Source organism: Cynocephalus volans, chromosome 11, assembly GCF_027409185.1.
Source record: "Cynocephalus volans isolate mCynVol1 chromosome 11, mCynVol1.pri, whole genome shotgun sequence".
Taxonomy (NCBI): Eukaryota; Metazoa; Chordata; class Mammalia; order Dermoptera; family Cynocephalidae; genus Cynocephalus; species Cynocephalus volans.
This window is the reverse complement of record NC_084470.1, coordinates 28,270,379-28,414,557: the sequence shown is the minus strand read 5'-3', so window position 1 is coordinate 28,414,557 and position 144,179 is coordinate 28,270,379. Positions and strand designations below refer to the sequence as shown.

Below are 144,179 nucleotides of genomic sequence, written 5' to 3'. Positions count from 1 at the left end.
TTTCTACACACTTCTGATTGAATACACAAAGTTACAAATTTGTGGCTAGCACTGCCTAATTAATTCTATTAGGTAGGAGTTTTAGAGTACTATACCTGTAAGTCTTAGAAATTCTTGAGTTTAGCAACTCTTTTCTTTCCAGCTATTATACTCTCTGCTCTGGTTCCTCAATAACTCCTTCCCTTTCTGAGGTCACTGTAAACTTCCAGGCTTTGGTAAGGTCTGAATAGTACTAATTCCTCGATTAAACCCCATTATCTCTGCCCCTTTTCCTGCCTACTTCCTGAGATCATCATTCCTTCACCCTCTAACCTCCACCTCCCATCAGTGAAGATGAAAATGGAGACACTTATTCAAGGCACTTTTCAGATAAAAGATCAGAGAAAATGTAAAGGGAGTGAAGTGAATAGATGTGATCAGTTACCCAAGAAAATGGCTGTTAATTGCTATGTGTCCCTTGGCAAATTGTTTCACTATGCTGGAAGTCAATTTTCTCTGCAAAATGTTGGGATTTGGCTAGATAATTTGTAAGATCCCTTCCAGGTATAAATTCTGTGAATGCAAAAATATTTGCTACAGCTGGGTGTTGTATCTGGCTCTAGGATTCCTGGTAGCGAAAGAAAATAGGAAAAGCTGTTGAATTGTATGGTGCTCATTGCCTGACCAAAGAAAGTACAAGCTTTTATCTTCAGAGATAATAAAAATCAAGAAAGGAATAAAAATCAAGTAAGAAAGTATAATCTGAGAACCTAGAGAAAGTGTTTTTTTATGTTTAATTTTTATTTTTTGAATTTATTTATTTTTTAATGGAAACATTAATTGTACATATTTGTGGGGTACAGTTATATTTTATCAATATATACAAGGTGTAATGATCAAGTCAGGGTAGTTAGCAAATTCATCATTGTAAAAATTTATTGTTTCTTTGTGATGAGAACATTTGACCTCTCTTCTAGCCATTTGAGAAGATACAATAAATTATTGTTAGTTTTAGATGCCAAGCCCTACTGTACACAACTAGAACTTATTTTTCTTATCCAGGTGTAATTTTCTGTCCATTCACCAAATTTGACTGAGTTCCACAGTTGACAGCTCCCCCTGGAGCTGAGGGTAGAAATTTCCCTCACCCCATGGTTGCCATTCAAGGCAGGCAAACAGCAAATGACTGTTTCACTTGGTAATGGTTGCTTCCTTTCCTTCTACTCTAGGTTTGGGTATACCACATAAATTTGTGCTTCTCAAAAAGTCCACTATACCCTCAAAGCCCCTGGGTCTTTTAAAAAATTCTGACTTAGCTCCTGACTGAAGTTTACCTTCCCAGTCTTCTTAGTGTCTGTCTCGAAGTGTTTTTTATGGCAATGACTAGCAACTCTGATAAATAATTTTTGCTGCAAACAACTGGCTAGAGGAGATGAAGACCTCCAAGGGTACACTTGCCACCTAACAATGTTAGGTTAATTTACTGACCAAGGGGAAACTCACACCGGAGAGACTTCATCTAACAAAGAAAGACATAGGCTTCTTATAAAATTTGGGAGAGGGGTGTGGTTTAGGTAAAATTTAAGCAAAGCAGTGTGTGCTAGCTCAAAGCAAAGCATGGCTGTATATAAAGGGGTTGACATCAGGCCTGAGCTGAAATGAGAACTCAGGATCCTGTTTCCTTGGAAACTACAAAGTTAAGATAATGTGCAATGTTGTGTGCAAAACCTTTATCTGGAGCTCTGCACCTGAGAAATTGAGGCTGTTTCTCTGTGTTAAGATGACTTGGATCCTCTAGGTGTTTCATTCTCATGAAATGTGATTTCAAACAGTAAAGTTTTTGACAGAGTATGATTTTAGAAAACAAGTTTTCTCATGTCCTTTTGCTAATGAACAAAAACATTTTTTTTTTTTTTTTACAGCTTCACAGAGGAGATTCTTCCCCCTCCAATAGTTAGATATGCACTCGATCAGGGCCTCTCCTGAAATAACAGCATGGGTTTTGTAATCCAACATGATTTAAGGTAGAAATACGTCAGTTATATGAAGAAGTTGGAGAATGTCTTTTGGAGTTTAAGTATATTATTGAGGGGATTATTTGCTCATCTATTAACTCTGCAAATATTTGTTGAGATCATACTATGTGCCAATAATTGTAAAGGAGATATCATTTCTATTCTTGAGCAGCTCAAATCTAGTGAGGGTTATCTTGAGGAAGGAAACAAACCTAGTAAGCCCTGATGAGGGCAGTGGTAGATTTTGGCATAAATGTTTGCAACAGCAAAGAAGAAGGAGTTGTGGACTCTGATCTGAGGAATTTGGTCCCATACCTGGTGAGAATAGTCAGTGGGAGGGGGAGGTGAGGTTTTGATGTGAGATTTTGTTGTGAAGAAGTTGGCAAGTATAGCAGACGAAGTTGATGCTACATCCAGATCCCACTCTTTTGTCCACTGTGGAGGGAGCTTACTTAGCCTGCTAGCAGGGAGGCTTGGAAGTACCTGGAAATCCCTGCTCTGCCTACCCACCCCACTCCTACCTCCCTGGCCCCAGAGGCAGTCCTCAACCACTGAGAGGGGCGGCCACCATCTCTCACTGGGAGATTCTGAGTGTCATTCAGCAGTTTCTCAGAGGGTCCCTGGGGGATAGAATCCCAGCTGTTTACAGAGGTAACTCCCTCATCAAGGTGCACACAAGAAGTTTGACATTTCTTCCTTCAGGCCTACTTTCCATATTCCCTTCCTTGAATCATTTTCCAAATAAATCAAGTTCTTGTCTCAGGGTCTGCTTTGGGGAAATCTAAACTAAAATGGAAGAGAATAGTACACAAGAATTAGGAAGATGGTTTGAAAGTCAAGGAGAGGAGACAGAGTAGAGAAAAGTGCTGAATGCCCTGAAGTAATAGAAGAAATAATGACCTTACTTCTTAACAAGGGTCAGTGTTAGAGAGAGTTCAAGACCTTGAGCTTAGAGTCATCTTGGGATCCAAGCTACTCTTGAGGGCCCTAGAAGAATAAAGGGACTAGAGTAAGGGAATGTTGTTGGGTGGGTGAGTCAGAGTGGAGAGCATGGCTTCCTGAGCAGAAGAAGAGAACAGGAGACTGAAAGCACTGGTTGGAATTAAGTATCTGAGCTTAACTGTTTTTTCCAAAGAATTTTATGCTGATAACTTATTTCCCTGCGGGAATCAGAGCATTCAGTGAACATTTACTTCTTAGCTATATGCTAAATGATTCTAGTTCCAAGAAGAACAAAACTTTGCCCCTGTTTTTCCAACATCATGGATAATTAAGGGACAATTGATGAAAAATGAACTAGTCTATCATTTTGGAAATTATTCTCTATGTAGGAGGCTCTCTAGTTTTTTTGTCAAAATTATCAATCCTGGAAAAACAGAGAAACATAAGTTCAACTCTGTTAATGATAGACTGTCCTTCTAGTGGCAGTTTATTTCAGGAAACTTCATTTGACTTCATTTTCTCAAATACTTATGCCAGAAACTAAATAACACTGCATTCCAAGTATGGGTCCTCGGATTTTGAGATAATGGTGATAAACATGTACACAAAATATGATGGTGATGGTAGCTGACCCCTTCACTCCCCAATCTATTCTCTCTCCTGTTCTTCCATGATAATAGAATTAACCTAAGCACATGGCTGCCTAGCTGGAAACCACATCTCAAGGTCTCCTTGCAGCTGGGTATGGGTGACCAAGCTCTAATAGAATATGAGTGGAAGTGATGTGAGCAGCTTCTGCTTAGGAGGAAGTCTCTGGGCTTAGCTCTTTCATCCTTCCCACTGGCTGTCCTGGTGATACTTGCAGGAACCTCAGATACCATGTGTTGAATATGGCATATCTGCATTAGCCTGGATCCCTAAATGGCTGTGTGGAAGAAAGCCTTCTGCTAACTTGGGAATACACACCTTGGACTGAACTACGTGAGAAAGAAACAATCTTTGTTCTTTAAGCCATATTATTGTTTGGTCTCTTGTTATAGCAGCTTAACTCTTATCTTAACTCATGCATACGCACATATAAATATATATATATATATATATTTTGTTTGACTCCATCTTGATCCCTAATCTGATTGGCATGGGCTAGTTTAGAGCATCTAAGATGAATGCAGATGCTTGAGCTTCCTTGCCTAGGTAAATGTTATCAATGCGGGGAGTGTTCATCATTGTTAAATTCATTAATTTATATTTTTACCCATCCATCTATCCATCCATTATACATACATGATGTGTTGAGACCCAACATGTGTAAGACTCTTTGCTGTGAGATATCTAGTGGGATATGAGTGACACAAAGATTAATGATACCCAGTCCCTGCTCTCAGGAGAACTTATAGTCTAGAGACTTTAGATGGAGGCTAAAACATTGAAACAGGGATAATTATAATACATTTTTATTCTTGGGAATTTAAATTAAAGTTGAAAAAGACTGGTTTCAATTATATTACTTTATTATTACTATTTTTTGATATTGTTCTCCCTGGCATTTTTTTTGTCTTCATTTTCAAGACCAGTGTATGTGCTGGGTGAGTTCAGGCAATGTGTCAATTGCCACAAACACAGCCTTTGCTTCTCCCTGTGCCCCCCTTTCATGGTCCCAGGAAAGCATTAAATGCTGGAAAAGCTCATGTGTCATTATGCCCTTAAGGTTTTCCGTACTCTAGGGAATTCCTGGGGCTCAAACAGCTCCTTAGCGATGAAGACAAGGAGAAATTGAAAGGACTATCCCAAAAGGTTTTTCAAGGTAGGAGGAATCTCGTTTTCTCAGGGATAATATTAAAGGTGAGCACTCTATTTCTTTATTTTTGCAAGTGCATTTTAAATCTTTCATTCACAGGCTGAGAGAGAGAGACATGTAGAAATATAAACAGACAAATGAGAAAGAGAGAGACTAAAAGAGTGATCTTGAATAGCAAAGAGCTGGAGAGAATGAAAACAGGGATAAAGACACTGAGACAAAAACCCAAAAGAATATCTGTTAGATAGAACGAAAAGAGTAACCCCTAGAATGAAAACAATGAGAAAAAGGGATCTGTAAGTTGAATATTTACTGAGCAGGAAGATGTGAAATATTTTTGAGATGCACACAGAATTTACCATATGTGTGGAAAGGGGAAACCTCTTATGCTATGAGAACTCATACATGTTTCATTAATTATTTCATTGATATAAAGCTTTGGGAGATTTTAAAATTGGAGATTAGTGTTAGAATCATAAGGCCAAAAAAAGGAGAAAACACTGAAGATTTATTGAATAAACAGGCTTAGTAGAGTTATAAAACTCAGGTAAAAAATGACTTTCTCTCTTAGAGTATTCCCAGGGGTAATGGGGACAATTTTGATGTAGATGTAGGAGATGTCTTATGCTAGCTTACCAGGATTTGTAAAATTTGAATACCATTTCCCTTTCCATATTACTGTCATACTCAATTTTAATAAATAAATAATTTGAACTTTTAATGAAAAATTTCAAACCTACAGCAGCATTTAAGGAATTTTCAGAGAATATGTGTATACTCGCCATCTAGATTTCATCATTAACATTTTAATGTACTTGTTTTATTACACATCCATTTCTCTATCCCTCCATTAATCTGTTTTATTCTTTAAATGAATTTTAAGGTAAATTACAGACATCAACACGGTTCTCCCTAAACACTTCAGCATGCATATCATGCAGGCCAGTTGCTAAACAAAACAAAACAAAACAAAAGGGATGGTGATGACTATTAGAGATGACTTCTGTGGGATGAAAAAATCAAATATTGAATCAGCCCTCTTCTAACAAAGAAAAGCCCAAGTCCAGATTGCTTTACAGCTGAGTTCTATCAAACCTTTAAAGAGGAATTAATAACAATTCTCCTCAAACTGCTTCAAAAAATTGAAACAGAAGCCATTCTCCCAAACTCATTCTATGAGGCCAACATAACTGTGATACCAAAACCAGATAAAGACACAATAAAAAAAGAAAATTACAGGCCAATATACTTGAGGAACATAGATGCCAAAATCATCAACAAAACATTAGCAATCAGAATACAGCAACACATCAAAAAAATTATACACCATGACCAAGTGGGATTCATCCCAGGTGCAAGGATTGTTCAACATATGAAAGTCCGTAAATGTGATACATCACATCAACAAAATCAAGGACAAAAAACATATGATTATCTCAATAGATGCTGAAAAAGCATTTGACAAAATTCAACATCCCTTCATGATAAAGACTCTCAACAAATTAAGTACAGAAGGAAAGTATCTCAACACAATAAAAGGTATCTATGACAAGGCCACTGCCAGTATCACTCTTAATGGGGAAAAACTGAAGGCTTTTCCCTTAGGAACTGGAACAAGACAAGGATCCCCACTCTCACCACTTCTATATAACGTAGTATGGGAGGTACTAGCCAGAGCATTCAGGCAAGAGAGAGAAAGAAAGGCATCCAGATTGGAAAAGATGAAGTCAAACTGTCCATTTGTAGATGACATGATACTATATATAGAAAAACCTAAAGACTCTATCAAAAAACTGCCAGAGCTGGTTAATAATTTCAGTAACATTGCAGGATACAGAATAAATTCCCCCAAATCAATTGCATTCATATTCTCCAATAATGAGCTAATAGAAAGAGAAATCAAGAAAGTAAGCCCATTTACAACAGTCATAAAAAAATAAAATATCTAGGAATCAATTTAACCAAGGAGGTGAAAGATCTCTACAATGAGAACTACAAACCACTACTGAAAGAAATTAAAGAAGACACAAAAAGATGGAAAGACATTCCATGATCTTGGATTGGAAGAATTAATATTGTAAAAATGTCTATGTTTCCCAAAGCAATCTACAGATTCAATGCAATCCCCATCAAAATACCAATGCCATTCTTCACAGAAATGGAAAAAACAATCTTAACATTCATATGGAACAACAAAAGACCCAGAATAGCCAAAGCAATCCTGAGCAAAAAATAAATAAATAAATAAATAAATAAATAAAAATAAAAATAAAAAATAAAGCCAGAGGCATAACACTACCTGACTTCAAATTATACTACAAAGCTTTAGTAACCAAAACAGCATGGTACTGGCATAAAAATAGACACTTGGACCAGTGCAGCAGAATAGAGAACCTAGAAATCACCCCTCAGGCTTACAGCCATCTGATATTTGACAAAGGCAACAAAAACCTACACTGGGTAAAAGACAGCCTCTTCAATAAGTGGTTCTGGGAAAATTGGATATCTATATGCAGAAGAATGAAACTAGACATGCACCTCTCACTATATACTAAAATCAACTCAAAATGAATTAAGACTTAAGTATAAGACCTGAAACTGTAAAATTACTAAGGGAAAATATAGGTGAAACATTTCAGGAACTAGGTCTGGGCACAGACTTTATAATCAAGAGCCAGAAAGCACAAGCAACAAAAGAAAAAATTAACAAATTAAGACTATATCAAACTAAAAAGCTCCTGAAGGGCAAAGGAAACAATCAACAGAGTGAAATGATAACCTACAGAGTGGGAGAAAATTTTTGGTAACTATGCATCCGACAAGGGATTAATATCCGTAATACATAAGGAACTCAAGCAATTACACAGTAAAAAACCAAATAACCCAATTAAAAATGGGCAAAGGAGCTGAACAGGCATTTCTCAAAGGAAGCCATACAAATGGCCAACAGGTACATGAAAAAAAGCTCAACATCACTTTTCATCAGGGAAATGCAAATTAAAACCACATTGAGATATCACCTCACCCCACTTAAACTGGCTATAATCAAAAAGACTGAGAATAACAAATGCTGGCGAAGAAGTGGAGAGAAGGGACTACTCCTACACTGTCGGTTGGACTGTAAATTAGTGCAACGACTATGGAAAACAGTATGGAGGTTTCTCAAACCACTGCAGATAGATCTTCCATACAATCCAGCAATCCCACTTCTGGTTATATACCCAAAGGAATGGAAATCATCATGTCAAAGGGATACCTGCACCCCCAAGTACATTGCAGCTTTGTGTATAATAGCCAAGATACGGAATCAACATAAATGTCTATCAATGGATGATTGGATAAGGAAAATGTGGTATATATACACCATGGAATACTACTCTGCCATAAAAAGAATGAAATTCTGCCATTTGCAACAACATGGATGAGCTTGGAAAAACTTGTGTTGAGTGAAATAAGCAAAGCACAGAGGGAAAAATGTACTCATTCATAAGTTGGAGCTAAGAGAGAAAGTAGGAAGGAAAGAAAGACCACAGTGGTGGGTTGGACTTGTAGAGGGAGAGAGCATACTTAGAGATACAAAGTGGAGTGGGGGAAAGGGGAATGGAGATTGGGGATAACTGGGTGGGGGACACAGGGTATAACTGCAATTTGTGGGAATGGGTATGCTGCCAGTATGGTCTGGCCATCACATCTTGGGCACAAGTGGTGACAGTCAGCTTTGTACCCCATGAATACTCATAACCAATAAAAAAAAATAAATCACACATTGAGAAACATTCCACAGGTTCCACAGGAGAAAAAGCTATCACTCTTTTTTTTTTTGTATTGATCTTTAGAGGCTAAAGAATAGGCTCAGAGAATAAAAAATATAGAAGAGTCCTTTTTTATTCCACCCCGACTGTGTAACTCAGTGGCCTTTGGAAGTAAAATTCTGTCTGGTAGTTTCCAACTCACAGGGATGGACATTGAAAGGTCTGTGGTTGCATTTTATTTTGCTGCTGGCCAAGAGTCATGGAGCCCTGTCTGTGTTTTGTGGAAACAGCAAACATGGCGCGTTATAGAGTCACAAGGAAGTGAAATGATGAGGAATATCTACTTGATAATTTCGCCTTAAATCTTATGAACCTAAAAACACAATGACTCGTTTTAAAAAGATTAGCAGGAAATTGTTTTGCCCAAATATTTCAACCTAATCTTGAGTCTTACGTTTGAGCAACTCACTTATCTGAATGAATGTTTATGGCTGTTAATTTCAGAAGATTCGTTATTCTGACCACATCTCCCCCTGCCTCTTTGGGCACAGTCACAGATTGGCTGCTCCATTTAAAATTTCTCTCAGGTCTTAAACCAAGTCACCTTCAAATACTGTGTCCATGATCTGGTTTTACTAGTTCCGCAGATCTGCCAAGTGTTTAGTTTTATGCTGTTTGTTCTGATTATATTTTTAATACAAATGAGTTAAAAATATAAGTGTAATTAAAGTGTGAAAGAGAGCCCAATAGGCTTTGAGTCCTCCATTTACCAAAACAGTGGTATAAGGGACAACAGTCTTCCCAAGAGCCCCTCTAAATCATTGTATAGAACACTCTGTCTTAATGGGAAGTCTTTTTATTTTGTAAACAAACATATTTATGAACTTAATATTTGTTGAGCACCTAGTACATGCCAGGCACTGGAGTTACGTCATGGAAAACAAAAGGATTCCTCTCGGTGTTTATATTCTAGCTGGAGGTGAGGGTGTGACAACAGATAATTAATAATAACCATGATAAATATTATATAGCATGTTAGAAAGTGATGAGAGCTGGGTAAAAGGAAAAGCAGAGCAGGATAAGGGGGATTGAGAATGCTGAAAGAACAAGCGTAGGGGACAATTTTAAATAGAGTAGTCAAGGTGTACGTTACTGAGAAGGTGACATTTGAACAACTTGAAGGAAGCAGAAGAATTAGTCATGGAGATATGGGGAAGAGCGTTCCAGACAGAGGAAACAGCAAGTGCAAAGACCCTTAACATGGAGTGTGTCTGGCTTATTTGAAGAACGGCAAGTAGTGCAGCATGATCAGAGTAAAAGGAATGAGAGTGATCTGGGAGCCAGATCAGACAGGACCTTGTAGCCTATTTGTCTTTTTCCTCTGAGTAAAACAGGGAGCTATAGGAAGGATTTAAGCAGAGGTGACTTAAGTTTCAAAGGGATTTCCTGGGTGTATGTTTAGAATAGACTTCAAGGAGGAAGGTTAGAAGCAAGGAGATCCATGCAGGAGTGGGCAGTCATCAGGCAAGAGAGATGATGGTGGCTTGGACCAGGCTGTTTGCAGTAGGAATAGTGAGAGATGGTCAATTTCTGGATATAAAGCTTTGAAGGTAGAGCCAACAGGATTTCCTGACAGGTTGGACATAGGGCGTGTGTGTGAGAGAGAGGAGTCAATGATAGATAGAGGAGACGTTAGTAGAGAGAAGAGGAGGAGTCCATGGTTTTTGGTCTGGGCAAACAGAAGGCTGCAACTGTCATGATATGGGAGAAGTAAAGGGAGGGAGAGAAAAAGCGAAAGAGCAAGAGAGGGAACTGTTCTAGGTGCTGAGTATATATAAACGATGAAGACCCAGTCTCCACAAATTCCAGTTATTCATCAAATAAGTACAGGAGGAAGGTTCACAGGAAGGGAGGTGACATCTAAGCTGGGTTTTAAAAGATGAATAGAAGCCTGCCAGATGTGTGTGTGTGTGTGTGTTTGTGTGCACATGCATGCCCATTTTCAGGTGTGTTGGGGCTGAGGAGTGATGTGCAGCCTTCTAGGCAGAGGGAAGGAATAAGTGACGTTTTCTGAATCTGCAAAGTCTGAATGAACTTGGCAAAACACACTGTCTTGTAATTATGTGACCATCACAAAGTTTTGTAGCTTAGTCAATGCATCTTGCAATCTATAAAGAAATATTTTTATCTTCCTGAGGGCCAGATAGGTTTGTGTTGCTACATTTGGTAGATTTTTTTCAATTTGTCTTTTTTTTTTTCATTTTTTTTTCAATTTGTCTTTAAAAAATTATTATACATGGTTTAAGATATTAAAAAATGGTACAAAGTCACTTAGTTATTTTAAGCTCCGATCCTGGAGATAAAAGTGAAAGATTCATTTCAAAGAACATAGGCAGCTAGTTTTAAAGAGCTTATTTCACCGCCACCAGATTGGTGTCACACCTGGCACTTGGATCCTTCAATTTAGGGAGGCTGTCTCTAAACTGTGTAAAATATTTATTATGGTCTGAAATACCACTTTCATCATAGTATGGTTATTTACTAGATATAACGAAGCCAAAATGTAGTCAATTCTTTGATTCAAGCAAAATATTTCTGTTACAATAAAAAATGCTTAGCTTTGGTTCTGTCAGTGGGAAAGGACTAAATTTGGGGGAATTTTATTCTCTAGATTGTTGCTTGACAAAGGGGATGATATCATTTCCAATCTGATAACTTTTTACAAAGTCCTTCCTCTCCTATGAGGTCATGCCATCCTTACAGTAATCCTGCTATGCAGCAATGGCAGGGTATTGTTGCCTCTATTTTATGGCTGACAGAGCTGAGGCTTGGAGAGCTCAAGAGACCTGCAAGAAGCCACATAATGGGCATGTGCAGGCATAGCATTTGAACCAGAAAATTCAAAGTCAAGTTCTGTGCAATTTTTATTGCACCACACTACACTTTCTCTAGTTTCCGGAGCAACCTCCTTCTTAAAGAAAATAAAGAGAATGAACGTTGACACCAGATTAGACAATTGCAGGTGGTTGTCAGGCCTTGTCCTTATTCACTACCATGTCCTGCACTTTTTATATTTTCTGGTGATGAGAAGTAGGGGTATGACAGGAGTGCCCTGACTTGCCCAGAACCTTTGGAGAGGCTCCATCTGCTTAGAGGATTGTAGGCAGCCTTCGTGAAAATGCCTCAGAAAGAGAGCGAAGCTCATGAAGTGCTGTGGTGCTGGAGTTTATAAGCACACATAGGTTGAAACAGGTTGAGTATTCTTTTTTTCCTTGGATTAAATCATTCAGCAGTTTGTTCAATCTTTTACACAATCATCATCAAAGGAAAAGATTTTAGTTGGCTTCCCCATACCCAGCACTGCAAAGATTTCTAATGCTGAGCCTCCCTCTGTGTGTTCACAGTCCCATAAGGAAGACAAACAAGTAAGCAAGTAGTGACAATGCCACATGGCAAGTGGCATGACTTCTTTCCCTAATATATACAGTACAATTTTAAAACTATAGTCGTCATGTTGTACATTAGATCTCTAGACTTGTTATCCTACACTCTGCTACTTTGTATCCTCTGACCTGCATCCCTCATTTCTTTCCCGCACCCCCGCCCATGGTAACCACTGTTTTATTCTCTATCTTTTTATATTTGAACATTTAAAAAAAACAATTTTTTTGTTAGATTTCACATGTAAGTGAGTTAATGCAATATTTTTCATTCTGTGATATTTATTTCACTTAGCATAATGTCTCCAGGTCCAACCATGTTGTGGCAAATGGTAGGATCTCCTTTTTAAAGGATGAATAATATTCCATTGTGTATAAATGAGTATACCACATTTTCTTTATCCATTTGTCCACTGATGAACACTTAGGTTGTTTTCATATCTTGCCTGTTGTGAATAATGCTGCAATGAACATGGGAGTGCGGGCATCTTTTTTTTTTTTTTCTTTTCTTTTTATTTATTTATTTTTTATATTATTTATTTATTTATTTCCTTAATTTTATTTTGTCGATATACAATGTGGTTGATTATTGTGGCCCATTACCGAAACCTCCCTCTCTCCTCCCTCTCCCCCCTCCCACCCAACAATGTCCTTTCTGTTTGCTTGTCGTACCAACTTCAAGGAATTGTAGTTGTTATGTCTTCTCCCCCCCTCACTGGTTTTTTTTTGTGTGTGTGTGTGAATTTATTTATTTTTAGCTCCCACCAATAAGTGAGAACATGTGGTATTTCTCTTTCTGTGCCTGACTTGTTTCACTTAATATAATTCTCTGAAGGTCCATCCACGTTGTTGGAAATGGCAGTATTTCATTCGTTTTTATAGCTGAGTAGTATTTCATTGTGTAGATATATCACATTTTCCGTATCCACTCACCTGATGATGGACATTTGGGCTGGTTCCAACTCTTGGCTATTGTAAAGAGTGCTGCGATGAACATTGAGGAATAGGTATACCTTCGACTTGATGATTTCCATTCCTCTGGGTATATTCCCAGCAGTGGGATAGCTGGGTCGTATGGTAGATCTATCTGCAATTGTTTGAGGAACCTCCATACCATTTTCCGTAGAGGCTGCACCATTTTGCAGTCCCACCAACAATGTATGAGAGTTCCTTTTTCTCCACGCGGACATCTTTACAAGGTAATGATTTCATCTCCTTTGTGTATATACCCAGAAAAGGGATTGCTGGATCATTTGGTAGTTCTATTTTTAATTTGTTTAGGAACCACTATACTGTTTTTCTATATAATGGGTGTACCAATCTATATTCCCGCCAACAGTACACTAAGGTTCTCTTTTCTCCACATCCTTGCCAACATTTGTTATCTCCTGCCTTTTTGATAACGGCCATAATGCGTGTGAGGTGATAAATCACAGTGGTTTTAATTTGCATTTCCCTGATAATTAGTGATGTTGAGCACTTGTTCATATTCTGTTGGCTATTTTTTATGTCTTCTTTGGAGAAATGCCTGTTCAGGTCCTTTGCCCATTTTATAAATATATATAAAAATATATTTTTATTTGTTTTTCTGCTCTTGAGTTGTAAGAGTTTTTTATAAACTTTGGTTATTAACCCCTTATCAGATATGTGGTTTGCAAACATTTTTCTCCAGTTCATAGGCTGCCTTTTCATTTTGTTGATTCTTTCTTTTGTTATGCAGAAGTTTTTTAGTTTGATGTAGACCCATTTATTTTTTAATTTTTGCTTTTGTAGCCTAAAGTTTTGGTGTGATGTACAAAAAATCATTGCCAAGGCCAATCAATGTCAAGGAGCTTTCCCCCTATGTTCTCTTCTAGTTTTATGATTTAAAGTCTTACATTTAGGTCTTTTATCCATTTTGTGATAATTTTTGTGTGTGGTGTAAGATAAGGGTCCAATTTCTTCCCTTTGCATGTGGAAATCCAGCTTTCCCAGTACCATTTATGGAAAAGACTATTCTTTCCCCATCATGTCCTCTTGGTGCCCTTGTTGAAAATTAGTTGACAATACTCATGTATGTTTGAATTTATTTTGGGCTCTCTGTTCTGTTTCATTGGTCTATGTTTCTGTTTGTATGTCATTACCATACTGTTTTGATTACTATAGCTTTGTAATATAACTTTAAATCATGACGTATGATGCCTTCAACTTTGTTCTTCTTTCTTAGTATTGCTTTGGCTATTTAGAGTTTTTGTGGTTCCATACAAATTTCAGGATTATTTTTCTATTTCTGTGAAGAACATCATTGGAATTTTGATAGTGATTGCATTAAGTCTGCATATTGCTTTGGGTAGTATGGAAATTTTAACAATATTAATTCTTCCAATCCATGAACGTGATACCTTTCCATTTATTTGTGTCTTCAAATTCTTTTATCAATATTCTATAGTTTTCAGTGTATAGGTCTTTAATCACCTTGGTTAAATTTTTTCCTAAGTCTTATTTTTGATGCTATTGTAAATGGGATTGTTTTCTTGATTTCTTTTTCAGCTAGGTCATCATTTGTGTAATAATTTTTGCATGTTGATTTTGTGTCCTGCAACTTTACTGAGTTCATTTATTAGTTCTAACTTTTTTGTGTGTATGTGTGGAATCTTTGGGGCCTTCTACAGGTAGGATCATCTGCAAATAATATTACTTCTTCCTTCCTGATTTGGATGCCTTTTATTTCTTTTTCTTTTTCTTTTTGTCTGATTGCTCTTTCTGGTATTTCCTGTACCATGTTGAGTAAGAGTGGTGAGAGTGGGCGTCCCTGCCTTGTCCTGGATCTTAATGGAAAAGCTTTCAATTCTTGCCCATTGATTATGATGTTAGTTGTGGGTTTTTAATAAATGGCCTTTATTATGTTGAAGAAATTTCCTTCCATACTTAAACTGATAAGAGTTTTTATGAAGAAAGGATGCTAAACTTTGTCAAATGGTTTTTCTGTGTCAATTTGAGATGATCATGTGGTTTTTATTTTCATTCTCTTAATGCAATGTATTGCATTTGCATATGTTAAACTAGCCTGCATGACAGTGATAAATCCCACTTGGTCAGGATGTACAAGTCATTAGATGTGTTGTTAAATTTGATTTGCTAATATTTTATTGAGGATTTTTACATCAGTATTCATCAGAGATACTAGACTGTAGTTTTCTTTTCTTGAGATGTCTTTGTCTGGCTTATGAATGAAAGTGATACTGACCTTGTCAAATGTGTTTAGAATTATTCTTCTAGCTCTGTTTTTTGGTAGAGTTTAAGAAGTATTGGTAGTAATTCTTTGAATGTTTGGTAGAATTCAGCTGTGAAGCCATCTGATCCTGGGTCTTTCTTTGTAGGAAGTTTCAAAACTACTTCAATCTCTTTATTTGTTATTGGTCTGTTCAAGCTTTCTATTTCTTCCTGATTCAATCTCGGTAAGTCATATTTTCTAGGTATTTATCCATTTCTTCTAGGTTATTCTATTTGTTGGCATATAATTGTTCATAATAGTCCCTATAATCATTTTCATTTATGAGATGTCTATTGTAATGTCTTCACTGTCATTTCTGATTTTATTTATTTGAATCTTCTCTCATTTTTTCTTAGTCTTGCTAAGGGTTTGTCAATTTTGTTTATTTTTCAAAGAACCAACTCTTGGTTTTATTGATTTTTATATGGTTTTTCTGTTCTGTATCTGATTTATTTCTGTTCTGATCTTTATTATTTCCCTCTTTCTGCTAACTTTGGGTTTAATTTGTTCTTTTTTTTCTAGCTCCTTGAGGCCTAATGTTATTTATTTGGGATATTTCTTTTTCATTTTTTTTTAGTGTAGGCATTTATTGCTATAAGCTTCCCTCTTAGAATTGCTTTTGCTGCCTCCCATAGGTTTTGGTATGTTGTGCTTCCATTGTCTGTCTCAAGATATTTTAAAATTTCCCTTTTGATTTTTTCTTTGGACCATTTGTTGTTCTGGAGCATGTTTTTAAATTTCCACATGTGTGAACTTTCCAAGATTTCTTCTGTTATTGATTTTGTTTCATATTGTTGTGGTTGGAAAAAATACCAGATATTATTTCAGTGTCCTTGAATTTGTTAAGACTTGTTTTGTGGCCTAACATATGGTCTATCCTGGAGAATGTTCCATGTGTGCTAGAGAAAAATGTATATTCTGCTGCTATTGCATGGAAAGTTCTATATACATCTGTTAGGTCCACTTGATCTGAAGTGCAGTTCAAGTCCAGCATTTACTTGTTGACCTTCTGTCTGGTCGATCTATTCATTGTTGAAAGTGGGATATTGAGGTCTCCTACTATTATTTTTTCACTATCTATTTCTTTCTTCATGTCCATAAATATTTGCTTTATATATTTAGGTGCTCCAATGTTGTGTGCATATGTATTCACAGTTGTTATGTCATTTTGATGAATTGGTTCCTTTATCATTAAGTAATAACCATCCTTGTTTCTTTTAACCATTTTTGACATGAAGTTTATTATTATTATTATTATTTTGATATAAGGATAGATGCCCCTCCTCTCTTTAAGTTACTATTTCCATAATATATCTTCTTCCATCCCTTTATTTTCAGCCTGTGTATATCCTTAGAGCTAAAATGGATCTCTTGTGGCAGCATATAGTTGGATTTTGTTGTTTTTTTAATCCATTCAGCCACTTTATGTCTTTTGATTGGAAAGTTTAATCTGTTTACATACAAGATTATTATTGATAAGTAAGAACTTACTCCTGGCACTTTGTTGATTGTTTTCTGGCTGTATTGTACATCCTTTGTTCTTTCCTTCCTCTCTTATTGCCTACCTTTGTGATTTGGTGATTTTCTGTAGTGTTAAGTTTTGATTCTTTCTCTTATTTGTGTATCTGCTGTAGTTTTTTGCTTTGTGGTTACCATTGGGCTTACATAAAATATCTTATAGCTATAATAGACTATTTTAAGCTGATAGCAAGTTGACTTCTGTCAAATACAAATACTCTAGAATTTTAGCCTCCTCCCCCCAAATTTATATTTTTATCGTCATAATTTGCATCTTTTTATACTGTATATTAATCAATAACTTATTATAGCTCTAGTTTTTGATAATTTTGACTTTTAACCTTCATATTAGACATTTGAAGTATTTAGACATCACCATTAGAGTAATGGAATATTCTGAATTTGATTATGAATTTATCTCTACCAGTGAGTTTTAGAGTTTTATATGTTTTCATGATAGTAATTGTTGTCCTTTTGTTTCTGTTTGAAACACTCCCTTTAGCATTTCTTGTAAGGCAGGTCTAGTGGTGATGCATTCCTTCAGCTTTTGGTTGTCTGACTTTATTTCTCCTTTGCTTCTGAAGAATAGCTTTGCTGGATATAGTTTTCTTGGCTGACAGTTTTTCTCTTCTAGCACTTTAAATAGATTATCCTATTTTCTCCTGGCCCAAAAGGTTTCTGCTGAGAAATTCACTGGTAATCTAATAGAGACTCTTTTGTATGTTACTTGATGCTTTTCTCTTGCTGCTTTTGAAATTTTTTCTTTGTTTTTGACCCTCAACATGTTGATTATAACATGCTGCATTGAGGACTTCTTTGGGTTGAACCTGTTTGGGGACCTTTGAGCTCCATGGATCTGGACTTTCATATCTTTCCCAAGACATAGAAAGTTTTCAGCAATTATTTTGTTAAATAACCTTTCTATGCTTCTCCTTGTTTATTCTCTTTTTAAACTCCTATAATGTGAATATTTGTTTGCTTAATGATGTCCCATAGGTCCTATAGGCTTTCTTCACTCTTTTTCATTTTGTTTTCTTTTTTGGTTTTTCCCTCATACTATATTATTTCAAAAGGGCTATTTTCAAGTCCAGAAATTCATTCTTCTGCTTGATCTAGTCTGCTGTTGAAGTTCTCAGTTGTATTTTTTGTTTCATTCATTGAGTTCTTCAGCTCTGAGATTTCTGTTTGGTTCTTTTCTATAATATTTATCTCTTCATAGAATTTATCATTCAGATTATAAATTGTTTTCCTGATTTTACTGAACCATCTATCTGTATTCTCTTGTATCTGGTTGAGTTTCCTTAAGATCATTATTTATACCTTTGGGATCAGTTACAGAGAATTATTGTGCTCATTCGGTGGTGTCATATTTCCTTGCCTTTTCATGTTGCTGGTATCCCTGCATTGATGTCTGTGTATCTGGTGGAACAGTCATCTTTTCCAGTTTTATGGAGCGGCTTTCATAGGGAAAGACTTTCACTTGCAGATGGGTACTAGGGTTTTGGTTGGACAGGGTGTGTTGACTCTTGTTCTGGGTTGGGCACAGAAATGTAGTTTCCATGCAGCTTCTTCACCTGTGATCAACGCCAGTGCACTCCCTAGTAGCTTGGGCACAGGGTGCAGAGATTTAGCTGTGACTCTGATCCTGGGGGTGAGGATGCAGCACTGGCATGGCTCCAGGGAGGAAGGAATATTGCAGAAGCTGAGGCCCCAGGGAATAGGGCACAGCTGCAATTTGGGTCCCAGAGCCAACAAGGCACAGTGGCAAATTGGGCACTAGGAGAGCGGGTACTATGTAGTAGTGACCCTGGACCCTGGAGTAGTGGGACACAGCAGTGGCCCAGGCTCTATGAGACTGGATACAGTGGCAGAAGAACACAGGAATAGTAAGGTGCAGCTGGCCTGGGCTCCTGGAGCAGGGAGCAGTGCAAAAATGGCTCCACTTTCTAGGTAGGCAGGGTACTTCAGCAGCTAAGACTCTGGAGGTCTGGTCTAGATCCAGGGAGGCAGAGTGCTGTAGCTATTTGGCCCAAAGTCAGGCACTGGGGTCATAACTCCTTCCCTGGGCTGATTCCTGGGAAGCAGGGCACCAGGATGTTCAGGTTTTTAGGGCATGGCTGATGTGCTGGGCCTAGCCTTTGAGTAGCCAGGGGCAGGGTACAACAACTGGAATGGGGGAGATGCAGTGCCTCCCAGCCAGCTTGTTTCTGGAGGGTAGGGAGCTGTTAGCTCAGCTGGAGAATTGTGCATTACTGTGTGTAAGCATGGTGCAATGATGGCAGAGCCTCCGGGATAAGGGATGCAGTGGCTACTTGCCCCCAGACTGGGACACACTTTAACAGTGGTTTTGGTTTCAAGATGGCACAGCACAGTAGCAGCCTGGGTCATGAAGTGTGGCACACAATGTGAGCTTCTTCTCTGGAGTGGTGCAGCCATGTGAACTCTGGGCAGCTCCCTAAAGCTGGGGTCAGGGCCAGTGAAGACTGGAGAATTCTCTATCAGCAAAGAATGCAGGTGTTTGCAGAGGTGATGGGGGCTTACGGAGGCTCCTGCTTACATTTTCCTTGCAGGGAGAAGTCCCTCCTGATTCTGAACTGATCCTGACTGGGTTTGTGGGGTGGTGGAGGCAAGGTGCTTCCTTTTCTTCTCTATGCAGCCATATGGAGTTTCTGTGCTCCACAGGATTTCTGCTTGTCCCTAGCTGTACTCTAGCACCCTGCTTTAGTTACTCTGGTCAAAATGTAGTTGTTTATTTGCTGTTTTGGTTTTTTTTTTTTCTTTTTTTTTCTTTTTGCATGGGTGCAGGCGAGGGAGCAGTTGGAACCTTCAGCCAGCCATCGTGCTGGCATATTTGTATGAACAAGGTATCAAGGGAAACCAGATGAGTCAGGGTGTGAAGAGGACCCAAGATAGTTAAAAACTGCACAATAGCTGAGATTCTGTTCAATCCTCAAATTTTAAACACCTCAAAGATTAATCGTGTGCCAATCTTGTAATTACCACAGCTGATGCAAGTGTTACGGCCATCAGTACCCATTTATTGCTTTGCATAGAGCTCTGCTGAACTCTGTCTTGGTAATCCTTATCCCTCTCTGGAGGAAAGCTTCAAGATTCTACATCTTGTTATTTTTTTCTGAGACTAGTGACACATTAATGTTTGACACAACCTCCTTCAAATACTTTACAACAAAGTTGTAAATATATCCAAGCTGTTGTAAGATTTGTGAATGGTCACAGAAAGCAAATGTTAATGTTTATGCAATGGGTTAAGGCTAAACTTTAGTTTCTTTTACTGCCAAACATGCGATGTGGAGTCTAACGTGATGTGTAGAGGAGAATCTCTTCATTTCCCCCAATTGTTTGACTTCTGGAGCTTCTTGTCCAGATGTGTTTATACAGGATTGTCTTTAAGAAAACCAAAAATCCAGTGCTATAACAATCCTGTTACAGTGACCATAAAAAAATAAGACAGAACACAGCTCTGGATTTCAGAGAATAAAGTATAAATAGAAGGAATGCTGAAAAGATGTGTTAAATTCATTTTACACATTTACATTGGATATTTCATTCAAGTATTTTGAAGCTTCTGCTTTCCTCAGTTATATATATAAAGAAAACATTTTAAAATTAATCATCTTCCCTTTCCTTACTTGCTGGGTAATACACAGTTGATTTTTTTCCATGTGAAACTAGAAATGCTGGTGAAGAAAGAATGGTTTTCAAAGTATGATCCCTTGGATCAGCATGTAAGTTCTTGGGCCTCACCCCAGACTTACTGAAGCAGAAACTCTGGAGGTGGGTCCAGCAGGTTGGGTTTTAAGGGTCCTCCGGGTGATTTTGTTGCAATGCTCAAGTTTAAGAGCTGCTGGCATAGAGTGTTTGAGATGAAATCTTTTCATTTTATAGTTGAGGAGTTCATAGAGAGAGAATAAAATCTGAAGGAGAGTGGTATGTGAAGTGTCTTCAGAAAGTTCATGGAAAGATTCATATTATCTTTTAATTGTATTTTTTCCCACAAACTTTTTAATGTACCCTTGTATAAAGCACTGCTGATTTAATTGAATGAAGTTAAGGTGGTTTATAGTTGATGACTGAGAAACTCTGCCTGGGTCCCCTCTTCTACCCCACCTTCTCAGTTCAGGTATTTCAGAGGACCAAAGGTCTCCATGAGACTTCTGCCTTAAGAGCTTGGACAACACAGAGGTGTGAGCTCCAGTAAAGTCTTAACCAAGTCCCCAGCACTTCAAAACCTTAGCTCCTGAGGCCATGGGTGGGCTCTATTTGCGGTGTCCAGTACCTCTCCCATGTCCTTGCATGTGCAGTCCTTCTGTCTGGAATTACCTTTCTCATCTGCAAATTTCTACTCATCCTTTAAGTCTCAACTCCAGAATCATCTGCTCTGTGAACACTTTGCCCAAGTAAGGAGGGGTGCTCACTCTCTGTGTTCCTCAGCATCTTGTATAGATTTCTATATTATTTTGCTCACTACATAATATTGCAACTTATCTCTCTCTTTCTCCACTAGACTACAAGTTCTCTGAGGAAAAGAATGGTTTCTTTTAATTTGTTTCTAGTGCCTGACATACTTTCTGTCAAACAGTAAACAATCAATTAAAACGTTGTGAAAGTGCTGCAATGCCTATTCCTGTCTCTCTCTCTTTTTGCTGAACATATGAGAGTAAGTTGCTGACATTAAGGCCTTTCACCCCATAATATGTTAGTGTATATTTCTTAATAAGAAGGACATTGTCTTACATGATGGCAACACAATCATCAAAGTCAGGAAATTTAACATTAATACAGTACTGTTATATAGTATTCAGTTCATATTAAAAATTTACCTATTGTCTCACAATGTCCTTTATAGCATTTTTCCCCCAATCTAGGATCATGAATTGCCTTGATTTGTCATGTCTCTTTAGATTCCTTTAATCTAAATTACTTCCTTTGCTCTTCTTTGTCTTTCATGACATCAATATTTTTGAGGAGCACAAGCCAGTCATTTTTTAGGCTGCTCCCAAGTTTTGGTTTATATGATTGTTTCCTCATTATTAGATTTAAGTCATGGATTTTGAGGAGAAACACTACATAAGTGATGTTGAGTTTTCTTATGCGTAACATCGGGGGTACATGATGTTGGTTTATCCTATTATTATTGATGTTAATTTTGATTACTTGGTTAAGTCATCTCCACCAAGTTTCTCTATTGTAACGATACTTTTTTGCCCTTTGTAATTTATGAGTAGTTTTTCAGGAGATACTTCAAGACTGTGTTAATATCCTCTTCCCCAACAAACTTTACCCTATTGTTTCAGCATCCTTTGATGATTCTTGGAACAATTGTACCAACTGGTTGCAAAGTAATTTTTTAGATTGAACAAATGAATCTCAAAAAATAGATTGTTCTAGTGAGTTAATTATTTGACAACATACTTTGAGAGAAATATTTCTCTACCCCCAAACTACTAATTATTTCTAGAAAGAATCGATATTCTATGCTATCTCTGCCTAATCACAATTTATTTAATGGCTTTTTTTCTTGCCTCCACAGTAAGCACTACACATTCAAATGCAAACCTCCTTCAGCAGCTTAAATCAGATATAAACATCTCATGGAAATAGTATATATAATGTAGATATTAAATCTCTAATCTACAGATGTTTAACTCTTCATCAATAGAACACATACATACACAGCTGTAAAATGTTTATGAACTTTTGACTTTTCCACTAGATTTCCATAAACATTTCTAGTGATTTATTTATGATTAGCTAAAAATACTTCTCATTTTTTATGAGTAATTGCATTAATAGTGATAAGTAGGTCATAGTGGAATATGAAAACAGATATCTTTCTTGAAGGTTTTATTTTTCATCTAACTTTATTAACCCAAGTATTTCAAAAACTGAAGTGTAGTATTTTATTGCAATAATATTAATGATGATGATGATGCATGAATTTATTTTGGATCATTCTTCTTGGCACTTTCAAACTCTCAAGCTCTTTACCCTCATACAGTCCTTAATCCACTAGAACAATCTTTACTTTAAGATTTATGAATTCATTTATTTACTATTAGGTGAAAATTTCCTGGGAGTAGGATATTTAAAGCCTTAAGGTACCTTCCCTTGAGTTATAAGTTTCCTGGAGGAGGCATTAGTGGCAGGTTGATATAGAAACTGAGGAATAGAGAAATCCAGTTATATCACATCCATTTATTGGAAAAACACAGGACCAATGCTCTATGGAATGTTTGTAATATAGTGGTCAATCTAGTAGGTGTCTCAAATCATCAGTAAGCCCTCTAGAGTCATTACATAAACCCTGAAAGGTGAAATGGCTTGCTCAAGCCTGCAGAGTAAATGGCTACGCTGAAACCAGAATCAAGACCTTTGAGCTTCATTTGAAGTCAAAAGTCACTGTTAAGGAGTAAATGGAGTGTAAACAGTAGGTACTATTATTGCCCCCATTTTACAAATGGGGAAACTGAGGTACAGAAAGGTCAAGCAATTTGCCTAAGATCCCCTATTAATTAGATCTGAGATTCAAACCCAGACAGTCTATCTCCAAGAGTCCTTGCTCTTAATCCCACGGCACTCTGCTGAAGATGACTTTGAGATTGGCTGGCTAAAGATATGAAGGTAAGATGTTCCCTGTTCCACTTGGAACCTCTCATTCAATGGGATTACTACGTTGTTCTTATTTTTAAACTGATGGACTTTCTTAGAGTCAAAAAATAAAAATGAAATTGACGGTAGAAAATTTTCATGGAAATAAAAATTTCCATGGATTCAAGTTTAGGGGAGAAAAGTCTGATGTTCTGCTTCTTCCAGGAATGTATAAAATATTTTCAAGCTAGGATGATTTTTATCAGGCAGATGTGCTTCCGGGATATTTGCATATTTCTGCATGCCACAAATATTTATTGTCAACCAACTCTTGTATAAAAATACAAGCAAAATCATCCAGAAATGTTTATGTTCCACCAAATAAATTCAGTGTGTTAAACAGAAGTTCTACCCCATGTTCTATATGCTTTCTCTTTTTACAGCTGTATTTGGACTACTTTAAACAGAAAAGTCTAAGATGTGCATTCTGGGTGTTTACAAAATTCTTCCTGAGTTGGGTCAACAAGACCATTTTCCTTGTACAATGGAAACAATGTGGCAACATGTGCTTTAATTTTACAAAGCTTCTGTTGGTCTGGGGAAAGATATAGTTGTGTTTTTAAAAATACGACTTTATTGAGGTATAATTTATGTGTAATATGGTGCAACCATTTTAAGTGTACGAAGACATACATTTTAATTACAAGATTTTCTTCTCTCTTGAGGTGCACATCTGGAATGGAGACTTTGATGATGTTTTGCTGGGTCATCCTCCTTGCAGCTAGTTTTGGCTTCATCAAGTCACAAAGGAGGGTAATGCATGGGATTCTTTAAGCCAAAACCAATTACCTTGCCAGGAACCTAGTGGTAGAGATGATCTTAAAAGAAAATATTATAGGAGCTTCATAATTGACAAAAGGGAATCAACTCCTTGTAGGAGAATTTAATCAGAATCTGGAAGCTTTGAGTGAATGATGGGCTCTCTCTTTCGTTTTTTTTTTTTCTTCAATGCTTAACCCCAAAGAACAAAACATATGTATTAAAAAGTACCATACGTCTGAATGTATTATCAGGCTCTCAAAAGCTTTTGTAAACAGGATTCTATTCTGCATTCTGCTTCGTCTCTTCGGCAGAGCTGTTCCAAAGGGTAATTGTCATCACAAGATGGATCACTTCAAGTCACAGTGAATACAAGTGAAACTCTCTGCAATTTTTGTAGTCATTTTTATAGATTGTTGCAACTCTTCAAGATAAAAGTTTCTTCAACAGAAGATTGTTTGAGTAGCCTGAAGACCCACTGAGACAAAAGAAGTTTAAATATTCAAATATAATCACACAGACTGTCATTTGTTAGGAAAAACATGAAGCTCTCTAAATTTTCCTGCTGGCTCCAGCTCCCCTCACTTGTGAACAGAAGCTGTGACAGTCTTTTCATGTTTCAAACACCTTCTAAAACTACAAAGAATTAGTGGAAGGGTTAAGAAAGTGACAGTGTATGAAAATGTGATATATCTCTCAAGTTGCACATGAAGGAATCAATACTTACTTGCCTGAAAGATATTCTATAGGTGTGAAGTTTCTTCTGATTGGAAAGACCAGGGAAACGTCATTGTGTTCAATCGCTCCTGAAAGAGATGTTAAGGAGACAAACCAGCCATCCAGTCCTGGACCAGTCACTGAATCCTCTCCTCACAATAGGATTGCATGTTGGAGGGCCAAAGGAAAATAAAGTTTAAAGGACCTGAAGCTCATTTATTTTTTGCCTTGATCAGGCTCTACCTGGCTATAAGACCGAAGTTAGGCAAATTTCTGAGAGATGGGACTCAGGACCCCAGAAGTGACAAGTGGATTCAGTGTTCCCAGATTATACCAACCTCCTCTAGCCCTTCTCTGTCTAAACTCTCACTTGGTCTTTGCCATTTTGTAATATGAATTTTCAATTTAATCTTTATGGCACTTCAAGGTATGGACTGAATAGCAGGAGTCCTGGATTCTAATTGTGGCTCTTTGAATGGATTTACATGAGTTACTTTGCGTTTCCAGGTCTTATTTCCCTTTTCTGTGAGATGGATGAATTGGATTCCTTATTCTATAATTGTGCTGTCCAAGACAGTGGCCACTAGCCACATGTGACTGTTTAATTAAAATAAATTAAAATTCAGTAAAATGTAAAACTCAGTTTCTCAGTCATGCTAGGGACATTTCAAAGTTTCAATTGTCACATGACCTAGCAGCTACCATATATCATTGCATAGTCTCATAGGATTATTTCTGGCTCAAAAATTTTGATTCCCTTATTTGTTTCATTAATGTTTAAGATTTCCATCCTTGGAAGTGCTGTCTCCTCCCTTCCACCATTGTTCCTCTTTTCCTCTATTTCTTTCTTCCTTAGATATTTTTTGGATGTCTGCTCTATGCTAGATGCTTCCATGGTGAACAAACATACAAAAGATATGGTTATCTGTTTTCATGGAGCTCAGAGTCTAGTTTGGAAAACTGCCATTAATTAAACAAGCACACTAATGAATGTTGCATTACAAACCAAGATGAAAAAACACAATTCTATGGGAATTTACCCACCTCCCACCCCCCAAAAAAGAAAGGGAAACTTTGAGGGAACAGCATGTTAAAGCCTAGTGGCAAGTGGAGTTGGAGACACTGGGATAGGAAAACTGGAACACGGAACAAGATGGACAGGGCAGAGGTGAGGCTTCAGGGACAATGCAGAGCCAGCCCAGGTACAGGACTGAGGTGAGCCTTCTGGGACAGTACGGGGCCAGCCCAGGTGGACAGGGCAGAGGTGAAGCTTCAGGGACAGTGCAGGGCCAGCCCAGGTGGACAGGGCAGAGGCGAGGCTTCAGGGACAGTGCACGGCCAGCCCCGGTGGACGGAGCAGAGGTGAGGCTTCACAGGTAGTGCAGGACCAGCCTAAGTAGACAGGGCAGAGGTGAGGCTTTGGGGACAGTGCATGGCCAGCCCAGGTGGACAGGGCAGAGGTGAGGCTTTGGGGACAGTGCAGGACCAGCCCAGGTTAGTATTTAATCCTTCTGGCATAAAACCAAGTTCAAGATAGGTTTAACCAGTGTGGGATAATTACCCTTTGTTTTTTCAGCTACTTTAAACTAAAACCATCTTTAGCCGGTTTCTGCTTTTGTTTCTCCTCTCATCACTAATTCATGTTCTCCCTCCACCATCACAGATAATCAAATTGGAGGTGTGGGTTGGGGGAAGAAATTATGATTATGGTGGTTGCTGAGAAATAGATCAAGCACAATCATCTCTTCTTTTTCTTTACAAAGCACTGTGCTTAGTCCACATTGTGCTTCTTGCCACAGAAAAGAAAAGTTTGAGTTGGTAGAGACCAGGTCATCTGGTAAATTCAATCTGAGAACCAGTGGGATTAGAGATTTGCTGAAGTCCTTCTGCATCTTGTGTCTAATCCCTTCCATGCTGGAGGCCAAGCTGGGCCCAGGTGGGTACCAGCAGGTCTGGCCACTATAAAGATTGTGGTTAACAGGACTAGAGCTGGGTTTGGGGAGAAGTAGTTGTACAGTGCAGCCTTCAGTTCAGGGAGCCAAAGGGCAAATGTAAGCCACACCCATGGGAATGCCAAGTATCAAACTAGAAAGGGCTGATGGTGGCCAGAGACTGCAGAGGTCAAAGCTGGAAGCTGTTGTCTTAGGTGTGGTTCCCTGGAAGAAGAGTCTGGGACTGGGATTTGTGTCCATGTGTTATTCTGAGGGAGCGCTCTTTAGGACAAATCTGTAAGGGTGTGAGAGAAGTGGGATGGAGTAGGAGGAGAAGGAAAGCAAGGCTGTAGCTGCAGGTAAAATCGAGCCTTGGCTTGAGTCGTGGGTGGTGATGGAGCTCAGATAGCACCATATAGTTATTTCACATAGGCAAGGGGGCCAGGCGTCTTCTGTGCTTCCATGTCCATCAGACATTGGCCACCCAGGGTGGTGGTGGTGTAACTTCCCAGAGGCGTACAGATGAGACCACCCCCTTCAGCCAAGGGCAGGTCTCTGGAGAAAGTCACAGACATGAGCAGTTAGCTGTATCACTTGAAGCAGCCGGGGGTAGGTGTGCCAGCAGTAAAGGAGATCTAGGTGGGTACCAACAGCATTCACTACTGGTAGAAAGCCAGGTTCTTTTGTTTTTGCTTTTTGGTGGCTGGCTGGTATGGAGATCTGAACACTTGACCAGAAGCTGGGTTCTTTTAATAAGTTCAGGGGATGAGTAGAGAGCCAAGATGAGGGATGGAATTGAAAGGTCAACTGTTTGTTAGAGTGGGGCAAAGGGTGGCAGGTGAGCAGAGCAGACGGTGGCCATGAGGCAGCAGAGGAACATGACGGTGTGCCTGGGCTGCATGCGTTTGGCGACCATCAGAGAGCTGTGCAGGCAGATCTGTAGGGTGCAGAGGCAATGAATTGGGAGAGATGGATTTCCAGCCAATAGCTGTCAATTTTGTAATGTTTTATCTTAAAGTGGCTCTCTTTCCCAGTCTGCAGGGAGGCCTCTGTGGGAGATGTCGTGTTTCTGGTGGACACCAGCATCAGCCCCCAACATGTCTGCAGTGTGCGCACCTCCCTGCACATCCTGGTAAACAGCTTCAGTGTCAGCAGAGAGACCATCTGTGTGGGTCTGGCCCAGTACAGCGATGCACCCCATTCAAAGTGCCTGCTTTCCACCTGTGACCACAAGGGTGATGTGCTGAGATATGTTCAGCGGTTTCAATTTAAGCCTGGGGGCAACAAGATGGGCCTGGCTCTGTAGTTCCTTCTAGATCACCACTTCCAGCAAACAGCGGGGAGCCAGGCAAGCTGAGGGGCACCTCAGGTTGCCATGGTGATCAACAGTGGCCCAGCCGAGGACCATGTCCGTGAACCTGTGGAGGCATTTTGGACGACAGGCATACTGCTTTATGCTGTTGGCACCAGAGATGCAGTTTGGCAGAGCTCAGGGAGATTGTGAGTAGTCCCAAGGAGAAGTTCGCCTTCGCCTTCTTTGTTTCCAGCTTCTCTGGTCTGAGCAGTCTCCCCTGGAAGCTGTGGCAGGAGCTCTGTGATACTTTGGCAAAGTCAGCTCAACCTGCTGACCAGTCTCTCCAGGTACAAAGGCCTCTCCCTTCTTATTCCCGATCCGCAAGTCACAGAACTCCGAGCTTTATCTCTATTTCATCCTTCCCACCATCCTTCTTCTTTTCCATATGTGTGCAGGTTTAGTTTTGAAATTAAAATTTCACTAAACCATCTTTATTCTGTGCTCCTCTTCAACCGTTGACCAAACACTTATCAGCTCTTTTTATAAATGTGGATGGCCTTAGGCTGGTTCCATACACTAATGGAGTATGAGTCCATTTTTGAAGGAAGGACTATTTGCTCCTAGAATGATATCATTATTCCTAGATTAACTTAGTCGTATTGCCTGGATGGAGAGCAGAGGAGGGAAGAGGAGCTGTACATCCCCTAGGAAATTTGTTTCTTTTACTGCCGGCATGTTAGTATAATGTACTGGTACAGAGGATACATTTAGGGAAAAGAAAGATCTGGGTTCAAATCCCAGTTCTCCACTTTCTAACCCTGTCACCTTGAACATGACATGTTACCTCTTTGAATCTAAATTTTCTTCTGAGTATAATAGTACCTGCCTCAGAGAGTTGTTGAAAGCATCAAACAAAATTGTGCAAGTAAAGTGTTTGGCACAGCGCCTAGCCAACCAGAAGGGCCATAAGCATTACCTGTTAGGACCTGTCATTACCTGTGATGATGATGCCCCATCATCAACCTTGTACTTCTTTTGGTGGTGATGCATAAACTGGTGAAAAATCTATACAAATTAATTACACATTTCCATAGTAAAGCACACAACCTTGAGCAGAGAAAGAAAAGATTGCTTGTGGCCTCCACGAAAACCCACAAGTGAATAGAGGCTTCATGGCTTATTCATTATTTTGTATTTCTATATGGGATAGGTGAACTGGAAGAAACACTAAAATGTTTTATCCACTGATGCAGCAGGTAGTAGTATTGCATTTGTATGGCCAAATGAATATTCTCTGCCTTTGTGTAGCACTTCAAGGTTTACAAAGAGGTTTTATATACGTAATAGTAGCAACTACCCATTTGCTTGGGGCTATATATTTTCAAAACTTGTTTGCATTGCTTATCTGACTGATCCATCATCTCAGCTTTGTTAGATACATAGGGTAATTCGTATTACCATTTGTATTTTTCAGGAAAATACAAATTTGTATTTTGAAAAAAATATTTTTATTTTGAAGAAACTGAGGCCAAAGTTACCACAGGTAGATGGCAGAGCTAGGGACTTGACCCCAGGTGTTTTAGAACAGGCCCATTGCACTAGAGCAGGTGTGTTAGGTTGTGTTCCCCAGAAGCAGAGCCTGGGACAAGGATTTGGATACATGTGATTTGTTAAGGAAGAGCTCCTGGGAGTGATCAGTAAGGATGTGGGGTGTATAGGAAGAGAAGTCAAGGAATGTTAAGGAAGGGTGTGATCTCAAGCAAAAGTCCACAAAGAGTACTTTTAGCCTGATACTGCAGGGGAACTCAGAGTTGTCTTGACCCTGAATCTGAGTCAAGTCAGCATCTGGGCTTTTATATATTGTGTGCAAAGCAGCTACAGTACCTGGCGGGAAGTCTTCCAAAGAGCAGTGCACAGAAATGGTAAAAAGGAATCCAAAAGGGCTTCGGCAGAGCACTGATATTGTCTGCTAGAATAGATTATCTTGTTTTATCCTCAAAACAACCCTGTGATAGTAAGAGGGCTGGTGTAAAGATTTCAGTGCTACAGAAAAGAAAATTAAGTCTCAAAGAAGGGAGTGATAAATAAGTCACAGGGCTACTAACTACAGAGCTGCAATGAGACACGTCAAAGAATATGGGACATATTCCAGCTTTCTGACCAGTACACCAACAGAGATGAGATTTCTTTATCAAAAGATGGGAGGCTGATGGCTTATTCCAATTGGAAAGAGCACAGTACCTTTCTCAGCATGCTGCTACATTTACAGAAGTGTTTTTCTTCTTAAAGAGATTTGAAAGACTGTCCAAGTGTATTTCAAGGTTGGCAGTATCAGAGCAGATCTGAAGCCTCGGAATATGATGAAATAGAGAAAAGGGAAGGCACAGGGGGATGTCACTTCTTTGAGCACACTGTCATTTAGGATGAGGACTGCTGAGTATAGGCTGCCTGTGGTTACCCTTCCTTTCTATATACCATTTGGCTCCATTGATTCTAAGCATTTTGAGAGAAGACTCAGTGACTCCATCCTTTTTATCTTCTCCCTTGCAGCTTGCAGAGAAGCAGCCCTGGCAGACATTGTTTTCCTAGTGGACAGCTCAACCAGCACTGGACTTCAGAACTTCCAGAAAGTCAAGAACTTCCTTTACTCCATTGTCTTGGAGCTTGACATCAGCAGTGACCAGGTCCAAGTGGGACTTACCCAATATAATGACAACATCTACCCAGCCTTTCAACTGGACCAGTACCCTCTGAAGAGTGTGGTCTTGGAGGAGATGCAGAATCCACCCTACTGCACGGGAGGCACAAACACGGGGAGTGCCCTGGAGTTTATCAGGACCAACTACTTGATTGAAGCAGCTGGCAGCAGGGCCATGGACAGGGTTCCTCAGATATTTATGGTGAGGAGTCAAATGATGAAGCCTGAGAGGCAGCTGACTGGTTGAAAGAAGATGGGGTTGTTGTGTATGTGGTAGGTGTCAATGTCCAGGATGTCCAGGAGTAGCAAAGCATAGCCAGTGAGCCATTTGAGAAGTTTCTCTTGAACACCGAAAACTTCAGTATCCTGTTTTGTGCTCAGCCGTGGAAGGTGGTAGGATAAAAGGTAAGAAGCTGGGTCAAAACCCACCATTCTAACCGTGCCACGTCACTACAGTATCAGCCAGCATACACTGGGTATATAGGAGGAGGGCAGGAGAAGGAATGTCCACCATCACTGGAGAAGCTGGGGAGACTTCGTAGAGGAAGGGACAACTGAGCTCTCCCTTCCAACAACTGGGGGCTGAAGGACAGATGGAGTACTCATGGGTAGAAAAGAAGGAAAGGAACACCCTATCACACAGTTCAGAGAAAACAGCATGGGTTTTGAAAGCCATCTTTTTTTTTTTTTTTTAATCCTGCCTTTGCCACTGTCTAGTTATGTGACCATGGATAAGCAGCTTCATTTCATTACTTCAATCTTCTTATCAGCACGATGAAGATAATACTTGCCTCGTAGAATGATTTATGAGGACTAAATCACATAAAGTGTATGCTATGGTTTGAATGTGTCCCCCAGAAGTTTATGTGTTGGAAACTTAATTGCTTCCTCTCTCTTGCTTTCTGTGGCCATGTGATCTGCTTGTACCTGCCAGCTGCCTGCCACTTTCTGCCATGAGTGGAAGCAGCCTGAGGCCCATGCCAGATGCAGCTGTCCCAGAATCGTAAGCCAAATAAACCTCTGTTCTTTATAAATTACCCAGTCTCAGGTATTTCTGTTATAGCAACACAAAACGGACTAATACATATACTATTATAATTTGTAATCCTAAATATGTTATTGTAGTAAGTAAAATACATCAGAATGCAACTTTTATACGTAAGTGTTGTCTTTATTGCTGTGTTCTCATGCTAAAGCCCTTCTTTCTGTCTTCGTTTGTTTATAGCATGTTCAAATGCTATCCTGGCTGACTTAGTATTCCTCATTGAGGATTTTAGCAGGGTTAGGCAAGCCAATTTCCAACAAGTTGTCAACTTTCTAAAGACCACTGTCAGCTCTCTAAGTATTCATCCTGATACTATGAGAATTGGCTTGGTCTTTTACAGTGAGGAAACACGGCTTGGATTTTCAATAGACACATTTCAGAATCCAGTCAAAATCTTGGAGCATTTGGACAAATTAACCTACCGAGAAAGAAGAGGAAGGGCAAAGACTGGCACTGCTTTGGATTTCCTAAGGGACAAGATTTGCATTCAGGAGAAGGGCAGCCGGTTCAACCAAGGTCTGCAGCAGATAGCTGTGGTCATCATGGAAGGCTTCTCCCAAGACAGTGTGTCCAGACCTGCTTCTTGGCTGTGTAGGGTGGGGGTCACCATCTATGCAGTGGGCACCCAGCATGCCTCAGAGAGTAAGGACCTGGAGGAAATAGCGTCATACCCTCTTTGGGAGCATGCCATCACCTTGGAATCCTTTTTGCAACTCTCTGTTGTGGGAAGAAAACTTACAAACCAGCTCTGCCCTGAGATTGTGGGCAAAAGAGCTTTCACTCATGGGATGAGCTATCCCCTTCAAGAAAGTAGGAGAGCCTTCCCAAATTTCATCTTTTTGAAGTCTTTACTCTGCTTGGTCCATATTCCCACCTCCTCTACCCCTCACCAAAGAAAAAATTTTGGAGTCAGTTCATAAGTAGAAATGCCAAGTTATAAATTCTTTACTTTGTCTTGATTCCAAACAGTGTAGAAGATCACTAAGTAAAAAGTGAACATTCCTCCCTCCTTCTGTCTTACCTTTTATCCGTTTCATTTTAATTTTTTTATTGATGCATACTTGATCATACATATTTTTCAGGGTACAGTGTAGACTACTATTATTTGTGTACAATACATGATGATCAAATCAATATTAATTGGCACATTAATTATTACAAGTTGTGATTATGTTTCATCTGTTTTAACAGTTTGATAAAGACACATGCATATCTACAGTAGAAGCTCTACAGAACTGAGTGTGGATCAATCAAATCTTAAGTCATTTAAAGCAGGAAACTACTGAAAAAAAGCTACAAGCATTCTGGAAATTTTAAAATTTTAACTTAAAACATATAAAGGATTATTAGTTTGCCAATCTGTTGGTGTAAGGACAAGGCTCCTTTGAATATGAACCCTGCTGATTAGACTTCTATGTATTTTCTTCATAAACCTCTGATAGTATATTATCTATAATTTTCAGTTTCAGTTTCTTTAAAGTGGGAAGAGAACTTAGCCACTTTGAAACAATTCGAGTACAGAAATCCTTGTTAATTTTTATGATCTCAAAAATTTAATCTTTTGTAGTTCCATCTAGTACATCAGCAACTTTTTTAAAAACAATTTGTCTTTATTGAATCTTTTCTAAGCAGTTAATATGGTTTTCATAGATGCAATAAACTTCTTTTACTCATCCTCGTATCTTATTGACTTGTATAATATTTGATTAATTGTGCCATTAGAATAACAAAACTATCACAAACTGGCCGGGGACAAAACTATCTCCATCTTGGTAAGCTTATTCTTGTACTGAGTGAAGCAGGATTTAGGGCACTCAGTGTTTTGTGGGAGCATCACTTGTATTTTACAGAGAGAAGGGAGAACATAATTTATCTCTGGAGAGTCACTTAAGTGGAAGTTGGTTAGAAAAGTTTCTACTGGGGCTGGCCCGTGGCTCACTCGGGGGAGGAGAGTGCGGTGCTGATAACACCAAGGCCCCGGGTTCAGATCCCATATACGGATGGCCGGTTCGCTCACTGGCTGAGCGTGGTGCTGACAACACCAAGTCAAGGGTTAGGATCCCCTTACCGGTCATCTTTAAAAAAAAAAAAAAAAAAGAAAAGTTTCTACTGGATATGCAGTTTTAAAAAACACCAGAAAAAAAACATAATGGCTAAGTATATGCACTTTGGAGTGAAAATGCCTAAATTTTAAATCCCAAATTTGCCACTTTCTGTCTGTTATAAATTTAATGCTATCCTTCACAAATATGTACAATCAATTATGTTTCAATAAGAGAATAAAAAAAGAAAAAGAATCACAAATCTCCCCCCAACATTTGTGTCTATCTACTTGTCTGTCTATTTTTGTCCACCCATGCTAGTATTTTTTAGATTCAAATTAGAATCATAGATTTAAATTAGAATCATTGAAATGTAGATAACTGACTTAAAAATTTAAGGCTCTGATTATATCATCAGGGGAAAAAAATCACTGAGCTTTTTAAAAATTAAAAGAACACTAAATGATCTTGTAATTTTTTTTGTTACTTGTGCTGAAATTTGAAATATCTAAGTAAATTTCCATTTTTCTCTTTGACCTGTACAAGGGTGCCTCAAAAAATTCATGGAAAAATACAATGAAAAGATAATACAAATCTTTCCATGAACTTTTTAAAGAGCCCTTGTATTTTTGGTCCCTTTCCTTGTTCTGGGAAAAAGAAACAAAATTCTTAAATATAAATTTTATTTCCTTGTACACTCCTTGCCTATATTCTGTAGGGAAGAATGAGAGAAAAGGAGCCCAGCTAATTCACCAACAGTGTGAAGAATTGAGAGTTGACTTTTTCCCAGTCTGCATAGCAGCTAAGAAGAAACCTGGAACCAGGAAAATCAGCCCAAAGTCTGGAGGAGTTAGGGGTGGGGGCAGCTTAGAGGTAAATAGGAGCTGTGATGATTATGCCAGAATTCTGTCCTGGATGACCACGATGATCGTAATATCTACCATGTATTGGTCATTTGCCATGTGTCACATACTCCACTAAGCACTTTATATGTGGAGCAGATGTGGGTGCTCAGCAGCAGCATCCAGACTATGAGAAATATTCTCTCTTTTGCTTTTTTGCCTCCAAATCTCCATCTGCTGAGATTGGCAAGAATGTACAGTGCCAGGAAATACTTAGGGCCCTCAGCTCCTGTAGACAATGCAAAGGCCTTGGGTTGTAGTGGAAGCCTCTTTTGGCCACTGCTACAAGGGGCTGACTACAGAGATGTTTCTTCCTGCACAGTTGTCCTTTGCTAGGACTCTAGGCAGGACTATAGGCATCTAACTGTCACCAATGGGGGCTGGCCCGTGGCTCACTCGGGAGAGTGCGGTGCTGATAACTGTCACCAATGGATGATGGCTTTCAGAAGTCTTAGTTTCTGCCTTATTTTTTCATAATTTTCTCTCTACTCTCTAGGATTGAACAAATTCTTGCCATTTGGGGTAGATCGCTCCTCTCTGTACCCTTCTAAGCTACGCTCCTTTCCAATGCATGCCCCTCTAGGGTAGGGTAGCCAGGTGAAATACAGTACACCCAATTATTTTTGAATTTCATTCAGATAAACAACACATTATTTTTTAGCATAAGTATGTCCCACATATGTATGGGCCTACGTCCTCCCAAATGAGAGCCTGAGCAGGGGAGCCCAACTCCCACCTCAGACCATTTCTCTTTCAGCCACGAGACATGAAAAGGCTGTTAATCCTTCCCTGGGTCAGGGGAATTCAGAGACAGAACACAAAGCTGGGCTGCTTTTATCATAAGGGGTGAGGAGAAATGCATGTTTCATTCTTTTGAGGAAGCTGCTAGGAGACAAGAATAAAACACTGGGTTATCTTAATCTTAAGTTCTTAATATTCAGCTGTGTTGTGTTTACACGATCATACTTAATCCTTACAATAAGCATATTGAGTAGGGGCTAAGATCCTCTTTTGACAAATTAAAAAATTGAGATGCAAAGAGGCCCAACCTGCTAATGAGTTGTAGAGTCTAGGCCTTAATATAAAGTGAGTCATTGAAGTAAGCCTCATTTAAAACACAAAGTTTTAACTTAATTTAAATCGAATATATTCAATCCAATAAAATTTTAGAAAATGTACTCTTCTGCCCATGTATTTGAAAAGTGTGACTTGCCTGGGAGGCAGGAATGATGGACATTGAGACAAGTCAGAGCTTCAAATGTGCTCTGGCTTTTACTTTTAGCTTTTTCTCAACTTCCCCATTTAAGAAGTGTTAAGTTATATTAATATCTTAAGTGGGTTCATCAGACACAGACTTTGATCAGAGATGAAGATTTGGATGCAAGTGATTTATCTGGTGTCAGAGGACACTGGTGGGCCATGGAGACTGAAGAGTGGGAAGGGAGGGCTGCCAGCTCGAAGTGAAGGGTGACCTAGAGGTTACTGCTGTAGGCAACTGGGGCCCAGTTCTGCTGGAGCTGCAGCGAAACCGTAGAGCTCACCTCAGCGTTGTTGTACACAAAGAGCACGGCAGCTGTGGTATTTACCCACCCACCCCTGCTAGTCCTTGGTTGGTGGCTGCTTCCAGACCCACTCCCAGGCATTCTGGTCTGCTCAGTGTGTAGGCTGATCATGGTCCTTACCAAAGAATAGCCTTAGGCAGAGTCACAGGTGCTTTGAAGGAACCATTGAGTGCTGAGGGAATATGGCTAGAGATTGGGATGAATAGCTTTGGCTACACACCATCTCAGACTCTGTTCTAATGTACTGTTGCTGCTTCTTATTGTGTAGCATGTGTGCAGATCGAAAAGGGAGACACTTCCTTATTGATGGATCTGGCAGTGTCAACCCAGAAGATTTTTCTTGACAGGAAGAGGTTCATGAATGAGGTGATAACAATTGGGCCCAACAGAATACAGTTTGGAGTCATTCAGTACTCAGACAAAATTAAAAGCAAATTTATCCTCAGCCAGTGTGCCACTGTGGCAGAACTGAAGGTAGCCATTGGTGACACCCAGCAGGGGGGAGGTGGCACTGTAACAGGTGAGGCCTTGAATAACATGACTCAGATCTTTGCAGACACTGCCCAAGTCAACGTTGCTCAATATCTCATAGTCATTACTGATGGTAAGTCTTCGGATTCTGTGGCTGAGGCTGCAGAGGGAGTGACGAGAGATGGAGTCATCATTTATGCTATTGGAGTAAGAGAGGCTAACACTACTGAGCTTAGGAAATAGCTACGGACAAGGTGTTTTCATGCATGAGTTTCAGTTTTTGAAGGTCATCCAGCAAGATGTGGTATGGGACGTCTGCTCCTCAGAGAGTAAGAAGTTTTTCCTTCAGTCTCTCTCCTTGCCACACGCCTTGCTCTAAGTACACATGTCTAATGTGTTTGAAAGACTTCATTCTCTAAGTGTGGATTCACTGGTTGGCAAATGTGTATTGGACACACTCAGAGTGGCCATGACTTAGAATAAACCAAGCCAGTAAAATTTTATTTATCATACAGCTCTGACTATTCTGAGACTGGGTTTCAGAAAATTTACTTCATTGACTTTCTTTTCCACCCCCTTTTAAAATATGTTCATTTTGTGTATATGCCACTTCAGACTGTCTGTGGGGACTTGTAATTAATTGGTTTCAGACTTTTAATGAATGTTCTGTTCTTTTTTCCCCAGCCTGTAAGCATAGAAAGCTGACATTATCTTCCTGATAGATGGTTCAGAATCTGTCTCTCCAAAAGACTTTAAAAAGATGAAGGGATTCATGGAGAGAATGGTGAACCAATACACTATTGCTGCTGATGAAATTCAGATTGATCTTTTGCAGTTCAGCTCAACCCCCCAGGAAGAATTCAGACTCAACAAATACTCCTCAAAGGTGGACATTTGCAGTGCCCTCTAGGATGTCCAGCAAATGAACTATGGCACCCACACTGGGAAAGCCCTGAATTTCACTCCTGCTGTTTTTTGACAGTTCAAGAGGAGGGAGACCAAGTGTTCATCAATACTTGATTGTGCTCACTGATGCAGTTGCCCCAAATAATGTAGCCACACCGGCCAAGGCCTTCAGGGACAGAAACATAATTATTTTTGCCACTGGGGTAGGAAAAGCTAAAAACTCTCAGCTTTTGGAGATTACTAATGACCAGGGCAAAGTGTACTGTGAAATAAATTTTGAGTATCTGCAGGACCTGGAGAAGGAATTTCTTTATAAGGTCTGCAATCCACAAGGTGAGTGACAGAGAATCTGTTATTTGATCAACAAGCCCATTGCAGGTGTCAGGGAACATGTTAGGTCTCTTAATAAAATAAGACTCTGATCCTTCCAGCTGGGCAAGGAGGGAAGGGAGAGATCACGCTGGAGGGCCTGAACTCCTGACACTGTGGTTAACTTTTCCCTGGGGACTCTTTTCATCATGTCCATGGTTGTTACCACCTTGACCTCTGGAAGCCTGAACCTTCTCAGAACTCTGTCTCTATAAAGTTCTCGCAACTCTTCCTTTTATTTCTTGCAGCGTAGACAAAACCAGACTGGAATGTGTAAACACAACTAAGTGGAGATTTGGGCATGCCAAAAGGGAAATAGAAGCAGAAAATAATATCAGTAAGATAGTCTCTCTTATGAACCAGATTACACTGTCTTTTCTATGAGGCTCTGTACGGGAGTCTCTTCACTTTGTTGTCAATCTGCTTGCATATGACTGAGGTCATCCTCAATCCCATTTTGTCTCCTCAAGCTTTTATCCCAAACAGGAAGGCCCAGAGACAGGGGTTCCTCGTCCTGACAGTCTGGGTCTGCTCTTCTGCTCTTTTTTCCCCAAGACTTGCCTTTCATGGGGTGATTGGCCCAGAGAATGTCTTCATGGAAGACCTCACCTCCTACCCATACAGGGTGAGATTCTACAACACAGCAGCATTATCATCAGAATAGCTAACCTTTAAATTGCATGTGTGTGTTTTGGTGCTAGGGACTGTTCCAAGGTCTTTTATATATTAAAACATTTAATTTTAATATAACCCCATGACATATATATGATTTTACAGATGAGGAAACCAAGGCACAACAAAATTGGGATATTTGTCCTGAACTAATAGCAGAGTTGAGATTTGAAATTGAGGCAATCTGGTTCTAGAATCTGTGTACTAAATACTGTAGTATACTCTCTTGTCAAACTTAAATATGCATTTGAATCATCTAGGAATCTTGCTAACATGCAGATTCTGATTTAGCAGGTCAGATGTGGGGTTCTGAATTTCTAATTCAGGTGTTGTAGATTCTCCTGGTCCTCAGATCACACTTAGAGTAGGAGGGTTGTATAATACAGTATAGTGAAGCATAATGAAGTATAACACAGTATAGTCTAGTAAAGGATAGTACAGAATAGCATAGCATGGCACAGCATGGCATAGTGTATTATAGTATGGTATGATATAGTATAGCATAGTGTGGTATGGCATAGTATAGATTGTCATTGAATGGTATAATATGGTATAACATAGTATAATATAGTGTAGTATAGAATCATATTGAAGAGTATGTAATGGGGCCCATAAAGCTCATATTCCTTCAAGAGATCCTATGTATACAGGAGATCATTTTGTTATTATGTCCCTAAATACATATTCATTTAATTTGATCTAGGAGTTTTTTGTAGTTTTATGCTGAAAAGGGGAGAAATGCTACTTGCCTCTGTGCTCTTACTTATCTATGCCTCTTGACAAAGTCCTGCAAACTTCAACTTTCTACTGGGAAGCGGAACATGGGCTTTAGATATTTATAAAGCACTTTCTCATCCTTTATCTTACTTAATTCTTCACAACAAGTCTGAGATAACAGCAGTATTTTTTAAAAACCCTCTTATCAGGATGTTTTTGCCTACAAGTAACTTAAGCAAGAAGAACACGTATTATCTCATCTAACTGGAACTCTAAAGGCAGAGCAGGCTCTAGGTGGGGCAATCAAGATTCCTATTTGGTTCTTCCATTATGTTCTTAGCACTGTTTCTAATGTGTTAGATGGTATACATTCATCTAATATTTAATCATAATTATAGCATCTCAACTTCTAGATGAGAAAAACAAAGCAAAGAAAGGTTAAGAAACATAGACGGGAAGTAGTGGAGGCAGGGTTTAAACCCCTTAGCAGTTTGGTGTCAAAAACCTGTGCACTAACCATTATATATGTGTACAAAGCCTCTTTGCAAGAAGCTGAAGCCTAACTTGGGCCAGGCTTTATTTTGGAGGATGAGGCCTAATTTTGGAAGACTATGATGATGTCCTTGTATCCCATCAAATCTTTAAAGTTCAATTTTCTAGAACATTACATTAATGCCTTTGCTTATACTGTCTAAAGAATATCACTACTTTACAGTAGCCTAGATAAATGTGGACATCATTTGAAGGGAATGTGTGTATGCAATTATTTTTAAAATAAGCATGGATTATGGGATGTCCTGCATTAAGTAGTTCAGGTTCTTTAGGCATCAAAATCCTATTTTTTGTTTATGTGCAGGTAGGTGGTCATTATCCTGGGGATGAGAAGAGATAAAGGATTCTAGCATCTCTTTTTGGTTCGTTTTTCACCTCCTAGTAAATTAGGATTTATGTTCATCTTCGGCTTTTGTGTTTAACTTTTTTGATGAAATTAGCTAGACACTTTAATAATGGATGGAACCTAATTAATTATAGAATTCTAAAATTATAAAGCTGAAAAAGGCCGTAGAGATTACTCAGCAAGGTTCAACTTTCTCCATTGACAGGGAAATAAATTGCTCCTTGCATTTGTCAATTACAGAATAAAACCAGCTGAAAATGTTCCTGGGGAAAATGTAAATTAGAAATATTGGAATAATATACTATACTGCAAAAGGGAAATTTCTTTTTTCTGAAATTAGATCCAGTATAGAAATGGGATTTACATCTGTGAAAGCTCCTTTTTATGATTTTGAATCAGAGATTTAAAAAACAAAACAAAACCAAGCTGTTTTATATGAAAGGAGGAGAAGAAGGCATTTTTCAGAGACATATTTGACCAGTTAGCATGGAGTATGATATTCGGGAGATTGAACACTCATGGCTTAGCCCTTGATCTCAGGTCCTTGAAAAACTTTAAGCTACTGTCTATGACGTTTTCCACTGGTGATTGGTCTACTACTTATTTATTTTCCCCAGAATTGTGCCTTCAAATCTGCAGTTTTGTTTTTATTGATTCTGAGCCAAATATGCCACTGTGTGATGGTCTGAGGAGAAGATGTCCACATGTCCTGGCTTGCCTTGGACAGTCCTAAGTGATGCTTGTTGCCCAGAGTAATTAATAATAGTGTCCCTTTTATGGCTGATGTTGCATTTTAATGTGTTTGTGACCACCAACTTTTTCATCCTCAGTGGAATTTTGTGGATGGTCCTATATACATGCATACCTGTGAGTGTGTGGGAATAACCTGAAAGATCAATGGGCCTTCAAATTCTAGATACTGCCTTCTCAGGAAGGCTTAAACATTTTCAGGCAGAAGATACAGAAAATTGGGGGTGATTTGCAGTCCTGACATTTTCTAATATGCTCCCACAGCCCTGAAACAAGGTATGTGCATGGGTGGTGATGAAGGAACACAACTTCCAGGGGAGAAGGAAATAGTTACAGCTATTGCTGAAAGAGACTTTAAGCTCACTTGTATTCCCTTCTTCATTCATTTGTCAAACATTTAATGAGCATTGGGAAAATAAAATGACATAGTCCCTACAATCCAGGAATCCTTGTTTAGTGGAGAAGAAGGCCAAGTAAAGTAACAATGAGCAGGCAAGGACATGTAATAACTTAACCTGAGAGGGTGAGGACAAGAATCAGAGTGTGCTTGGGTGGGGGGTGGGACAGGCACTTAAGTCGCTACTTGAAGGACATGTACAAATCAACCAGATTGGGATCTGGGAATGGGAAAAGACACACAGGTAGAGGAAATAGGATCTGCAGAGGCATAGAGGTGTGAAACAGTATGCATCGTATCAGTTAGCTGTGTAACAAATGGTTCTAAAACTTCAACAATCACCATTATTTTAGTTTATACCTTCGTGGGTTGGTTGGGGGTTCTTATTTCTGGGCTGGCTCGTCTGGTATCTTCTGGGCTTAGTTATGCATCTGTTGATAAATAATTTTATTTCATTTTCCACCTTCAAAGGATGTGACAAAGATAGGTCTGTAGAAATTGATATCTCAGCTCCCTCAAAGCAAGTTCAGCAGAAGCTTCAAAGGTTCCTTCCAGAGCTGATGCAACAGTTGGCCTTGCTTTCCAACATTCTTGGTCAGATCAACCCAAGTTTCCACTACTTGGTTCCTGCTCAAATGGCCAGCTTATCTTTGATTCAGGCTTTCAGAAATGCAGTGATCAGATCATCCAAAAGTTTTTGGTTCATTAGGCTTCCACAAATAACTATATGGATGTGAACTTCTTACAGTCCCTGGAAGATAATGCTATGTACCTCCCTTCTGCTAAAGTGAAGATAATAATTGCTGAGAAACCATGTTATAGAGCCATCAGGCAGGGTAGGATGGATAAGGCTTTTGTGACTGAGGCCAACTAAACTATTCTTCACTGGAGATCCTACATAAAGGAAAATCTTACTCTTACCCAGTGAGAATGAGTAAGAGATGTGTTTTCATTCAACAAGAAATATTTATGAAGCCCTAGAGGCTCTGTGCTAAATGATGCCAGTAGGGATAAAAGAATGAAGTCCCTGCCCTCAAGTTGCCCACAGTTCAGTGATCCAGATTCTTCCATGGCACAAATTCATTCCAAAGGCAACTTGGAAGATGTTTGAAGACTCCTTAGCTTTTTATGGTCACTCATCGCCATGTGGAGTCGGCTTGTTATTTTTCCAGTCAGCACCTTGAACTGTCTATAGTGACAGTGAGTGACACAATAGGGCAGCCCACCCCTAAAGCCCCTTCCTCCCTTCCTGCTGCCTCTGAACCAAATACCCACAAAAGTCCACAGAGATGGAAGGAAACATTTCATGGGATGTTTATTAGGAAATGTTGTCCCCAAACTTTGTAACTTATATTTAGTTTTTCCTTCAATCATGCATCCAATGGATTTATTGACTAATACCATTTATGTTTTAAATTAAAAATTTCTATGAGTATATGAAACACATTTGGTTATTGAAAATGCATTACAAACATATAACAGGATATAACAACCACCCCCCACATCTCTTTCTCTCTCTCTTTCCACATGTGTATGCATGTGTGCACGCATGCATGCGCGCACACACACACACACACACACACACACACACGAAAACCTCTGTTAACATTTTGGCTTACAGTTTTGGAGGATGGGAAGTCCAAAGTCCAGAGAACACATCTTATGAGAGCCTTGTTGGTAGGTAGTGACTCTTCACAGTAAAGCAGGGTATCACATGGCAGATGGCAGAAGCAGAGAAAGAGAGCTAACTCCTTACTGCCTCCCCTTTCAAAGCCCTCACAACCAAGCCCACAACCACCACCACTGTTAAACTATCAACTTATTAATCCATTTACTAGGACATGGTCCTCATAATCTAATCACCTCTTCAATGCCCCACCTTTCAATCACCATAGTAGGATTTCCTGCCCTCTTAACACTGTAACAGTGGGGATCAAGCCTCAGTGAGTTTGGGGGGACATCCAATCTACAGAATATATACTGTGGAATGATTATCACAATCAAGTCAGTTAACACATCCCTCACCTCACATGGTGACCTTTTGTGTATGTGTGTGTGGTGAAAACATTTAAGATCTAATCTCAGCAAATTTCGAGTATATAATACAGCATTATTAACTATAGTCACCCTGCTGTACATTAGATCCACAGAACTTATTCACTTATAACTGAAAATCTGTACCCTTCAATCAACATCTCTCCATTTTCCTGACCCCTCAACCTTTACTCTCTTAAAAATTATTGAGGATCTTGAAGAGCTTTATTTATGTGGCTTCTATTGATATTTACCATATTTAATACTAAAACTGGGAAAATTAAAAATTATTTGTTTATTTTCTATTTCAAAATAACAAAAATAAAACCACTATATGTTAATGTAAATGAACTATTCCTTTATGAAAAATAACTATATTTCCCAAAACAAAAAATATCAGAAGAGTGGCATTGTTTTACTTATTTAGCTTATGAGAAGACAGGTGATTTCAGATTTATCTGCTTCTGTATTCAGCCTGTTGTGATAGCACTTTCTATGTGGCCTCAAAAACTCTACCAATATACTTGGGAGAAAAAAAAAAGAGTAAAAAAAAAATAACATTTTAGTGTAATTGGGAAAATAATTTTAACTTTGTGACTCTCCTGAAAGGGTCTTGGGAGCATGAGGGGTCCTTGGATCGCATTTTTTGAACCACTGGTATACAAGCATTCATGTTCTCATTGCTCCACTTAGAGTGGCACATTGTTTTACTGAGCATTTAGGGTTCTGAACTTGGAAAATAATCAGAAATTAGAGTGAAATGCCCTTGCTGAGATTTATGTAAGCTGATCCATATCTTTGATTCATTTATTGGAGAATTGCTCAACTTTTCTCTTTCCTTTTCCTTACTAAGCATAGCTTTAGATGGTAGAAATACATTCAGGGATGTGAATTGTGGATTTTCATTGTGTTGTTTAAAAGTAGTGAAAATACTCCTTCTTGTTTTGGTGATGTTTTAAAATGTCTTGTTAAGTGTTATTTTATTTTTTCTGCTTGACCTGTGGTTCAATGAGCCCGGCCAAAGTTAGGAGGATGACTTAAGGTCTATCCAACCCATTAAGATCATTGACTCCACTTTCAGACAAACAGGATATACAAGTCCTTGTCTGTCTAGAGTGGGATATAGTTTTGTCCCCCTTCTCTGCTGTCTTAATATCATAAAACCAAGATACTTTATAAAGACTCGTTAGTGCAGAGTTAGTAATATAATGCAAGTGACATATACAATTAAAAATTTTATAGAAGCCACCTTAAAGTAAAAAGAAATAAGTGAAGTTAATTTTAACAATACATTTTATTTAGTCCAATATTTCAAAAATGTCATTTCAACATCTAATTAATGTAAAAATTAATGAGATATCTTGCTTTTTAAAGCATATTATCTTTGAAATCTGGTATCTTACACTTAATGACACGTCTCCATTTGGACCACACACATTACAAGTGCTCAATAGCTTCTGTGGCTAGTGGCTACTGTACAAGTACTCTACTACTAGAGCAGCTCTAGTGGGTCTCATTTTCTTTCTAATGCATTTCTCACAAGAAAAGGTGACTTCACGACTTTCCCTTTTCATTTCCCTGAAAAGTAGGTCAGATTGGTCTGGTCAATGGCAGAGATATCTCTGTGCAGATGGAACAGTTTCAGAGTTGGGCCCATACATCTGTAGGTTCACGTTGAAAGTGTATAAAGACAAATAACTAATCATTGTTCCAGTTATCTATTACTAACTGCTCCCCTCCTCTGCTTCCTGCAAAAAAACTAAAACCAAAACCAAAACCAAAACAAAAACAAAAGAGCTCACAACATAGTGGTTTAAAATAACAATCATTTTATTATGTTCAAGGACTCATGGGGAAAAGAAAAGGGAAGAAGAGCCAGGAGGTTCTGCCCTCCATGTCTGGGATCTTAGCTGGGTTGACTAGAAAGTCTGGGGCTGCAGAAACTGGGGCCAGAGGACCTAGTGCAAAGATAGCTTCTTCTCTCACATATCTGTCTGGTGCCTCATACGAGCTGGAATTGCAGCAGCTGGGTCTGAGAGGGAGCATCCTGAGAAGGAAGATCTGCCCCACAAGTGAGCATTCCAAGAGGCAAATGCTAAAGCTGCAAGGCTTCTGACTGAGCCTCTGAAGCCCAGCAGAAGCATGCCTGTCTCGTTCTGTTGGTTGTAAGGCAGTCACCAAGTCCAGACCAGGTTCAAGGGGAGGGGGATTAGAGTCCTCCTCTGGGTGGCAAGGCCATAGAACATGTGGGATGGGAGATATTGTCCAGTTTTGGAAAATACTATCTGCCAGACTCATGAATTCTGTATATATTTTTTTTTTTTTATTTTTTTTATTTTATTTTGTCGATATACATTGTAGCTGATTAATGCTCCCCATCACCAAAACCTCCCTCCCTTCTCCCTCCCCCCCTCCCCCCCAACCATGTCCTTTCTGTTTGTTTGTTGTATCAACTTCAAATAATTGTGGTTGTTATATCTTCTTCCCCCCCCCCCCCGGTTTGTGTGTGTATGTGTGTATGTGTGTGTGTGAATTTATATATTAATTTTTAGCTCCCTCCAATAAGTGAGAACATGTGGTATTTCTCTTTCTGTGCCTGACTTGTTTCACTTAATATAATTCTCTCGAGGTCCATCCATGTTGTTGCAAATGGCAGTATTTCATTCGTTTTTATAGCTGAGTAGTATTCCATTGTGTAGATGTACCACATTTTCCGTATCCACTCATCTGATGATGGGCATTTGGGCTGGTTCCAACTCTTGGCTATTGCAAAGAGTGCTGCGATGAACATTGGGGAACAGGTATACCTTCGACTTGATGATTTCCATTCCTCTGGGTATATTCCCAACAGTGGGATGGCTGGGTCGTATGGTAGATCTATTTGCAATTGTTTAAGGAACCTCCATACCATTTTCCATAGAGGCTGCACCATTTTGCAGTCCCACCAACAATGTATGAGAGTTCCTTTTTCTCCGCAGCCTCGCCAGCATTTATCGTTCATAGTCTTTTGGATTTTAGCCATCCTAACTGGGGTTAGATGGTATCTCAATGTGGTTTTGATTTGCATTTCCCGGATGCTGAGTGATATTGAACATTTTTTCATATGTCTGTTGGCCATTTGGATATCTTCCTTAGAGAAATGCCTACTTAGCTCTTTTGCCCATTTTTTAATTGGGTTGCTCGTTTTCTTCTTGTAAAGTTGTTTGAGTTCCTTATATATTCTGGATATTAATCCTTTGTCAGATGTATATTTTGCAAATATTTTCTCCCACTCTGTTGGTTGTCTTTTAACTCTTTTAATTGTTTCTTTTGCTGTGCAGAAGCTTTTTAGTTTGATATAATCCCATTTGTTTATTTTTCCTTTGGTTGCCCGTGCTTTTGGGGTCGTATTCATGAAGTCTGTACCCAGTCCTATTTCCTGAAGTGTTTCCCCTATGTTTTCTTTAAGAAGTTTTATTGTCTCAGGGTGTATATTTAAATCCTTAATCCATTTTGAGTTGATTTTAGTATATGGTGAGAGGTATGGATCTAGTTTCATTCTCCTGCATATCGATATCCAGTTATCCCAGCACCACTTGCTGAAGAGGCAGTCCCTTCCCCAGTGAATAGGCTTGGTGCCTTTGTCAAAGATCAGATGGCAGTAAGTGTGAGGGTTGATTTCTGGATTCTCTATTCTATTCCATTGGTCAGTGTGTCTGTTTTTATGCCAGTACCATACTGTTTTGGTTATTATAGCTTTGTAGTATAGCTTAAAGTCAGGTAGTGTTATGCCTCCAGCTTTATTTTTTTTGCTGAGCATTGCTTTGGCTATTCGTGGTCTTTTATTGTTCCATATAAATGTCTGAATAGTTTTTTCCATTTCTGAGAAAAATGTCTTTGGAATTTTGATGGGGATTGCATTGAATTTGTAGATCACTTTGGGTAGTATGGACATTTTCACTATGTTGATTCTTCCAATCCAAGAGCATGGGATATCTTTCCATCTTCTTGTATCCTCTCTAATTTCTCTCAGCAGTGGTTTGTAGTTCTCATTATAGAGATTTTTCACCTCCTTGGTTAACTCAATTCCTAAGTATTTTATTTTTTTGGTGGCTATTGTAAATGGGCAGGCTTTCTTGATTTCTCCTTCTGCATGTTCACTATTGGAGAAAAGAAATGCTACTGATTTTTGTGTGTTGATTTTGTATCCTGCTACTGTGCTGAAATCATTTATCAATTCCAACAGTTTTTTTGTAGAGGTTTTAGGCTGTTCGATATATAGGATCATGTCATCTGCAAACAGGGACAGTTTGACTTCATCTTTTCCAATCTGGATGCACTTTATTTCCTTCTCTTCTCTGATTGCTCTGGCTAGTACTTCCAACACTATGTTGAATAGGAGTGGTGAGAGTGGGCATCCTTGTCTAGTGCCTGTTCTTAAAGGAAAAGCTTTCAGCTTTTCCCCATTCAGGATGATATTGGCAGTGGGTTTGGCATATATGGCTTTAATTATGTTGAGATACTTTCCCTCTATACCTAACTTATAGAGGGTCTTTGTCATGAATGAGTGCTGAACTTTATCAAATGCTTTTTCAGCATCTATAGAGATGATCATATGGTCCTTGTGTTTGAGTTTATTAATATGGTGTATCACATTTATTGATTTGCGTATGTTGAACCAACCTTGCATCCCTGGGATGAATCCCACTTGATCGTGATGAATAATTTTTCGTATGTGTTGCTGTATTCTGTTTGCTAGTATTTTAGTGAGGATTTTTGCATCTATATTCATCAAGGATATCGGCCTGTAGTTTTCTTTTTTGGTTATATCTTTACCTGGTTTTGGTATCAGGATGATGTTTGCTTCATAGAATGAGTTTGGGAGATTTGCGTCCGTTTCAATCTTTTGGAATAGTTTGTAAAGAATCGGTGTCAATTCCTCTTTGAATGTTTGGTAAAATTCTGCTGTGAATCCATCTGGTCCTGGGCTTTTCTTTGTTGGGAGCCTTCTGATAACAGCTTCAATCTCCTTTATTGTTATTGGTCTGTTCAAATTTTCTACGTCTTCACGGTTCAGTTTTGGGAGCTTGTGTGTGTCCAGAAATTTATCCATTTCCTCCAGATTTTCAAATTTGTTGGCGTATAGTTGTTTATAGTAGTCTCGAATGATTCCTTGTATTTCAGATGAATCAGTTGTAATATCGCCTTTTTCATTTCTAATTTTTGTTATTTGAGTCTTCTCTCTTCTTTTTTTTGTTAGCCATGCTAATGGTTTGTCAATTTTATTTATCTTTTCAAAAAACCAACTTTTTGATTCGTTGATCTTTTGAATTGTTTTTTGGTTTTCAATTTCATTCAGTTCTGCTCTGATCTTAATGATTTCTTTCCGTCTGCTAACTTTAGGATTGGATTGTTCTTGTTTTTCTAGTTCTTTAAGGTGAAGTGTTAGGTTGTTCACTTGCCATCTTTCCATTCTTCTGAAGTGAGCATTTAATGCAATAAATTTTCCCCTCAATACTGCTTTTGCAGTATCCCACAGGTTTTGGTATGATGTATCATTGTTTTCATTAGTTTCAATAAACTTTTTGATTTCCTGCTTGATTTCTTCTTGGACCCATATGTCATTAAGTAGAATGCTGTTTAATTTCCATGTGTTTGTATAGTTTCCAGAGTTTTGTTTGTTATTAATTTCTAGTTTTAATCCATTGTGGTCTGAGAAGATACATGGGATAATTCCAATTTTTTTGAATTTATTGAGACTTGATTTGTGACCTAATATGTGATCTATCTTGGAGAATGATCCATGTGCTGATGAGAAGAATGAATATTCTGAGGTTGTTGGATGGAATGTTCTGTAGATATCTGCCAATTCCAATTGGTCTAGAGTCTTGTTTAGATCTTGTGTTTCTCTACTGATTCTTTGCCTAGATGATCTGTCTAATATTGACAGTGGAGTGTTCAGGTCCCCTGCTATTATGGTATTAGTGTCTATTTCCTTCTTTAGGTCTAATAGAGTTTGTTTTATAAATCTGGCTGCTCCAACATTGGGTGCGTACATATTTATGATTGTTATGTCTTCTTGATGGATCAGTCCTTTTATCATTAAGTAGTGTCCCTCATTGTCTCTTTTTATGGTTTTTAGTTTAAAGTCTATTTTGTCAGATATAAGAATAGCCACTCCAGCTCGTTTTTCTTTTCTGTTTGCATGGTAAATCTTTTTCCATCCTTTTACTCTTAGTCTGTGTGAATCTTTATGGGTGAGGTGGGTCTCTTGTAGGCAGCATATAGTTGGGTCCTGCTTTTTGATCCAGTCAGCCAGTCTGTGTCTTTTAATTGGGGAATTTAAGCCTTTAACATTAAGAGTTGTTATTGAAAGGTGTTGATTTATTCTTAGCATTTTATTGGTTGTTTGGTTGTCTTAGGTGTCTTTTGTTCCTTGCTTTCTGATTTACTGTTTGGTTTCTTTGTTTGTTGGTTCCTTAGGTTGTAGATAGTGTTTTTGTTAGCTTGTTTTCTCTTCATGAATGCCATTTTTATTGTACTAGCGGGTTTAGATTTTTCTTAGGTTTTTATGGCAGTGGTAGTTATTTTTCAGGAACCAAACCCAGTACTCCCTTGAGGATTTCTTGTAAGGGTGGTCTTGTGGTAGTGAACTCCCGCAGTTTTTGTTTGTCTGAGAAATATACTATTTGCCCCTCATTTCGGAAGGATAGCCTTGCAGGGTAGAGTATTCTTGGCTGGCAATCTTTGTCTTTTAGTATTTTGAAAATATCATCCCATTCCTTTCTAGCTTTTAGGGTTTGTGATGAAAAGTCTGATGTTAACCTGATTGGGGCTCCCTTATAGGTGATTTGACGCTTCTCTCTTGCAGCTTTTAAGATTCTCTCTTTGTCTCTGAGTTTTGCCAATTTGACTATGACATGTCTTGGAGAAGGCCTTTTTGGGTTGAATACGTTTGGAGATCGTTGAGCTTCCTGGATTTGAAGATCTGTGATTTTTCCTATACCTGGGAAGTTTTCTGCCACTATTTTGTTGAATATGTTTTCAATGGAATCTCCATTTTCCTCCCCTTCTGGAATACCCATGACTCGGATATTTGAGCGCTTGAGGTTGTCTGATATCTCTCTCAGATTTTCTTCCATGTCCTTCATTCTTTTTTCTTTCTTTTTGTCTGCTTGTGTTATTTCAAACAGCCCATCTTCAAGTTCAGAGGTTCTCTCTTCAACTTCGACAAGCCTGCTGGTTAAACTCTCCGTTGTGTTTTTTATTTCGCTGAATAACTTCTTCAGTTCAGCAAGTTCTGCTACATTTTTTTTCAGGACATTGATTTCCTTGTATATTTCCTCTTTCAGATCCTGTATACTTTTCCTCATTTCATCATGATGTCTAGCTGAGTTTTCTTGTATCTCATTCAGTTTCCTTAGAATTATCACTCGAAATTCCTTATCAGTTATTTCAAGGGCTTCTTGTTCTATAGGATCTAGAGTATGAGATTTATTAACTTTTGGTGGTGTACTTTCTTGATTTTTTGTATTTCTGGTGTCTTTTTTTTGGTGTTTATTCATTGTGGCAGGGGGTTTCACAGTCCACCGGTTTAAGACTAATGACTAACTAGGATGTTGCTGTGGTTGCCAATTTGGTATGGCTCCCGCCGTGACTGCTCAGTTGGCCTCTAGTGTCTTGTGTGTGTGGTTGCCTCGGGTCTTGGGCTTCTCCGGGGATCCACCTTTCTGGTCAGCTTGTACTCTGCTGGGCTGGTGGATCACGTACCACAGGGTGTGTGATCTCTGTTGAGCTTTCACTTTCTGTACAGGACTTCTCCCGGTTCCGTGTGCTCTGGCCCAGGCTGTTAGATCGTGCAGTGGCGACCCCACCGGGTGTGTGGTTTCTGTCGAGTCTCCGCCTCCCTGGCCGCACGTCTCCCCCTCTGTGCACACTGTGCTGGGTTGGGGCGTGTCTTCTGCACCCCTCGTCTATCAGCTGGGCCTTCAAGACCCTGCTCAGCACCGCCTCACCCAGGAAGTCTACCAGGTTTCTGCTAGGCACAGACGACCAGTCTCTCTGGGTGCCTTTGTAGCACTGTGTAGATCTTTCTCGGGTCTTGTTCACCTTTGTATCCCCCCGGTATAAACCGAGTCTAGTGCCCACCTGCAGCCTGCTCTCCGGCAGGTTCAAGCAGACCTGGGAACTCTCCTACCACACTATTCCCAACCAGAAATTCGTTAGGCTTTTTTCCAAACTGGTGGTCGCAGAGATGGTATCTGCCTCCCAGTAACAGGAAGTTTACCGGGGCCGGAGTCCAGGATGTGGTGGAGTGACAGTCGGCCCGCCCGTACTTCCTAGCCCTCCCAAAACTGGTTGGGACGCCCCACACCCCCAGCCCTGCCAGAGAACCGTGGAGGGAGTGGGAGAGGAGGTCGGCCCGCAGGGTCCGGAAAGCCCCGTGCCAGGCCAAGCAAATGGGCTCAGTGATGGCCGAGCAGGGCGGAGCTGCCCGCACCTGGGAAAATGGAGGCAGCACCGGGGCAGTGAGTGGCCTGGTGGTGCAGGCGGGAAGCCGCGTGGGCATCCACCCCCCGAACAGAGCTGTGCCAGGGATCACTCACAGTGCTGTGCCAGGTCGGGCGCTCGCTCTGTCTCTGGTTTGTTGCCTTCCGTGTTCTCGGCGCTGCCGCCTCGGGCTGTTCAGTCGCGGCGCCGCTCGGGCGCTCCCAGGAGTCTTCTTTAATGCCGGCCTGAAACCTCGAATCCTGGATAGGGCAGCTGGCCGCCTTCAGTGCGGCCCCAGCCTCCGGGATCCTGGCTGCATCCACAGCAGCCCTGGCGCCGTGTTCCCTGTTTCAAGACTCACTTTTGCAGCTAAGAATCAGTTCTTTTCCTGCTCCACACTTCAAAGCTGTTGCCTGTAAATGAGGCAGCCTCTCCTGCCGGGGGCAAAGTGGCGTTGAGCCCCCACGACCGGCCAGCAGCAGCAGTCCTCCCTTAAGAGATGGCCAGAGAAAGGTCCACAAGTTTCCCGGCTGCCTGAGGCCCAGTGGCCACCTTTTCCACCTCAGCTACTCCGCGCCAGCCGCCGCAGCCGCCGCCATCTTGAAACTCCCCCCCCCTGATCGAATTCTGTATATTTTAAACATTTAGATATTATGACTGGGTGGTTCAGATTATTATGTAGGCATTAGTTACACATCAAACCCTTAGTTACAGATCAAATTAGTCAGATTATCGAAGGTCACAAAAAATAGTTATGTAACTTCAGTAGCAACAAAAACATCTAATATTTATTGAAAGCTATACATACGCCAGACACAGGGTTAAACATTTGGTATGTATTTCCTTGGTTCATATACACATAAGACATTATTATTATTATTATTCTCATTTCTCATAAAATAACCTAAGCCAGCCAAGCATTTGAAAAGCTTTTGGTGGAGGTGAGCCCACTGGTGCCAGCCAGCCAGCGGAACGACATGGCTCCATGTGTCCCCTCATCCCACCTCAGACCCAGGGGGAGCACCAGTCTATGGATCTGACCCACCAAGTTTGGCCCAGAAGAACTCCACACACTAGGGGCTCATTCTATGACTACAGAGTCTAGAATGGGAGCTAAGTTGGTTTAACATAACCACCACCACACCTACTGTCAAGTAAGACAGTTCACCCCCTGCAATAGTGACCAAGGCCACTCCACAGCCAACCTCAGTGTAATAGAAGAAGCAAACCCCCTACCAAATGACCAAGCATCAGCAAAAACAAAAACAAAAACAAAAACACCCCAAAACAAACAAAAAAAACCCCCACTAGAAGTACAAACAATAAAGAAGAAATGACACCACTGAAAGGATACAGTAATGCCCCAAAGTCAGACTCCATGGAACAGGGAATCCTTGAAATGTCTGAAAAAGAATTTTGAGTAATGATCTTAAGAAAACTTGAAGAAATAAAGGAAGACTCAATTAGAGAACACAATGAAACAAGAAAAAACATCCAGAATATGAAGGAGGAAATCTACAAGAGATCAATACCATAAAAAAGAGTGTAGAAGAATTCCAGAAATGACTCACTCAACAAAATAAAAAACATGACTGAGAGCTTGAGCAGCAGGGTACAGCAAGCAGAAGAAAGAATTTCAGAGATTGAAGATGGTCTTTTTGAAATATCTCAAGCAGACAAAAACAAAAAAAAGGAAAAAAGAATTAAAAATAATGAGGAAAACCGAAGAGAGATAGCAGACCATCTCAAGCACTCTAACATCCGAATTGTGGGTATTCCTGAAGGGCAGGAGAAGGGAAAAGGTATTGAAAACCTACTCAAGGAAATAGTAACAGAAAACTTCCCAGGTGTAGGGTGAGATACTGATCTTCAGATCCAGGAAGCTCAAAGGTCCCCAAACAGATTCAACCCAAAAAGATCCTCCCCAAAACATATTATAGTTAAATTCACAAAGCTTAAAGACAAAGAGAGAATTCTAAAGGCAGCAAGAGAAAGGCATCAGGTCACTTATAGGGGAACCCCCATCAAACTAACAGCAGACTTCTCAATTGAAACCCTACAGGCCAGAAGAAAGTAGAATGATACATTCAAAATACTAAAAGAAAAAAACTGCCAGCCCAAAATTCTTTACCCAGCAAGGCTCTCCTTCAGAAATCAGGGAGAAATAGTATATTTCCCAGACAAACAAAAGTTGTGGGAGTTCACCACCACATGATCAGCCCTGCAAGAAATTCTGAAGGGAGTCATTCATCTGGATTCTGAATAATGGTGAGCATCATCACGAATACACAAGAAAGAGCAAAACCCACAGTTAAAACAAAAATGCCAGCAAGAAAGAGAAAGAAGCTAAACCATTCCACCTTAAATTCCCATCTCACATTGAAGAAGAGAAATAAAAGGGGAAATAATGATCAAAATATATTTAAGCCACCTAAACAGCAATTAAATGACACTTCTCAATAACTAAATGTGAATGGACTAAACTCCCCATTCAAAAGACACAGACTGACTGGGTTAAAAAGATAGACCCCAGTATATGCTGTCTTCAAGAGACCCACCTCACCTGTAAAGACACTCACAGACTAAAAGTGAAGGGATGGCAAAAGATATACCATGCAAATGGAAACCAAAAACGAGCAGGAGTAGCTATTCTTATATTGGACAAAATAGACTTTAAACCAAAAAACATTAAAAAAGACAAAGAAGGCCATTAGATAATGAAAAAGGGAACTATTCAGCTAGAAGACATAACAATCATAAAAATGTATGCACCCAATACCAGAGCACCCAGATATATCAAGCAAACACTCTTAGACCTAAAGAAGGAGATAGATCCTAATGCATTAATAGTGGGCGATCTGAACACCCCTCTCTCAGTATGGGACAGGACTTCCAGGCAACAAATCAACAAAGAGACACAGGATTTAATCTACACCCTAGACCAACTGGACTTGGCAGATATATACAGGACATTTCACCCAACAGCTAAAGAATACACTTTCTTCTTACCAGCTCATGGTACATTCTCCAGGATAGACCACATATTAGCTCACAAATCTAGTCTCAGCAAATTTTTAAAAGTTGAAATCATTCCAGCAATCTTTTCAGACCACTATGGACTAAAATTGAAGATAAACAATGAGCAAATCACTGGAAGATATACAAATACATGGAAAATAAATAATAGGCACCTGAATGACCTATGGGTCCAAGAAGAAATTAAACAGGAAATCAAAAAATTCCTAGAAACTAATGAAAATAAAGATCCATCATACCAAAAATTGTGGGATACTGCAAAAGCAGTACTAAGAGGCAAATTTATTGCAGTAAATGCTTATATCAAAAAATGGAAAGACTCCAAATAAATGACCTAACTCTACACCTCTAAGAACTTGAAAAACAACAACAATCCAAACCCAAAGGCAATAGGCAAAAAGAAATAATTAAGATCAGAGCAGAACTAAGTGAAATAGAGACCCCCAAAACAACAGAAAAGATTAACAAAACTAAAAGTTGGTTTTTCGAGAAGATAAACTAAATAGACACACCATTAGCTAGATTACCAAAAAAAAAAAAAAAAAAAAAAAGAGAGAGAAGACCCAAATAACAAAAAGCAGAAATGAAAGGGGAGACATTACAACTGACACCACAGAAATACAAAGAATCATTAGAGACTATTATAAACAAGTGTATGACAACAAATTTGAAAATCTGGAAGATATGGATGTTTCTAGACACATATAAATTACCAAGACTGAACCAAGAAGAGATAGAAAACCTGAACAGACCAATAACAAGAAAGGAGATTGAAGTGGTAATTAGCAATCTTCCAACAAAAAAAAGCCTGGGTCCAGATGGCTTTACAGCTGAATTCTATCAAACTTTTAAAGAGGAGTTAATACCAATTCTCATGAAACTGTTCCAAACAATCGGAACAGGCACTACTCTCCCAAACTCATTCTATGAGGCCACCATAATTCTGATACCAAAACCAGATAAAGACACAACAACAACAACAACAAAATTACAGGCGAATATCCTTGATGAACCTAGATGCTAAAATCCTCAACAATATGTTAGCAATTAGAATACAGCAACATATTAAAAAAATTACACACTATGATCAAGTGGGATTCATCCCAGGGATGCAGGGATGTTTCAACATATGAAAGTCAATAAATGTGATACATCACATCAACAAGCTCAAGGACAAAGACCATATGATTATCTCAATAGATGCTGAAAAAGCATTTGACAAATCCAACATTCCTTCGTGATAAAGACTCTCAACAAATTATGTATAGAAGGAAAATACCTTAACACAATAAAAGCCATTTATGACAAGCCCACCACCAGTATTACTCTGGAAGGGGAAAAATTGAAGGCCTTCCCCTTAAGGACAGGAGCAAGACAAGGATGTACACTCTCACCGCTTCTATTCAACATAGTACTGGAGGTACTAGCTAGAGGAATCAGGCAAGGGAAAGAAATAAAGGAATAATTGGAAAAGATGAAGTCAAACTTTCTCTATTTGCAGATGACATGATACTATATATAGAAAAATCTAAAACTCTATCAAAAAACTCTAAGAGCTAGTTAATAACTTCAGTAAAGTTGCAGGATACTAAATAAATGCCCAGAAATCGGTAGCATTTATATACTCAAATAATTAATTAACAGAAAGGGAAATAAAGGAAGTAAGCCCATTTATAATTGTCACACACACACAAAAATATGATACCTAGGGATCAATTTAACCAAGGAAGTTAAAGACCTCTACAATGAGAATTACGAACCACTTCTGAAAGAAATTAAAGAAGATAGAAAAAGATGGAAAGATATTCCATGCTCTTGGATTGGAAGAATTAACATTGTGAAAATGTCTATATTACCCAAAGAGATCTACAGATTCAATGCAATCCCCTTCAAAATACCAATGACATTCTTCACCGAAATGGAAAAAACAATCTTACCTTTCATATGGAAAAACAAAAGACCCCAAATAGCCAAAGCAATCCTGAGCAAAAAAAACAAAGCTGGAGGTATAACTCTGCCTGACCTCCAATTATACTACAAAGCTATTGTAACCAAAACAGCATGGTACTGATATAAAAATAGATATTTAGATCAGTGGAGTTGAATAGAGAACCCAGAAATCACTCCTCAGGCTTATAGACATCTGATATCAGACAAAAGCAACAAAAATCTACATTGGGGAAAAAGACTGCCTCTTCAATAAGTGGTGCTGGGAAACCTGGATATCCATATGCGGAAGAATGAAACAACATGCATCTCTCACCATACACTAAAATCAACGCAAAATGGATTAAAGACCTAGGTATAAGACCTGAAACTGTAAAATTACTAAGGGAAAATATAGGTGAAACACTTTAGCAGTTAGGTCAGGGCACAGGCTTTATGAACATGAGCCCAAAAGCACATGTAGTAAAAGAAAAAATAAACAAATGGGACTATATCAAAGTAAAAAGTTTCTGCACAGCAAAGGAAACAATCAGCAGAGTGAAAAGACAGCCTACAGAGTGGGAGAAAATTTTTGCCAACTATGCATCCGACAAGGGACTAATATCCAGAATATACATAGAACTCAAGCAATTATATAGCAAACAAATAAATGACCCAATTAAAAAATGGGCAAAGGAGCTGAATAGACATTTTTCAAAGGAAGACACAGAAATGACCAACAGATATGTGAAAAAACGCTCAACATTCCTAGTCATCAGGGAAATGCAGATTACAACTACATTGAGATACCACCTCACTCCAGTTAGACTGACTGTAATCAAAAAAACAGTGAATAACAAATGCTGGCGAGGGTGTGGAGAGAAGGGAACACTACTGCACTGTTGGTGGGAATGTAAATTAATACAACCAGTATGGGGTTTCCTCAAACAACTACAGATAGATCTTCCATATGATCCAGCAATCTCTCTTCTGAGTATATATCCAGAGGAATGGAAATCATCATTTCAAGGAGATACTTGCACTCCTGTGTTCACCACAGCTCTGTTTCCAATAGCCAAGATATGGAACCAACCTAAATGTCCATCAACAGATGATTGGATAAAGAAACTATGGTATATATACACCATGGAATACTACTCTGCCATAAAAAAGAATGAAATATTCCCATTTTGCAACAACATGGATGAACCTGGAGAAACATGTTGAGTGAAACAAGCAAAGCACAGAGGGATAAATACCTCCATGTGCTCACTCATATGTGGGAGCTAAGAGAGAAAGGAAGGCAGGAAAGAAAGACCACAGTAGTCCCATGATCCAAAAGAGGGAGGGAACATTCCTAGGGCTACAAATTGAAGTTGAGGGGAGAGGGGGAGGGGGAGGGAAGTTGGAGGATAATTGGGAGGGGACAAAGGGTACAAAAGTAATTTCTGGTAACGGGTATGTCCCAAGTATGAATCTGGCCCCCACATCATGGGCAGGAAGGGGGCAATCAGCTTTGTATCTCATGAATATCTGAAAGAAAGAAAGAAAAAGAAAGAAAGAAAGAAAGAAAGAAAAGCTTTTGGTGGTGTTACTCTCTCCATTAAGTTATGGCTATAATTTATAGCTTTAAGCAACTACTGTGAATAAATGGGAGATCAGTTTTTAAACATACAGCTTAATAGCTGAATGAGAAGCATGATAAGCCTGAATTTTGTTCTCCAAACAATTTAACATATGTGCCCATATATATAAGGCAATTCGCATTTCCTAAGAACATCCTAAAAGTTGTTTTTGCCCAATTAGATTATATAAACTTTCAGGGAGGTAGGTGAAATAGATAAATGTTGCTTATAATATTTAACTTATTTAGTTACACATAAGCATTTGAAAGTCTTTTACTATGGACAATTATATATTAAATTAGAAATGCTGCTTTTTTCTCTCGTATTTTATTAATATTCTTTCTATGTAGTTTCTATATCAGTTTCTTCATTATTCTTGGAGCCACTTTTTGGAAACATCTCACTCAGTTTTCTAGAGAATATTATGTTTACTTCTGCCTAAGTTGCTTAAGAAACCACTTTTAAGTCTGTTTATGAAGTCTGTCACTGCAAATTTTATTTACAGCTCCAAAAACTCATTGCCTCATTTTTCTCATAGGACTGTTTTCATGGTCTGCACAATGTAATCATATTTTATTGCTTATAAAAGTGACTTTTAAAAGTCTTGTTTGCATGGCATTTCACATTCACAGTTGTGAGGAATCACTCTCATATACAGTCATGGATTACTTAACAACAGAGCTTCATTCTGAGAAATTCATCGTTAGGTGATTTTGTTGTTGAACGAATGTCATAGTGTACACACACAAACCTAGATGGTACAGCCTACTGCACACTGAGGCTGCGTGGTATAGCCTATTGCTCCCGCCACTGTTGTATATTTGGCCATCGTTGACTGTATAATAAATAAATCTCTTAGATTTTTTTATCTCCTTTTTTTTTCTTTCTTAGCTGATCTGGTAGGTGACCTCCATGGCACCCCATAAATATCTCAAATTAACACTGATTATATGTCAGTGCTATGCTGTTGAAAGTTGAGTAGCGGAGAGAATACTCTGAAATATGAGAAACTGTGGACGTTGTGAATACTCAAGTTTAAGATAACTCTCTTTTTTCTGAGGACTAATTCTGGGAAAACACATACTTAATCAGGTGTGCACAACAACTGAAACTTTATCAACTGGGAAAAGAAGTCACAAGAGTAGGTTTATTTGTTTTTCTTCATGATGTTCTTTTTAGTTAATTGTGGTAAAATATATATATAACATACAGTTTGCTGTTTTACCTATTTTTGAAGTGTCCTATTTAGTGGTATTAAGTACATTCCCATCATTGTGCGAGCATCACCACTGCCCTTCTCCAGAAGTCTTTTCATTTTGTGAAAGTGAAACTCTACCCGTCAAACACTAACTCTCTCTCCCTCCAGCCCCTGGCAACCACCCTTCTATTCTCTGTCTCTATGAATTTGCCTACTCCAGGTACCTTATGTAAGCGGAATCGTACAGTACAGTATTTGTATTTTTGTGTCTGGCTTATTTTACTTAGCATAACGTCTTCAAGTTTTGTCCAGGCTATAGCATTTGTCAGAATTTCCTTCTTTTTTAAGGCTGAATAATATTTCATTGTATTTATATACCACGTTTTGTTTATCCATTCATCTGTTGGTAGACACTTAGGCTGCTTCCGCCCTTTGGTTACTGTGAATAAGGCTGTTATGAACATGTGTGTACAAATGTCTTTTCAAGACCTTGCTTTCGGTTCTTTTGGGTATATACCCAGAAGTGGAATTCCTGGATAATATAGTAATGCTATTTTTATTTATTTTTATTTTTATAGACCTTATTCAGATTTATTTATTTATTTTTATTGAAATGTAATTGGTTGTACATATCGATGTGGTATGATGTTGATTATCAATACCTGTGTGCAATAGTGATGCTCAAATAAGGATAAATTAGTATATTCAACATTACATAATGTAATCATTTTTTGTGGCCCTTTGCCAATTTCTCACTAACTCCCCCTTTCTCTCCCCCTTTCCCACCCTTGGTGGCTTCAGTTCTGTCCTCTCCTTTTGAAGTTCAACAAATTATTGTGATTGTTCTTTCTTTCCTTTTTTATTTCCTTTTTTTTTTTTTTTTTTTTTAGCTCCCACTTATAAGTGAAGACGTGGTATTTCTCTTTTTGTGTCTGGCTTATTTCACTTAACAGAATTTTCTCTAAGTTCATCCATGCTGTTGTGAATGTCAGAATTTCATTCTTTTTATGACAGACTAGTATTCCATTACAAATATATATATACCCCATTTTCCTTATCCAGTCTATGGACATTTAGGTTAGTTTCTACTCTTGGCTACTGTAAACAGAGTTGTAATAAACGTGAGAGTGCAGGAATCCCTTTGACACAATGATTTCTATTCCTTTGGTAAATATCCAGCAGTGGGATTGCTGGTTCATATGGCAGTTCTATCTGTAGCTGTCTGAGGAAACTCTATACCATTTTCCATAATGGCTGCACTAATTTACAGTCTCACCAACAGTGCAGGAGTGTTCCTCTTTCTCCACATCCTCACCAGCATTTGTTAGTCTTTTTGATAATAGCCAGTACAACTGGGGTGAGATGGCTCAGTGTGGTTTTGATTTGCATTTCCCTGATGATTAGTGATGTTGAGCATTTTTTCATGTGTCTGTTGGGGATTTGCATGTCTTCCTTTGAGAAATGGTGGTGAGAGAGCACTGTGTTGTAACACTAAGGTGCAAGGTTTTTTTTTTTTCCCAGAGGCTGGATGGTATGGATCCCGCCTCTGAAAACAAAAACAAAGACAAAAACCATAAAAAAATAATTCTGGTTTTAATTTTCGGAGGATCCGCTATGCCATTTTCTACAGAGGCTGCACCATTTTACGTTCCCACCAACACCGCATGAGGGTTCCAGTTTCTCCCCATCCTTGCCAACACTTATTATTTTATGTTTTATTTTATTTTTTTTATAATAGCCATCCTAAAAATAAAAATAGTGGGTTTATTTTTAATGTTGTGTTAAAAATAAAACTTTGAGAAATCTTCCTTGGTGTTCCTGCTTTATCAAGGACATTTGTTTTGTATATGAATTATTTTCTAATAAAGACAGCAACCAATTGTTCATGATTGATATCACTGTACAGTGCAATATAGTATAGTTGATAGGCTAGGATTAAATTTCCAGATGAAGTTTACACACCACACATTAAACTTAAAAACGTAGGTAGACTAGGAAGGGGAGAAAACAGACATTTATTTAGCATCTACTATGCATCAAGCCCTGTATTAGGTATTTTGTATATGTTATCACATTTAATCTTTATCACAGCCCTACTGGTACATGTTAAAACTTTCACTTTACAGATGTGGAAGTAGAAACTCAGAAAGAGTAAGTGACTTTCTGAAGTCACAAAGAGAGGGCTGGAGATGTGTCCAATCTGTTTGTCTGATGCCAGAACCTGTGCTCTTCTTATTATCTGTTGCTGTCTGTTAAGTACAAAACACCTCATTAGTCTAATTCATATGATTTGTGAAGTATTTCCAATGCAGTATCTCATGTGTTCACTATAACACCCCCATGAAGTGGTTAGACACAGTATTATCTAGATCCACATTTATAAATGTGGGAAATTGTGATTCATGGAGTCTTGTGCTGTCTAAGCTCACAAAACAAGCTGGAAGCAGAACTAGGACTGGAATCCAAGCCCTTATATTCTAGATCCAGGGTGCTTCTCACTTTATTATGTGCCCTTTTACCATCCTGAGCAGCTTATGTAGTTATCCAACCTCATTAAGTCAAAGTTAGAAGTTACAAATGTAGACTCTTTTGATTTCTAATTCATTATTAATCAATTTGGCAAAAGGCATGATATTTACCATTCCCTTCCTTACCCAATACTTAGATAAATAGGTTATATTTATTAATATAATCCAATAAGTCATTCTTCAAATCATGATTGGATGACTACTGTATCTCAGACACTGTGATCAAGGCTGGAAACCCAGAGATAAATAAATGAGACATGTCCTTGTCTCCGTGAAGCTCACAATATAGCAGGAGATTCTTTATTTTTTTCTTTTTAAAAAATCATTCTTTCTGTAACTTATTTTCTTTTCTTTGCTGTCCATTTGAGGTAAGCAACCTTTTATTTTCTCAGGGTGACCCTGGAACTGATGGTTACATCCAAGGCCCTAAGGGAGAAAAAGGAAAGTGTGGGCATGAAGTAAGGTGGTCTCTGTTTGCTTGGGGGGACTGTACATGTGGGAACAGCAGGTGCAGAAGACTTTGGCATTTTGGTTGGATCAGAATGGAAAACCAGAGAGCAAACCTGTGGGTCCCTATTGTCCATGGAGACCAGAGCTCTGAATGCTAATCCCCACTTACCTCTTGTCCTTGCATCCTTATTTCATAGTTTTTTTCTGTATAAATGCTATCTCTCACAACACTAATAGTAATAACTAATAACACTAATAATATATCTCCCACAACACTAAATGATAATACCAATAATAGCTCCCATAACACTAATAATACTCTTTTATCCTTGATTTCCTCATCTCCAAAATGAAAGCATTAGACTAAGTGATGCTCAAGATGTTTCTGGTTTGCACATTCTCCAGTTTTATAGTGATGTATTGATTTAAAGGATGCTCAGGGTCATTACACTGCTGGCTTGCTTTCCATCACAACCGGTGCTGATTGATGTGAATTGGGTACTAGCCATTTTTAAAGATGAGATCCTTGTCTGGTTCTGAAAACTAGAAGCATCATGACAGATGATCCATCACAGAAGGAAAAAAATTTGTTAACTTGACAGATGTTAACTTCTTGGGAGCCATATTTAGGTTTTTATGTCTGGGACATTAAAATGCATGATTCTGAAAAATGACTAGAATAACTCAAGTGCTTGGTCCTCACAGCTTATCATTCCTAATTTCCAGGAATGCAGTCTGCAAAGCAAGATGTTTGCAGCTGGAGAGGAACCTCTACTTACGTTGAACTCCAATTTTGCATCCTTTGATGAAACCGTAGGACATTGGCTCTCCTCCCTAGATTGTGGCTAGTTAGCACCCATTTTATATATGTCCAGATCCTGAGATAAAACCAGTATGTAACAAGATCATTACTCATGTAGCTGTGTGAGAAAACCACCATGACTTGCTGCAAGAATGTTACAGTTGTTTTGGACAAACCCCATTGAGAGGGTTCCCTTTGGTGAGTTGAGATCAGATAGCCCTGTGAATAGCAACTCAATTGACTATGGGATTGAACTAAGGGAACAGCAGGGCAGCAACCCTTAACCTATGTGGGCCTCAGTTTCCTCATCTGTAAGGTGGGAAGATTAGGGAGACCATTTCAAAATTTTCCATGGGTTGGTGGTTGTCCTGGGAAGAAAGGTCATGATCTGTGTATAAACTGAGCTTGGCTTGATGGTTCTCCAAAGGTTTTACTGCTAGGAAGAAACCCAGGCCTCTAGACAAACTGTCTAGTTCTGTGCCCATCACAGCACCACAGCCAAGTGAGAGCCTCATGCTCACAGCTTTCAGAGGTATCCACTGCTGACTTTAGCCAAGGGTTAACACTGAACATCAGATCCTTGGGTTGTGCATGCAAACAAAAACTGTGACCCCCTGGGGCCATGCTATGTCACTGTTGCGTGTGTGTTCTGGGGGCTTGAAGAAGGGTGTTAACTAAATATACATTTTTCAAATTTTTAAAAAAAATTATTTATTTTAATTGAGATGTAATTGTACATACAATCTGATGTTTTGATACTATGGTTAACAGTTACATTTCGTATATTACATAATAGTAGAGGAGAGGCTTTTGAATATTGTCAACACACAGAAAGGATAACTGTATGAAGTGATGGATACATTAACTATCCTGAGCTGATCATTATACAACATATATATGTATCAATATCCTTTGAATAGACTTGAATAACAGAAATCGTTCCCACCAGTTACAGAAATCTGCAGCGGGTGGATGCTGACATTTGAGCCTGTTAAGTGCTATTGGAAGATAGCCCTCAAGGGGGCAACCGCTCCTTGGTATTAGTTCTGAGATGAACCAAAGAGCAGATTCAATATTGCAATTTGGATGGAGAAGCTTCTCTGGTGAAGCAGTCTTTCTAACCAAGCAGAAAGACTTTATTATATGCGTAGTATTGGGGAAGGAGTGGAGAACCAGTCCTGCCAGTCAGAAGTGTGAAACCAACACTTCTGGGGAGAACAAAAACCAATACAACCTTTCTGAAGGCAGTAGTCAACATACATCGCTTAGGACTGCTGCTTTTTGTGTCTATTTTTATTATGATATTTTAATACACAGGTGACGGAAAGCCTGACTAACGGTGTTAAGCTAATAAACGTGTTTGATAACCCAAGGACAGGTGATTCCAGGTTTGCCACACCAGCTCCACGATGCCACTGAGACTCAGGGAGGTTGTCAGGGATCCAGACCTTTCCTCTCACACTGCCATCCTCCCTGTGTCAGTTTTTGGTCCTTAGGCTTGGCAGCTCCAAGCATCTTATCTTCACCATTACATAAGATGCCAGAAGGAGAGTGGCTTTCCTTTGATCAGGGTGCCCCCAGCAATATTTTTTTTTATAGCTTGTTAGCCAAAATTGGCTCCTCTGCTCCCCACCTGCCTTTGTCCCGTTTCAAGAGATCCAGAGAAAGCAAGTCTCACACAAAAGGAAATGGGATCCCCATGATTGGCTCAGACCTATTGTAATTCTTCTCTTGGGGCTGGGCATGTTGTTGCCCCAAACAAAACTGAGATTTTCTTAGCAAGGAGGAAAGGGGAGGGCCTGTTGTATAGGCCACCAACTGGGTATGCCATAGTTTAAGATATGCATGTCCTCAGGGCCTGCCTGGGGTCCTGAGGTATGGAGCCAGGGACTGGACTCCCTCCCACAACCGGGCACACTACCATTGCCATCACCAACTAGGTTAAGGAGCATGCCAAAAACATCACCTCAATGTGGTTGGCCTACCACAGTCAACACCATAACCACAGCTGCCACGAAAGTGGCTAGACACCACAACTACTTCGCAGATGGTCTGCCAGCCACTAGAGTGCATTGACACAAGGAGAGTCACCAGCAGGGACCAAAGAAAAGAAGAAGATGTCTCTCTCCACAAAGCTCATTCCAGAGTGACAAGAAGCATCAGCTCTATGATAATATTGGAGGACCTGAACACACCTCTCAGCATTAGACAGATCATCTAGGCAACAAATCAGTAGAGTAACCATTACTCTTTCAGAGGGAGAGAAGAAATCTAGGGTAATTAGAGGGGGGAAGGGGGATGGAGGGGGGATGGGGAGAGATTGGACAAGGGGCATAAAGAATAAGTATACATACTAGTAATATTAATTTGGTCAACATATGTCAATGCTGAACCCCCAAAATATGTATAATCAATTATGATTCAATACAAATTAAAAAATTACAAAAAAAAAAAAAAAAGATATGCATGTCCTTTGATTTAGACTTTACAGGCCTAGAAATTTATCTAGAAGCTAATCATGGACCAACACAAAGGTTCAGCTCCAAGGATGATCATTGCAGCAATTTTTAAAATATTAAAAAATTGAAAATTTTTAAATATCTAATAACAAGGGATTGTTTATATAAACAATGGTATTTTTACATAATGAAATATTATTAGGTCATCAGACATAATGTAGAAAACTATTTCATGCTATGGAAAACACCCGTGATTTAATATTCAGTGAAAAAAAGCAGGTTACAAAACACTATGTTCAATGTGAGTCGAAATTTGTAGACTATATCTATACCACCATAAATAATGAATTTCTTTCCCTTAGCTTTATTCTCTGAGTTGTTGAAGTAGAATTTGATGAACGTGTATTACTTTTTACCCTAACTTTTCATTTTGAAAAGCTTTCAATCTACAGAAAAATGTTGTAGTTGCAAAAATGAATACCAATTATCATTTAGCAGTATTTGCTTTATATCTCTCTATACATATACATAGGTGTATATATATATAAAAAATATATATGTATGTTTTGCTGAGCCATTTGAGGATTAAAGGCATTATAACACTCTGCCTGTAAATATTCACTGAGTGTATTTTAAGAAAAAGAACATTCTTCTACATATGCACAGTATAATCATCACACTCAAGAAACTGAATATTTATACAATATTATTTTCTAATACACAGTTCTATTCAAATTTCTCCACTTGCCCCATGTCTTACTCAGTTTGGGCTACTATAAAAGAATACAATAGACTGGGTGGCTTAGACAACAAACATTTATTTCTAACAGTCTGGAGGCTGGGAAGTCTATGATCGAGGCACTGGAAGATTCAGTGGTCCCACTTCCTGGTTTATTGATGACCAGTTTTTGGCTGTGACTTCACATGGAAGAGAAAGAGCTAGAATGCTCCTTCAGGCTTCTTTTGTAAGGGCCTTAATTCCATTCATGAGGGATCTTCCCTCATCACCTAAATAACCTCCCAATGGCCTTACCTCCCAACACCATTACATTGGGGGTTAGGATTTCAACATATGAATTTTGGGGGGACACAAACATTCAGCACATAACACCCCAATAATGCCCTTATGGCTGTTCTTGTTGTTCCAGAATCCAATGAAGGATCAAGCAGTTCATTTAGTTGCCCTGACTCTATAGTATCCTTTAAACACAACTATTGCCAAGTTATTTGTTTGTTTACATGACATTGACATTCCAGACCAGTTGTTTTGCTAAATGTCTCTCAGTTAAGATTTGTGTGATTGTTTCCCCATAATTAGATTCAGACTAAACATTTCTGGCAGGAGATTCAGTAATGCTGTGCTCTTCTCAGTGACTAAGTTTTGGCTACTTGATTAAGATGGTGTTCACCAAATTCCTCTACTGTGAACATACTTTCTCCCTTTTTCTAAAGAATAAGTAATCTGGGGAATGATATTCTGAGACTGCAAATTTCCTGTTTTTTTCCCAACAATCTTTTACCCAATAGTTGCAGCATCTGCCACAATAATTCCTTCACTGTGCTGGCTGCAAAATGCTGTTTACTGTTGAAGTGAGAAAATGATAAATATTTTAAGAATCTTTATTATATCCAGACCTATTGTGAGAGAGCTTTATTTGTAGCCTTCTTTCACATACAACTTATTTATTTATTTATTTTTGAAAGGGAGAAAAAAATTTTAATCAGCTATACAGAGCTATAATTTTATATAAAACAAAATTCATCAATTTCAATGGTGCAATTAGATGAATTTTGACAAATGAATACAGTCATATAACAATCATCAAAATCAAGATATAAAACATTTCAGTCAACCCCAAAGGTCACCAGTTTCTACTCACTGGCCCTTGGAAACTACTGATGTGCTCTCTATCACTATAGCTTTGACTTTTCTAGAGTTTCATGTAAGTGGAGTTATACAGTACGTATTCTATTGTACCTTGACCTACTTTTTAAAAAAGTCCAGAAAAGTAACACTTATTACAGAAATTTGGGAATATAGAAAAGTGAAATGTAGAGGAAGAAAAAATTACCAATAGTTCCATTGACCAAGGAAACCATTAGTTTACTGAACTTTCCTAACATGTGATGGCAGTTACTCTCCCGGAGAAAGTCAGATGAGGGTCCCATGGGCTTATTAAAAGATGTTCTAGTACAATGTTTTAAAAAAATGGGGAATCATCATTTTGCCTTTTTCCACATTTGAGATAAATTATTCTTTCACACAATTTAGTATACTTTAAAAGAGCATCATAGCACAAACTATTTTCTACTTTATAAGCTTTTGATAAACACGATTTTTAATTTTGCATCCTATTTTAATGAATGTTTCTACTCTAATTTGATTACCACTTTCTTCATTTTGTAGGATATCTTAATTGTTTCAAAATTTAATCTATTATAAATAACAGTTGGAGGAACAATATTGCACAAAATGCTGTTTCTGTATCTCACATTCTTTTCTAATTTCTGTATTTCTATTGAGTTAGCATGCAAATTCACTAAATACTTTTCTAAAGTACCCCTAGTTGGGATCCCATGTGTTTTCCATTTCTCCTGAAAGATGGACTCATTCTTTTCTGGACACTACTCATTTTCCCACTTCTGACCCTAAAGAGGTGAGAGCAGTAGAGAGTTTCCTCCTTGTGACTGTATAACCTCTCCCTCTGTCATCATCTATATATATTGATCACCCCATGTGTGCAGAGACACACTCTTTCACCTTCTGTTTCTATCTGCCATTCAGGATCCTATATAAAGTCCTTTCAAAAGGTTTGTGGAAAAATAGAATTAAAAGATAATATGAATCTTTTAACGAATTTTTTGAAGACTCCTCCTATGACAAGGTAGAAAGGGAAGTGCCAATATTTCCAAATATTAAGCATGGTTTGTTGGAAACTACATGTGATCCCAGCACGGTGAACCCTATGGAGTCATCAAAGCAACAATCTTTGGGGAAAGATGTTTACAACATTGATATTTTGAAACATCAAAATTTAATACCATTTGTTTTTTGAGGAGTATTGACCAATAGAACTTTCTGAGATCAGGGAAGTATTCTGTATCTGTGCTATCTAACATGGTAGCCACTAACCACATGTAATTATTGAACACTTGGAATGTGGCCAGTGTAACTGAGGAGCTAAGATTTTTATTTTATTTCATTTTAGTTGATTCAAATTGGACCGCACAGGTCTAGAGAATAAATCCAGAAGTGGATGACATCTAAAGTGACCTTTCCTCTATCTCTTACTTTTCAGGGAAGTTCTGGTTTCGATGGAACTCAGGGGGAAGCTGGAAATGTGGGCCCTCAAGGAGATATAACTGCAGGTTGGATGTATTTCTTCTGCCTTTGTGGATGAGGAAGGTAGGCTAGGACGAAAATTGGTTTGTTTCAATCTCTAAAGTCTCTGCTTTCCTTCTATTCTTAGGAATCGAGAGGAAAATGAGGTCTGCCAGGGTTGAAGGTCAGTGCTTTCTGGAAAGAGTTGCTATTTGTTTCACATATATGGTTACTTTAAATAATTCTCTCAGGGGTTAAGGGGAGTCTGGTTGGGTTGTCTGAGGTTGCATGAGTATCAGTGGGAAGTTTCCATGGAGATCTTTTTTATGAAGAAGGGAAAGTTTACATGGTTCTCTGCCCCTCCCTAACCTGCCATAAAATTTCATTTAGATCGAAAAGAAGCTAATATTTAGAGAAGGGCTGTCACCTCTGATATAACAATTTTTCCATTTGAAGAAGTAGGACTTCCTATGGGTGCATAAGGCAATCTCATAGTCACTAGAGGAAGGAAAAGAGGTGAGCCCCTGCAATTTCCAAAGGGAAAAATGGTGTGGTTTGATGATGGGATGTGGGTATATCTCTGTGGGGAATCCTATTTTACTAAGCATTTATCTAGTACCAGGCACTGCACTAGCTATTTATTTATGTAATCTCATGTGAACTCTCCTATAAGCCCCCACGAGTTTTGAGCGTCACTGGTTACTTTTTCTGGAATGAGAGGAAATATAAGCTTAATAAAAAGAAGCAGCCTGTCAGAGGCCCCATTGCTAATAATTGGTAGAGACAGGGTTCAAATCCATTGTCTGATTCCAGAGATCATGATGCTCTTTGAAAAATTTTGTACAAGATGAGAGTTAAGTTTATTATGTGGGTTTCTCTCTAACATTGTCTTTTCATGCTTTGCTGGGATTATTTTTCCAACATTCTTGTAATTAGGGACGGAGGAAAAGTCAGAAATTGACTTATCTCAGTTTCCTATTGATTTCTTATTATGGGGGATGAAGATTTAAGTTTTTGACCCTGTCCACCTCTTTCTCCACACACTTCCTCCCAACTCATTCTTGCAATGCACTAGTTTTCTCCACCTTTGGTCAAATCAATTCATTGTTCACATGATGACTAGGTAAATATTATTTACAGCTTTATTTCTTCTGTTTTCTTCGAGTCATCCTTTTCCCCATTTGTTCTGTGTTCTATGTGACCTACTACTAATTAATAACAAAGCTCTTTGGCAGAACTGATAACCTTCCAGTCCAAACATGTGAGGGTTGTTTTTCTTGGAGTCATCCCTCCTGGGCCTTCTGTCCTCCCAACTCTAACCCAAACTGATCGCTCTCTTGGCCTCTGCACTGTTGTTTTATTGGGACAGATTTTGGAGCATCCTCTCATCCCAGGAGCAGACAAACATGTGCAAACTGCCATATTTAATTGGAAGCTTCTCTTTTTGGTACACGTAATCTTGATGACTCCCTATTAGTGGTTGGCTCTTATTCCTAGTCAGGTTTTGATTTTTTTAGTAAGAGATAACATCATAACTATTTACAGGCTTCAGGGTAACTAGAAAATGAATTGCTAGTTAACCCAGTGTTGGAGCTCTGGTCATATAGACCCATTTATGTTCTGAGTACGTAACTTGCTAAAGATCAGCCAGTCTTACTGGAAGAACACAGCTTACAGAGGGGCTGAACTCCAAATTACAGCATTCTTTAGACCTTAGGAAAATATAGTTGATTACTATTTATAAAATTAGATCTGCTGGCTTTTGCAAGATGCATAATAAAGTGGAATTCTAAAGAAAATTTTATTTATGGAAAATATTGTATTTATGTCAAATAGATTGCATAGATTTTTTGGCAGTACTGCAAAAGTTTAAATTTGTTGTTTATGATAAAATTAAGAATTCATTAATTTTTAAAATATCCATCAACCCACCATTCTTCTGCAATTATTTTCATGTTTGTGTATATATTTTACTTGTATAAATAATAAAGGGTTATCATGATGTACATCCTATTTTATATTCTGCTTTTATGTGTTTTCAAATCTTCCTATTATCTTTTCAATACATTATATTTTACTCTATTTGAAATACCATGATTTACTTATCCTTATGCTAGGCATTTAGGTAGTTTCTATTTTGTTAGATATCATGGTCAATGATGTAAAGAAGAACTGTATTATAGGGTTTTTTGTGTTTTGCTCTTGCTTTTGTTTTGCTGAAATTATTTCCTTAATATAAATATACACGAGTGGAGTTATATTAAAAGAGTCTGAACTTTGCTATATGTCGCCACATCATTTTCATGAGTGTTGCTCTATGAATGCCATGAATGTCTTATGCAAATTAGACAGTATTTAACAACCTGGTTCAAAATTCCAGCTATTTTCCTTTTAAAACTTTGTTCATATTTATAAATCTAGAAATCAACTCTTGAAAAGCAGAAATAATAAGAGTAATGATTAATAAAAGTGCTTCCCACTTATCTGAATAGTTTTAAACACTTAAGAGAACAAGTAATTAATCAACATATTGAATAATTCTGAGTTTGAGGTTTTTGCTCTTAGCATATTCATAAATAATCGGTCAAAATGCATGCAACATGAAAAAGAAGGAAGAATAATTTGCAAAATGGGTATTGTCCTCAATTGTGGAAAATATATTTTCTCTGTAGAAATGAAAATATTAATTTGGGGGGGAATTAAATCAGTTATTGAATGAGTCATTTTAACAATTTACCTTTTGCCTAGAGAGTTAGCTTACTGCTGTAAGGACCTGTAGCATTTTTTTTTTAAGTTGTCAAACCTTTATTTGCTTTTAAATTTGACTGTGATATTAGGATATTCTCATACACAAAGATACACAGGTACTTCATAATGCCCTGCTATAGTTTTTTAAAGTTTAATAGCTTGGGTTGTAGGTATGACAAAAGCAATGGATATATATTATATAAAGTCAAAAGAAATTATCTTCTGAAAAGTGATATGGGCTTTAATTCCATAATGCAAGTTATTCATTATTGTCTTGTCTATGGCAGCCATTTGTGTAATTTGTAACAGGACCTACAATGAATGTTGTAACTCCATAATATGGTTTTTCTGGAGTTTAATGAATTCACTTCTGAACTTCTGCATAGCTATTTTTACCATAATTCCAAACTAAGTTATTGAACTTCAAAATGCACAAGGGGAAGAAAATAGCAATCACAAGGGCTTTATGAAGGCTCTGCATGTATTTATGTGTTTATATGTGGACGTCTAATATGTGTCTGTGCATGTAGTTGTCTATGCATACACAGCACATTCTTTCCAGTGCAGTTTTTAAAAAAAAATTTTTAAATTTAAAAAATTTTTATTGAATCAAAATTGATTATACATATTTTTGGGGTTCAATATTGAGATTGTTGATCAAATCAATATTCCTAGCATATATATTGTTACGAATCATAATTATTCTTTATGCCCCTTGTCCAATCTCTCCCCTCCCTCTCTCCCTCTGCCTTCCCCCCTCTAATTACCCTAGATTTCTTCTCTTCTTCTGAAAGAATCTGTCCAATGCTAAGAGGTGTGGTCAGGTCCTCCAATATTATCATAGAGCAGATGCTTCTTCTGTCACTCTGAAATGGGCTTTGTGGAGAGAGACATCCTCTTCTTTGGTCTCTACTGGTGACTCTCCTTGTGTCAATGCCCTCCAGTGGCTGGCAGACCATCTGCATGGTTGTTGTGGTGTCCAGCTACTTTTGTGGCAGCCGTGGTTATTGTGGTGTCTGTGGTGGGTCACCCACATGGAGGTGATGTTTTTGGCATGTTCCTTGGTGCTGGTGGTGTGCCTGGTTGTGGAGAGTGTCTGGTCCCCAGATCCAGACCTTGGGTCCCTGGGTGGGCACCAAGGTGCTGGCATGGTGTGCCTGGTTGTGGGAGGGTGTCTGGTCCCCTTATCCATGACTTGGGTCCCTGGGTGGCCCTGAGGCACTGGCATTCCCGACCAGTCTCCTCTGCGTGGTCCTGCACTGATTGGGGGCATATCGGCTGTCCCAGTGTTCTCCCGGTGGGCCTGTCTCCCCCACTGCCCATGTTCCAAACACTTCCCGTGGGACGGGCCCTGAGCGGGTCCCTTGCCATGACTCACCAGGCTCTGAATGGCTCCCCTTTTACAGCTGTTCTGGCTCCTCGCTCCTGCGTGGGTCCACAGGAACCCTGTTAGTGGTCTTGCTGTCCTGGAGGCCACTGAAGTCCTCTTCTCCCCTGCCACCTCCAAGTAACTACATCTGAAGGGCACAGCTGCTTTACGGCTCCAGCTACTGAGCACGTGGAGCAGGAGCCGGCAGAAGCCACAGATTTGTGGGAGTGAGTGATGCTGAGGACCACCTATTCCTCCATCTTGACCAGAACTCCAGGACCTGCAGGGTTTTAAAGCCCGTTTTCTGTTATTTCTCCATGTGCTTTGGGTGTCTTTGTCCCAGAGCGTCATGCTTGTTGCTGTGTTCAACATTCTGAGTTTGCTTACATGGGATAAAGCCTTTAATAGCAGTGGGCATTTAGTCCATATACCTTAAAGGGAAGGACTGCGCTCTTAGGCACCAGTTATTATGCAAAATGGGAGTTTGGGCTATTTAAAAAAAGTATTTTTGCTTCCATCAGTAACTGAGCATTGGAAGAACACATGCAAAGACCGGGAAGGCAATACCAATCTGGTCTTGGATTTTCCCAACATAAGGGGAAACAGCCCCCATTTCCTCTCTCCAACTCTATCTCCTGAGAGGATTGATCACAACCAGTCAAATCTTGTTTGGGTCTTCCTCCTGTGGCTTTCAAGTGACATCTTGCAGAGAAGGCTGCCTTCATTTGGAACACTAAAGATGCCTGGTGAACTCACTACGTTTTATTCATTTTGACAGGTGTGCGTGGAGAACCCAGTGAACGGGGTTACCAAGGAGAGCTTGGTATCCAGGCTCACAGGTTGTATCAGAGAACTTGGTTTTAATGCCACAGGATATTTGTTCAAAATTTTAACTTCAGTTGTTTGATAGGAATTTAATGGAAATCAGAATGACCTTTGGTACCTCCTTTCCAGGGCCTCCCCAAAGCAAATTGTATAGCTCATCTTCTACACAATAGCTACTGTTTATTGAGCTCTATGTCCGAGGTAATGCCCTAAGCACTTGTATTAACTCACTTAACCCTTCAGTGTGGGGAGGTCTTATTATCCCTATTTTACATGGTAGAAATGGAGAGGGGATGGAGAATTTAGGTAAATTGGTCAAGGTCACACAGCTAGTAAGTGATAAAGTTGGGATTCAAACTTATGCAGTCTAATTATAAAATCTATGCTCTTAATTACTGCCTCTGAAGCTGCGTATTCAAATTATTCAAATAGTATTTAATTCATTAAAGTTATATCCAATTTGGCAGTTAAAATCAGTGAAGTGTTTGTGAGTATTATGCACAGGACATTCTGCTAATATGTCTGGGAACTTCAGACCATTAAGACGGGTCTTGCCTTCAAGGAGTTCAGTCCAGTGGGGCTTTGCTAACTCTCCAGTGCCAACTGGAAATTTAAACTTCCAACTAGTTCTTTTGGAATCCTCTAAGCATAGCCCAAATCTGTTATTCTGTAAACCCTTCTGAAACACTTTATATATCCTTCTTTTAAAAGAAAAATTGTTTTCAAGTGTCCTCAAATGGAACAACTTTAAAACAGCAAATTTTACTAGCATATTGAATCAGTCTCCATAATTAAAAATCCTGTGTCAGATAATAATTTGAGAATGTTTCTGCTTCTTTCTTAACAAAGGTATAAGGAAGGAAATGGGTAATTAAAGTGTAATTAGTAATTGTACTTATTTTATGATGGAAAATAGTCTCTGAACTAAGGGGGAAACAACTAAAAGATGTATCTTCCCCCCTTTTCCTTTTAATCACTGACTTAATTCAAATTTGGACCCCCTGTGCCACTGTTGTATCCCTACCTTCCCCTCTATGCCCACTTTATTATACTGCTGGGTAAAAGGAAAGCAAATCATGCCAGGAGCCAGGAGCAGGATAATCACTAAAATCTCTCCTTAGTTCTCACCTTCCCATTGGGGTGTGGGTAGGATGGTCTATTTAAATAGATGATTGTCAATACCTCACCTAGGAGAATAGAAGTCATGATCAATGCTTCTAATAGAAAAGTGTTTCTCAGAAAAGCTGGAGAAAAAATAAATGTCAAAAACCATTAAAGTAAAATAGATTGGAGAGAAAATGAGCAACTCCCCAGCAATACAATCAGTGAGGTTAACTCACTTAAATGTACCTTGGGTTCTTATAAAATTGAAAACATGGTCTCTTGTCCTTAGCCCTTGTGTGTGTAAGGAAAAGACTGATTTGTCAAAGAAGATCAGTATTTGCCCCTCTCATCCCCTTTTTAGGGTGTAAAATTAATTTGGTGAATTAGAATATAAAAGCAATGCTCTCAAATTTTAGTGCTCATCAGATTCTACTGGGGACATTGCTGAAAATATATATGTGGAGGACTCACACCCTTGTGCTTCAGATGGAGTGAGTCTGGAGTGCTGGGTATGCTCCAGAGTGCACATGCTACCTGATTAAAGTTTGATAAATGAGATTGTGATGGGTCAGGGCACCTCAATTTGTGCTTGCATAGGCATTCAAGGTGATTTTGTAGTTACACGGAATATTAACGGCTCTGTAAAAACTGGTTGAATGTTAATTTTTCATCTTTGGACCAGGGACCGAGAGGAAGGCAAGGACTATTGTGAACTTTTGGACAAAAAGGCTTACAGGATGCTCAGAAAGGTTTGAAAAACTAACAGCTACTACACAGTTTCTCATTAACAATGGCATAAAGCTACACTGCTCTAAGATCTGTACGTATCAGGAATTTCTAGGAAAGCTAATTTGAGGCAGTAGACATTGATCATCAGCTATGTACTTCCTTCTATTCTAGGTACATTGTGGGAATATAGTGACCAGTGAGATATGGGTTTGAACTTCAGGGATACATAACACAGCTCCAATTTACCAATAGTAGAAGATAAAATAATAATACCATAAAAGGGGTATAAATAACTAATCTGCTTCTCACAAATATGTAAGGAAGCATTACCATCCCAATTTGATAGGTGACCGAGGCTCAGGGTATTAAATGACTTGTCATCCAGATAGCAAGTGGCCTAACTGGCCTCCACCTAGGGTCTGTCTAGTGCCTGTTGTACTCTCCACTTCATATCTTGGCGGTTCATAGAAGGGTCAGACAGATCGAGGCAGATGGTCAAAGTGGCTTCCTGAGGAAGGGAGCATTTGAGATCGCTTAGAAACCTGAGCAGCATGATTTGAGTCAGTCGCTACTGGGAGACTCAAAATAGCAGCTCCAAGATGGTCAAAGCCACGGTTCTGTCCTCATTCTAACCCTTTGTCAGAAAATATCCTGCCCCATAATTGATCGTATTATTTTAATCGCATTTGAAAATATTTTGTATTTGGAGCAGGTAAAAGTCCAGGCTTTTTCTTCCCATCTCTTAATCACGGAATGTTTTCTCCTCTGGTATAAATATAATTCCTCCAGTTTTCTGTATGTGGGTAGATGTGGCACAGAACACCTAACTCCCCCACCCCAAACCCCCCAACCCAGAGATTAAATGTGTATGTTATACATTTTGTATGGTGAAGCATAAAATTAACTAATTGCATGAAACTTTAAAGGCTAAGCTTATATCTCCAAGATGATTCAAGAGCATATTACCAGTCTCAGACCATTTCAATAACAAGAGTCAGATAGTTAACTTTCTGGCACTCATGGTGATTATGGTTATGGTGTTTTTGCAGGGGAGTCCTGGGCCTCCAAGGCCAAATGGTTCAAAGGGAAAAGCTGGGACAAAAGGAATGAAGGTAAAAGTCAGAGAACATGCTCTTTCTTGATCGAAACTTAGGGGCACCCTTGGGTTTCTCATACAAATCTTTCCTTATATGATCACTTCCAGCATAAGCTTCTGATGAGGTTGGTAATGCTATTGACTGCCCATAGATGGATACAGAGAAGGTAACACATAAAGACAGACAGACAGACACACAGACAGACACACACACGCATGATCACATATATCAGCAAAGACATATCAATAAATGGATACACATATGGATTCACCATAAATATAGATTCACACACCCACACATAAAAAAGCCATAATAATATTAAATTATGTAATTGGTGCTGCATACCTGGCTTTGCTAATTTTCAGTACCAATGTCATTACTATACTTGTTAGTTATCTGTGCTTAACAAAGCCTAGAGGAAGATATGTACCTTAGACTGTACGGTGATGCTAGCGGGACTTGAAAAGAGTAACTGTACAATTTCTAAGGAAAATGAAACAAAATTGCATGGGCTCAAAGGAGAAATTAACCTCATCTTTACCCTTTATTATAAAAGGGAGAGCTCAGTGATGTAGGAGAAAGAGGCCCACGGGGTCGACAAGGACCAAAAGGGCAGCCTGTTAGCTTAGTTTCTCTGCTTTGGACTCTTGGTTGAATTTCTTGTTTGTTATTTGTTCTTTTTTCACATAAAATTATAATATGCTTGATGAGTTAAACTTGGGGTTACAAATATGACACAATCACTAGAGCTGCTGTGAATTTAAACAGTCAAAGATTCTCGAACTCCTTATATAAATAGAGAATCCAAAGATGTCTCGGGATTTATTTTTCCTTTCCACATATTATTGAAAAGGGAGGTGCCAATGAACCTCTTCTGTTTGACAAAGATATTCTGCAAATATCTGAGTCTTTTAGGAATACAGAGATGTTTAGTGAAACACTTTTTCCACAGCAACAAATAAGACAGCCAATCAGAGTAACAAACTTTTAAGAGTATGGGTTCAATTATTTATTAAGTACTTTCTCTAGCATTGTGCTAAGCACTTTCCATGCATAATCTTATTAATCTTCCTAGTAATCATACCATGGAGATGATAGTATTATCCCTACTACACAGATGAGAAAACTGAAGTTTAGAGAGGTTGAGTAACTTCCCAGGGTCACTCATACAACCAGTGTTGGAACTGGAATAAAAATTCAGGTTTGTCGGGATTTAAAGCTTGTGCATTTAACCACTAAACTGCGTTGCTTCTATCCCAATTTTTTTCTCCAAAGTCTGTCTGTTCCTGGAGATTTACCAGTTTGAGCTTCTTCCATTGTTACTTAGTTCTACAAGGAAAGCAAGCTTAGCCCAGGGTACACTTTGTGATGTGGCTTCCTGTAACTGCGGTATCATCTTGCTGATAGACAGAACCTTGCTGCAGATGGGGTTAAAAATATACAAAAAACTTCCTTCTATGATAGTCTTTTAAAGTTTTAAACACATATCCCCTTTCTAATCTGATCATTTATCATATGAGGGTAGTCTCCTAGGCTGGATTCTACCTTCTTTCGCTTCCTCAAAGCTTTGGTTCCTGAAGGTGTCACCTTTCTCTTCTGCATCATCAAATTTTCTTCTGTCTCCATCAATATTCCTATCAGCATGCAAAGAGGCAGGAATATCTACCACCTTAAGAAAAACAAAAACCCCAAACCCTCACTAGGAACAAGAGATTCTGTTTAACACCCTAGAATGCACAGGACAGCCCCTCACAACAAAAACGATCAGGTCCAAAATATCAGTATGGCCGAGGCTGAGAAACTTCACTTTCTTTCTAATTGATGACAAGTGAGCTTTCACTCCTCAACCCTCCTTACTTAACTGCAACTGCTTTAGTCAAGGTAAACTCCATGCTGCTAAATCCAGTGGTCAGTTCTCTGCCCTCGTTGTACCCCATCTCTCAGCAGCAACTGACAGAGATGGTCATGGGCTTGCTCTTGAGCCCTTCCTCGCTCAACCTCCAGCACATCCCACTTTCCTGGTTTTTGCTGGCTGCTCTTTCTCAGTACCTTTGCTGGACCCTCTAAATGCTCTTGATCTCTAAGCCCTGAAAGACCTGGGGCTCTATTCTCAGACTTCTCTCTCTCTTTACCCACCTCTCAGCTGACATTCCTCAGGAAATCCAGTCCCATGGCATCAAGTACCATCTGTCCTGTGATGTCCAGTTCATTTCTCCAGCTTGGACCAATATCCTAAACTCCAATAATGTTTCCACTTGGTCACTAATAGTTAACTTAAAATTGGCATGTCCACAACAATTTTCTTCTTTTTCTTTTGTATATTAAGCTTTTATTGTAGAAAAATTCAAGCATATATAAAAGTGGAGAGACTAGTGTAATGATACCTATTCCCTTGCCCCACCTCCGTGTACCCATCACCTAACTTCAACAGTGAAAAACCCTTGGCCAAATTTGTCTTGTCTTATTTATAGGCCCACTCACTTCATCTCCCCCATGCCAATTATTTTGAAGCAAATCCTAGATATCTTATATTTCATGCATCAATATTTCAGGTGCATCTTTAAAAGATCCTTTTAAAAATATAACCACAATACCATTCTCACACCTAAGAACGAACAATAATTCCTTAACATAATCAAACATCCAGTCAGTGGAAACTGACTCCTTTGACAACCCGCCCTGCCTCCAGCCTTCCCCATCTCAGGGAGTGAAGACTCCATCCTTCCACTTGTTCAGCATACAGACTTGCAGCCATCTTTGATAAGTCTTTTTTTCTCATCCCCTACATTTAATCCATCAACAAATAATGGTGAGTTTATCTGCAAACTCTATCCAGCATTTCATCATTTCTCACCACTACACTGACACCCTCTGGGCCAAGCCAACCTGATTTTCCACCTGGATTACTGTTATAACCCCCCCAACTGGTCTCCCTGCTTCTGCCCTTGCCTCATTCAGTTAGTTCTCCATGTGGCACACAGAAACAGCTTTAAAAACCATCAGATCATGCCACTACTTTACAGAGCCCTGCTGTGGCTCCCCATGTCACTCAGAATAAAGCCCACTGTTAACCTGGCCTGCAAGACTCTACACAATACAGCCTCTCTGTCAACTCTTTGACTTCATCTCCTTTCCCTCCCCCCATTCTATTCTTGCCTCAAACACGACAGCGCACTTTCTCTTGCCTCACTCAGGGTTTTTCGTTTTTTGTTTTTTTTCTGTTTTTCACGTAATCTTCCCTCTGCTTGGACACTCTTCTCCAAATATCTGCTTGGCTTACTTTCTCAATTCATGTTGGTCTTTGCCCAAATGCTACCTTTACAAAAAGGATTTGACTGACCACCTTATATAAAATACCTGCTGCCCCCCACAACCCCCAACACATGTAATTCTTTATTCCTTAATATCCTTTCTGGAATAGCATTTCTCTCTCCCTGTCATGTTATATACTTCTGTATTCACTCTCTTCCTCACTAGCAGGTAAGTTCCACGACAGCAGGGTTTTTGCTCTGTTCACTGCTGAATTCTTAGTGCCTAGAGAAGTGCTTGGTACATAGTAGATGCTAAATAAATATTTGTTGAAAAAGTGATTGTTGTATGCCCTTGGTTCTGACAATGAGCACCTGCTTCCCAACATTTGATTTGGCGCCCTCTCCCTTGGTTTCCATTAGATCAAACCTTAGGTTACTCAAACTGAGAGAGAAAAATGCCTAAGAAGGAAGTTCCATTACACAATATATTAAGGAGGAGTTTTGTAAAAATCATTTACAAGTTGTTTCATGCTGAGTTAGAGAAATAAAATATGGCCACATGAGAGCATCTCAAGATATGAACAGTTGCCATAGCTGTTTTCCCTGGCACTTATTTTGAGTCTATTTCCTCAAAATTATAGTTTCTTTCTTTTCCCTCAGGAATGTCAAGGAAACAGTTAATCACATGAAACTAAACAAGACCTTTTCTCATTTCTGACACTAGGGCGAACTTGGATTCCCTGGCTATCTTGGTACACAAGTGAGAAGACATCTTCTGGGCCTGGCAGCTGGTATGCAGCATGTGTTATTTGTTTACACTTATTTTTCTTCACATTCAAAGTTCTGCTTTTGTTTCTGTTAAGGGAGAAGATGGTGACACACGCCACCGAGGAGAGAAGGGGCCGAAGGGAATCAGAGGAAAGAGAGTAAGAAACAAACGAACTTCTCAAGATGTGTAGAAGACCACATCTCACAGGAGCGATTTCCACTGGGTTAGTGGACTTCTTAGCGAGGAGCCCATTTCTCCTCAGTGAATGTACATTCCACACCTTCCTGGGGCTACCCCACTCCCCACCGAATCCTACTCTCATTTATCTTCTGAATGCAAATGCAGTTTATTAAACAGGAACAATAGGAAATTTAAGTTGGAGTTTCAGTTACGCAATATCGACCTTTTAAAAACAAGGCACTTCTGTCTTTGATTAAGTCTGGACATCATTTGGAAGGGTATTGTCTTGGCTGTAGAGCAAACATTATTGTTACTTTAGGATTCTTCCAAAGCTTAACTTTCCCCTCGCTATTTTAGGACTAAATTCTCAAGAATGTGGCTGCTATCTTGGTGGACTTTGAATCTACTATGCTGTAGAGAGTGTCCCATTAAAAATCCATTTCTTCAGGTTCTGAAGATTCAGTCTTGGGGAGCAACAACACTGGCAGCTCTTTTTGGAAAGAGTAACCTTGTGGATATCGAACACCTTGGTAGTGTTTAGCTGATAGATAGTAGAGACCAAGGCCTTCTAGAAAAATGACATGGACTAGTGTCTAGTACGGAAAAGAGGAAGGGAAAGAGAATGCATATTTTCCAGGCACTCAATAATTGGTATTTTCAGACTTTGGCAAGGACATAAAGAAAAATTCAGTCTACATCTAACCTGGCTTGCTGCTGGTTATGGTTGCCCTGATCAGCTAACTTATATTTCTCGTTTCAAATAAAAAAAGATAAAGCGTCAACTATATCCAGATAATGCTGTGTCATTTCAAATATGTGGAAAACGGGAAGTGAGTCTATGGCCACCATGTGCCTTTTCTGAGACACTGAGGACCAGATGGTGGTAGAGGAATTTTTCCTTTCTCCTGATTTTCCTCAATGCAGACTTCCTGCATTCTTTATATTATACGATCCTGAGACACAACTGAGTATTGAGTCATCCTTTAAGGCCCTGTCTGGAAGTGTGTTTTTATGTGTATATGCACATATGTGCATGGCTGGGGTTAGGTATATAAGGAGAAATTTGGATGGTTCCCATAAAGAGACCCCCCTTCTGGTCTCCATGTCTCACTCCGTGGGTACACAGTTCATAGACCAGTGGGTCAATAGCAGATTCACTGGCCTTAGGTATAATGACCTCTTGGTATCTCAAAGTGGGTCTGATGGTTATAATCATGTTGTAATCAAGAGAGAAGCTTATTTCTTTGGTTTGGTCATTTTTAGGGTAGTGCTTGCTTTCTTGGACTTGTTGGAACTCCAGGTGACCAAGGCCCACCAGGACCAATGATAACATGTATACTTCTCCTTTATTTTATTTTCTACGTTTGTATTAAAACGAATAAGGATTTTATAAGAGGCATCTCTAGAGAAGAAATGAACATTTGGGACACAAAAGAGGATCTGTATAGAGAATGGGCTGAATTTGCTTTAGAGGACATTAGCTTCAAGTCCTTACATAATATATTTATTCAATATATATTTTTTACTTGAACATGGCAAACATATTGGAGGGGCTGGAGATTTATGAATCTGTCTAAATACATAAAACAATATGTAAAACTCACCAAAGAGTGAGTTTATCAATGTAAACAAGATGATCAACAACTTTAATGCAGAAACCAGAACATCCTAACAAGACATGACGTTTATACAATCTTAACTGAACTAACAATGCTGCAAGTCCACAAATATTTAAAAATCCCCTGTAAGGTCATTTGGTATGAAAGGGAAGACTTTGAGGCTACTCTCATTCTGACCCATGCTTTGTCCTAGGAGGCCAGGCTGTCATTCCATGAGAGATGGCATGGGAAATCAGCTGTGGGTTGAACCTGGTGGTTTCACGCCATTTAGGGTTTACTGGAGAGGTGCGACAAAGTCAGAGAGTCAAAAATCTTAGAGGAAGAAGGACCATTCATGCACATTTTACAGATGAGGAAACTGAGGGTGAGAAGGTCATATTGACCTGCTCGAAGTTATAAATTATTACTTGTAGAGTCTGAATAAAAACAAAGATCTCTAGATTCCCAGAGTGGCTGGAGCCAGGCAGCTCTAATCTAAAAGGTTCTGGGGAAGACTTGTTCAGTATTAGGGCAGATATGGGTGATGATGGGTGGCCCAAAGAGAAGGGATAAGGCAGGGACTGGGGCTGACTTTAGAACTGTCTATGAATGGTCCTGGGATTGTGAATGACTTTTACTAAATTGTGGCTTGGTTTCAAAATGACTTGGTCTCTTAAGAGTTGTTATGTACCATCTATTTAGGCCTCCTGGACTTCAAGATCTGGGATACACCTCTTAGGCATTCTGGCCTTCTTTCTTAAGGGATCAGACAGAACTCCAGGGCCAGGAGTGAGGGGCAGAGGTGACCTATGTACTGTGGTGAATGTTCTCAGAATCTCTTGCCAACACTGCAGAAAAATGTGTTGCATTTTAATCAGAATCTTGCATTTTAAACCCAAGTTTCTGTTCTTCTCAAGGCATCAAGGGCCCCAAAGATTTGGTAGATAGGATGGTAGGTGAAGATTTTATATCTAAACTTTATTCTTTTGAGAATGCAAAGCTTTCCACTTTCACGAAATAGAATTCTGTTAATCTTAAAGATTCTTTAGTTTCTCCTCTTACAAATTCTGTTAGTACTTTAAGTTTATAGACTTTACTCTGAAATATTATAACCAAGTCAAATAAAAATTGTAAAATAATACTTTAAATCCAGCAAGGGATCTGGATGTTTTTAACAGTAGGTGACATGAAAGACTTTAACGATACTACCTTTCTGCAATATGTCCTTTTGTAAAGCTCAAAAATTGCTTATAAAGTATTTATAAACCAACACACGGTATAGTACAGGCTTTTGTGTGTCATGGCACACATGAAAACAACCTCCAAAGTTAGGAGGGTTTTTCATCTACTAAGTACAAAAATACTACTAAGCAGAGGGTGGGGGATGGAGGCAAGGCATGTGAAGGCAACTGAGGGGCAAGAAATGATGGGGTCTCGGGGTCAGAAGAAGAACAGGACAGAGAGAAAGGGTCAGAGGAAAGAAGGAGAATTACTAGGGAGGTGTTAGGCAGGCATTCTAAGGCAGTCTTGGCAGGAATTGCTGATACAGAGATCCAAGAATTGAAAGCAGTTCCCTGAATTCTCTGCTGAGATTTCCGGGATTTAAACTTTTTCAAAATCAGGTTTGATTCCATTGCCTTGTGAGACAGATTAAAAAAATGGGTACCCCTTATCTACATATCTCCAGTCATATGGGCACTATATTGTACATAAAATCTTTTAAATGTTTAAAAATATCCATTGAAGCCACAAATATAATTGTTGGTTAGTTTCATCTGCTCTAACAATTTTTGGCTTTTATGTTGTAGATTAAAAGGCTTCAAATAGGCACTGACAACATCCATGTGACATTTCTAAGTCACAAGCATGAAGAGAAATATTCTTCAAATTAAATACTTTTTCCTTTGCATGGTCTTTTCCCATCTTTCTTTTTTTAAAAAAAATTTATTTATTTATTTCGAATATTTATGAGATACAAAGCCGATTGTCCCCCCTTTTGCCCATGATGTGAGGGCCAGATTCAAACTGGGGAAATACCCATTACCAGAAATTACTTTCGTACCCCTTGTCCCCACACAATTATCCCCCAACCTCCCTCCCCCTCCCCCTCTTCCCCTCCACTCTAATTTGTAGCCCTAAGAATGTTCCCTCCCTCTGTTGGATAATGGCACTACTGTGGTCTTTCTTTCCTTCCTTCCTTTTTCTCTTAGCTCCCACATATGAGTGAGCACATGTGGTATTTATCCCTCTATGCTTTGCTTGTTTCACTCAACGTAAGTTTCTTTAGGTTCATCCATGTTGTTGCAAATGGGAGTATTTTATTCTTTTTTACGGCAGAGTAGTATTCTGTCGTGTATATATACCACAGTTTCCTTATCCAATCATCTATTGATGGACATTTAGGTTGGTTCTATATCTTGGCTATTGTAAACAGAGCTGCGGTGAACATGGAGTGCAGGTATCTCTTTGACATGATGATTTCCATTCCTCTGGATATATACCCAGAAGAGGGATTGCTAGACCATATGGAAGATCTATCTGTAGTTGTTTAAGAAACCTCCAAATTGTTTTCCAAAGTGGTTGTATTAATTTACAGTCCCACCAACAGTGCAGTAGTGTTCCCTTCTCTCCACACCCTTGCTAGCATTTGTTATTCACCATCTTTTTGATTATAGCCAGTCTAACTGGAGTGAGGTAGTATCTCAATGAGGTTTTAATTTGCATTTCCCTGATGACTAGTGATGTTGAGCATTTTTTCATGTATCTGTTGGCCATTTGTATGTCTTCCTTTGAAAAATGTCTATTCAGCTCCCGAAACTGTAAAATTACTAAGGGAAAATACAGGTGAAATACTTCAGCAGTTAGGTCAGGGCACAGGCTTTATGAACATGAGCCTGAAAGCACAAGCAGCAAAAGAAAAAATAAACAAATGGGACTTTACCAAACTAAAAAGTTTCTGCACAGCAAAAGAAACAATCAACAGAGTGAAAAGACAGCCTACTGAGTGGGAGAAAGATTTTGCTAACTCTGCATCCGGCAAGGGACTAATATCCAGAATATACATAGAACTCAAGCAATTATACAATAAAAAAGTAAATGACCCAATTAAAAAATGGGCAAAGGAGCTGAATAGACATCTTTCCCCATATTTCTAACAGCCTTGTGAAATTATTGATTTCACAAGACAAAACTGCCCTAAGCTGTTCGGGGAAATTTTTAAAAGGAGTCAGGGGTATGAAGTGGGGATGGATCATGGATTGGGGACATAAGTCATTTAAGGATTTGACTGAGGTTTGGAAGATGTCTTGTTCATCATGAGAGGCTCTCATAAATTAATATGTTGGGCTCAGTCCCTCCACCATGGGTAAGTCATCTTTTTCAATGTAGTCTCAGAAATGAAGTGGTTGAAAGGCATGCCGTCTCCACAAAGAAGAAAATTCCACCATACAATGTTGTGCCCCATGAAATACCATGATAGTCGTATATCTGCATTTCTCCATCTTGGTGCTTATCAAAAAAGAAAAAGGGGCTTTTTTTTTTTCTCATTCATTTAAATAAGAGGGATCAACGGTGACCCTGCAAAAAGAAATGTGTCCTATTTTATTTACAATTCTGCTTTAAAAATGGAACTATGAATCATCAAATTTTAAGTAACATTTTGTCTTATTCCCAGGTTGGAATTTATTTACTGTCTTCAGTGTATTCCAGGATATTTGCATCCTATAATACATACACTTCTCCACTTACTGGCAACAAGGAGAGGGCATTGATTTGGCAAATTGCTTAGTCTGGAAGTTTGGGTTTTCTTCTCAATCATCCAGCCCTTCTTGCTCTAATCCTTCCATGTTCTGTTCATTCCTATTCAGTTGCTATTCAGGGAGATTCTGGAATCCTTTTTCCTAGAAATTATAAAGAATAATATCATTAGCTTGACCGCAAAGAAAAAGCATGTCAGAGTTGACCATTTAAAAGGTTTAAACCCCTTTACATTGAGGAGCATCATGAAGTCAAAAGCAAACAAAAACATGGGAAAAAAGATTTGCAGTATAAGCAAATGGCCAGCAAAGGACCTAAGTTCCTTACTATATCATGCTTACATATAAAAAACTGCTGCGGGTCAATCATTTTTATCACAAGCACAGACATTTCATAATGGCTAAACCTAAATGTAAAACAAACAAGACAACAAAACCTTTCATATTGAAAACAACGAAAGACATAAATGAGGGATTCAGAAAAGGAAAAATGCAAGTAAATAATAAATGCAAATGTTCAACCTTACAAGAAGTCAAAGAGAACAAAATTAAATCAATGAGGTAGTTTTTTTTTTTCTTCTCATGTTGGAAATATTTTAAAACGACAGAAAAATCCCTATCCAAATTTGGGAAATGTATGAAAGGACACATTACTGGTGGGAATATATATTGGTACAACTTTTCTGAAGAGCAATTGGACCATGCATGTCAAAATTCATAATTATAGAGATTTATATAGGGCTGTAATTGGACAAGTATGCACAGATACGTGTACAAGTGTACTCATTGCACAGGGATATTTGTTGCAGAAATCATGGGGCATCTATATAGTAAAATAGATGATATTGCTCTAAATTTATTGATGGATAAAATACAAGTTCATCATATACTAAGTGAAAAAAGATTCAGAATAAAACATATGTTTAGCTCCAAGTTTTATAAAATAAAATGAAACAAATTATATATATATATCTATATACATGAGTACATATATATGATGAAGTAAGGGTGATTTTAATTCATTGTTTTTCTAACATTTTACATGAAAATATATTACTTGTATACACACATTAATACATAACATATAGTTTATGATGGACATATATTATATATATAGTTTTCTCTATGTGTATATAATACATATATAAAAATATAATTTCAGTGTAGCTCAGTGTGTTAGTTGGATTCAAGTTCAGTTGAATGTGACCTAAGTCCTCCATGACAGTGGTACAAATGTATTGTTCAAATCAAAGCCTAGAAGAGGCAGTCTGCTTATGTTTTCTTGCTCTGCCATGGTGTGACTGTGTGGGGTGTATGCTAATCCTCAAATCACTTTATGATTCAAGAAGTTTATCAAGCTTCAGCCATCCCATCTACATTTCAGCCAGCAGAGAAAGGAAGGGAAAGGAGGATACTTTTTCAAAGTTGCACCTACCATTTTTCTTATTCTATTATCCAGAATTTAGCAAGATGGCTCCCCCCTGCGAAATGTAGTCTTTGCTCCAGGCAGTCATATATCCAGTTGAAAAGAGAGAGTGAATATTGGGGAACAAGTAAAGGTCTCTGCCACACTCAGGCAGGAGTGTGAGAAGGCCAGGCTTGAATTTCTCAGTGGAGATGGTTTTTCATATTGAAGCATGCACATGGAAAAGGTGCCACTGTGTACATAAACTAACAATGTCTTCCTTTCTTTCCAAAATAATTTCCCTTTCAGCTTGTTCAACAGGTAAATAATATTTCTTCTCACCCTCTTAAATCCTCACCCATTTAGATGCATTACAGAAAATCTTAAATTTGTATGTGTTGTGTCAAAGTATTTCCAAATGTCCAGTGTTCCTGACTGTACTGGTCTTCGCCTTGGACATGTCAAACGATGTCTCCCAGTTGGATTTTGAGAGGATGAGACACATTTTATTATCTCTGTTGTTGAAGATGGAAATAAAGCAACTGCACAGTGAGTGCCCGAGTGGCCATTAGTTCCTACAACACCAAAACAGACTACAAGGGGAAGTCTGCACTCCTGTAGGCTGTCAGGAAAATTCCTCTGAAACAGTCCTCTAGCAGCAGGAATCTTGGAGTCACCATGAGATTTGTGAGACCTGTATTTAAACGTGTGTGCTTGGGCCTTCTCATGAGGAAGGCGGCTGTATCTTTCTAGGTGGGCTGGTCTATGACGCAGCTTCCATTAGCACAGCCACACTGGAGCTCACTGCAGTGGACATCTGATCCCCAGTGTGGTAATGTTGGGAGCTGTTTAAGCCATGAGGGCAGATCCCTCATGAATGGATTAATGCTCTCCCTGGAGGGTGGGGGTAGTGAGTGAGATCTCGCTCTATTATTTCCCATGAGAGCTGGTTGTTTAAAAGGACCCTGGCATCTCCCTTTTCTCTCTCTCTCTCCTGGTTCCTCTCACCATGTGATCCACCTGTACCTACCGGCTGCCTGCTGCTTTCTGCCATGAGTAGAAACAGCCTGAGGCCTGTGCCAGAGGCAGCTGTCCCAGAATCATAAGCCAAATAAACCTCTGTTCTTTATAAGTTACCCAGTCTCAGGTATTCTGTTATAGCAACATGAAAACAGAGTGACACACTATTCTACTCTCAACCTCCACGAGATCAACCTTTTCTTAGCTTCCACATGTGAGTGAGAACACGCTATGCTTGTCTTTCTGTGCTTGGTTTATTTCACTTAACATAATGTTCTCCAGGCTCATCCATATTGCTGCAAAAGACAGGATTTCTTTTCCTTTTTATGCCTGAATAATATTCCATTGTATATATACACTACATTTTCTTTACCCATTAATCTCTTGATGGACAGTTAGGTTGATTTCACATCTTGGCTATTGTGAATAAACATGGGGTGCAGATATCTCTTCAATATGCTGATTTTTTTCTTTTGGATATATACCCAGCAGTGGGATGGCTGGATCATCTAGTAGTTCTGTTTTTAGTTTTTTGAGGAACTTTCTTATTGTTTTCCATAGTGGCTGTACTAATTTAGTGTTCCACCAACAGTGTAGAAGGGTTCCCCTTGCTGCTCCTCACCAGCATCTTATTTTTTTGTCTTTTTGATAATAACCATCTTAAGTGGGGTGAGATGATATCTTATTGTGGTTATTATATACATTTTCCTAATTGTTAGTGGTATTGAGCATTTTTCCATATATCTGTTGGCCACTTATATGTCTTCTTTTGAGAAATGTCTATGCAGATCATTTACCAAATGGCCAATCTTGAGAACTTTTGTTCTATGAGCCTCATAAACATTATTTTATTTAATGATCCCCAGAACTCTGTAAGGTAGGTGTTATTTTTTACTTCCACTTCAGGGATAAGAAAACCAAGGCTTAGAGAGGTTAAGTATATCATTGACGGTCAAATAGCTAGTTAGCAGCAGACCGATATTGTCTGCCTTCAGAGGTTGTGCTTAACCACTATGCTAAACTGTATTTTTGGGGGCCATCGTCTGTAATTTTCTTCCTTTTTTTTTTATTAGGATGTTACACACAGACCCATATAACAAAGTGGAAAAAGGGTGATTATTTTAAGTGTACAGATAGATGGATTTTTATATATGTTTAGACCTCTGTGACCAAGATGTGGTTCAAGATATAGAATACTTTCAGCGTCCTTTAAGTTTTCCTCATGTCCCTTTCCAAACCATACATTCCCCAGGGTGACTGCTCTTCTGATTTCTATCACAGTCACATGGTTTTTGCCTGTTCTGGACTGTCATGCAAACTGACTCATGCAGCACGTACTCTTTTGTATCTGGTTCTTCCAGTGAGCATAATGTCTGTTCCTCTTGTTCATCCCTATTGTTTTTACTGATCATTTGTTCTTTGTTACTACTATGCAGTATTCCATCATATATACACACAGCGATCTATCCATTTATCTATTCTTCAGACTTTACTTTTCCAACTGAAACCCATGCCACACATTCTCGTGGGATATCTGGATGATTTATCAAAATGAAGGGTGATTCTCTTCCTAAGAGATTCCAGGATGCTTATGCATGTTAAGTTGAACCATGGGACATTGCCAATATTTTACCACTTTTGACCTGCAAAAATGGAAGGTCATGTGGTTCACCTTAATAATGAACTCAGCTGTGCCAGGCTAATTTTCCCTGAAGGCCGAGTGTGCAGCAGAAGTGGTGGGTGAGAGATTTTGTTGACACAGCTGTGAATATGCTTCTAAGGATCAATAGATCAACTTGTGACAGCTTGTAAACTGGTGGGAAGAATGGGAAATATCTTGGGTTGAGAAACAAAGTTCAAATGCAGAGAGTGGTTTCCTTGTTCACTCTTGCCTAGCTGGCTGTGTGCACAGGGCCCAGTTGGTGGGTATTCTCAGTCACTTTTGAATGAATTAATAAAGGCAGGGTATAAACAAATAGCAATTTAAATTAGAGATGTAGCGTTTGCCTTTGGCTTTTTCATCCATAATGAGGTGTGTTTGGACAAGTTTCTTTACCTTTCAGGGTCTCATTTTGCTCAGCTCAAAAATGGAGAGAAGGTTGTAACTAGATGTTATCTAGGCTCCTTTCTAGGTGTAATAATCAAGGTATCTATTTCTCAGGAAGGTGTCTCCCCAGCATGTGGAGAGTGACACCTGGGGTGCAATCCCATCCCTGCAAATGCTCATCAGTGCCGCTCTCTGGGAGGGGATCCTGGGCAGGCAGCGTTTGGATCTTATATACAGACAATTCTTTGCCACGATGCTCTTGTCCTCTTAGCTGCTTTAGGTTCTGAGTAAAAGGATGTAAGAGTGAGAATAACTTGCCAGCTTGAATATAATTCTGTTATTTCTATCTGTTCTCCACTGCATTTCTTGGACATATTCTTGCCCAAAGATGCTGGGGGACAACTCTGTGTTCTCTAAATTTAACAGTTTAAAAAGGATGTTAAATGGTGCTTGCCAGCTCATGTATAATAGACCTCATTTTCTGATGACATCAGTAAGGAGAGAAACTGTAAAAATGACAATCCCATTCTCAGGGCTTTTCAGAAAATCTTCATTCTTCACAACTGGGCACATTACAGCCTTTAACTTCCCTGCTCTGTGCCTTGGCCTTAAGAGGATGGGGCTCTTTTGTGACTTTTCTTCTGAATTCTCTGCTGCAGGCTCTCTTTGACTACGTGTAGGGCTCTTCGCCTCTATGCTATTTTGATTTTCAGACCACCACTACATGCTTTCTTGGAAAATGATGGTTGTCCAATTTGAAATGATTATATAGACAGATGTCCCAACTTCTTACTTCATTTCAACATGCCCAGAGGCTGTGGTACCTATTGAAAGGATTTCTAAAACCATCCATTGAGTTGTCTCGGTCCTAAATAAAACTGCATTACAGCTTTGGACTATCTGCACCTAATCCCACTGTTAAGAACTGTGCACTCGCCTGTGTCTCAAAACATAAGACTTCAATAGACCCATTTTTAAAAGTTTAAAAGAAGAGGTTACAGGGAAAATGCAATTTGTGTGCCAGGTTTTAAATTTCATTTTTCTTTATTAAAAGTCTAGCATGTGTTTCCTTGAACCAATGCCTAGGAAAAAGCTCATGTTTATTGATTCAGAAACTATTCTAAGATCTTATTGATTCATTTAATCCTCATAACAATCAAATGAGATAAGTATTATTATAAGCACATTTTTCAGATGATGAAACTGAGACACCAAGAAGTTCAATAATTTGCTCAAGGTTTGGAGTCCTCATTAACAATGGGGTTTTGAATTCAAAAGTCAAAAACAGGAAAAGAGACTTTAGAAGTTCTAAGCTCTTTGCCTGTATTAATGTATTTTATTTTTATGACAATACTGGCCCTATTTCTATTCCTGTGTATTGCTTAAAAAAAAAAAAAAAAAAAAAAGGAATGGAATTCTAAGAAAAAAAGAAAAATCAGCCTGATAAGATGAAAACATCTAGTGGAAGGCCAAAGAAACTTTTTGAGTAATTTTTAATTTTGGTATAATCTTAGAATTCAGAGAAGTTGCAGAAGGACATTCTTTTTTTCTTTTGACAGTTTTTTTTTTTTTATTGAAACGTAATTGATTATACATACTTGTGGAGTACAGAATCGAATATCAATACATGTGTACAATATGTGGTGATCAGATCAGGATAATTAATAAACTCATGTTTACAAAACATAATCAATCTTTGTGATGCTTAACTAATCTTGCTACCCACCTCCTCCTCCTCCTTTCCCACCTCTAATAACCACAGTTCTATTCCCTTTTTTAAAAAGTTCAATGTATTATTATGATTGTTCCTTCCTTCCTTCCTTCCTTCTTTTTTTCTTTCTTTTAGCTCCCACTTTTGAGTGAGGACATGCAGTATTTCTCTTTCTGTGCCTGGCTTATTTCACTTAACATTATTTTCTCGAAGTTCATCCACGTTGCTATGAATGGAAGGATTTCATTCTTTTTTATGGTAGAGTAGTATTCCATTTTGAAGAAGGGAAGTGCTGGGTAATCCAGACGGGCCCTTTCAGCCACAGATGACCTGCTGCTAAGGCCTGTGGCTGCTGTATTAAAAGGCCTGTGGCTGCTGTATTATACATTAGATTGTTAATGCCCTGAGGCCAGGACCAGCAACCTACTCAAAGAGGGAAGGAATTGGGCAATGAGGCTTCATACCCTTGCTTTGTCTCTTATGTAATCTGGGCATGTTATTTGGCACTGGGGCTTCAATTTATTCTGCTGTGAGATGGCGATAAACTCACAAGTTTGTCATGAGAATTATAAGAGGTAGTGACAATAGGAACATCTGACACTTTCTACGTGAACACTCAATGCAGGTCATTATATTACCATCTTCTTGAGGTCTTTAAGAGCACCCTTTGCCCAGTAACTATTTATTAAATCTGATAGCTTCCACTTAGTGTGCACCTATGAAGTTCCAGCCACCATGCTGCATGCTTTCCATGCCCCATCATCTTAGCCTCTCACTACCCAAAATGTGGTCCAGGGATGAGCAGCAGCAGCAGCACCCAGCATGTGAGAAATCCTAAATTTCAAACTCTGCCTCGCCATGTCATCAATCAGGATCTGCATTTATAACAGGATCCCCAGACGGCTTACATAAATGTTAAAGTTTGGGGAGTGTTTGTCCATTCCTTATAACCATCCTACAAGTTAACAATGGTAATCTACATTTCCCATATGGGATAAGTGAAGGTTGGAGGTGAAGTGATTTGTCCTAAGCTATGTAGTCCTGGAATTTGCATTCTGATATGGCCGGTTCCTAAGTTCCACTCTGCCATACCCACAACCCATTGCTAACCCCTAACGTTTGCTGGGGAGTCCAGGAAGAGTCGGCTGCTTCATGGCAGTCTTTGGTGGGACCATGCCAACTGGCAGGAGCAGAAACTGGACTCAAGCTGCTGATGTCAGTCAGAAGTTACATGGCTACTCTCTCCTTCTGTCTCCTTCCCCCACTTTTCCAGTTTTCTCTCCTTGTTTTCCAAGCCCTTACCTCAACTTCATGCCAGACAGTTTCTAATTCTCTCTCCTTAGGGTCCAGTTAGCTCTTCCTCTGTCCAAGGCAAATCCTCCTCCCTAGCACTTGCTTCCATCCCCTCTACTCCCATCCTTCCAAGCCAAGAGCCTCCCCCACCTTAGTTCTAGGAATGAGCATTGTCCCATGACCTCTGGCAGCTTAGTATGATAGCTGAAACATTGCATTTAACTCTGCGGGTCTCTCCAGGTTGGGGCTCATGAGGAATTCTTTAATCCTGGGGGGCTGAGATTTGAGGGTTATCCTGTACTCCTTGAGAAAATGTCTTTGTGTCTATTAAACAAAAGAGGATGTTAATGCAAGCTCCTGTGCCATATCCCCTCCCCTCAATGCACTCTTGTCTTTAGTACACACTAGTTCCAACAAACCACAACTGAACATTTAGGAATGAAATTGGTTGAAGGAATTGCCAGAAGTGATAATCTAGGCTATGGCAAAGCTTTGAGCCTCAGGCAGATCTCTTGACTTGTGTTAAGGTACTCTGTTTTTGAGATTTCCTTCTTTGGTGCTGATGGGAGTTTGTGCAGGAATCATAGAGCCAATTTTCTCCTCTCCTCGCACTGGATTTCCTCCCACACTTGAGCTTTCTCAGGAAGTGTTTTGTCTACCTTATCAGTGACGAGCACCATGCTGTCAAGTCCAAAGTCAAAGTAACTAAATATTTATTAGTAACAACTAGATACAGATGAATCTATACTGAGTCATAATTTCCCTTGAAGGAAGACTTCCATTGTGTCTATCTGTACTTGTTCCCACAACTTTTTTTTTTGGCAAGAATAACACAAATTTTAAATATGATCATAAAATTATTGTTCCTAAGAAAAGTTTTAAAAAGATGTAGGTTTTGTTATTCACCGTCTTTTTGATTATAGCCAGTCTCACTGGAGTAAGGTGGTATCTCAATGTGGTTTTAATTTGCATTTTCCTGATGACTAGTGAGGGTGAGCATTTTCCCATTTATCTGTTGGCCATTTGTATGTTTTCCTTTGAAAAATGTCTATTCAGCTGCACATTCAGACCAGTGAAGTAGAATAGAGAACCCAGAAATCACTCCTCAAGCTTATAGCCATCTGATATTAGACAAAGGCAACAAAAATCTACATTGGGGAAAAGATTGCCTCTTCAACAAGTGGTGCTGGGAAAACCGGATATCCATATACAGAAGAATGAAACTAGATCTGCATCTCTCACCATACACTAAAATCAACTCAAAATGGACTAACGACCTAGGTTTAAGACCCGAAACTATAAAATTACTAAGGGAAAATATAGTTGAAACAATTCAGCAGTTAAGTCAGGGCACAAGCTTTATGAACATGAGCCCAAAAGCACAAGCAGCAAAAGAAAAAATAAACAAATGGGACTATATCAAACTAAAAAGTTTCTGCACAGCAAAGGAAACAATCAACAGAGTGAAAAGACAACCTACAGAGTGGGAGAAAATTTTTGCTAACTATGCATCTGAGCAGGGATTAATATCCAGAATATACATAGAACTCAAGCAATTATACAGCAAAAAAATAAATGACCCAATTAAAAAAATGGGTGGTGAATAACAAATGCTGGCGAGGGTGTGGAGAGAAGGGAACACTACTGCACTGTTGGTAGGACTGTAAATTAATACAACCACTATGGAAAACAGTATGGAGGTTTCTCAAACAACTACAGATAGGGCCGGCCCCATGGCTCACTCAGGAGAGTGTGGTGCTGGGAGCGCTGCGGCCGCAGGTTCGGATCCTATATAGGGATGGCCGGTGTGCTCACTGGCTGAGCGCGGTGCGGACCACACCATGCTGAGGATTGCAATCCCCATGCTGGTCAAAAAAAACAAAAACAAACAAAAAAAACAACTACAGATAGATCTTCCATATGATCCAGCAATCCCTCTTCTGGGTAAATATCCAGAGGAACGGAAATCATCATGTTGAAGAGATACCTGCACTCCTGTGTTTATCTCAGCTCTGTTTACAATAGCCAAGATATGGATCCATCAATGGATGATTGGAAAAGGAAACTGTGGTATATATACACTATGGAATACTACTCTGTCGTAAAAAAGAATGAAATACTCCCATTTGCAACAACATGGATGAACCTGGAGAAACTTATGTTGAGTGAAACAAGCAAAACACAGAGGGATTAAATACGGTATGTGCTCACTCATATGTGGGAGCTAAGAGAGAAAGGAAGGCAGGAAAGAAAGACCACAGCAGTGCCATGGTCTAACAGAGGGAGGGAACATTCCTAGGGCTACAAATTAGAATGGGGGGGGGATGGGGAGGGGGCTGGAGGTTGGGGGATAATTGTGTGGGGACAAGGGGTACAAAAGTAATTTCTGGTAATGGGTATGCCCCCAGTATGAACCTGGCTCCCACATCGTACACAGGAGGGGGGACAATCAGCTTTGTATCTCATGAATATTATTGATAAATAAATAAACAAAGACATCATAAATTGGTTAATGGACACAAAGAATGATTATGTAGTGTAATGATGAACATGCTAATTATCCTGATTTGATCATCACATATTGTGCACAGTATTGGTAGTCAACTTTGTACCTCACAAATATGTATTATCAACTATGTTTCAATAAAAAAAAAAATAAAGACATAAAAAAAAAGGTTTAGGTTTTGTAGCTATTCAATTTCTATTGGATTTGATAGTTTTCCAAGAAGCAGAACAACAGATAGAAGAGTTATGTGCTCCGTGCTGCTCAGAGTAGAAAAGGTGACACATTGTCCCGAACAAGAGGCAAATACAGAAGACAGTCACCTACGACCAGGCCATGCTAGAACAGGAAGAGACTCCTCCTAGCCTAAAACTGGGTTGCTGAGGAAACTGAGGCCAGAGGCTTATCCGAGGTGATAGAGTTTGAATATGTGGACCCCCAAAAGTTCATGTCAAAATTTGATCCCTATTGTGGCAGTGTTGGGAGCAGATTGGGTCATGGGGACGGATCCCTCAAAAATAGATTAATGCCCTGGGGGGTGGGTAGTGAGTGAGTTCTACCTCTGTTAGTTCCTGCCAGAGCTGGTTGTTTAAAAGACCCTGGCACCTCCTCTTTCTCTCTCTTGCTTCCTCTCGCCATGTGATCTGCTTGTACCCGCCGGCTGCCTGCTGCTTTCCTCCATGAGTAGAAGCAACCTGAGGCCCGTGCCAGATACAGCTGTCCCAGACTCGTAAGCCAAATAAACCTCTGTTCTTTATAAATTACCCAGTCTCAGGCATTCTGTTATAAGCAACAGAAATGGATTAATACACGAGGTCACAGAACCATTTAAGGTGGATCAAGGACTGGGACCCAGGTTTCTGACACATAATCTGTAAGTACTATATGGAACTTTCCCCCAGGAACCATCTCTAAGACAGAGTAGTATGAATTTGTACACACTTGGGGGGAATGTTTGAATTCGTTTGAAGTCTTTAATACCTTAAAAATTCTCTCAAATTCAACATTTTAGAACGTACTTCAGGTTTCCTGTGACTTAAAAATAGTGTACATGGACTTAGCATCCCCCACAACTCTTGGGGTATGATCAGTACTCCTAGGGTTATCCCAGCCTCCTCACATTTCCTGGCACATTGTAATGGAGCCTGGTTTCAGAGCCTTCAGAGTTGCCTCGTGTGATTTTCAGTAAGGCTAGTGATGTGTCATATCCCTGTCTCCACTGTGGTCTCTTATTCTTGGTGATTCACTAGGTCCATTTGGTTTGGTCGGTACTCAGACCTGATGAGCATGTGGAGTAGATGTGAATGTTGAATGTTGGCCACCCTGCACTCACTCTTCATGCCAGCTTCCTCATGTGACAAGGAGTTCCAGGATTTCAGATGTGCCGTGCAGCTGCCCCTTGGAGGCGGGCGCTCTCTGCTCCATGTGGAATGGAGGCATTGAGCCGAATTCCAGAGATAACCACTGTCCACCTCCGGGTGCTTGTACATGCTGTTCTTTCACACCAGGATTCTTTCCTCTGCTCCTTTGCCCAGTTAACTATCCTACTCATTCTCTCAAAAGTGCCAGATGCCATTTTCTTTATCAGTTCCTCACTTTCCTCTTCCCTTGAAATGAATCTCCTCTTCCTGTGTTCCTAAAAAATATTATTGGAGCTCTTTCTTTCTTAAAAATAATTTGTCTATCTTTCCACTTAGGTTTTGAGTTCTTTGAAGGTGTGGCCATCTCATCTGTGTATCTCCACATGGCTTGTTAAGACTTTTATGTAGTAGCTGTTTAGTCAGTCTTGGTTCATTTGAATTTCTAAGTCAGCAAAAAACCATAAGTTAAGGTTGCTTTTGCCATAGGAGGAACAAGAGAGGATGCTTTCTGCCTTTCTTCTCAGGAGCCTTAAAAAACGTTCCCATGGTTTTTTGTGTTACATTAGCATAAACAAATGTTCAATTTCACATTTCTTTCCCCACTAGGGTTTTTTTCTTCAAGTATACTCACTCCAAAAGACAGTGTTTGGGATTGCAGCATTCCCAAACAGAAAAAGTGAAGAACTCTGTAATGAGTATGTGTTAAGAAGGTTATTTTTCAAAGTAACCCTTGGCCGACTGTCTCCCTGAGGGCTGGCATGGCGTGTGCACATTCTCAGTACCTTGCTACCTAGAGGAGGACCCAGAGCCTCTTGTTCCTGGGCACATGGACGAAGAAGGAGGATCTGACCCTAAGGCGGGCCTTGTCTGTGTGCTTTGACAGAGAGTGGATACAAAGATGGACATGACTAAGTCTAGGACATCTACCTCTTTGCAAACCACACCTCAGATCTTGAGAAAAACAATCTAAAAACATTTCTAGGTTCATCAGGAAGTCCTGTCCTACAAATAGTCTGCATTAGTCAGGGCAGGTTAACTGTTAGACCATTCATCTTCAAGTCTCAGTGGTGTAACACAATAAAAGGTGATTTCTGCCACCTGTCACAGGCAGATGTGGGCCCTTTGTGTGTAGGTGTGTGTGGAGGACATGTTGCTGTGTGCAGCTGTTTCAGGACCTGGGCTCCTTCTATCAGTGGCCCAATGGACACATTATACCCTGGGGCCTCAAAACCTTTTTCTAGATCCTCTACATCTGGCTGGTGAGACCCTGTCATATGGTACCACCTCATGCAAGGGAGGCTGAGAAATGTAGTCTGGCTGTGGCCCTAGGGAGAAATGGGGATAGGTTTGTTGATCATCTAACCAGTTGTTCCATGAACCTTGTTGTTTTTATTATTGTTATTATTAAAATGTTGCTTTTAAATCTTGTTATCAATTTTTAAATTCATCATAATTGGGAAGGTTAAGTGAGGGAGACAAGCAAACGTCCCATCTCTACAAAGCCTTCCCTCATCCCTTCTCATTCTTACTTTCTGGTTGTAATGTGTCCCAACTCTGAACGCTAGAAGTACTCTAGAGGGGCCTCCCTCATGGCTACCTCTTTCTACTCTAATGGTATTTGACCTACACGACCACCTCCTTGAAGAGTCTGCTGTTCATGTTAATAACTCCCACCACATTGCATCTTGCATACTGTGAACAATTAGTAAAGATTTATGGAATTTACAAATGATTGAACCCTCATCTCCTCACCCCATTGGGACATGACATGACATTGGCTGAGTTTTATACACATTGGGAGTCTGAAGACCTACAGTTCACGTAGCCACACGAACGATCGTCCATCCTCCAGGTTAGAATGAGAGAACTAAGTGACTACAAGCAACTGTAATATATAATGCTGAATAATTTATACATACATATTTATATACCTATATATTCTTTTCAAAATATCACTTTTGTTTTTCTCATTTGAATTGGAAAAAACGTGAAACACATGGCCCGAAATTTAGCTAATCGTAAGCATGTGTGTGTTTGGATTAGATGGATGGAACCGATAGATCTCACTTATTCATTTGGGAGCACGAGCACCAGCAGGATGTGGAGTGCCTGGCCGCTGCACTCTCTGCAATGATAAGCCAGAATAGCATTTATGATCAGACCGATGCCGTTAGAACAGGATGAATTAATTGGTGGTCACAGGCCAGATCTGCTCTGCAGATGTGTATTTTGCTTGGCATGAGTGGGGTTTTAAAATCTGGGAATTTCCTATGAAGTCTGGATTTTAAGTTTTTCTTAAGAAGTCAGAATTGTCTGGAGAGTCCCAGATGCTACATTCCCATGTGGTGGCCACTGTGAGCAGAGCTGAGTGGTGCCTGACCCCTTTTGATGGGGTGAGCAACTGCTAGTGCCCATGGTCCCTACCCTCCCTGCTGTCCTACCCCTGGCCTGCTCTGTTCATCTGCCTGTCCTGCGAGGCTCCTGTGGATGGCTGGGCTTGTGGTTCCTTTCTCAATGGCACCTAAATGTGATGAGTAGACCACTGAACTAAGAGTCAAGGGTCCTGAGTTCTAGGCCTGAAACTACCATTGGCCAGTAGTGGGATGCTGGCCAGTCATTCAGTCCTTTTTGGTTCCTTCTCCCACCTCCCCCCGCCCATCCCACACCCCACACTGTGCCAGAGAGAACTGCAGAAACCCATGCATGCCCACATGCGAACCGCTCCCATCCATACTCACTTCATCCAAGACCAGAGCAGGTGAACTCAAAAGGGGATTTCATTATTCCCTCTACTTGATACACACTAAGACCTAGCACTGCCAGGAGAAATTTGGCTGTGAGCTGTGATTACTTGGTCAAGTCAAGTGCAGCAACTGCCACTTGTGCAGTGTGTCACAGTTGATGAACTGCTCTCATATCCATCATCTCATCTGACCTTGGGCCTCAGCACCTTCTCCTGTCCAAACATAAATTCAGCTGGTGCTTATTTATTGAGCTCTCACTGTGCATCAAACACTGTTCTGAGCACTTACATATATATTAACTTTTTTTTCACTTAAATCTTACAAAAATCCTCATAAGGTTGATACTATTATCATTATTTTTATCTGACAGGTGAGAAAGCTGAGGCTCTGGGAAGGCTAAGTAATTTGCCCAAGGTCACACACTAAGCAAGGATAAAGCTGGACTGAACCAGGCAGTCTGGCTACTGTGCTGTGCTAATGCAAAAAATTAGGAGTTTTTAGCCTTTTTTGGCACCATAGATCCTTTTGGCATCTGGTTAAACCTATGATCTCCTCAGAATAATGTTTTAAAATGCATAAAATAAAATTCAGAGGATTTCAAAGGGAAATGATTACATTGGAAATATATTATCAAAATATTAAAATTTTTGATATGTATGCTCCTTTTTTGTTTTATATTTTTAATTGACAAATAACAATTATATATATTTATGAAGTACAATATGATGGTTCAGTGCATGTATACATTGTGGAATGATCAAATCAGGGTAATATAACCATCACCTCAAATACTTATTTTTTTGTAGTTAGAACATTTAAAACCCATTCCTAGGTCACAGGTTTAGATCCCCGTATCGGCCAGCTGCCAAAAAACCCCCCCCAAAACAACCAAAAAACCAACAACAAAAGCAAAAACAACAACAAAAAATCCCATATATATATATATAAATACCTCTTAAAGCTATTTTGAAACATGCAATACATTATTATTAACGATAGTCATCTCGCTGTGCAATAGATCACCAGAACCTGTTCTTCCTAACTGAACTTTGTACGCTTTGACCAAGATTTCCCCTTTCCCTGTCCATCTTCCTGCCTCTAGTAACCATTATTCTACTCTCTACTTCTGTAAGTTCGACTTTTAAAAATGCCACATATAACTGAGCTCATGTGGTCTTTGTCTGCCTGTGCTTGGCTTATTTAATTTTTAGTATAATGTCCTCTAGGTTCGTCCATGTTGTTGCAAATGACAGGAGTTCCTACATTTTTAAGGCTTAAAAAAGTCTTTCTTGGTCATTGTGTACATATACTACATTGTGTCTATATAGCACATTTTAAAAATCCATTCCTTATGTGCTTCTTTATTAGCATATTAAATGACAAGATTTAGCGGAAGGTCTAATAAGTATTATTTCAAAGTAGTGATGAGTGTAAATAATATTGAACTATTTGCAACAACTGTAATATGATATGGAATGGCAGCGATTCTGGTGGTATCGAGATCACTAGTACTATAGTGGTTTGTTGCCTTTACGCATAATGAAAGGAATTGCTAAATTTCATGTCAGTAGAGGTAGTGAAAATAAGATATAATTTTTTCCCATCTTAGTTCACAGACTCCTTGGGGGACTGTGGCTTCCAGGTTTAGAACGCCTGCTGCCCACCAGGTCTAAATGAAAGGATTTACCCATCAGGGGTCCCTCATGACATTGTTATCAGAATACCTGGGGTAGATTTCAATTGCAGATTCTGGGCTCCATCCAGCTCTACCAAACCAGAATCTTTATGTGGATTGAGCCTGAGAATCTATACCAAAAAAATAAAAAAATAAAAATCCATATACCATTCTGATGCTGAACCAACTTGAGAACTCTCAGACCACATTATTAGGCTATCGTTTAAAATTGCCAATATTTGATCTTTTTTTAACCTAAAAAAATGGCAGTTTCATGTGGGTGTTAACGCAAGTCTCAGCTCTAGCAATCAGTGCTTTTATGTGGTTTCCCAAATGTTGTTTACTGCTGTTGATCTATCTACTTGATAAGCAATTCATCTATACAGATGGTCCTGCCTTAAGATGGTTCAAATTACTGACTTTTTGACTTCACGATGATGCAAAAGTGATACCCATTCAGCAGAAACCATACTTTGAGTACCCATACAAACATTCTGTTTTTCACTTTCAGGGCATTGTTCAATAAGTTGTATAAAATATTCATCACTTTATTGTAAAATAGACTTTGTGTTAAATGGGTTTGCCCAACTGTAGACTATCATAAGTGTCTGTGCACGTTTAAGGCTAAGCTATGATTTTGGATATGTTAGGTGTATTAAATGCATTTTCAACTTTCAATATTTTAAATTTATGATGGGTTTATTCGGAGCTAACCAAGTTGAGGAGCATCTGTAATTCTTTTTTTTTTTTTTTTTTTTGTCTTTTTTCGTGACCGGCACTCAGCCAGTGAGTGCACCGATCATTCCTATGTAGGATCCGAACCCGCGGCGGGAGCGTCGCTGCGCTCCCAGCGCCGCACTCTCCTGAGTGCGCCACGGGCTCGGCCCTGTAATTCTTTTTGGAGGGCGATAAGGGAATGATGTCTGTGAACCCAGAGTTTAGGAAGCATATGGCTAGTGGGTAAACACATTAAGTGTGCAATCACTCTCAATTCCTTCTTCTGAAAAATGGGCACCTTTACTTACAGTGCACATTGGCTTGCAGTGTCAACGCAATGCCTGGCACACTGCACTCAGCAGTAGCTATCCTTTTTGAGTCTGGAACTGTGTTTTGCATGGAAAAGAAGGGGATGCATGGCCTCTCCCTGTGCTTCCTCCCCAGGCAAGTGTCAAGCAGCCCCAGAATGTGAGCCAGAGGTACCCAGGCCCATGGTGGTGGACATGGGCTTGATGTTCACGGTGGACAGCTCCCTTAGTGTCGGTGCTGATGTGTACCATGGAGCATTGAGTCTAGTGGACGGTGTGCTAGAAGACCTGGAGTTGGCTGCATAGCTGAGCACATCCAGCTGTTGGGCACATGTGGCCCTGGTGACGCACATGAAGCCTGGCTTCTGGCCAGGTATGGGTGGTCCCCCTGTGCTGGAGGGCTTCCATCTGACATCCTATGGCCACTGGATGCAGATGCAGAAGCAAGTCTGTGAGGCTTCAGGCCACCCTCTACAAGGTGCCCTCACCCTGGGCCATGCTTTGGCATGGACACTGGAGAAGGTTCTCCTGGTAGCCTCTCTGGCGCAGAGGGCATGGGCTCTCTTCACCATTGTGGCCAGCAAGACAAGCATCTGGGACAGGGAAAAGCTAAGGACTCTGTCCCTGGAGGCCAAATGCAAGGGCGTCACCTTGTTTGTGCTGGCCTTGGGCCCAGGTGTGGGTGCCCATGAGCTGGCTGGGTGTGGCCCGTACCTCCTCTGAGCAACACCTGCTGACCTAGAGGCTGTCTTGCAGCCCAAGATAGCCTTCACCTGGGGATTCATGTGGGCCTTCCTGAGTCTTCTACAAGTGACCAGTCTCTGAGTACCGGAGTAACCTGGGTGGCTTCGGGAGAAGAACTTACAGAGCCTGGCATTTGGGCAGGTAGGTGCCCATTGTACCTTCACCCTTGCTTTGATGTGTGCAGACTGGCAGCCCTGGGGGCCTCAAATCCCTGCACCATCATTGCCCTGGCATTGTGCTGAGACTAGTGCTGGCTTCTTGTCCTGAATCTCTCATCTGGTAGTTGGGAGGCCTCAAGCTTCCACACAACTTCTCAATTTTCTTATTAACCAAAATGAGAATTGCACAGCCTGGGGTCAAGGTTCTTCAGGGACTTGCCAGGAACTAAGGGACATGGGACAAAAGTCCAGGGTCACCCACACCAAGTTGGGTGGAAAAAAGCAATAGTGATGACTGGGGGGCAAGGGCTGTGACTGTGTGCCCTGGCCGGAGTTCTTCCCCACCTCCCAGCTCTAGCATTGTCACCTCTCATCAGGACTAGCTGAACCAAATTCATGTACTGCCAGTACCTAACCTATCCCTAGCTTACTAATGGAGATGTAGAATCCGGGTGGACAGGGTATTATATTGGTCACATTTCCAGGAGTTTGTCCTGGGTTTCAACCTCCACTGCATAATTCAAAACAAGTCACGAGCAGGGTTCTTCACTGTAATATGTGAGGCCTCCTAGTACCCCCTTGCCAGGAAACATTAGTTTCTCAGTTTATAAGTGGGTGTGACATCCTGCTTGGGGGCCCTGAGGGACTAAAGGAATAAAGGGATTCTAATGGATGTCTTAGAAGTATTGCACAGAGATAGCATTTGTGCCTCTCCAATTTGAGAAGTACAAAGATCAATTAATTGGTTCTAGTCCTAGCTCTGCCACTAGTGAGCTGTGTGATCCTGGAAAAGCCAATTTATTAAAAAAAGTCAATGAACCTCTTTGAACCTTAGATTCCTTATCTTTGCAGGGGGTAGTGGAGAGAAAGGTAATAGATGGCTTATAGCTTAGTTGATTCTTTGAGAGAGAAGCAGCCTGAGGAAATAACTTCTAATCTGTCTTGATTTTACTTTTTTTTTGAAGTTTTATTATGTTAGGTAGTATTTTGTGTTTTGTTATATTCTTTCATGCTGTAATTTTATTTTATAGGATTCATATGATAGGATGCATTTTATGTTTTTATTTTTTTGTTTTGTTTTATTTGATTTTGTTTTTATATTTATTTTATGCTTTATTTGAATTCATTTTGTCTTTTTTGATTTAATGTCTTCATGGATTTTTTTCTCTTAATGTTCTGTTTGCTTTTATTTTGATATTGTTATGTATTTATTTTATTTTGTTTCATTTTGTTTTTTGTTTTATGTTTTACTATGTTTTATGGTTTATATTTTATTTTATGTCTTCTGAATTTTACGTCTTAATGGATAATATCTGTATTTTGTTTTGTTTTATGTTTAAGGTTGTATGTGATTTTATGTTTTATTTGATTTGGCTTGTTTTTTTTTAAATTTTACTTTTTGGTACAACAGACCAGTACCCTCCTCCAGATCTGATTAAAGAATGTAAGGGTCCTACCATGGGGACACTCTGCTACAATCAGAGGCTGAGGGCAAGGCTGAGTGTCCCACAGCTCTGCCCCAGGAAGGAGACTCTCTCCTTAAAGAAAGTTCACAGGCAGTGATTATCCTTGACTTGACCCAAACCATTGGGACTGGGATGCTCATGTGCTAAAAACTCTGATATTTGTCCAAACATGTCTCCAAACTTAAGAAAATAGCCAATGCAATAACAAAGTCATCAGGAAATGGCAAAACCTAAAGTTTTTGATTGTGGCAATGACAGTTGGGAGTTGAACCTCTCAGTTCTTGAGGTTTGGTTATGCAATTTGACATGGAATGTTTGTATACAGGTTGCCCAAGCGCCAGTTCGGCATGTCTGGCTTTGCTGATGATTTGGAAGCACTTGAAGCAACAGACATTTTTCTAGAAGAGAAGAGAAAAGGCATGATGACAGCTGTAACTAAGCCAGAAGCATTTGAAAATTATGAAAGAACAAATATGACACTGAAGAAAATGAAGAAACAGCAGCCAAACAAAATGAAACTAGTAAAGATATAAATCCAGGCACTGCTTTTGTTTTTTTTTGTTTTTTTTTTTTTTTTAACTTCTAATTTTATTTTTTATTTTTTTTTTTTATAATTTTATTTTGTCGATATACATTGTAGCTGATTAATGCTCCCCATCACCAAAACCTCCCTCCCTTCTCCCTCCCCCCCTCCCCCCCAACAATGTCCTTTCTGTTTGTTTGTTGTATCAACTTCAAATAATTGTGGTTGTTATATCCTCTTCCCCCCCCCCCCCGGTTTGTGTGTGTATGTGTGTATGTGTGTGTGAATTTATATATTAATTTTTAGCTCCCACCAATAAGTGAGAACATGTGGTATTTCTCTTTCTGTGCCTGACTTGTTTCACTTAATATAATTCTCTCAAGGTCCATCCATGTTGTTGCAAATGGCAGTATTTCATTCGTTTTTATAGCTGAGTAGTATTCCATTGTGTAGATGTACCACATTTTCCGTATCCACTCATCTGATGATGGGCATTTGGGCTGGTTCCAACTCTTGGCTATTGTAAAGAGTGCTGCGATGAACATTGGGGAACAGGTATACCTTCGACTTGATGATTTCCATTCCTCTGGGTATATTCCCAACAGTGGGATGGCTGGGTCGTATGGTAGATCTATTTGCAATTGTTTAAGGAACCTCCATACCATTTTCCATAGAGGCTGCACCATTTTGCAGTCCCACCAACAATGTATGAGAGTTCCTTTTTCTCCGCAGCCTCGCCAGCATTTATCGTTCATAGTCTTTTGGATTTTAGCCATCCTAACTGGGGTTAGATGGTATCTCAATGTGGTTTTGATTTGCATTTCCCGGATGCTGAGTGATGTTGAGCATTTTTTCATATGTCTGTTGGCCATTTGGATATCTTCCTTAGAGAAATGCCTACTTAGCTCTTTTGCCCATTTTTTAATTGGGTTGCTTGTTTTCTTCTTGTAAAGTTGTTTGAGTTCCTTATATATTCTGGATATTAATCCTTTGTCAGATGTATATTTTGCAAATATTTTCTCCCACTCTGTTGGTTGTCTTTTAACTCTTTTAATTGTTTCTTTTGCTGTGCAGAAGCTTTTTAGTTTGATATAATCCCATTTGTTTATTTTTCCTTTGGTTGCCCGTGCTTTTGGGGTCGTATTCATGAAGTCTGTGCCCAGTCCTATTTCCTGAAGTGTTTCCCCTATGTTTTCTTTAAGAAGTTTTATTGTCTCAGGGTGTATATTTAAATCCTTAATCCATTTTGAGTTGATTTTAGTATACGGTGAGAGGTATGGATCTAGTTTCATTCTCCTGCATATCGATATCCAGTTATCCCAGCACCACTTGCTGAAGAGGCAGTCCCTTCCCCAGTGAATAGGCTTGGTGCCTTTGTCAAAGATCAGATGGCAGTAAGTGTGAGGGTTGATTTCTGGATTCTCTATTCTATTCCATTCGTCAGTGTGTCTGTTTTTATGCCAGTACCATACTGTTTTGGTTATTATAGCTTTGTAGTATAGCTTAAAGTCAGGTAGTGTTATGCCTCCAGCTTTATTTTTTTTGCTGAGCATTGCTTTGGCTATTCGTGGTCTTTTATTGTTCCATATAAATGTCTGAATAGTTTTTTCCATTTCTGAGAAAAATGTCTTTGGAATTTTGATGGGGATTGCATTGAATTTGTATATCACTTTGGGTAGTATGGACATTTTCACTATGTTGATTCTTCCAATCCAAGAGCATGGAATAACTTTCCATCTTCTTGTATCCTCTCTAATTTCTCTCAGCAGTGGTTTGTAGTTCTCATTATAGAGATTTTTCACCTCCTTGGTTAACTCAATTCCTAAGTATTTTATTTTTTTGGTGGCTATTGTAAATGGGCAGGCTTTCTTGATTTCTCGTTCTGCATGTTCACTATTGGAGAAAAGAAATGCTACTGATTTTTGTGTGTTGATTTTGTATCCTGCTACTGTGCTGAAATCATTTATCAATTCCAACAGTTTTTTTGTAGAGGTTTTAGGCTGTTCGATATATAGGATCATGTCATCTGCAAACAGGGACAGTTTGACTTCATCTTTTCCAATCTGGATGCCCTTTATTTCCTTCTCTTCTCTGATTGCTCTGGCTAGTACTTCCAACACTATGTTGAATAGGAGTGGTGAGAGTGGGCATCCTTGTCTAGCAGGCACTGCTTTTGTTAAAAACCAAACTACTTCTTGCTTCGTAAGCTAGATTCCCTGTTTTTCATCTTTATCTTTTTTTTTGTTTGTTTATTATTTTTATTTATTTATTTATTTATTTATTTTTAAAGTTTTATTTTGTCGATATACATTGTGGCTGATTATTGCTCCCCCTCACCAAAACCTCCCTCCCTTCTCCCTCCCCCTCTCCCCCCCAACAATGTCCTTTCTGTTTGCTTGTCATATCAACCATTTGCTGAAGAGGCAGTCCCTTCCCCAGTGAATAGGCTTGGTGCCTTTGTCAAAGATCAGATGGCAGTAAGTGTGTGGGTTGATTTCTGGATTCTCTATTCTATTCCATTGGTCAGTGTGTCTGTTTTTATGCCAGTACCATACTGTTTTGGTTATTATAGCTTTGTAGTATAGCTTAAAGTCAGGTAGTGTTATGCCTCCAGCTTTATTTTTTTTGCTCAGCATTGCTTTGGCTATGCGTGGTCTTTTATTGTTCCATATAAATGTCTGGATAGTTTTTTCCATTTCTGAGAAAAATGTCTTTGGAATTTTGATAGGGATTGCATTGAATTTGTATATCACTTTGGGTTGTATGGACATTTTCACTATGTTGATTCTTCCAATCCAAGAGCATGGGATATCTTTCCATCTTCTTGTATCCTCTCTAATTTCTCTCAGCAGTGGTTTGTAGTTCTCATTATAGAGATTTTTCACCTCCTTGGTTAACTCAATTCCTAAGTATTTTATTTTTTTGGTGGCTATTGTAAATGGGCAGGCTTTCTTGATTTCTCCTTCTGCATGTTCACTATTGGAGAAAAGAAATGCTACTGATTTTTGTGTGTTGATTTTGTATCCTGCTACTGTGCTGAAATCATTTATCAATTCCAAGAGTTTTTTTGTAGAGGTTTTAGGCTGTTCGATATATAGGATCATGTCATCTGCAAACAGGGACAGTTTGACTTCATCTTTTCCAATCTGGATGCCCTTTATTTCCTTCTCTTCTCTTCTCTGATTGCTCTGGCTAGTACTTCCAACACTATGTTGAATAGGAGTGGTGAGAGTGGGCATCCTTGTCTAGTTCCTGTTCTTAAGGGATCCCATTCAGGATGATATTGGCAGTGGGCTTATCATATATTTCTTTAATTGTGTACAGATACTTTCCATCTATACCTAACTTGTAGAGAGTCTTTATCATGAATGAATGTTTAATTTTGTCAAATTCTTTTTCAGTATCTACAGAGATGATCATCTGGTTTTTGTCTTTGCTTTTATTGATGTGGTATATCACATTTATTAATTTGCATATGTTGAACCAATCTTGCATCCCTGGGATGAATCCCACTTGATCATGGTGGATAATTTTTTGTATGTGTTGCTGTATTCTGTTAGCTAGTATCTTATTGAGGATTTTTGCATCTATATTCATCAAGGATATTGGCCTGTAGTTTTCTATTTTTGATGTATCTTTGTCTGGTTTCAGTATCGGGGTGATGTTTGTGTCATAGAATGAGTTTGGGAGAATGGCCTCTGTTTCAATCTTTTGGAACAGTTGGTAGAGAATCGGTATCAGTTCCTCTGTGAAGGTTCGGTAGAACTCTGCAGTGAACCTGTCCAGTTCTGGTCTTTTCTTCATTGGGAGCCTTCTGATAACAGCTTCAATCTCTTTTATTGTTATTGGCCTGTTCAGATTTTCTATATCTTCTTGGCTCAGTTTTGGTAGTTTGTATGCATCCAGAAATTTGTCCATTTCTTCCAGATTTTCTAATTTGTTGGCATATAGTTGTTTATAGTAGTCTCTAATGATTCCTCATATTTCTGATGTGTTAGTTGTAATATCACCTTTTTCATTTCTAATTTTTGTTATTTAGGTCTTCTCTCTTCTTAGTTAATCTTGCCAAAGGTTTGTCAATTTTATTTATCTTTTCAAAAAACCACCTTTTTTTAATTGATCTTTTGTATTGTTTTTTGGGTTTCTATTTCATTTAATTCTGCTCTGATCTTAATTATTTCTTTCCATCTACTAACTTTAGGTTTGAATTGTTCTTGTTATTCTAGAACATTAAGGTGAAGTGTTAGGTTGTTTATTTGCCATCTTTCCATTCTTCTGAAGCAAGCATTTAATGTGATAAATATCCCCTTTAGTACTGCTTTTGTAGCATCCCACAGGTTTTGGTATGATGTGTCATTATTTTCATTAGTTTCAATACATTCTTTGATTTCTTGTTTAATTTCTTCTTTGACCCATATGTCATTAAGTAGAATGTTGTTTAATTTTCATGTGTTTGTAAAGTTTCCAGAGTTTCATTTATTATTGATTTCTAATTTTAATCCATTGTGATCAGAAAAAATACGTGGAATAATTCTAATTTTTTTGAATTTGTTGAGATTTGCTTTGTGACCTAACATGTGGTCTATCCTGGAGTATGTTCCATGTGCTGATGAGAAGAATGAATATTCTGAGGTTGTTGGATGGAACGTTCTGTAGATATCTGCCAAGTCCAATTTGTCTAATGTATTGATTAGATCTTGGGTTTCTCTATTGACTTTTGCCTAGATCATCTGTCCAATGATGAGAGTGGGGTGTTCAGGTCCTCTGCTATTACAGTGTTAGTATCTATCTCTTTCTTTAGATCTACTAGTGTTTGCTGTGTAAATCTGGCTGCTCTGACATTGGGTGCATATATATTTATGATTGTCATGTCTTCTTGATGGGTAGATCCTTTTATCATTATATGGTGGCCTTCTTTATCTCTCTTTATGTTTTTTGCTTTAAAGTCTATTTTATCTGATATAAGAATAGCTACTCCAGCTCGTTTTTCATTTTTATTTGCATGATATGTCTTTTTCCATCCTTTCACTCTTAGTCTATGTGTGTCTTTATAGGTCACGCAAGTCTCTTAAAGACAGCATATAGTTGGGTCCATATTTTAAATCCAGTCAGTCAGTCTGTGTATTTTGAATGGGGAGTTTAATCCCTTTACATTTAGAGTTATTATTGAAAGGTGTTGATTTGCTCCTAGCATTTTAGTGATTTTTGTTTAGATGTCTAAAGTACCTTTTGTTCCTTTTTTTTCTAATTTTCTGTTTGTCTTCTGTATTTGTTCATTTCTTGGGGTGATAGCTAAACTAGTTTTTTTCTCTTTTGTTAGCATTTTTGTTTTGCTGGTAGGTATTGTTCTTTCTTGTGTATTCGTGGCAGTGATGGTTGTTTTTGTGGTATCAAACCCAGTACTTCCTTGAGAATTTCTTGTAAGTCTGGTCATGTGGTAGCAAACTCCTGCAGTTTTGTTTGTCTGAGAAATATACTATTTGTCCTTCATTTCAGAAGGATAACCTTGCTGGGTAAAGTATTCTTGGCTGGCAACTTTTGTCCTTTAGTGTTTTGAATATATCATCCCATTCATTTCTGGGTTTTAGGGTTTCTGATGAAAAGTCTGATGTTATTCTGATTGGGGCTCCCTTATAGGTGACTTGCTGCTTCTCTCTTGCAGCTTTTAAGATTCTCTCTTTGTCTTTGGTTTTTGTCAGTTTGATTATCACGTCTTGGAGGGGGTCTTTTTGGGTTGAATGTGTTTGGGGATCTTTTGGCTTCCTGAATCTGGAGATCTGTGACTTTCCCTATACCTGGGAAGTTTTCTGCTATTATTTCATTGAATATGTTTTCAATGCCATTTCCTTTTTCCTCCCCTTCTGGAATACCTGGGATTTGGGTATTTGAGTGCCTAAGGTTGTCTGTTATCTCTCTTAGATTTTCTTCAGTTTTTTGATTCTTTTTTCTTTTTCCTGGTCTGCCTGTGTTAATTCAAACAGCCTGTCTTCTAGGTCAGAAATTCTCTCTTCTGGTTGTCCAAGTCTGCTGGTTAAACTCTCTGTTGTGTTTTTTATTTCATTGAATGAATCCTTTAGCTCCACAAGTTCAGCTACAGTCTTTTTCAAGGCATTGATTTCTTTGTACATTTCTTCTTTCAGATCCATTATATTTCTTCTCATTTCATTGTTTCGTTTACCTGAGTTTTCTTGTATCTCATTTAGTTTCCTTAGAATTGTTACTCTAAATTCCTTGTGTGTCATTTCAAACACTTCCTGTTCTATATGATTTGGCACTTGAGAGTTATTATTTTTCTTTGGTGGCAATGTGCTTTCTTGATTTTTCATATTTCTGGTATCTTTCCTTAGGTATTTTGTCATTGTGACCAGAGGTATCACAGTCTACTTGTTTCACCCTGATGTCTGGCTTGGATCCTGAAGGGACTGCTTCTTCTTGTCAGCAGGAACTAGCCTGGGCTGGGCTTCCCACTGCACCAGCCTGTTCTGGGACAGCTGGCTTGGTGTGTGGGGGTCCCAAGGCTCTTAAGTCTCTCCCAGGGTGGGGATTGGCCTGGGCCAGAGGCTCCACCTTGACTGCCTTCTCTGGCATGGCTGGCTCGGAGTGAGGGGGCACTGAGGCTCCTAAGTCTCTCCCAGTGGGAGGGACTAGCCTGGGCTGGAAGTCCTGCCCTGTCTGCCTTCTCTGGCATGGCTGGCTTGAAGTGAGGGGGCCCTGAGGCTCCTAAGTCTCTCCTGGTGGCGGGGGCCAGCCTGGACCAGAAGTCCTGCCCCAGCTGCCTTCTCTGGGACAGCTGGCTCAGGGTGTGGGGGCCCTGAGCCTCTTAATTCTCTCCCAGCAGTGGGGACTGCCCTGGGCTGGAAGTCCTGCCCTTCCTGCCTTCTCTGGGATGACTGGCTCAGGATGTGTGGGCCCAGAAGCTCTAAAGTCTCTCTACGCAGTGGGGAGCAACCTGAACTGGGGTCCCACAGTGCATGGTTCCTGCTTGTTCCAGTGCAGATCTTGGGTCTTCTGTCATTGCTCCTTAATAGTTGCAAATTGATCATTCTGGTGGGGAGAGCGACACCAGGAACCGATTACTCCACCATCTTGACTGGAACCTCCAAGGCATAGATTTTTAAAGGTGGCTTTTCCTCTTTGCTACCCTTAACAACTCTTTTTCTACTTGCTCCAGCTTATTCTGTTTAGATGCAGCATAATAAAGAGCAGTGGCATAGTGACCTTCAAAACCATATATTTGAGCAGGTGGCCTCACAAACTTGGTAAATGGCCTTACCACCGATGTACTGAAGCACCGCACCTTCAAAACATTGCCAGGAGAGCCCTGACACTCCTGGGGTGGCTATCTTCTTGCTATTTACATTTAAATGTAAATAATTTGAAATAAAATAAAATTAAGATTTCAGTTCCTTGATTGTACTAGCCACATTTCAAATGCTCAATAGCTACATGGACTGGTGGATACTGTGTTGGACAGCACAGACTTTCCATTCTTCCCAACATTTCCATCACTGTAGAAAGTTCTGCTAGACAGTGGTGCTCTAAAAGAAGCTCCTGCTTGGTAGTCTCCCAGACCAAAGGCATGGGGAGTGGCTTCTGAAGACAGAGGCCACAAAGCATCACTAGGAAAAGTGATCTGTTTAAACACAGTCTTGGTTTTTCCATTCAGACTCAGTTGGTGATGGCAGAGGTTGGTGCCAGCTGATTGCTGAGCCCCAAGCCTACATGTTGGATGCAAAGAGTAGAGCCAAGAGTTCACCACTGCAGTGTTCTTCTGTTGACTCCAACATTTTCGAAGTAGCATCTGCTCTTCTTTCTGGGCCTTTGCTGCTTGCTGTCTTATACCCTCCAGAATGATGCAATTGGCAAGTTTAAATGTGCCTGCCAAAGGCACAGGACAATTTCTGTGACCAGTTCTTACTTCGCTAAGAGTGTATCTCCTCTCCATGAAGCCATAGCACCTGGTTGCTTCTCCTAGGAAACTAGTCTGTGCTGATTATACTAATGGGCAGTTAGTAGGTAGCTTTCCAGGAACAGACCATGATTTTAACTCTTGCTTTCTGCAGTCGATATCTTCTTTAGGGGCACTTGGAAGCCCCACAAGGAAATATTGGGAGGATGCCAGCATTCTGTGCTTCAGGGATGAATTGGGACATGAATACTTCTATATGCTGTAAATTGTGCCCAAGGAAATCTGTTTTCCTAGAAGGCAGGGGTTATTCATGTGGGAAAATCAATGCCTAATTTAGCATCTAGGGAATGCCAGGTCTTGCTTTATTGTGACTTGTTGATTTTTGATACTGCTTTTTATTTTCTAGGAACATCACGTTTTTCTTTTAATAGATGTCTTAACTTCTTGGGCAAGAATCAGGGTACTATAAATAATAAAAAGCTGATTTGCTTAGGTCATTAGAAGGCTGGGCAGGTTTGAGATTAGGCAAAGGATTGAGATGATTTTTAAAAAGAGGGGAAAAAAGCATAATAAGCAAGTGAAGAGTGCTCAGCATCAGAAAGCTTTATTAATTCATTCCCTCATTTAAAAATTGTCTTTAGTATATCTGTCGTATGTCAGGTACTATGCAAAATAATAGTTATAACAACATTGTGTATTTTACATATGTTTGTGACAACTTACAACACACTTGTGATGTAGGTATTTTTTTTTTTAAATATCGCTTTTATGGTTGAGGAAATTTAGGCTCAGAGAGGTTAAATTACTTGTTCAAGTTCACACAACCAGTTGGTGGCGAGGCAGGGATTCATTCCCAATTCACTCCAAACCATTGCTCTTTTTCTATCATGCTCATGCAGGAAATCCAGTTTTCTCTGCATTTATTTTGTTGCAGGTCCTTGTTCCATGGATTCAGTGGGGGGTGAGTGCCAGGATTACATCCTTAAATGGTACTACAACAAGAAGGAGCAGGCTTGCCAACAGTTCTGGTATGGCGGCTGTGGGGCAATGCCAACCAGTTCAAAACCAAGAAAGAGTGTGAGGCTCAGTGTGTCCCAACACCCTTGTAGAATTAAGCAGGGTCTTACTACTGTTGCCCTTCTTTTACTAGCTGATGAAACCAAGATTACCATTACTGAGGCAGGACCACACAGCTCATAATTGACAAAGCCCACTTCACAGTCTTGGATATCAGATTCCTAACCACCTGAATTTTTTTCCTGCCAGATAATTTGTGACTCGAGATAGACTGAATTCTAATACTTAAAAAGAGTAGCTAAAACTTTTCTGAAAGTTATTTAAGTGAATTAGAACTGAATGAAAAAGAAACCTGAACTTGACCTATAACATTTACTTTAAATTTGGGGGGGCTTTGTAGCAAAAGAAAAATCATTGTAAGCAGTGATTAGTGAACAACACCTAATTCAGAAATGACCTAAAACTTGGTTTGATTTTTACTCCCAGAAAATAGGAAAGTATTAGTCAAAGAGGGGGCCTGGAAAAAGGGACTTCTAATGTGAACTTCGTCCTTACTACCTAATGTAAGTAAATAAATAAAAGCATTCTTTATTAAGTCATTTGGTATGAAACGCCATGTGAGTCCTGCTCACTGCTATCTGTGCTATCCTTTGTGGCAAAGCAGTTGATGGAAAGGAGAAAGCAAGGACTTTTCCACGGGACCAATCCATTGTCATCAATTAGCATCAATTATAGTGACTTTTGTCCTTCAAAACATGGTGACTCAACAATTAAGGCTGACATCGTCAATGCAAAGATGAAATAAAAGGTTTAGATTCATCATGGATGAAACATTTTGCAATATAGATAGTGAGAATAGTTGTGGTTTCTGCAAGATCTTCCTCTGCTGACAGTGTGATTCTCCAAGCATTTTAACTTCCAGGCAGAACTGGGAACTGCACAGAGGGGAGCTGCAGGATACTGAAGGTGCTTGTCTCTGCTGACTGATTTGGTTGCCTGTGAGGGCTCCCTTCCTGACTTGCAGATGGCCACCTTCCTGCTGTGTCTCCACATGGCCTTTCAGTGTGTGCACATGGAAAGAGAGATACAGACAGAGAAAGACAGACAGAGAGAGAGAGAGAGAGAGAGAGAGATAGAGAGAGATAGAGAGAGAGAGGGGCGAGATGCTAGCACAAACTCTCTGGTGTCTCTTCTTATAAGTACACCGGTCTTACTGGATTACTGCTCCACCCTTATGACCGTATTTAATCTTACTTACTTCCTAAAGTCCCTGTATCCATAGTCACTTTGGGGGGTTAGGATTCTAACATATAAATTCTGGGGAGATGCAAATATTCAATCCATAGCAGATTACAGGCAGCTGGTGGTTGCCCCCAAGGGACACAGAGAGGAGTTTGCTGACTGGCAAGTTCCTGGTTTGGTGTCTGTGATTTCCAGAATTCTTTTTGTTCCTCCACACAGTCTGATGACACTGCAGATGGGATGGGAACAACCTTTATACAAAATATTCAAGGGAACATTAAATTTTTTATTCTATTTTTATGATAATATTTTAGTATGATCACAAAAGCGTCACTTACATATTCATGGTAGCAAATCTATGAGAGAGAAATGCACATGGAGAAAATAAAGATCACCCATAATCTTTTCTTCCAAAGATAACCATTTTGGTATAATCCAGATTTTATCTTTTAAAAAAAATTTAAAAAAAAAAATTTTGGGCCATAAAACAAGTCTTAATACATTAAAAAAGATGAAGATCATAGAAAATATGTTCTCTGATGACAGTAACAGAAGGAAATTTAGAAAATTCACAAATGTGTTGAAATTAAACAGCACTCTCCTAAATAAACAATGGGTAAAAAGAAAAATCACAGGGAAATTAGAGAGTACTTTGAAATAAAAATCAAAGCACAATGTATCAAAGTTTATCGGATGCAGGGTGCATGCAGTGCCTAGAGGAAAGTTTATACTTGTAAACACCTATATTAAAAATAAGAAAAATCTCAAATCAGTAAAGTAAACTTCTACCTTAAGAAAATAGAAAAAGAAGAGCAAACTAAACCAAAAGCAAATATAAGTAGGAAATAACAAAGATTACAAAAGAAATATATGAAATAGGGAATTAAAAAATCAACAAAACCAAAAGTTGATTCCTTAAAAAGATCAACAAAATTTGCAAACCTTTGTCTAGACTGACCAAGAAAAAAAGAGAGAAGACTCAAATTACTAAAATCAGAAATAAAGTGGGGGCATTATTACATTGTCATTATGGTTTTTAGTGGTGGTAAGATTTAGTTTCTTTCTCTTTCTCATTTGTCTTTTTGTTCTACCAGTGGGTTTTTGTTCTTTCTTGTGTATTCATGGTAGTGATTATTGTTTTTCAAATTCCAGATGCAGGACTCCCTTGAGGATTTCTTATAGGGCAGGTCGTGTGGTGGCGAACTCCCACAGTTTTTGTTTATCTGAAAAATACACTATTTTTTCCTTGTTTCTGAAGGATAGTATTACTGGTTATAGTATTCTTGGCTGGCAGTTTTTTTCTTTTAGTATTTTGAATATATCATCTCATTTTTTTCTGGCCTGTAGAGTTTCTGTTGAGAAATCTGTTGTTAGTCTGATAGGGGCTCCCTTATAGGTGACTTGACACTTTTCTCTTGCTCCTTTTATGATTCTCTCTTTCTCTTTGAACTTTGCCAGTTTGACTATAATGTGTCTTGGAGAGGATCTTTTTGGATTGAATCTGTTTGGGAATCTTTGAGACTCCTGGATCTGAAGGTCCATGTCTCTTCCTATACCTGGGAAGTCTTCTGTTATTATTTCATTGAATAGGTTTTCCATGCCTTTTCATTTCTCCTCCTCTTCTGGAATACCCATAATGTCTGTGAGCTTGTGGTTGTCTGCTAGCTCTCTTAGATTTTCTTCATTTTTTAAAATTCTTTTTCTTTTGGTCTGCCTGGGTTATTTCAAAAGGACTATCTTCAAGACAGGAACTCTTTCTTTACTTGTTCTGGCCTGCTGCTTAAGCTATCAGTTGTGTTTTTTATTTCATTGAGTGAATCTTTCAGTTACATGAGTTCTGCTACATTCTTTTTTAAGATATTAATCTCTTTGTAAATTTCCTCTTTCATATCCTGGATTTTTTTCTTGGTGCATTATGTTGTCTAACTGAGTCTTCTTATATCTCAGTGAGTTTCCTTAAGATTGTTGCTTGGAATTCCTTTTCAGTCATTTCAAAGTTTTCCTGCTCTATGGGGTCTGGTATTTGAGAATTAATATATTCTTTTGGTGGTGTCATATTTTGGGGTTTTTTCATATTTCTAGTATCTCTATGTTGATGTCTGGTCATCTGGTAGAGCAGTTGCTTCTTCTATTATTCTGGAGTGGGCTTTGAAGAGATAGAAGTCCTGTTCTTTTTCTGGATTCTGCTAGTGACTCTCCTTATGTTAATGAAGTAGAGTGTCTGGCAGAGAAGTTCAAGCATGTTGGTCGTTCCCATCCTTGGAACATTTATGAGGCCTAACTGCAATTTTCCCTGCATTTACTAGATGGCATTATAACTCTCCCACAGAGCTCCTCTGGCTTGCAGCAGAAACTTTACTGGATAAATCCCAAGGTACAGAGATAATCTAGCCAAGGGTCAAAAAAATTATCTGTTGTTTCAGATAATATTCATACACGCTTGTGTATGCACAGATTATAAAGCACTTTCCCATGTTATCTCATGTATTTGCTCACTCCTGCCACTACAATCTCAAATGTTGGCATTGTTTTTCCTATTTTGGGGATGAGAAAACTATCTTACAGAAGTGAAATGGCTTGACCCAGACACATAACAGAAACTGGCCTTGAACTTCTTTGATCCTGAGACCAGGGTTCCTTTGGCTATACTCTATTTATTTCAAATCATTAGCTGCCACAAGAGAGTTCTCAAGGTCAGAGCCACAGGGGTAGGAGGAGAGGCTTGACCTTGCCCTCTGCCACAAATCTCCTCTGCCCCATCCTGTGCTTCTAGCCTGAGAAGAAGCAGGAATGAATTGAAAGATGAGTTGACCTACAATGCAGGCCAATCCTGAAGACAACCTCAGCCTACCCCACTGGGAACTCTGGCACTAAAAGGGCTTGTCAGTACAGCCCCAGGTGGGCTGAAGTGGCCGAGCCTGTAGCCCCTGCCTCCACCAGCCATTGGATGTGGGCTGCCCAAGAGGGGTGTGCCCACAGGCAACACAGATGTGCAGCTATGGCAGACCCTGAAGGTGCCCAGAGGAAGGCTGTATGCCAACACACTCCTAGCAGCTGGGCAACAAGTCCTTCCTTGAAGGAGAATGTCCATCCCAATCCCTCTATCTAGAATGTCTTTTTGCATTCTGTTTTCAACTCTCCCTAGTCTCCCAAACCCACCAAGACACACTCAAAAGCATTTGTGGGGCATGCAAGGGCTCAGGGATCTGGTTAGCACATCCATCTCTGGCCTTGTCAGTGGTGGCAATCATCCTGTCCTTCCAAATTTTCATTTGAGCAATGCCAAATAAATCACTCATAGTTTCCTGGAAATGGCATATTCCATCTATCCATCCTGTTGACCTTGGTGATGCTTCTGTGGGAAATGCTTTTATTTCAGTTACTTGAAAAATGTTTACTAGGTACCTACTATGTACTAGATCCACTATCTGTGTCAAAACCCAGATTAGCTCTCATCACCTCTGAGAAAATGTCTCTGCCCCCTTTCAGAATAGAATTAATCATTACCTTCTACCGGCTGCCTTGTACGCACTTCTCTTTTTGCCCTTTTCCCACCGTATTCACACAAGTCCAGTAGTCTCATTACTGTGGGCCTTTCCACCTTGGCATCCCTTGCCCAGCACAAGACCTGACACATCTCCTTTTAGTTCCGATTTTTTAACTCTCTGCTGGTTTTTATAGACTGCTAGAAATGTCCCCCCAACCATCCATGACACTTGCTTTCCTTCTGTATCTCTTGCTCTAGAAAAACTGTTTGTTTTGTAGATTCTGCATTTATTTTTGTTTTGCATTTATTTCAGATACCAGGGCATCTGCCCCCATCAGCCAAATAGAAAAGGTTTATGTGTTTTTAAATTCTCCCTTGGATATGTTATCTCTTTAATTATCACTTCGCACTGCTTCGGGAATATTAATTTTTTTGATGAAAGAATTAAGACCCAGAAAGGTCAAGTGACATCAAGTCCTATCCAGTGAATCAGTTGGTAGCCTACAATCAGAATTAAAATGTGTTTTGAACTGATTTGTCATCTACTTGCTTTACTCTGCAAAGTTTAAGGGGTTTAATCATTATGTGAATTGACTGTTTTGCACTTTTAAACATATAGTGGATTTCACTGATCCTAGGAAATTGGAGGGTTTACAATTGCTAGGCTCAGAATTGGTTCCCTTCCATGCATCAAAGTGTATAAATAAAAAGGATTTTTCCTGAGCTCTCCTGAGTGAAGATCTTGCTGACTCAATACTATCCAGGCTTTCTCAGAACTTTGTTTCCTTTTTGCCATTCTTGTGATCTCTTGTGGTGGAGTATTCCTTTAACTTTTGAAAAATCATAAAGGTATATTTTTAATACAGCTGGCGGTTCACTATTTGGATTATGGTGTTATGGGAAGTACTAAGACTTGGCCACCTAAATTCAGCATCTTGTTCCATCTCCAACTTTCCTGGTGACTTCATATAAATTACTGTGTTTTTCTGGATTTTGGTCTTTTCTGGCTGAGATTGGAGATGAAAGAAACATTTCTTTTCCTCATATACTCTCTCTAAACTCTGCAAAAGAAACTGTTCTTTCTTTAGCGTATTTCTTTTCTTAGGCAGCTAAAAGAAGAAAGACCAGCTGAGGACCAAAGATCCACCCAACTGAACCCAACTCAAATTGCTGACCCACAGCATCATGAGCAAAATAAATGGCTGCTGTTTACAAACACTAAGTTTTGGGGTGATTATCATTTGAAAAAAGTTGTGGTTGGACTCGCTCACATGTCCACAGTCTGTTGGTCAGCTGGCTGGCCTAGGGTCACTTCCTAATGATAAAAACAAATAAAAATTAGATATTTGTATTCATCTAATAATATAGCCTCAAAAGATATAAAACACCAAGGCAATTAGGTTAGAGAAAACATTTAGAAGTAGAAGAACTGGAAAAGAAGTAGTCATCTAATCTGTATTTGTAGACAATATGAATGTATAATTGGAAAAGTAAAAAAATTCTAAGACAACAGCAATGCTGCAGACAGAGCCTGCTCCATCAGACTGGAGCCTGCAGTGGTCGTGCAACAGTTGACCACCATGGACAGGAAATATGACTGAGAAAGAAACCTCTGATGTGGGAAGCCAGAGACTATGGGGTTGTTACTGCAGCATTTCCAGCTTATCCCCAGTGATACAGATATAGGGCAGTGGGGTCTCAGTCATGGCTGCTGGGAGCAAAATTTAGAAAACACTGTGGCGGTGTAATAAAACTGAAAATTTGAATTCCCCAAACAAGCAATTTCACTCCTAAACATACGAGGGTAATTCAAAAAGTTCATGGAAAGATTAGCATTGTCTTTTAATTCTATTTTTCCATGAACTTTTTGAAGTATTCTCGTATACTCTGGAAATTCACATGCACAATCACCAAGATACATATACATCATGAACAATGTTCACAGAAGCATTTTTTAAAAACTTCTAGTTGTGAACAATCCACATGTCCATTAAGAGTGACATGGGTAAATATATGGTGGTACATTGAAACAAGGTGTACAACAATGAAAATAATAACAGGTTAAATTAAGATACAGCTACATGGCTGAATCTTTAAAAATATATTTTTGAGAGAAAAGGAAAGACACAGATGTATACAGTAGGATTTCATTTACGTAAGCTTCAAAACCAGGCAAAAATAAATTATATTGTTATTCCTTATGTGATAAAACTAGAAAAAAAAAGCAAAGTGTGGATTCCATTGATGGCAGGATGGCAGGGTGGTGGAGACTGTGATGGGTTACTACGTGCCCCTTCAGGAGTGACAAACTTGTTCTTTCAGCTGCTGTGAGTGTGTTGGAAGGTCACCCTCAGAGGCCAGCCTTCAGTGGGGATTTCCTCAACTGGAGAGAAGTTCACGGCCTTCCATGGGCAGCTACATCCAGTCATTGATCAAGACTGAGTAACAAAGGCCCAGCCCTGCAGCTCAGGGCAGCTCTTCAGGGCCATCCCAGTTCTAGAGCTGCCTGGGGGTTGGCGGGAGTGCACCTGAGTTTGAGTTCACCTTCTCTTTGCCTAATTCTGCTTTCCTCCTTTCCCTTCCACAGGTGTTGATCTAAGGGCACTCCCTTATAAATGTCCTACATGCTAATCTCTGTTTCAGAGATTGCTTTCTGGGGACCCTAGTCTGTGATCCTTTTGTGATGGGAGGTAGCTGGGACTGGAAAGGGGAACATAGATGCTGATAAGGTTCTATTCTATGAGAGTTGGATTTTCACAGGTATTCTCTTTACGTGTATTCATTAAAGTGTATATTTATGGTTTATGCAATTGGTTTACATATTTTTTGCATCCTACTAATCCAGAGATTCCTCAGAAACACAAAGCTAGGACAAATGAGCTGAGATCATCTTCACATGACCTTTGATTCAGGAAAATAAAACATAGTTTGTGTTGGCCTGAGTTAATCTTCTTTGGAAGTGGCAGAGGACTTTTCATTATGCATCTGTGAGTGGACACATTTTAAAACCATACTTTTTTCATTTATCAGATCACAGCAATTGCATTAGAATTCCTTCTGTTAAAAAGAAAATCCCAGACTGATTCCTGCTTTTGAATTCTTAACCACTTTCCTCGGGGATAACTAAAAAGTGATATTAAATGTTTTGTCTACTTTAATTTCAGGGTCCTTAGGCAATAGCTTGGTTTTGACCCTTAGAACTGGACAGGGCCTTACAAAGAAACTTATAAGGGTTTATGTAAGATGTAATATATATATTTTCCCTGAATAAATATTTACTGAGAACCATTTGTCAAAAATAAACTAAGATTCAAGAGAAATGGCAAGAGAAAGTTCTGTGAGTCATGATGTGGTTTTTGGATTCAGGTTCAACCCTGGAGAGTGAAAGAATGAATGGATTTCATTATATAAAAGATAGCTATGTTAGAAACATAAAAAAAAAAAAAAAGAGAGAAGAGGCAGTACACAAAATACAGTCAAGGATATAGCATACAGATTTCAGAAAATCAAGCAAGATAAAACAGAAGCAAAAAAGAGCTTAAAAGGTTTAGAGAAAAAATGATAGAAAGATAAAAGGATTTTACTTACACATACATGGGCTACTTGAATAAGAGTAAAGAACGACAGAACATAAATACTAGAAGATAGAAAATTAAGAAAACTTTTCTAAAACACAGATCCAAGTAAGCAATACCCAGAACTGTTCCAGTTACTATGATTAACAAATGATCCCCAAACGCAGCAGCACAGAAACTGTTTATTATGCTCAGCTTCTGTGGATCATGAATCTGGACTGAGCACACTGAGGAGGGCTTGGCTTTCTCCATAACGCCTGGGGACTCAGCTGGACAGCGTTCTGCTCTGGCTCGGGGAGCCACGCAGCTTCGCTTTCATGGCATTCTCATGATCAAGGCCGTTACAAAGTCCTGCTCATGTTCAAGGAGAAGGTAAATAAACTTTACCACTTGATGAGGAGTGTCAAGTTTATATAAGAGCATTCGAGATGGAAACAATTGCTGTGGCCATTTTTGGAAAATACATGCTGTCCCAGGGATAAAATATGAGACATAACTAAGGATAAAATAGAGACGTAGGAAACCTAAGAAAATTCTAAAACACAATGTCATTAAATTTGAAAACTTAGACGAAGTAGACAATTTTCTAGAATATAACTTACTGAAATTGACTTAAAAAGAAATAGAAAACATGGAGTAAACTAGTAACCATTATATAAATTGAATCTGAAACCCAGACTTTCCCTTTGAAAAACAGAGCCAAACTCTTACAGATAAGTTTTACCTAACTTTCAAGAAACAGGTAATCATTATCTTACCCAAACTAATTCAGAGGATAGAAAAAAATTACTCAAATATTTCAGAAGACTAGTATAAACTTTATGTCAAAGACAAAAATAATTATGCAATATAATAAAATTATTGAAAAAATCTTAAATAAAAAACTAGCAAATTGAATTTTATTGCATATGAAAAGATATGGCATGTTCAGATAGGATTTATCCCTGGAATCCAAGGATAGTATCAATAAAATCCACCATGGCAAGATACCAATGAATTAAAAATCATGTGATTACCTCATAATTGCAGAAAAGCATTTGATAAAATGCAACAATCATTTACAATTAAGAATTTTTTTCCTAACCTGGAAAGAGAAGGGAACTTAACCTATGAAGAGAAACTACCAACAATCATAGTAAACATTCTACTTAATGGTGAGACTTTAGAAATATTCCTGTTCAGTAAGGAACAATGTGGTGATACTACCTTTTTTCATCATTTTACTAGAGAGTCTTACCAATGAAATAAGACCTAAAAAAAAATTACTAAGTAAAAAAGGAAATAATAGGGTGTAAGAATTGGAAAGGAAGGAACAAAACAGAAGGCATATGTTGCAAACTTTGAAAATGGTATATTATGTATCAATTGGGACTAGGAGTGGTGGGGAATATTGTAAGAGTGCCAGTGTCCTCATCGTTCATAGCAAGATGTCAACTGGATCTGTGTAAATTCCAAACGTTTAGTTAAAAAGAAAAACAACCCACTATCCCTAATCTTGAAATGATTTTTATAACTTTTTTTTTTTTTTAACTATGGGGATATTTGGGGGAATTTTTTTGTGTGTGTGTGATAAAAAGCACCTGTTTTGATACTGAGAAGTTGCTTTTGTTCACTCTTTCTTCCTCTTGGGATATATTCAAGTAAATTTAGGTTTAAAACTTTTAAAATTAAGAAATGGCACATGGACTTCTGTTTCTGACCATGACAGAGTAATAGATAATGTACTATCCTCCAGATGTACACCACTATAAGACTGGATAAAACGTATGAAACAACTATTTTCAAGAATTGAACAGTAGGCATTGCAGAGTTATAATCCTTGGGAGAAGGGAGAAACAGGAGGTGAGTTTCACATTCACTCCTGATTACTGTATTGAAATCTGGAGTGAATGTGGCACAGGAAGTGGATCCAAGATATCCACTGTGGCACAAGAAGTGGATCCCAGAGATCAGTGGGCTGCTGAGGTGGCTGGAATTTGTGTGTCAGAGAAACAGAGAGAAGTAGTGAGGGAGCAAAGCCCATGGTTTACATTAAGATTCATTCACTCTTGGTGTTGTACATTCTGTGGGTTTGGACAAATGTATGACATCTGTCCATCATTATAGTATCATGTGTGTACCTCTGTGCTCTGCCTAGTCATCCCTTCCCACTCCCAACCCTTGGCAACCACTGATCTTTTTACTGTCTCCATTTTACTAAACTTGATGCATGTTTAAAAGCCTTTTTAAAGCCTTTTTAAAGGTCTTTTTAAAAAAAACTTCTTAATATATTAGGTAGTATATGTATGTAATTTTTAACATTTATACATATACAGACACAAATATATAAACATTCTCTCCATTTTTAATTTGAATTTTTATTATTATTATTTTAAATTTCATCATTATACAATGTAACCATTTTTGTGTGTCCCTTTACCAATTTCTCCCTAACCTCCCCCCTCCCCCTTTCCTATTTCAGGTGGCTTCAGTTGTGTTCTCTCCTTTTGAAAATTCAAGGAGTTACTTTGATTCCTTCCTTCCTTCCTTCCTTCCTTCCTTCCTTCCTTCTTCAGCTTAGTGACAGTATTTCTCTTTCTGTACCTAGCTACCTGGCTTGTTTCCTTAAATATAATTTTCTCTAAGTTCATCCATGTCACTGCAAATGGCAGTACTTCATTCCTTTTTATGACAGAGTAGTATTCCATTGTGTATTTATACCACATTTTTCTTATCCAGTTATCTGTTGATGACATTTGGCTTGGTTCCAACTTTTAGCTATTGTATACAGAGCTACGATAAACATGGGAATGCAGGTATCCCTGCAACGTGATGATTTCTTTGGGTGCACACCCAGCAGTGGGATAGCTGGATCCTATGGCAGTTCTATCTGTAGATGTCTGAGGAACCTCTATACTGTCTTCCATAACAGCACTGATTTAGAGTCCTACCAGCAGTGTAGGAGGATTCCCCTTTCTCTGCATCCTCACCAGCATTTGCTATTCTCTGTCTTTTTGATAATGGCCAGTCTAACGGGGGTGAGATGATATCTCAATGAGGTTTTGATTTGCATTTCCTGATGCTGAGTGAGGTTGACCATTTTTTCTTGTGTCTGTTGGCCATTTGTATATCTTCCTTTGAGAAATGCCTATTCAGTCTCTTTGCCCATTTTATAATTGGGTTACTTGTTTTATTACTGTTAACTTGTCTGAGTTCCTTGTATATCCTGGATATTAATCCCTTTACAGATGCATAGTTTGCAAATATTTTCTCCCATTCTGTAGGCTGTGTTTTCTCTCTGTTAACTTTCTTTTGCTGTGCAGAAGTATCTTAGTTTGGTATAATCTCATGTGTTTGTTTTTTCTTTTGTTGCCTGTGCTTTGGAGTTTTGTTCCTAAAGTCTTTATGCAGTCCTACTTACTGAAGTGTTTCCTGTATGTTTTATTAGTTTTATAGTTTCAGGTTTTATATTTAAGTCATTAATCCATTTTGAGTTGGTTTTGGTATATAGTGGTACAGGTATAGTTTCATTCTTCCACATATGGATGTCCAGTTTTCCCAGCACCATTTACTGAAGAGAGAGTCTTTTCCCCAATGTACGTCTTGCTGCCTTTGTCAAAGACGAGTTGGCTATAAGTATGTGGATTGATTTCTGGGTGTTCTATTCTTTTCCAGTGGTCTGAGTGTCTGTTTTTATGCCAGTTTCATGTTGTTTTGGTTACTATAGCTTTGTAGTATAATTTGAGGTCAGGTAGTGTAATGCTGAGGGCTTTATTTTTTTTGCTCAAGATTTCTTTGGCTATTTGGGGTCATTTGCTGTTCCATGTGAATGTTAGGATTGTTTTTTCTATTCCTGTGAAGAATGTCATTGGTATTTTGATGGGGATTGCATTGAATCTGTAGATTGTTTTGGATAGTATGGACATTTTCACAATGTTAATTCTTCCAATACAAGAGCATGGAATGTCTGTCCATCTTTTTCTGCTCTCTTTAATTTCTTTCACCAGTGATTCATAGTTCTCATTGTAGATATCTTTCACCTCCTTGTTTAAATTGATTTCTAGGTATTTTATTTTTTTGGTGACTATTATAAATTGGCATGCTTTCTTGATTTTTTTTCCTTGCTAGTTCATTATTGGAGTATAAAAACACAATTGATTTTTGCATGTTGATTTTGTATCCTGTAATTTTACTGAAATAGTTTATCAGCTCTAAGAGTTCTTTGGTAGAGTCTTTAGGTTTTTCTGTATATAGGATTATGTCATCTGCAAATGGACATTTTGACTTCATCTTTTCCAATCTGGATGCCTTTATTTCTTTCTCTTGCCTGGTTGCTATGGCGAGTACTTCCAATACTATGTTAAATAGGAGTGATGAGAGTGGGTGTGGAGAAAATAGAGTAGTTTAGTCAGGCCCACTCGCCTCTGGTGTGGTTGGGGGTGGTGCAGCACATTCTTTGTAAACAAGTTGTGTGTGGGTGGAGTTAGTACACATACACCCTAATGTATCTTTTTAGTTTGTTGGTATTTTGGTGTGTTCTTGAGTTTGAGAAGCAGAGGCTAGACGGCAGAGCTTGCGTCTAAAAATAGAGCATGTTTACTTTGCTGGCAGGTGCTCAGTTTTTCTTTGGACTTTGCCAGTAGCAATTGAGTTTCTGAGTTTTTCTTTGGGCTGCCTAACTCTTAGATGTATGTATTCAGAATAAAGACTATTCTTTCTTCAACCAAGGCTCCAAGGACCTTTTTGCCTGTTACCTAGATTGTAGACCTGCATGTGAAAAGTTTGTGACCCAGTCTGGACAACGGACTTGAGGGATCTGTGCACTCCAGACCCATCCCTAGCACTACAGTGAGCATTCTTGTCCTGTTCCCATTCTTAAGAGAAAAGCTGAAAGCTTTTCCACATTCAGGATGATATTGGTGGTGTGCTTGTCATATATGGCTTTTATTGTGTTGAGATACTTCCCTTTTATACCTAACTTGCTGAGAGTCTTTATAATGAAGGGATATTGAATTTTGTCAAATGCTATTTCTGTATCTATTGAGATAATCATATGGTTTTTATCCTTGATTTTGTTGATGTGATGTATCACATTTATTGACTTGCATGTGTTGAACCATCCTTGCATCCTTGGGATGAATCCCACTTGATCATGGTGTATAATTTTTTTTGATGTGTTGCTATATTCTGTTGGCTAATATTTTGTCAAGGATTTTTGCTTCTATGTTCATCAGAGATATTGGCCTATAGTTTTCTTTTTTGTGCCTCTTTGTCTGGTTTTGTGTATCAGGGTGATGCTGGCCTCATAGAATGAGTTTGGGAGAATGGCTTCTGTTTCAATTTTGTTGGAATAGTTTGAAGAGAACTGGTATTATTTCCTCTTTAAAGGTCTAGTAGAATTTAGCAGTAAATCTATCTGGTCCTGGGCTTTTCTTCACTGGGAGACTGCTGATTACTGCTTCAATCTTGTTGCTTGTTATTGGTCTCTCCAGATTTTCTGTTTCTTCTTGGTTCAGTCTTGGTAGTTTGTATGTGTCCAAAAATTTATCCATTTCCTCCAGGTTTTCAAATTTGTTGATATATAGTTGCTTGTAATAGTTTCTAATGAATCTTTGTATTTCTGTGGTATCAGTGACAATGTCTCCTGTTTCATTTCTGTTTGTTATTTGAGTCCTTTTTAAAAAATTATTAAAAATTTTTATTTATTAATTTTTAGTTAGTCTAGCCAATGGCTTGTCTATTTTATTTATCTTCTAAAAAAAACCTCAACTTTTTGTTCTATTGATCTTTTGTATTGTTTTTTGGGTCTCTATATTTCATTTAGTTTTGCTCTGATCTTAATTACTTCTGTTCATTTACTAATTTGGAAATTGGATTGTTCTTGTTTTTCTAGTTCTTAGAGTTGTAATATTACGTTGTTTATTTGAAATCTTTCTATTATTTTGATGTAAGCATTTATTGTAATAAACTTCCCTCTTAGTATTGCTTTTGTAGTATCCCATAGGTTTTGGTACAATGTGTCTTTATTGTCATTAGTTCCAAAAAATTTTTGGATTTCATGTTTAATTTTCTTAGACCCTATTCAGGAGTATGTTGTTTAATTTCCATGTATTTGTATAGTTTCTAGAGTTGTGCTTGTTATTGATTTCAAGTTTTGATCCATAGTGGTCGGAAAAGATTCTTGAAATGATTCCAATTTTTAAAAATTTGTTGAGACTTGATTTGTGACCTAACATATGGTCTTTCCAGGAGAATGTTCCATGTGCTGATGAGAAGAATGTTTATTCTGTAGTTGTTGGATGAAATGTTTTGTAGCTATCTGCCAAGTCCAATTGATCTAAAATGTAGTTTAAATCCTGTGTTTCTCCATTAATTTGTTGCGAAGATAATCTGCCTGATGCTGAGAGAGGCATGTTCAGGTCCCCTACTATTATATTAGGGTCTATCTCTTTCTTTAGGCCTAACAGTGTTTGCTTTATATAACTGGATGCTCTGTTGTTGGCTGTATATATATTTATGATTGTTATGTCTTCTTGCTGGATAGATCCCTTTATAATTATATAATGGCCTTCTTTGTCTCTTTTTATGTTTTTTGGCTTAAAGTCTATTTTATCTGATATAAGAACAGGTACTTCTGCTCATTTTTGGTTTCCATTTGCATGATATATCTTTTTCCATCCTTTCACTATTATCCTGCATTTGTCTTCTCAGGTGTGGTGAGTCTCTTGAAGATATCATCTAGTTGGGTCTAGCTTTTTAATCCAATCAGTCATTCTGTGTCTTTTGAGTGGGGATTTTAATCCATTTACATTTAGGTTGTTATTGAAAGGTATTGTCTTACTCTGGGTATTTTATTGATTTTTGTTTGGATGTTTTAAATATCTTTTTTTCCTTTCTTCCCCTTTTATTGTTTGTTTTTGATGTTTGTTTGTTTTTAGAGGTGGTAAGATTTTAGTTTTTTCCTCTTTCTCATTTGCATTTTTGTTATACCAGTAGGATTTGTTCTTTCTTGTGTATTTGTGGTAGTGATTATCACTTTTTGGATTCCAGATGCAGAACTTCTTTGAGGATTTCTTGTAGGGCTGGTTGTGTGGTGGTGAACTCTTGCAATTTTTGTTGGTCTGTGAAATATACTATTTCTCCCTTACTTCTGAAGGATAGCCTTGCTGGATATAGTATTATTGGCTGGCAGTTTTTTCTTTTAGTATTTTGAATATATATGTGTATTTGTACATATATATATACAAGCCATTTTCATTTAGTGTTCTGAGCATATTTATATATGCCATTTTCTTCTTACTTGTAGAGTTTCAGTTGAAAATTCTTTTGTTAGTCTGATGGGGACTCATCTGCTGTTAGTCTGATGGGGGCTCACTCTTAGATTTTCTTCATTTTTAAAAATTTTCTTTTTCTTTCTTTCTTTCTTTTTTTTTTGTCTGTCTGTGTTATTTTGAAAAGACCATGTTTAAAATAAAAATTTTTTTCTTTTGCTCGCTCTAACCTGCTACTTAAACTCTTGGTTATGTTTTTTATTTCACTGAATGAATCCTTCAGTTCTAGGAGTTCTGCTACATTCTTTTTTAAGGTATTAATCTCTTCATAAATTTCCTCTTTCATATTCTGGATACTTTTTGTCATTTCATTGTGTTATATAACTGAGTTTTCTCATATCTCCTTGAGTTTCCTTAAGATTGTTGCTCAGAATTACTTTTCAGTCATTTCAAGGGTTTCCTTGTCTATGGGGACTGGTATTTAGGAGTTAGTTTACTCCTTTGGTGGTGTCATATTTTCTTGGTTTTTCCTATTTCTAGTATCTCTACATTGATTTCTGGTCATCATCTGGTAGAGCAGTTGCTTCTTCTATTACTCTGGAGTGGGTTTTGAGGAGAGAGACTACCTTCTTTTTTCCCAGACTTTGCTGGTGACTGTCCGTGTGTTAATGCAGTTTAGTGGTTGGCAGGCTGCCTCTATAGTGGCCATTGTTGCTGTGGAGGATAGCTGCCCTTGTGGTGGCAGTGGCTGTGGTGAACCACCTGTGTAGAAGCAGTATTTGCTACAGTGGCTGGATGATGTTGTGTGGGGGATTCCCCACAGCTTCTGCTCTGTTTTCTAATTTTAGCTCAGTGTCCACCAGCCAACAGTTTGGTTATCAGTATCAGGAGAAGTGTCATCCAACTTTGTCATCCATGGCTGAACTCCCAAATTTTCAAAATCTTCCAAATCTTGGATTCCAATTTCTGTTAGTCAACCACAAATAAGACTTACCAAAACCCCACTGGGAGTAGGAGATAGGGTACAAGGAAAATCAGTTTATTTCTTTTTAGCACTGAGTAATATCCTGTCATCTGGACGTACCAGTTTATTTATCCATTCACCTAATAAAGAACATCTTGGTTGCTTCTAATTTTTCAACTATGAATAAAACTGCTGTAAACGTCTGCATGCAACTTTTTGTGTAGACATAAGTTTTCAACCCATTTGAGTGAATAGCAAGAAATACAATTGCTCATTAATTTACTTTTAATCTATATGTGTCTTTATATTTAAAGTAGGTTTCTTGTAGACATGATATAGTTGGGTGTTCTTTTTGGACACACTCTGAATGTCTCTCTCATTTATTTGGTGCATTTAGACCTTTGACGTTGAAAGTGATTATTCATATAGTTGGGTTAATATCTAGCATATTTGTTATTGTGTTACCCTGTTCTTTGTTACTACTTTTGTCTTCCACTCTTCTTTTGTGGTTTTAATTGAGCATTTTATATGGTTCCAATTTCTCCTTTTAACATACAAGTTATACTTTTTTCCCCACTGTTTTTAGTGTTTGCCCTTGAGTTTGCAATATACAACTAATCCAAGTCTACTATCAAATTACAACAAAATAATCCTAACTTTTTCTTGCATCCCCTGTATAATTGCTATTATTCACTTCATTTATATAAACATACATAAGCATATATATATATACATATATGATATATACATAAACATACAAAGTGAAATATATTGTTGCTATTATTAATTTGAAAAAAGTGTCATGTTATATCAATTGAGAATCAGCAAAAAAGTTTTTACTTTAACCTTCATCTATTTCTTCTCTGATGCTCTTCCTTTCTTTATACAGATCTGAGTTTCAGACCTATATTATTTTTCTTCTCTCTAAAGAACTTCTTTTGACATTTCTTGTGTGGCAGGCCTACTGGCAATAAATTTCCTCAGTTTATGTTTATTTGAGCATGTTTTTATTCCTCCTTCACTTTTGAAGGATAGTTTTGCAGGGTATAGAATTCTATGCTGGTGGGTTTTTCTCTCAGCAGTTGAAATATTTGACTCCACTCTTTGTTGCTTGTATGATTTTTGAGGAGAAGTTGGATGTAATTTAATTTTTATTTTTGTTCCTCTACAAATAGGGTATTTTTTATCTGTCTTCTTTCTGTATTTTTTATCTTTGATTTTTTGAAGTTTGAAAATGATATGCTTAGTTGTAGTTTTCTTGTTTTGTTTTGTTTTGTTCCTTTATCTTCTTTGGTGTTCTCCAAGCTTTCTGGATCTATGGTTTGGTTTCTAACTTTAATCTGGGGAAATTCTCAGTCATTATGTTTTCAAATATTTATTCTTCCTTCTCTCTTTCTTTTACATCTGATATTTTATTATGCATATTTACACCTCTTGTAGTCATCTTACAGTTCTTGGATATTCTGTTTTGTATTTTATTTTAGTCTTTGTTCTTTTTGCTGTTCAGTTTTGGAGGTTTCTAGTGATATAGCTTCAAGCTCAGAATTTTTTCCCTTTGCTATGTCTATTCTACTAATAAGCCCGTCAAAGGCATTTTTCATTTCTGTTACAGTGTTTTTGATCTGTAGCATTTCTTTTAAGTTCTTTCTTAGGATTTCCATCTCTCTGGTTACATTGCCCATCTGTTCTTGCCTGCTGTCTACTTTACCCATTAGAGCCCTCAGTATATTTTTCACAGTTGTTTAAAATTTTCAGATTGTTAATACCAGCACCTCTGCCATGTCTGGCTCAGTGTCTTCAAAGTGTGTTTCTTTGCCTTTTGGTAGGCCTTGTAATTGTTTTTTTTTTTTTTTTCTTGATAGCCAGACATGGTGTACTGGGTAAAAGGAACTGTTCTAAATTCTCCTCTAGTAATGTAGTGGTGAGGTATGTTTGGAGTGTGGAGGGAGAGTCCTACATCCTATAGATTAGGTGTCAGTCTTTTAGTGAGCCTGTCCCTCTGGACTGTGAGCTTCACGAGTGTTTCTCAGTTTTTTACTACTCTTTTAGTTGGGACTGGAGTGGGCTTGAGTTGGGTATTTCCCTTTACCCAAGTCAGTTAGGCTTTGATAATACCCCAGCAGATTAGGTTCTGGTTAACTAGTTTCTCCTAAGAGCAGAATTTGTTAGGAAGAAGAGAGCACTACAGTGTGTTTCAAAATGCTTCTTTTCCCCCTTCCCCCACCAGAAGCACTAGGAGATGTTTCTACAATATTTATTGTGAGAACCTAGTTAAACTCCTACAGATACAACTCATAAAAGTGTGTAGGTACCCCTATGACTGGTTCTCCTGGAGTTTTAAACTCAGAATTGTCCACACTGAGTCTCCAGAAATTTGTCGATTATACTTCAGGTTTTCCTACCCTGGCATTGGTTCCTCAGGTCCCCAGAGTCTCTGCTCTGGCAGCTGTGACCCTGTGTATTTGCCTGTATGTCTCTCCAGTCTTGGGGGCAGTAATTTGCCCTATGTCCTCACATCTCAAGCATCCAAGGAGAGTTGCTGAGTTTTCAGTCTGTTCAGTTATCTACTTGTGAGGATGGAATGGTGATTTCCCAGCTCCTTACATGTGGAAATGGCAGCATCTGTGTTTGCAAAGGGCTCCGTATTTCAGAAGCTTTTGTTTTATTGTGTTGATGAAATGAAATGGATTTTCTTCTTTGACTTATTAATGTGGTTAATTATTTCATTAAATTTTCTAATAATGAACAATTCTTGAAAATTACATTTAGTTGTGGTGTATTCTTTAAGTAAAATGTTGCAATCTTTTTATAATTTTTATTTAAGCATTATTAATATTGAATAATACTAGATTGTAGTTTTCTTTTTGCTTTTTGTAGTCTGTCAAGATTTGAGAAAATAATTATCTTGGCTTTTAAAAAAAGAATTTGAAGTCTTATTTTCCTTTCTTGATCTGAAGCAATTTAAATAATATCTGCCATTTCTATTGAAAATTTGACTTATTAAAATATCTGAACTTTTTGCTGTTTTGTTTCTTTGTGGAAGAGTAAAAAGAGAGGATCTCTTTGGAAACTTCCTCAATTTTCTTCATGGGTTTAATTTATTTGTTTATTTTTTGTTTGTTTGTTTTTTAATCTCTTCCTGAGAGAGTTCTTAATTGTCAAATTCCAGAAAATAGCTATTTCAATCCATGTAAGAGAGATGATTCAAACTGCCATTTTTGAAAGCAGAAGTCCTTTGCTGATTTTTTGTTGTTGTTTCATTGACATCTACATGTAGTACATATGATTTTTTTCAAATCGGCCTTATTACTTTTGATAGTACCTTGTTTTGATCTCATGTTCTTTATTTTTTAAATTGATTAATAATTTTAAACATATTGAGTATTTTGCTTATATCTGATAATCTCATTTTCTGAAGTTTTGAGGCTCTAACTCTGATATGTATTGTTTCTGAAGACTCTTGGTAATGGTGGCTTGATTTTCGTTTGTGTTTTCTTTTTGCTTTTTAATTTATTTTCTAATTTTCTATCTGTGCTTACATTAGGCATGGTCTTATCTGTCAGAATCTTCTGAGGGCTGGGTTAAGTATGTGCCTCTACGGAGAGGATTTGTGGTGGCTTTTGCCAGGAATGCCAGCGTTGTTTTTAATCCAAGACCACTTTTTTTTTTTTTACAACAGATGAAGAAAGTTTTCACTTCTTTTTGATTAAACATTATTTAGCACAATCAGCTAACAGAAATTACTGTAACATTGGTCAAGATGACTTCATAAAACTAAACATAAATGTTATGAGAAAACCTCATTTAATGTGAATGATGATGTTAGATCCTATATTATTTTTACAACTTATCATGATAAAAGACCACTTTTTTATGATAATTTTTTTAACATGTGGATCCAAGATCATGCACCTCTTCACTGATTTTTCAGTTTTAGATATTCTCTTTAAATTTCTATAACAGAATTTCTTAACAACATATCTATTTCCCTTTTCCTCATTTTCCAAATAATTATATCTATTTAAATGAGTTCAATGTTCAATGTTTATATTATTCTATGTAAATATTATTTCTAACAGAGCCACGTTTTGTACATTTCATATGATTTATTGTTTTCTTTGGGAGTAACAGTCACTTCTATTTTTTGTTTTGCTTGATAGTCATTTATATATGCATCTCTATTCTATTGCCAAATTCAGTGAGACGTATAACTCTCCTTTAGACCTATTCAAACTTATGTATTATACAACTCAGCTATTTAAAGTGTACAATTCAGTGGTTTTTAGTGTATTTTCTGAGTTGTGCAACCATCACCACAATCAATTTTAGAACATTGTCATCACCCCATAAAGAAATCCTGTACCAATTAGCAATCACTCCCAATTTCCTCCCAACCTCCCCAACCTCCTGCCCTAGGCAACCACTAATCTACTTTCTGACTCTGTAGATATCTTACAAATAGCATCATACAATATGCAGTCTTTTGTGAATGGCTTCTTTCATTTAGAATAATGTTTTCAAGATTCATCCAAGTTGGAATATGTGTCAGTATTTTATTACTTTTTACTGTTGAACAATATGAGTATTCCACTGAATAAATACAATACATTTTATTTGTCAGTTTATCAGTTGATGGACATATGGGTTGTTTCCACTTTTTGCCTCTTGTGAATAATGTTGCTATGAATATTCAAGAAAAAGTTTTTCTGTGGACGTATGTGTTCATCTTTCTTGGGCAAATACCTAGTGCTATGGTCTGAATGTTTGTGTCTTCTCACATTCCCCACCCTCCCACCACCAAATTCATACATTAAAACCTAATTACCAATGTGATGGTATTTAGGAGGTGATTAGGTCATGAGGGTAGAGCCCTCATGAATTGGATTAGTCCCCTTAGGAATGAGGCCTCAGAGAGCTGCCTAACCCATTTGAGGATGCAGCAAAAAGGCTACATCAATGAACCAGAAAATGGGTCTGCTGGTGCCTTGATCTTGAACTTCCCAGCCTCCAAAACTGTGGGAAATAAATATCTGTTTATAAGCCACCCAGTTTCCAGTATTTTGTTATAGCAGCTTGGACAGATTGAGATAACTAGGAATAGAATTGCTGGGTCATATAAAAACCCTGTTATGTGTTGAAATATGTCTCCCCCCAAATTTATATGTTGAACTCCCACACCTTAGAATGTTACCGTACTTGGAGATAGGGCTGTTAAAGAGGTAATTAAGTTAAAGTACAGTCATTAAGGGCTGGCCCGTGGCTCACTTCGGAAAGCATGGTGCTGACAACACCAAGTCAAGAGTTAAGATCCTCTTACTGGTCATCTTTAAAAAAAAAAAAATACAGTCGTTAGAGTGGATCCTAACAAGAAGAGAAGATTAGGACACAGGCAGCGGAAGGCCATGTGCAGACACAGGGGGAAGGCTATTTGAAGCCAAGGAGAGAGGCCTTAGAAGAAATCAGCCCTACCAACACATCGATCTTAGACTTCTAGCCTCCAGAATTGTGAGGAAATAAATGTCTGTTGTTTAAGCCACACAGTCTATGGTCCTCTGTTATGAAAGCCCTAATAAACTCATATACTCTAGGTTTAACCTTTTGAGGAATTGCCAGATCATTTTTCAAAGCAGCTGTGTCCTCAGACAGTCCCACCAGCAGCGTACAAGGGTTCCAATTTCTCCATATCCTTACCAACATTTGTCATTATCTTTTTCACATACTAGTGGGTGTAAAGTGTTATCTTAATTGTGGTTTTGACGTGCATTTACTTGATGGCTAATATAGATCATCTTTTAACATACTGGCCATTTGTACATATTCTTTGGAGAACTGTCTATTCAAATCCTGCCCATTTTTAAGTTGGTTATCTTTTAATTACAGAATTATAAGAATTATCGTATATTTTAGGTATAAGTCCATTATTGGAAATATGACTTGCAAGTATTTTTTCCTGTTCTGTGAGTTTCTTTTTACTTTTTTGATGCTTTCTTTTACCGCACAAAGGTTCTTAATTTTTATAAAGTTCAATCTGTCTATTTTTATCTTTTGTTGCTGTGCTTTGTTGTTATACCTAAGAAATTCCCTAGTCTAAGTTAATTAAGATTTAGACATATATTAACTCATATGAGTTTTATATTTTTAGCTCTTCCATTTAGGTCTTTAATCCATTTTGAGTAAATTTTTGCATAATATGAGGTAAGAGTCTAATGTTATTCTTTTGCATGTGGATATCCAGTTGTTGCAGCACCATTTGTTAAAAAGACTGTTCTCCATTGAATTGTTCTGACACTCTTGTTGAAAATAAATTGACCATAAATGTGAGAGTTTATTTCTGGGCTCTTAATTCTATTCCATCGATATATGACTGTCCTTATGCCAGTACTACACAGTCTTGATTACTGTAGCTTTGTAGCAAGTTTTAAAATTAGGAAGTATAAGCCCTCCAAATTTGTTCTTTTTCAAGATTGTTCTTGGTGTCATAGGTCTCTTTAATTTCTATATGAGTTTTAGGATCAGCTTATTGATTTCTGCAAAGAGGCTAGCTGGAATTTTGATGGAGATGGTGCTGAAACTGTAGATAAATTTGGAGAGTATTGCTCCAAATTTCACAATATTAAGTCATCCAATTGATAAAAGTGGGATCTTTTTCCATTGTGTATTGCTAATATAGAGAAATACAAAGGAACTTTTTTATATTAATCAATTGAAGTAATTAATCTATCTTTTATCCTGACTTTGATAAATGCATTTATTATCTGATAACTTTTTAGTAGATTCCTTAGTATTATCTCTATATAAGATCATGTCATCCGCAAATACATGTAGTTTTTCTCCTTTTCTAATTTGGATTGTTTTAACTTGCCTAATTGCCCTGGCTTAAGCCTCCAGTCCAAAGCTAAATAGCAGTTGAATAGGGAATGGACATTCATGTCTTATTCCTGGTCTTGTGAAAAAAGCGCTCAGTTTTTTGTCATTAAGTATGATGTTAGCTGTCAGTCTTTTGAAGATACCCTTTATCAGGTTGAGAAAGTTCCCTTCTTCTATTTGTTTGTTGCGTGTTTTCATCATGAAGGGATGTCAGATTTTGTCAAATGCTTTCTAGTATTTATTGAGATGTATGTATAGTTTATGTCCCTTATTCCATTGACATGCTGTATTGCATTAATTGATTTTTTGGATGGCAAATCAACTTTGCATTCCTGGTATGTATCTCACTTCGTCATAGTGTATATTCCTTTTTATAGGTTGCTGAATAGGTTTGCTAGCACTTTGCTGAGGATTTTTGCCTTTGTGTTAATAAGAGATACTGATCTGGAATTTTCTTTTCTAGTAATGCTTCTATATGGTTTTGATATCAAGGTAATATGAGACTCATAGAATGAGTCTGAAAATGTTTGCTTCTCTTTTATTTTTTGGAAAAATTTGTGAAAAATTGGTATTAATTTTTCTTTAAGCATTTTGTAGAATTCACCTAAAGCCATCTGGGCCTGGGGTTTTATTTGTGGGAAGTTTAAAAAAATTCCTAATTTAACCTTTTTACTTCTTATAGATCTATTCAGAATTTCTATTTCTTCAGTCAGTTTGTAGTTTGTGTCTTCCAGGAATTTTCCCATTTCATCTAAGTAATTTAATTTGTTAGTATCTAGTTGTTCATCACATTCCTTTGAATACTTTTATTTGTGTGAGTTCAGTATTAATGCTCTCCTATTTATTCCTGATTTTAGTAATATGAGTCATCTTTTTTTTTTTTCTTGGTCAGTCTAGCTTCAGTTTGTCAATTTTGTTAATTTTTTCAAAGAATAAACATTCAACTTCACTGATTTTTTTTCTATTGTTTATCTGTCTCTACTTCATTAATTTCCATTCCAATGTTTATCGTTTCTTTCGTTTTACCAGCTTTGGTTTTATTTATTCTTATTTATTTATTTATTCTTATTTTTCCAGTTATTTATGTTGGAAGCTTACATTACTAATTTGAGACTTTTCTTCTTTCTAAATATAGGTATTTACTTCTATAAACTTTCCTCTAAGCACTACCATAGCTGAAACCCACAGTTTTGGTATGCTGTGTATTTATTTTAATAGATCACGAACTATTTTTGAATTTTTCTTTTTTTGTTTTAATTATTTTATTTATTTTTTATTTTAACTTCTCAATATACATTGTAGCTGATTTTCGTGACCCTTTACCCATTCCTCTTTCCCCCTCCCCTCCCCCCACATCATATCTGTTCACTTGTCTTAACAAGTTCAAAGAATTGTTGTGATTGTTGTCTTCTTCCCCACACCCTTTATTTGTTTGTGTGTTTATTTATTTATTTATTTATAGCTCCCACAAATAAGTGAGAACATGTGGTATTTCTCTTTCTGTGCCTGACTTGTTTTACTTAATGTAATTTTTTCTAAGTCCATCCATGTTGTTGTGAATGGTAGTATTTCATTCATTTTTATAGCACAGTAGAATTCCATTGTGTAAATGTACCACAGTTTTCTTATCCACTCATCTGATGATGGGCATTTGGGCTGGTCCCAACTCTTGGCTTTTGTAAATAGTGCTGCAATAAACACTGGAGTACAAGTATCAATTTGGCATGATGATTTCCATTCCTCTGGGTATATTCCCAACAGTGGAATAGCTGGGTCATATGGTAGATCTATCTGTAATTGTTTGAGGAACCTCCATACCATTTTCCATAAAGGCTGCACCATTTTGCAGCCCCACCAACAGTGTATGAGAGTTCCTTTTTCTCCACAACCTCTCCAGCACTTATTGTTCTTAGTCTTTTGGATGTTAGCCATCCTGACTGGAGTGAGATGGTATCTCAGAGTGGTTTTGATTTGCATTTCCTGAATGCTGAGTGGTGTCGAGCATTTTTTCATGTGTCTGTCGGCCATTCGCATATCTTCCTTTGAGAAATGCCTGTTAAGCTCCTTTGCCCATTTTTTAATTGGGTTATTTGTTTTTTGCTGTAAAGTTGCTTGAGTTCTTGTATATTCTGGATATTAATCCTTTGTCAGATGTATATTTTGCAAATATTTTCTCTCACTCTGTTGGTTGTCTTTTTACTCTTGTTTCTTTTGATGTGCAGAAGCTTTTTAATTTGATAGAATCACATTTGTTTATTTTTCCTTTGGTTGCCAGTGTTTTTTGGGTCCTATTCATGAAGTCTGTACCCACCCCTACTTCCTGGAGTGTTTTCCCTATGTTTTCTTTAAGGAGTTTTATTGTTTCGGGATGTATATTTAATTCTGTAATCCATTTTGAGTTGATTTTGGCATATGGTGAAAGGTACAGGTCTAGTTTCATTCTCCTACATATGAATATCTAGCTTTCCCAGAAACGTTTGCTGAAGAGGCAGTCTCTTCCCCAGTGTGTAGATTTGGTGCCTTTGTCAAAGATAGATGGCTGTAGTTGTATGGGTTGATTTCTGCATTCTCTATTCTATCCCATTGATTTGTGCATCTGTTTTTATGCCAGTACTATGCAGCTTTGGTTATTATGGGTTTGTAATATACTTTAAAGTCAGGTAGTGTTATGCCTCCAGCTTTATTTTTTTGCTCAGGATTGTTTTGGCTATGTGTGGTCTTTTGTTATTCCATATAAATGTCTCAACAATTTTTTCTATTTCTGAGAAAAATGTCATTGGAATTTTGATGTGGATTACATTGAATCTGTAGATCACTTTGGGTGACATGGACATTTTCACAATGTTAATTCTTCCAATCCAAGAGCATGGGATATCTTTCCATCTTCTTGTGTCCTCTTTAATTTCTCTCAACAGTGGTTTGTAGTTCTCTTCATAGAGATTTTTAACATCCTTGGTCAGCTTTATTCCTAAGTATTTTATTTTTTTGGTGGCTATTGTAAATGGGCTAGCTTTCTTGATTTCTTCTTCTGCATGTTCACTGTTGGAGTATAGAAATGCTACTGATTTTTGTGTGTTGATTTTGTATCCTGCCACTTTGCTGAAATCATTTATTAACTCTAAGGATTTTTTTTGTAGAATCTTTAGTCTGTTCAATATATAGAATCATATCATTTGTAAACAGGGACAGTTTGACTTCATCTTTTCCGATCTGAATGCCTTTATTTCCTTCTCTTTTCTGATTGCTTTGGCTAGTACTTCCAACACTATGTTGAAGAGGAGTGGTGAGAGTGGGCATCCTTGTCTAGTTCCTGTTCTTAAGGGATCCCGTTCAGGATGATATTGGCAGTAGGCTTATCATATATTTCTTTAATTGTGTTGAGACAATTTCCATCTATACCTAAGTTGTAGAGAGTCTTTATCATGAATGAATGTTTAATTTTGTCAAATTCTTTTTCAGCATCTACAGAGATGATCATCTGTCTTTGCTTTTATTGATGTGGTGTATCACATTTATTGATTTGTATATGTTGAACCAACCTTGCATCCTTGGGATGAATCCCACTTGATCATGGTGGATAATTTTTCATATGTGTTGCTGTGTTGTGTTAGCTAGTATTTTATTGAGGATTTTTGCATTTATATTCATCAAGGATATTGGCGTGTAGTTTTCTATTTTTGTTGTATCTTTGTCTGGTTTTGGTACCAGGGTGATGTTTGCACCATAGAATGAGTTTGGGAGAATGGCCTCTGGTTCAATCTTTTGGAATAGTTTGTAGAGAATTGGTATCAGTTCCTCTTTGAAGGTTTGGTAGAACTCTACAGTGAACCCATTTGGTCCTGGGCTTTTCTGTGTTGGGAGCCTTTTGTTAACAGCTTCAATCTCTTTTATTGTTATTGATCTGTTCAGATATTCTATATCTTCTTGGCTCAATTTTGGTAGTTTGTATGCATACAGAAATTTATCCATTTCCTCCAGATTTTCAAATTTGTTGGCATATAGTTGTGTACAGTAGTCTCTAATCATTCCTTGTATTTCTGAGGTATCTGTTGTAATATCAGTTTTTTCATTTCTAATTTTTGTTATTTGGGTCTTCTCTCTTCTTTTCTTAGCCTTGCTAAAGTTTTGTCAATTTTATTTATCTTTTCAAAAAACTGGCTTTTTGTTTCATTGATATTGTTTTTTGGGTTTTTATTTCATTTAGGAGTCTGCTGTGATCTTAATTATTTCTTTCCAGCTATTAACTTTGATTTTGGATTGTTCTTGTTTTTTGAGATCTTTAAGGTACAGTGTTAGGTTGTTTATTTGCCATCTTTCCATTCTTCTGAAGCAAGCATTTAATGTGATAAATATCCCCGTTAGTACTGCTTTTGTAGCATCCCACAGGTTTTGGTATGATGTGTCATTATTTTCATTAGTTTCAGTACATTCTTTGATTTCCTGTTTAACTCCTTCTTTGACCCATATGTCATTAAGTAGAATGTTTAATTTCCATGTATAGTTTCCTTGTATAGTTTCCAGAGTTTTGTTTGTTATTGGTTTCTAGTTTTAATCCATTGTGGTTAGAAAAAATACATGGAAAAATTCCAATTGTTTTGAATTTGTTTCGACTTGATTTGGGACATAACATGTGGTCTATCCTGGAGAATGTTCGATGTGTTGAAGAGAAGAATAAATATTCTGACATTGTTGGATGAAATGTTCTGTATATATCTGCCAAGTCCAGTTGGTCTAAAGTGTTATTAAGGTCTTGTGTTTCTCTGTTAATTTTTTGCCTAGATGATCTGTCCATTTTGGAGAGTGGGGCGTTCAGATCTCCAAGTATTATGGTATTAGTGTCTATCTCTTTCTTTAGGTATAATAGTATTTGCTTTATAAATCTGGCTGTTCCTAAGTTGGGTGCATAGATATTTATGATTGTTATGTCTTCTTATTGGACAGATCCTTTTATCATTATATAGTATCCTTCTTTATTTTTTGTTATGGTTTTTGGTTTAAAGTCTATTTTATCTGATATAAGATTAGCTACTCCTGCTCTTTTTTCATTTCTCTTTGCATGGTATATCTTTTTCCATCCTTTCACTCTTAGTCTATGTGTGTCTTTACAGGTGAAGTGAGTCTCTTGAAGGCAGCATATTGTTGGGCCCATCTTTTTAATCCAGTCAGTCAGTCTGTGTCTTTTGAGTGGGGAATTCAAACCTTTTACATTAAGAGTTATTATTGAAAGATATTCATTTACTCCTGACATTATATTGATTTTTGTTTGTATGTTTTAAATACCTTTTTTTCCTTTCTTTCTGATTTACTGATTGTGTTCTGTGTTTGTTGGTTTCTTGAAATAGTGGATAAACTTTTTTTTCCCCCTCTCTTCATTGTTAACATTTTATTTTACTGGTTGGTTTTGTTCTATCTTGAGTATTCAT

At 38.4% G+C, this 144,179-nt stretch overlaps 1 pseudogene; it reads left to right on the top strand.

Annotated features, from left to right (window-relative positions):
• The first annotated feature begins 27,651 nt into the window (after positions 1–27,651).
• Positions 27,652–110,126, top strand: LOC134390046 (collagen alpha-4(VI) chain-like; annotated as a pseudogene).
• The last annotated feature ends 34,053 nt before the right edge of the window (positions 110,127–144,179 follow it).